Source organism: Sturnus vulgaris, chromosome 2 (genome assembly GCF_052056855.1).
Source record: "Sturnus vulgaris isolate bStuVul1 chromosome 2, bStuVul1.hap1, whole genome shotgun sequence".
Classification (NCBI taxonomy): Eukaryota; Metazoa; Chordata; class Aves; order Passeriformes; family Sturnidae; genus Sturnus; species Sturnus vulgaris.
This window is the reverse complement of record NC_142244.1, coordinates 96,350,380-96,494,558: the sequence shown is the minus strand read 5'-3', so window position 1 is coordinate 96,494,558 and position 144,179 is coordinate 96,350,380. Positions and strand designations below refer to the sequence as shown.

Genomic DNA, 144,179 nt, shown 5'->3' with positions numbered 1-144,179 from the left:
CCAAGCTTTATCAGATCAGAGGAGACCAATGAAGCTTTGAAATTTGACTCTGTTACTCATATAGGTTTGTGCTATGCCATTTAGGCATTCCTTACAGTTCTAGCTGTCACCATGTATCAATGCAAAAAGGGATAATATTTGACAAAACTCTTTTCTGTTGCCATTTTGATAGTGCAGAAATTAGGAAGTGAGTGCTGTAGCTTTTTGCATGATATATTAAACACACTTTTTATTTTCTTCTTTCTGAGGCCCTGAAGTTCTTACTGAAATATTCATTGCTTCTTTGTCTTATACTCTTAAATATGGCCTAGGTAGATACTTCAGAGCCTAAATACTCAAATTTTTAAATGTCTATGTATGATAAAGAAAAGAAATCTAAAAAGTTTGCTTTTAGTTTTCCTAGTCTCTAGCCTGAATAATCAATATTTTTGTCAGATGTAAGATCTTTTACAGATACAAATGTGTTTTTAATGAGAAACATGTGTCAGAACACTTTAGAAAGTGAGATATTTAAGTAAAATGTACCAAAAAATTGCCCTGATAATACTCTTCTAGACTCTATTCATGAAGAGGACATGAATATGAGAGTCATACATATTTTTGTTTGAACACCATTGAAACCACAAAAACTAGTCACCTAAATTCTTGTTTCTCATTACTGCTTACTGCAATTTTGTCTCTTATAGTGGAAAGGCAACCATAAAAGACAGAGAGAGAGAGCTGCTTGACACATCCCTTCACAGCCTCTTTTATTGGTTTGGAAACAGAAGGTAGCTGTTGTAAAAATAGAGTTCAATAAAGCCCCTTATGGCTCCCAGGCCTTCCCAGTACGATCAGAGTTCCTGCGGGTGGGAAGGGGCTCCCCGGCTCCCCGTCAGTGCCAGCTGCGCTCTGTGAGAGCTGAACCCACGGCACTGCACACCTGTGTGCTGTGACAGGCCCGGGTTTAAATCACACACATTATGTGCCTCCTGCAGGGAACAATACTTCCTGAAAATAATCTGATCAGACAGAGCAAGTAACTCCTACATGAATCAAATCTCCTTATGCTATCACACGCTCAAGAAAGATCGAAGAGACCGAGCTGCAGCCTTCAACATGTGGAGCTGAGTCATTTGATCACAGGATATAGCCAAGAAAAGGAGCAGCTTTGCCCAGCTTAATTCTAGCCTTGAGATATTATCAGGCATTATTCGGTGTTTGTAACAATAAACTTGGAGAAATGAGAAAAAAAAAGAAACTGAAAGATTCTGAGGGCTATTTCAGTTTGAAGCCGATATTCTTTTTAAAAGAAATTTCTTAGTATTTGATGACCTCTGGTGGACAAGGTAACATTTGCAGGTCTTCTGAATGAAAATATGTATTCTGCACCTATTTTCAGGAAAGACTGCAATGCAACGTTATCAAATTGCAACCCTTTGCCTCATTACTTCACAAACTAATCTCCAACTCCAAAATTCACGTCACCTTCTAACTGTGAACCTGCTTAAACTGAAAAGTGAGAGCAAATTATTCTTTATAACAATTTTGCAAGATAACAAGAAAAATACCTAAGGCAGAATTATTACCATATGTAATAACAAAGCAAGTTCAAACACATTAAAAGAATGAAAAAATTCTGCTGGTACCCAGTTTTTCAAAACTGTAATGTTGCAAAACACCATGTTCAAGTTTTCTAGGTGGATTTTTCTTTACCAGGGTAAGCTATGCTATTTTCTAAGGAAGTCCATCTTAATAAACATAGCCATCAAGTACACTGTCACAGTACCATGTGCATTTTTCTCTAATTTTAGTACTACCTGGACTGTAAACATTCACGTCCACATAATAGGGGTATAAATTATACATTATCCTGCAAATTCTTTGATTAGAAATTACACGTCTTTCCTAACATACTCTGTCTGTGATGACTTCTTCTCCTCTTCCCTACTCTCTTTGACTCCTTTTCCTTCCTACTCTCCTACTTCTCGAGAGTCTCTATCTCTTTCCAGAGGCAGAAAGTATTTTTGCTTTACCTGTGCTTCAGTGCAGATACACCCTGAGGACCTTGGGTGGCGTATTATAAAATTAACTTCTCTTACTTCATTATTTTACCATAATAATTATTTTATTGTATGATCATTCACATTGAAAATAATTATTAAGTTCCCATGGCTTATATGAGAAGGTCACTTTTCTGACTGGGAGTTTCATTTGTTTCTTTATTATAACAGCCTGTGGTAGTTGGCAAAGAGTGATGATAATTATTGGCTTTATATTTAACTCTAAGTTTTAACTATGAAAAAAGAGAATACCATTCACTTTTGACAGTGAAATCATCAGTAGCAGTAAAATAATCAGTATACTTAATTCCCTCAAATTATCACTGTATTCCCTTAAGAAAGAAAAATGAGATGGGGCAGAAGAGCAGATCAGAAATGGCTGCACATCCCTTACAGAAGCAGTATCATCATTGTGGAGGCAATGGTCAGTGTACAGCAAGCAATAAATGGTAAAGACTTCACAGTTGGTGAAGTCTGATCCTTATTGGCTTACTCATCATGCAATTAATTAAATCAGCACACTCCTGAGCACTTCCATCTCACTCAGCCACGGTTATCTCCCTCTCAGATGTCTCAAGTCTTCTGGCTTTTTCTGCTAAAATAATAATAATTTAAAAATAATAATCTCTGATCCACTGCTTCACTGCAGTATTTTCTATCATGCTATGAAGGAGCATTCAGAGCGTAAGGTCCCCTGACAGGCAAGAATCCAAGCTACTTCAAGAAGAATGAGAAAGATGTTTTGATCTGGACTTCCAGTGAGCCAAGCAGGGATGTGTCATTGTCTTTAAGACATAAGCACATTGCACAAAAGGAGGACAAACCTAAAAGGTGATCCTTGCAATGCACTGAGTCACAGAACTGCTCTTGCTGCATCTGGAAGTTGGAAAGAAGAGTTGTTACAGCCTCCATCTGCCCTCTGGGTGCATAAGCAGGTGCTTTATGTGAAACAAATGCTTGTGTCTCTCCCATGCACTCAGTGCTTTGTACTGCCCTCACCTTGGCTTCTGCTAAGCTGTTTCAAAGTTGAGAGGTTTTTCACTTTGGATGTAACACCAATGCAAGCAGTTCTCTTGCCAGCACAGAAATCTCCTGTGACACTGAACCCTGTAACAGACTCTACCTTTCTTTTTTCAACAACAATAACTCGTTCTGTCCTGCCATTGAGGAAGGTGTCTTCATATGCACTCAATTTATCCAAACATTCTTTAGAGAATATTTCATGTTGAAAAGTCCCTAAAACTAGCATCATACAGTAAAATTAATTTACCCTAGGGACAGTCTCAGGTGGAGATGAAACACAGTGGCATAATATTCAAATTTACTTCATTAGCAGTAGTGTAAGCATATTATAGTCCGACTAATATTCTGTCCCTCCATTTATTATTTCCATAGTTACAGAAATAAATTTGCTGCATAGAACTGATCTCTTCCTCGTCTTTTATACCTCATATTTTTACAAACCTGAAGCAAGAATTTCAGTAGTCATTCTATATGTCTATGGCATTCATCACTGCCTAGGACTTACCTACCCTTCTGTGTAAGGAGCTCATTCTACCATCTGATGTAGGTAGCTCATTCAGTGGTCACTTTTCGTACTATATTAGTTACTATCTGCTTATTTCATCATTATTCTGTATTTCTGTATACTGTATCCTGTGGTATTTATCTTCCTCTTATTTGCAACAATGAATAATGGCTTTGCACCTGCTGAGTCAGGCTTCCTAGTCAACCTGCTTGTCCTGTATTGTGGGAACAGAAAGATAGCATGAAACACTACCAAAATCTGCACAATTCAATATGGCAAAATCCTGCTTAAGAAAATATGTGCCCTGGTGTTAGAAATGGATGTGAGGGTTAGATAAGCCCTTGTCTTTTGCCCAGACCTCTGGCAAGCAGTAACTTGATTGAGGTGGCCAGTGCCTCAAAGTCCACCCTAATTCACAAGTTCTTACTAAGGGCTGATTCGTTCTATTACAGAATGAATTATTTATTTAATAGACAGAAAACTAACAGACATATGACTTCAAACAAATTTATTGGAACACAGGATTAAACACAGGATTAAAGATAAAAAGAAAAAGAAACTACTAATAGATATATACAGCACGAGGTTAAAGGTACCTGTTAATGTTATAGCTAGTGAAGAAATAATATTGCTTAAGATTCAATGTATCTTACCATCCAATTGTTGGTGCAGCACACATCCAAGTCCTTTCCTTCAATCCCCAGAGAAATAACCATGGAACTTGTGTCCAGACTTTCAGAGTGCCCGTGTAGAAGGCTTTGATCTCTGTGATAACTCATGTTTCTTTTACAGTTTGTGAAACAACGTCTGTCAATCAAGAATATTTCCTTTATCTCTTCCCATATCTGCTCTCCAGACTAAGATGTTGATTCTTAGCGAGGCCAGAGCCACTTTGGCTCCAGAGATGATCCCTTGCTGGGACTTTTGGCCCCTAGGTTATCTCTTTATGCACCAACTCTCCGTGGTAGAGGGGAGAGGGAGTAGATGTCCTACCACACCTGGTCAGCCACAGAGAAAGTCACTGGATGGATACCAGATAACTTTATTCCCCATCTGACAGGAGAGAACAATAGGGGCATAACTCATCTTGCTGGGCTGGTTTGTTAAAAAAGACAAGGTCATTACCTATTCTTGAGAAGACTTGGGGAGATGAGTGTTTGCAATAATGCATCTAATGTATGGGCTATTGCCAGCTGTGAGGTTAGGATAGCTGAGCAAAACACAATGCAGTCTGTGAAACCTCAACAAAAACTGACAGGCAATAATCTGTCCATCACTGCTGAAGTTAAACAGTTACTAAAACAAACATATCCTCTAAAAAAAGTAGGAAGTAAGAATGAAAGAGACAGACCATCTCTTTCAACACAGCAATTATTCTGGTAATAAATAAACAAATAAACTTATGCATCATACTTTCTATGATAAGGCAAACAAGCTTAAAACACCCTATCTACCCTTCTATGAACTGTTCAGAATTACTTTGGTGATTATATAGAACACAATGGACTTTTAGCTGTGATACTTGCCTGTGTCATGATTGAGCACTAACACCTTATAAATTTTAATGAAATATTGTGGAGGCATCGAGGTCCAACAGATAATCCACTGGACCAAGAATTCAGAATTCAGCTCTACCCCTCATCCCTCCTTTACTAGTCTTAAACAATGTCCATCACTTTTCTCTCTCTTACTTTCTCTGTTCCTAAAAAAGGCATAATATCTACCTTTTCAGAAATGCATCTCTATCTTTTCTATAGAAGAGGGTTAGAAAAAGCTAAGTTTTATATGTTAATAAAGTATAAATTGGTAGAGATTACTGTATGACCTTCCAACTATAACAGAGCAGGCAGGCTTTCTATAAGATGTGCATGCAGTAGCCCCAGTCAAAGTCTCCACCAGTACACCAAAGAGTCAATTACTTTCTTTGCCAAAGAATAAAGATATTCTGTCACACAAAACAATGTGGCTCTATCCAGGTAGAGGGCCCAGAAGTTTTATTTGCCACATGCCCCTTGTATAAAACTTAAACTAAGAAGAAAACATGAATAATTAGAACTTTAAAGAGCCATAAGAGGGCTGAATGTTCTTTAAAAAAAACCCAAATAACCAAAAAACCCACAGACATACCTCTAATACACACACACACACAAAATTAAAAACAAACAAAGTTCTTTTAAAAGAAGCATTTTTCTGATACTATTTACTTCATAATACCTGTAGGATAATAGTGGTCAGTGTAGAGACATCCAAGGACAGTTTCAAAAGGGACAAGAAAACCATAAGCAACACATCAATTCTAAAGTACTGTGACTTTACAGAGGTGCTGAACTGGAACGAGTTAAAGCAGCTTACGAGCAGCAATAATGCAAACTCAAAATGTGACAGCATTTTTGATGGCAGCCATGAGAAATGGATTGTGTTTATGCATTCAAAAGGTATTACCAGGGACTGCTTTTGGAATTGCACAGTGCCACCAGGCCACGTCTGGCTATGATGTCTCATACACAGCTGGTAAGAACCATTGCTCTTAAACACACTTTAGAGCAGCCACTTAAGTACAACATACAGATCTTTGGAACTACTGATGTTGTCTGACAAGATGTAAATCCCCCTTTGCACTGCCTGTGGAAGACCTTACAAAATCTAATGAAGCATTTGATAGTGCAGGTTTCTGAAGACATTAAAATAATAAATGTTTTCTGGTTAATCTAATCAAAAGAATCACATGGCACAAGAGACTATTCACTATCATAGCAGCTTCTGAAAGTCATGATTTTGCTTAAAGAAAAGGCAGAAGTTACTCTAATAGATCCAAGGTGTGACATCATCAGCAAATTTTATTCTACCTCATTTCAGATGCCAGCATGGGAGAAATACCACTTTAAGTGTGCAATTTTTCTAATCTGTTTTAAATGCATTCTGAGATGAGACAAAGAGCTCCCTGAAAGTGTCTTTTTCTTAAAAAGATACTAAAGGAGTCTCGGTGAGGTACTCAGACACACAAGTCTACAAGTCTATATGCCTCTGACTATGTTCCACCCCATGAGATTGCATTTTAAAAAAAAGGCTTTTCTAAACCAAGCCAAGAGAGCCAAGCTAAGTGCAATTTAAAAAACAAACAAACAAAAATAAAAACAAGCTATAACAAACAAAAACAAACCCAAAAAATGCCCAAACAAACCAACGGAATCTAATAGATTGTTCTGGTTTCTGAAATTCTGATGTAAGAACTAAACACTGGAAAATATTTAAGGAGAGGAACTGTATGATGACAGTAAATTAGCACTTTTCAATACACTGCTTGTGCATTAGGCAGGTTTTCTGAAGGATATTTAGGTGATGGAAACAAAAAACAATTTTGAAAAATACGCTATTGTAATACACTCTGCTCAGGTAACAGGATATCTACCAGTGCTGCAACAGAACCAAAATAATTAAGTAATATGATAATGTTACTGTATTGTAAATAAGGTATCTTACCTTTAGTGAGAAACTTCCTTTGCTTGTCATTCAGGAGCAGTGTTATAAACAGACCAAAGATGATTGGTAAAATGAGACATTTCCTCACTGGTGATGTTTGGCCACTCTGTTGTTTCTTCCCAGGGCCAGCAGAAGCACAGCACTGACCTGACTGAAGGGTTAGTGCCTGCCACGCAGGCAAATCAGAGCAGCAAGAGGCAGAATTGAGAAGCACTCAAAATAATCCAGAGTAAGCAGTAACTGAGAGAAAAAAAGGAAGTATCAGAGGCTATACATAGATGAGCAAGTGTGGGTCTAACCAGCAAGTGGATCTAGAAATACAAAAGAACACAAATACAAAGCTTTTTTGCGATCTCTTCTATGAAGTAGCTGATGAGTTACAAGCAGTAATGGAACTAAATCCAAAGCTTACATAAATAAAAGCATACCCTGTGTCCATGGATAAGCAAAGCTAAAGTTAGAACTATTAGAAATCGGGTAGGATTGTGAGAAATCAGAACTTATGAACCACTTATGATATTTATGAACTGATGATATTTATGAACCACAAGAAGAATTGGTTAGGGAAGATATTGCTCAACATGAGTGTAAGCAGTAACAGGGTGAACAAAGTCTGTGTCTAACATGAACAACATAAGAAGGAGATGGCATGTTGGTTAGATAAAATAGGACAGATAAAGGACTGTGCAGCAGATTAACAATCCCTACACTCCTAGCAAACTCAGTCCTCTCAAAAGTAACTAAGTTTTCGCAAATAAACCTTACTAAAACTATGGTTGCCAACATGAAATGGAGAAATCTTCATGGTGGTCAGAGAGAGAATTCTGTGGATTCTGAGCAGTATAAAGAAAGAATCTGAAAGATAAATCAACTATCCAATTCTGTATGCATCAGGATAGTCCATGACACCAGCAATTTTCCTGAGGAAGAAACGTTTGGGGGTTTTTTCAGCATAGATTTACCTTTTGCTTTCACCAAGGGCACAGCTCTTTGAGGCACAGTGTAATAATGAATCCTGCTGACCAAACAGCCATAGATATTTTCAATGTATAAATAACAGCCTGAAAAAGGGAGGAACTTGAACTCAGGTCTCCTGGATGACCTGTTAAACAGTACTTTTTCTTTAAAGCCACCTTGACATCATCATCATCACCATCATCATCATCATCATCATCATCATCATCATCGTCATCAGTTCACATTGTTCAGGACAGAGGAGTGAAAACAGGCCACAACTCTGTCTAAAATTGTTTAAAACAATCAAAGAATTACTAATTCTATTTCATTTCTGGCAGGGATGCATTAGTCCCAGGGCAAAGTGGGGTTTTAAGCTGTAGCCAGTAATTTGAGGCTGTTTTCATTGTCCCACACTGAACAAGCTTCACTGTACAAGTCTCTTCTAGGAGTGTGCAATTCCTTGCTAATGTTTCTGCAACCTCTGTTAGGGAACTCAAGATAATGTTCAAGATAATTAATATTATCTTCTCCCTCTAAGCTCTTGGAAAAACATTTTGCTCTAACTGTCTTTTTGTGGAGTCTAGCCAAGAAACAGAAAAGAGATATAGGGGAAGAAAGGAGAAGAGTGTCTGTGCCACTCTAACAGGCTTGGCATAGGCTCAGAATGGCAATAACCTCTGATAAGAGAGTTCCTCTACAAAAAAGTAGGGTTTCCCACCCCCACTCACCAGATCAAATAAAAAATGGTGGATTGGTAAAGGCACATGAGCTCTCCCTTCTTTGCAACTGACCACAATTCACATTGGCACAAGATGGACAGACAGCACAGACAGAGATTGAGGTTCTAAATCTCTTAAGATCTGGGCCACAGAGCTCACTGATGCCCATGATCTTTTATTTCAATCTTTACAGAATCTGGTCATGCATCAGCTGGGTACTACTTGAGCTCCACGTACTTCTTACTCACCTTAACTAGTTTCTGTTTCTTGCTGATATTTCATTCCTTTAAATTTGCATCAATGAAAGTGCTTGTTGTCTGAGTGATGACATTATAAGTAGCTGCTTCTCTTTTCTTCATAAGATGCTCACCTTGAGAAGCTGGTATGGGCTGGGAGGATTCCCAACAGTGATACAGGAATCACAAGTTTCATGACTACCAGGGAAAATTCCCTGACTCAGGAAAAATTAAGACATTCAAATTCTTTGGTCCTTTGGATCTTTTGTGCAGAACGTCTGAAGCTTTCCTTTAAAGCTTCCTTGTGCCCTTTCCTATGTTCTGTAAATGAGCAATCCTGATGTTTTCAAATACAAAAAGTTATGTCCCTTCAGCATAAGAATGACTAAATTATTTTGTCACTTACCATCTTTTATGTGACTATCCAGGGAGAAAAATTCCATGTCCCTAGTACCTCTTTCAGCAGAAGGCCTTGTGTGTCAGTAATATTAAGCTTTCATACTAGATAATAATCTATGGTGGCAAAAATAGATCTAATAGGCTCAAGTGGCAATAATGTTGGGGGCAGGATGGGACATGACAACTGCTTTAGATGAATCCATCTGGCCTTACCATTGCAACTGCTGAAAGGATGTGGATGGCACTTAGACACTTTGTTTGATGGCCAGGGGCCCCCAGAGCACTCAGCATAAAAAAATCTGTTTAAATTAACATCTCTGTTTGCTTCCAGCTTCTGAGATGTCCTACCCTATGGATTATGCTACTAGCCCAATAAAGGTGCTCTTCCCAGAACGTATTTACCATTCTCTTACATCAGCCTCATCAACAACAGCACTGTGGTATCTAAGCTGGAGGATTGCCTCAAGAATGGTAAGAGGTTTTGTAGATCATGTCTGAAACTCCCAGAGCATTTCTCTCTTAGGTGACCCAGACATGCAGAAACTCTGTCGAGTCACAGCTCTCCCAGCAGCAGGGGCAGTTTACAGAGCTGTGCAGCTGTGTGCTACGTCAGGATGTTCTATTCTGTTCTCATGTGCTGAGAAAATAAAACACTCTGTAGAAAGAAATGGCAAATTTTTTATTTTGCTCAAGTCACTTGACACAGTGAATCTGAAAATGATGCATAATTCTGAATCTTTGAAGCTCATATTTATTAAAAAGAGAGAGTCAAACAAAATTTATGCCTCATGATAAATGATCTGTAGCTTAGTGGAGATAAATAATCAGACATCTATTCTATGAAACATGGTGACATTTTTGGGCTTTTTTATTAAACACATAATCAAGATGAAAATGGTGTCCCTGGCTGAAGTTCTCAGCTTCAGAACGTCCTTCCAAAGGTACATGAGGCATTCCAGATATAGGTCCCTCAGGTGTTGTATCAAAATTTGCAGAAAGCTTTTTAATGGGTTTAGAATAAAATAGCTATCAGAATTGGAAATAAATTTTCCTTCCCTTCAAAGCATTTTTTTCAGAAACTGCATTTATATAGACTATTCCAATCCAACTCCAATGGCCATGCTATCAGCAGTCCAAAAGGTCTTTTTAGAAAACAGACTACTACAATTCTCTGAAATTACTTTCCAGAACAAATGTACTCCAAGAGAGATTTCAGGAAACAAAAATGCTAAAACACATTATTTAGATTATCCTGTTAACTTTTTTCCTTGTCCAATAATTTAAGTTCGGCAAACATTAGCAGTTTTTTAAAATGCATTAGGATTTTTGGTTGGCTGCCTGGTTGGTTGGTTGGTTGGTTGGTTGGTTGGTTGGTTGGTTGGGGTCTTCTATTGTTTTATTTTCTGGGATTTTTTTGGTTGATAAGTTGCTGTGATTGATTTTTTTTTCTGGATAGGCTGTAGTAATCCCAACTGTGAATTCTTTTGTAATTTTTCTGTGATATATTGTGAACCTTATTTAGTACTTGTGTTTCTACTTAACTTGCTTTTCTTGATGCACTTTTTTCTTGCCTCCACACAAGAGTATGCATTCTTCTAGTATCAAACCATGTCTGGCCCCCAAAGAATTTTTGCAACACTCAGACTTTCCTCCTGTAACTCTTGTCTAACTCCTGCTGTTTATGTCAGACTCACTGTTCTGCACACGTAATGTCTTTGGGTTTTTTTGTCTTTTCCATAGTGGCAATAAATTATATTCATGTCTAGTCTAAACATAATTTCTGGGGGTCAGATTTTAAAAAGCTGTATTTAACACTTTTTTGTGAATCTTGAGTTTTACAGGACTTATATCTTCTTCTCAAGGTATTTTGGGACTAAGAACATGGTTTTAACTGGTTTTCACATACTGAAGACTCAAAGGTCCTACTAAAGCCACTAGAAGCTGTGGGGATTCAGCATCTCTTTCAGTCCCTGGAAAAAAAAGGTTTTTTGGCAGTCTCAGTTAATAACTTAGAAGTTCTGGTACTTTTTCACAAATAAAGGCTGCTTAAAAACCATTTTAAGTCATTGATCCATCACTTTTCACATCACAGTTTTCTACTCTTTTTCCATTTAATACTTTCCTCTTCAGCCACATCATTTATCTGCATTCCTCATTCCAGCCGCAGGTCTGGCCTCTGGACACCACAGAAGCACCTCTGCCAAGTCTGAGCGAGATCATTATAAAGTCTGTAATCTCGATTCCCTCTTCCCCTCCCTTCTGGCTGTCGTGGTTGACACTTACTCTTCCTGCAAAATTGCTGTACCATGTTAGCAAAAAGAACATTCTGAGGTGACACTATTCTTTGAGCCCTTCTTGGGGGTCTTACCATGGAGATGGCAAGGAGAGTTTTTCTCTGATACTAAGAGAAACAAAGTGTGCTTGCAATAGAACTGAGTTTCTGATATCCTAAGTTACACCACTCTTCACTGTTTTAACCTCTGCAACTCACAAAACACTCCCTAACTAATTGTTAAAAACCATGGAACTTGCAAGGTTTACTGTGTATTTTCAATTCACATTTTTAATTAAATAATTTCTTTAGGATTCTTAAGGGCTTTATCTCTGCTTCAGCTAGGCCCGTGTTCATTTTTATAAACCTCCATGCAAACCCAAAGTGTTTGGTATTATACAGACAAATAACCTCTCAGACACATTTCTATGCTGCTTGATTTTCTTTTAATGTGGGAAAATATTTTCATATAATTTCCAAAAGATGCTTAGAAAAAGATAGCAGTACTCTCTAATTCAGTCTTACACTGCTTATTTCTTTGATCTTTGTTGCTTCTTTCTCCCAGCCTTCCTACAGAAAAGCAGAACAACCTTTGAGTGCGCAGCAGGGATGCGGAGCAGCCCGTGAAGCCCAACTCGGCACTCATCACTCCAGCTCTGTTTTAAGTGATGGGAAAGGGCGCAGGATTCCCTATTTCTGTAACAGACAGACAGAAGAGGAATGCACGAAGCGGGAGCGCCCACCGATGAGGAGGAATTCCGCCCCGGCGCGGGTTCCCCCAGAGCCCGGTGCCGGCAGAGGGCGCTGCTGCTCCGCCCCGCCCAGCGCCTGCCCCAGGCGCGAATTCCGCGCCTTTCACCAGAGCGGCCGGAAAACTCAGGTATTGCACACAAGGCAAAGCTTAACCAGAGTACAGAAAACTGAGATTCCTGGGTGCCTTTACGGTCTACATTTCTACAGCAATTCAGTGTGGGCACTAAAATGGAGTATTTGTGAATGTATGGTGGGTTTAAAGCTCAAAATAAATTAGAGTTAGTTTTATAGAAAAGCATGCATTTTATCAAAAGTTAAATACTTTAGTGAAAACAGTTGACACTATTGTAATAACAAAAATTAGGGGTGGGGCGGCTGCAGGTGCTTTTAACAAGAAGATATCTAATTGCAGGTCAACATTCTCTTTCCTCAGAAGATGTAGAGAAGCTGATATGCAAAGATGAAAAACATCTACCAATTACTCATCAAGCTGCTGTAAGAGGTAGGAAGACATAAAATCCTCCTAAATCCAACATCAAGAAGGCTGAAATACTTCAGCTCATAACTCAGAGACTGTTAAGTTCAGTAAGCTTGGGCCAAACAATACTGCCAGTCAGATGAATTTTTCAGCTCTGTATGCTCTCGTTGCTTAACAGGAGCACAAAAACTATTCTCTAGATTGTGTCAGACCAAAAGTCTATCCAGGACAGAATCATTTTTCCACATATGAACAGAAGTCACAACATTAAAGATAATAAACCACAGAAAGTACAGTCTGACACTTTGCCACTTTCAACAATTTTTTCAGCAGCCAGCTGTTCAAGGAATTTCTGAGTGTGTGAGTGAGCTATGTTATTAAACAGTCACTGATGATTTATTCTCAGCAAAATTTTCTAACTCTTTTCAAGCTATTTCTGGACTCCACAACATCCTGTGGCACTAGGTTTAATCAGTAAATTATCTGTCAAAAGAAAAACTACTTCCTTTGTTTGTGTTAAACCTGCTGCCCAATATGTTAATGTTGTACTCTAGTTACCAGAACAGCAAATACCTCTCCTATAATCAATCGGGAGAATGATGTCTCAACTATTTTGCTTGCGTACACAACTTCTGACTCACAAATAGTTTTATCATATTTATTGACTCGAGATATCAAACAGCAGATTCAAATCTATTTTATTTTACTCATAACACTGTCTACATCATGTTGACCTAAATAATTGGATTTTAAGAAAACCCCTATAGTATAAAAATGAAGATATTATTAGTCTATTTATGTGTTGGAAGAGGTTGCTGGTTGCTTTTATCTTTGTTTTGTCTTGACATAAAATATCCAGTGCTAACTGCTGAGAGAGAGAGCATAACAGAATAGATGGCTTTTTGTTTTTTTCTTCAAGACCTTTCCTTTTCCATATTCAGATATTATTAGTTTATTATTTGAAACTCCATATATTAAAATCTTGACTTCTCATGGACAAAATATGTAATTGACAGCAAGAAGGATGCTATAGCCTCACTTAGTCACTCTCTGCAGCCTCTTTGACTTACATTCTGATATCAAAACAAAAGCAGTAACTATGTCCAAAAAAGAAGTAACATGAAAAGATTGGTGGCTTTCAGACACTCTTTATTAATATTTTAGTATTTCTCTACCATTACACAATTTTTACATTATGCCATGTAATTCAGAGAAGTCTCAACCCTTTATGGTATTATCCCTTTCAGTGCCTACCACCACCACCACCACATCACCCACCACCTAAAACTCCTCCCTCACTTTTCCAACTTCTGTATTTGCAGACAAAGCACTATTGTACTTTGTTACCAAAATAAAGATACCATCCATACTCTGCCTCAAACTCTTGGCTGAACAAACAATAAAACCCAACACATCAGTAGATACTTCTCTGAAGCAGCTGTGCAGTACAAGTGAATTAAGGAAGGATTTGAAGATTATTTTGATAATTAATTCCCTGGAAAAACTCATTTTCATCTGGGGACAGTAGCAGTGGTTCTCCAAAAGGAAGAAAAAAGTCGGTTTTTCCTTTACAAATTCCTGTCAATGCAGGACAAACTTGCAGCTAGACTACAAAAGAAATAGACATGATTTTAAGAAACAGCTATATATGTATTACATTGATATCAAGACTACAAAGGCAATTCAAAATTCCTATGCTCTCCAAAATTATTAAAAACTGTGTATTGATTTGTTTAGCCTGTAACTGGGTTTGATGGGACAAAAGCATTGCCATAGTTACTATGACAAGATTAGAGTTCCTGATTATGCAGGATAGATTATGGGGAAAACTATGCAAATGTGAAGTCCTTGTTGTGAAACTCCAGGCAATTCAGCTGGTGGTAGTTCTCCGAACAAAACACAAAAGGTTCTATTCAGAGTTGCATAACTTGGGTGGGGCTGTAATGAAATATTCAGCCAGATGATACATTTGGTATTCAGTAGCTTAAACTATTCCAAGGAAGTGTGTCCATGCCAGCTGAAAGAGCAAAATAAGTTCAGTCTTGGCTCTCAGTAACAGGAGAGCCTCACTTACCAGTGTGCTGGCTGGTGAGTACCCTGGTGCATGGAATGTAAAGCCATGATGGGATCACAGGGCTCGTCTGTGCTTTCCATTATCTTTACAGATTGTTACTCAGCTTGGCAGATCCTATCAGCTACACAGGAGCAGGGTCCTTGCTATTATACTGAACAGCCAGTGCAATGCCATTTCCCCATTCCTGTGTGACAAGTTCCTCAAAATGAGAAACCACTGTAGCAAAAAACTCCATCCATAGTCAGCAGACGAAAATTCCCCTGAAAAATACATTATGGTGATTTTCATCTGACACCAGGTCTTATACTGAGTCCTCTTCTTCCCCTTCCTGCATGTCTGACAGCTGCTTGGCCTTTTGAAACACTCAGATCTCACATATCAAAACAGATCCTCTTTCAGCATGTGCTGTCAACACAGTTTTGGAGCAGAGACTTGCTGCTTCTCTTACTTCAGAACCGTAAGTGCAGAGGGCCAACATGCACAGCCTGGATCCTCACTGACCCCACAACTGGGGAAGAATTTAACAGCCATCTGTGCATTGGAGCACTGCTTGAAACTCTATGGTTTGTTACAAATATTTCATTAATTTATTAAAAAACAAACAAACAAACAAAAACCCACAAAAAATTTAAAAACCGTAGACAGATGGATTTAAACTGATTGAAATGATTATTCACAGATTTGGTACTACAGCAGTAGTAGTGGGTAATTGTGAGAAGCTGAAACATTTCACTTGTAGTTTCCGCATTTTATTTTTGTTATTTAATTTCTTTTTTTTTTTAATTGTTTTAAAAGAATTCAGGACAAAACAAAGTCTGGGCTAACTGAAAATATTTATTTTGATTTTGGTTTGCTCTTTTTCAACAAATAGTGTTTCATCAGCTTTGTGTTGTTTGTTTGACTTGTAGAAGGTGTTAGGGTTTTGAACATTTCCTAGCTCCATGTCAAACTCTATCCCAGTATTTTCATTAACTTTTTTATAGAAATGGATGAATTAGTCAATTGTTGCATGAGAAAATTTATTTTTAAAAAAACAAACCCTATGATTTTTTTCACTCAGTTTTGCTCAACCAGAAAGAGAAACTTTATATCTGCAAAATACTTCTATAGTTTTCAATTAAATTATTTGCTTCTGGGCAATCTTCACTAGAATACTTTCTTGTAATATATTCTGAGAATAAAAACATATTTTTTAGAAAAGTGACAAAGTTTTGCCTTTATCTGCTAAATGGGGTTTTGTTTTGTTTTGTTAAATTTTTTTCCCATTATATTTTTAAAAAGCTTTTTTTTTTAATCTGGTGCTTTTGGAGAATGTCACTGCAAAAATTCACTTTCAAAACAATCCTTTTGGCAACAGAGTGCAAAATGTTATCTGAGGTAGAGGATCACTGTATCACATTACAAATGCTCCCTTCTATCAAGCTTTTTACTGTTGAGAACAAGAAACACTCTCAAATTGTCAGGAAAGATACAGAAACACATTTGATATACCCAGATGAACAAACAAGCTAAGGCTGCTTCAAAATCAGCCATGTGGGAAGCCAATCCAACCTTGATGCTTTGGGTGACCTTTTGAAAGCATCTCATTCCAGTTACTGCCAAGTTGTTCCTTTCATACAGGTTCATAGAAAATGCTGACTCGGAAGGCACCCATCAGGATCATTGAGTCCAGAAGGAAACTGTGAGAGACAGTTTTCAAAGCTTTGCTGAAGTCCAAAAGGATTCTGTTCTAATGGCTTCCCTTGATCAGCCATGTGGGTTACCTGTCATAGGAGGAAATCAGGTTGGATAAGCAGGACTTTCCTCTCATGGATCCATGTTGGCTGTGACTGATGGCTGTGTTGTCCTCCAGGTGTTTTTCAATATTTCTCAGAATAATCTTTTCCATGCTTTTACCAGGCACTGAAGTGACACTGAAAGGCCTGTAGCTTCCAGGGTCGTCCTTCTTGCCTTTCTTGAAAGTCAGAACAACCACTTTCCAGTAGCTGAGACCTCTCTGGATTCCCAAGACAGTTCAAAAACTGTCAGGAGAGGTTTTGTGATGACATCAGTCATCTCTTTGAGGATTCTTGGATTAATTCCATCAAGCCCTGTAGATTTGTAGGGGTGCAGCTAGAGCAGCAGATCCTGCACAAGTTCAGGGTCAAGGAGGAGCTGATCATTCTTGCAGTCACATACAATTGTGAAACATGGAATTTGTTCCTTCAACAACAAAGGAACTTGATGGAGTTGATGTAAGCTCTGGTACTGATTACAAGAAAATACTGTACCCTGAATCTACTGCAGCCTCTTGCAGCATCATAACTGATGTTCATGGCATGACAGAATTGCTACAAATAATTATCAAAGCAGCTTTAATAGCGGGCAGCAAAGGTCATCTAAGACTTTAATTTCTAAGTAGCTTTTTTAGCTGTGATTCTGTGTAAGAAATATGCAGAGTATAGAATTCACTATAGATTGGGATAAGAATACAGTGAAGGGATGAAATAAAATTCCTACCATTTAGATAGTCATCTTAGGCATTTTAAGCATTAATAAGATTAAATGTAGTTAAATAAGGATTACATAAAAACACAAAGAGAAACAAGATGAAATTGATAATGCTTTGAAACATATTGAGGCTTTATCTTCTCTCTTTCAGCTTGTTTTGAGCCAATGACCCTGTCTTTTTCTACACAGTTGTTGATATTTGTAGTGATTTTTCTTGGTTCTGATTTCCAACTACTATCAAATTTATGTAGCAGCTGCAGAAGTATGTTCTCGTAACCAAAATATCAATAAAGTTTGGCCAATTTCCTTACAATACAGAATTTAGAGCTGTAATTTTATATATACTTTACATTTCTAGATGGAGAACTGTGGGGTTTTTTCTATGGAACTGCATTTGGACTGTTGGGCTAGGTTTTCTCTCCAACCGATACATCAACTGAGACCTAAAGTGGTGAAAAATGTAACTGTATTCCTTGTCATATTTTATTAAGAGAGTTTTAGGGTATTATTTTTGATACAGAACTTGGCTTTGCCTCTGGCTTGCTGGAAAAAAAAAAAAGTGGATATTAGGGATTTGTTTTGTCTTCTACAATCCTGAACTCCCTAAAAATGAGACTCATCTGAAACCATCCTGCCAGTTATGATCAGGAAGATGTCTCAGTTTGACAGCCTAATCTTTTGTAGGGCTTTTCATTTTTGCAGAGGCTTTCTTTCATCAGCCATCTCATCCGTATGATTGACTAAAGATTTAGCTGAGAAACTACCAGGGCTGCTGCAAGACCAGATAGGTTTCCGTTAGCAGTGATGGATCATGATACAGATCTTGAATGCTTTTGGTTATCAGTGGTTTCTGTGGAATGAGGTTTGTATTTCATGAATGTTTGTTCAAGGACTGCCAGAGAAGAATCTAGAGCAGTCAGGATGTTTCTTTGAGTAGATGGAATCTAAGTAGATACATAAAAAGACAGATAATATATGTTCAGGGGAGTGTGGTTAGGTTATAAGCTCTAGCACTCGAAAGCTAAAGAACAGCAAATGTATCCTGTGCAACCCTTGGATTACACTGCAGTTTCTATTTCCCTGGCCACACGCTCTTTTCTCACCAGTAAATATCCTCTTCAGTGTGCAGACTGAACTGTGTTAGTTCTTGTGCTCCTGCTCCTTCCTCTCCTTTACCTTTCAAGCTGATGATCCAGGATGCATTTAACCTGCTAAAATCAAGTGCAGCCAACGTGATATCTGATGCCACTGCTGATCTATTCTCTTTCCACATCTTGTTTGTTAGTCGTTGTCCAAAATGTGTCCCACACCCTGTATAATGCATGTGACTCAAGGTTTTCTCTAGATACAAAATTATTATTTTCCTCCTGGGCTTTCCTGTAACCTGCCGTAGTCACCAAGTGATGCACAAACACCAATTAAGTTATTTTCACAACATACCAGTGAGACAGCATGCTATTATTATACCTAATTTACATGTGGAGGACGAAGGTATGAGGAATTGTGGTTCCACGTGTAAGCTATGAGCATCTTTAACTACACAAGCTGGAGCCATTCTTGGAACAGAGATGACCTATTAACTAAATGAGGTAGGGTTCCTGTTGAAAATAGCATGTGATCATATAATTTAAAAGTAAGTCATACCACAAGTGCCTGACAGAGTTAAAAGAACCTTACTCAAGCAGAAAAAATTCTGATATTTCCTAATCTTTCAGGCTAAATGTATAGTCCTTAATTATGTATTTTAATCCAGCTAATATTTGAAAATTGTAGGATTAATACTCCACAAAATCAGAAAAAAAGGAAATTTCATTAGATCTCATTATCCTGACTTTCATGTGAGTCATCAGAAGAGTATGAGTTCTTTGACCTCACAGCGGGTCCTACAATACCTGGCTGCCCCAGGCTGTGCTTCTGCAGAGGTTTAGACCTATCTACTGCTAGCTAAAAAGAAATCTGAGAGGAATACAACTGCAGTTTCTTTTCTGGATCAATGAGCACTCACAGCAGATGGGTAATATGAAGCCACAACCTGAAGTAGTAGCATTATATGGGGGGCAGGATGGCTGTTTTGGTTATTTGATTGGTTTTGAGGGGAGCTGAGGTTTTGTGGTGGGTGAGTTTCTAGAGACACTGTTTCATCAGCAGGTTTCATGGGGATTTTACAGCATTAGAGGCTCAGATAAATTCAGTTTGAAAAGAAAGGCATTGATTTACTTGGTCTCCCAAATATGATCTTCGATGAACTTTCACCTCTGCTGATCAGATACATTTTGAGTTACTTCCAACATTTCTCCTATGACTTTGTTTATGTTTATAGTAAAGATTCATAAAAACAGTTGTACTAATCTCTCTAGGATAAAAACCAAAACAACCAACAACAACAACAACCAAAAAACCCCTAAATAAACAAACAAAAAAAATGGAGAGAGAGAAAAAAATCCTTATCATCTGTATTGTCAGATTGAGTAGGCAATCACTGTGCACTCAGTAGTATACTTCAGAACCTGGCCTAAAAAAAAGACAATTGCAAGATTCTGCTCTATTATATGCTAATTTATTCCTCAAAGAAGGCTTTTTACTCCTTGTTACTTCCTTTGTTATCTTTAACAACTTCCATAATTTAATTGTGGGTTTGGTTTATCGTTTGTACACGTAGCTTGAGTGCAGTCTTCCCATACACAAGAATTTCTTTGTATTTTTATTTTGTCAAGAGAAAATAAAAGCAAGGAGCTCCATCTAAATTAGAAGCTTCGTTTTATCTTTTAGTTTGAAACCTACAATCCATTAATATATCTTGACATGAGGAAAAAGATCAGGAGAGTTTAAAGGTATCTAGATAAACCATACATATACATATTGTGACTCAGTGATTCACCTAGCCTGTGATTTGTGCCATGTTAGTAATGTATCCTGTGTATCTATTTGTTACACAGTGCAAGGCTGGCCTTGAAAAGGGGATAGGAAGGTCCCTAAACATGTGGGTTTAGGAAAAATTATGAATATTTATTACTATTATTTATATATTACTTTTTCTATGTGAAAAAATATGTTTTTCTTTTACCTCTTATGGCTGAGACAAAACAGGAAAATCTGCCAGCAGCTGGAGCTGTAGGTTCGTTCTGTAGTTCACACATTAAAAGCCCTGGAAATACCTGTATATTTTATTATAAAATAATTTTCTTGGAACTACTGCCTCACATGGTTAAAAAAAGAAATTGACTAATACAGAAATAACACTAAATCTTAAAAGAATTACCTTAAAAAGCTTAGCTCAGAGGGGTTTTCTCTTTAAATTTGCTTTGTTTGCAGTCCTCCATAACAATATTTGTCCTCTGAGTATAGAGCCCTCAAGGATTTACCAAGACTTCTCTCCCTCTAGCGTTGATGCTAACGTGTTCACACTCAGGAGATAAAAGGGAAACACATCTGATGGCGCACCAGAGGCAACATTTCATTGTGTCAAGCTCCTTTTCCCAAAGAGTAATGACTTCTTTCCAATTCTTGGGAACCACCTCTTACACGAGTACTGCATATGTTGATACCTTTGAAACACTCAGCGCTCTCCAGCCCTGCTGAACTCAGTGGGAATGAAATGCACTTTTCTTTTAAGAGTGATCAAAGCCTGGCCCAAGAGACACCTACCCTGATGGTCAGAGTCATTACTAGCACTGAGGCAGGAGTAATGTCTATAAAATGTGGGGGTGCAGACAAAGCAGACGTTCAGACACAGAACAGGAGCCTTTTCTTTCACGTGCAATCTGCCAGTTCGCAGCTCCTCAAGGCTGTCCTCAGTCTCTAGCTCAGCAAAACACTTGAGACAAGTACCTAAAGTTAGGTGTGTGAATATTCATACCCAAATAACACTGAAATGGGCAGTATTATTGTATTATCCTTTCACAGCTAAATTATCCTCCACTTGCCTGAGACTCACAGAATAAGCTTAGAAAGCCCTTGAGAGTTTTCCTGGGCTGAGAATTCTCAGGAATATTCATCTGCATTTCTAACCTTATCTGTCTTGTAAACATTTTTACAAATAAAGCATTGTTCACTTTATTCTCAAGGGGAAAAAGGGGGTCAGTAAAGCGGCAAGATAAGGTTTTCCACCTTTTTCTTTAGGTTTTTCTTCTTTTTAAAAATCAAATAATTTTATACAACTGCTATATTCTATTTCTACCAGAATATCCTACTGATTTTTAATATAAACTTAATTTCAGCTACAGGCTTTTCAATGTCATTAGCCTATTTAATACTATTTTCATTTTAATGTGTCAGTATAAATCAATAGCAACCTGGATATTTGAGCCATTATGGCATCTTTGTTGTTACCCTAAGCAACTCTTTACCATATTCTCAGATTTATTTATTTTTTAAAGCAAATATTATTGCTTTGTCTCTAGGATGTTCCTGCAGCTTCTTGATTAAACTACAAATTACAAAGTTTGACTTCAAGCCCTTGGGGTGCTCTGATCCCACACCGAGCAGAGCAGAGCTTTCCAAAATAAGCTTGCTCACGTCAGAACCTCTTGTTGCTAAGAGAAGAAGCGAGTGTAGCCTGGTAAAAGCACGTTGTTTCAACAAATCCATTTGAACTGGCAGCCAACCTGTCCAAAGACAATGGGAGTAGCTTTAAGCAATACATACCAAATTGTTACATCAGCCTGTTTTACTGGAACAAGAAAATATTGGAAAGCTATTGAGGCAAATAGCAGGGGAGAAAAAAACCCATATTCTCTACTTACAGAGATTGGAGAATGTGTATGTGCTCTATCAGTCAGAAAATTAATGGAGGTAAGAATGACCTACCCCAGGCTAATAATGTACAGTACATGCAAGTTCTCAAAAGAATTTCCAATTAAGCTTCTTTTTATTGCCACACAAACCAAAGGCTCCCTACCTCATGGTACATTACTTTTGAGAATTAAATATTAATTTAGATCAGAGGTATGTATTCCCATTCCAGCTATGAGGAATGCCACACAATACTGACCCTCCTCTAGGAGCAGCACCTAAATTCATACACACTTCACAATATATACAATTTACATTCACCTGGTGGACTGCCTGGATGAATCTCTGCACTGTGGTCCTTTATTTCTCTTCAACTGCAAATCTATTAAAATTAAAATGAAACACCCTACAGTCTTGCATTCTGACCTTCTTAAAGACACATGCAAACACACAAACTGCCTGAGAAGATGAAATTAGAGTAAAATACAAGAGAATTCTTAGCCTTCAGAGCCACAAAATTACAAAGATTACAAAATGACGTTATACTGGCTACGTGGATAGCAATTAAAAACTTGTGAGTTTTTTGAAGGTTCACAAACTTTACAGATAAATGGTAGCTAACATATGCTTAACTAATGGCAGTGGAATACAGCTTATTGATCCCTACTGTATCATCAGACAAAGCCGAACTGAGGCTCCACAGAGTGAAAATATCCAGTGAGTTTCACCATGAGAAATTTACCTTAGCAGGAAAACCACATTTGTATGTTTGATTCATTTATCATGTATTTTATAGAAACAACTTACATATCAGTGGGGCTGGCTTGATTTTTCTGTGCAAAATTATTGTATCTTGAAAATACTGAAATTTCAAAAGCACAAGAAGAGCAGTTCTGCTGGTTTCTGTGTCATACCTTTGCTTCTTATTTATTTATTTTTTTTAAATTTCTTGCATTTTCATTCCCTTTAAATCACTGCAGGATGAAATGTCATCTTTTAATGATCAATTTGCATAGCCTTTATGGATACACATACATTTATACATTTATACCAAAATCACTCTGTTTTAAATCCCTTTTAAATCCCTAAAGTAAGAAGAAAGTATCTGTGCTCAAAAGAGATAAAGAATATTCCAGCTTTATAAAATAGATCTTTATTCAAAATCTCATATTTTAGCACTCTTTTTACTGGCTTAGGAGAGTTGTGAATCCTCTCTTATGGAACACATACAACTGAGAGTGACTTCAGGAGCACTGTCTCAGTTCAGGGCAGCTGTGCCTTGCTTGTATATGTGATCGTGCTAATTGTTATGAGGAAGAATAACATCAAAAGCATCCTCAAACAGACCAATGTCTTATCATTCAGCCAACACTGGAAGGCAAAATCAGTTTTTCATGACCCCAAACTAATTTCCCTGGGAGTTCACAGAATGACTTGGGATTTCTCAGTGGTCTTTCCATTAGATGCAATCGGTGTTCAAGTAGAGCTTCCTTCTCTCTGGGCTTCATTCATGGTCCCCCTTTCTATGTGCTTCTCCTGATTTTAAGACTGAGCACCAAACTCTGCCTTGATTATCTCAGAGTTATTAAACTAACTAATTGGCATTAAATCTGCAAGGTCCTGTAGTGGAAAACTCTATGTTAGCATGGTGTACTGTCATCTAGTACAATTAATTGCAAAGTAATTGTTCCTTTAATACAAGTTTAACTCAACCATGATCTTCTGAGATCACTAGCAACATATATCTGAATGAGAGTCTAACTACAGATAGATTTAATAGGAAAAGATTTTACAGGGTTTTATTTCAAGTTTTTATACACAAGACCTTGAAGGTGAAATGTACAGTTATGCAATCATAAGGCAAAGATTTAATGTCCCTCTAATTAGGAACATGACCAGTTCCGTTCATTTACCTGAAGGAAGAAAGGCTGTTCATGGGGTGAACATTAATCTGGGCCTTGGGAGACTGCAGCTCAGCTCCCTACTTTTCCAGGTATCTCTGTGACTATGTATGAATCATATATTCCCAGTTTCTGACAGGTATTTCATTGTCTGCCATTAAAATCTTGCTTCATCTCAGTCACTTGCCTAAATCAAAGAACTAAAAGTAACCCTATGAAAATAACCAAGGATATTTCATATCTCAGAATATTCCCTATCCCACTTAAAATGACCATCTATATCTCTAGCATTGCTTACAAATGTGTCCTTGGTATTGCCACCTGCTTGATCTGCTTTAATACAAAGCTCATTTCTTTCAAAACTTTATTCTACTACTTACTTATCCTTAAATCCTCATTTCTGTGTATCAGAAATAAAATCCTCCATGCTATATTTATTCACTTAGAAAATGGATGACTTTAACTGAATTGTTGCAAAAATAAAATACTTCCATCTGAGAAATTTATATTAATCAAGTTTAGATGCTGAAATCAATGTACTTCACATTTGGAGAACCTATGTGAATAACTAATCAAAACTAAGCACTAAAATTCAGGAAATTTGCAAAAAGTCTAAGCAAAGCAACTATCTGAAACATTCAAACAAAGCCAAGTAGTAGAGGTTTTTGAATAAATCAAATTCTTTTGATGGCAAGAAATACAATTTTTTCAAAATAAAATAGAACATGTTACGCCATAGAATTATGAGAATAAAGGACTAAATATTTTATTTGATTTGGCTTTGATTGTCTTCACAAACTCTTGTTACAGAGGTTGAATGTGAAATTACTGTTTGCAAAGTATACATCCCAAAACAAATATACTCTATCTACTCATCAATGCACAGCAACAACATTCTTTTCAAAACTAGTCTCTAGAAAAAGTGTCACAGATGCTGAAAAACGTGAAGTTTAAAAGAAGACATAACCTCATGTTTCCACATTTTTTGAACTTCTTAGTTCACAGTTCATATCTTCAGTAAAAACTTCCTTTTTCTGACTTAGAATATAATTTTTAAATTTCAGTTTTAGTTTTGTGAAAAAATGTAAATACCTAGCAAAATTAGAATTCAGGACTTTCAAACAATCAAAATGAAATATTGTATTGGTCAATTATAATTTTCTGTTTGATTACTGGATCATGCAAATGCTTGGAAATTTGATTCACTGCCTTGGTGGAAATATTTATTTTGGGCTTGAAGTAAAGATTTTCTTCCTACTTTGCCTCCCTAATAACAGTTGAAATTGATGTTTTGGGGTTTTTTTTCACCAGGAAACACCAGGTTTGATTTATTTGGCAGCTGGCATTCAAATGGAAGTTTAAATTCAGCTGGCTTTTGCACAAATTTTGGAAAAGTATGTCTACCTTTGTCAGTGTTCCCTTTCCTACAACAGATTTCAAAATTTAACACGTGAGTTAACAAGAGAAGTCATTCTATGTTTCATGTCAGCATTTTATAACAAAATAGAATTATTGTTTCTAAGATATATCATTTACTCTGGACTAAATTTTTTCAGCTGTGTCTACGTCAGGCAAAACAGAAGAATCAGGACCCTTTTATCATTGTGCATTATAAGACATGGGATTTGCACTGTAACTTTATTCCCCACTACCTCTATAAGTACCAAGTCTTTCCTTACTTGTGTTCATCTGCTTTTTAATTAGCACCTTGCAAAGCAGCACACCTGCAGCAGCTCTGTTCTCACCTCACTGCACATTGCACATTATGTTTCCACAGCACACCCTACGCAGAAATAATTTTGTCACTACATCATTATACCTCCTTCCCTTGCGGGAATCCAGGCAAAAGTCACCTGTTTAAAAAATGTTATTCTTGGGGAACAAAAGCTATTCATTTTATTTTTAAAAACATTAAACCTTTTCACATAAAAACCTTGCATATCCAATATCAGTTTTGCAACTGTTAAGATCAGTGTGAGGGGTTTGAGAAAAAAAGAAAAAAAACAGAAACACAGAGTTTTCTCTTTGGATCTCATTAGGAAGTATGGTCAAACCACAGCCGAAGGTTTTGAAATGTTCCCACTGTTGAAATATATAATTTTGCATTAGGTGTATTTCTTGTAAAGTCACACCAACCTTATTCAATTGGGCTGGTTGCTCTGATGAGGGGTTCTTTTACTTTTCTATGTTGCATCACATTTTGTGTAAATCACGTGTACATACAAACACATGTCACACTCACCCATGAGCCCAGCTGCTCATGAATAACTTATCTGAGAAGTAATTCAGGAAATCTCTAAAACCTTGTGAACTTCAGGGGAGTCTGATGCTTGGTCACATTTTGAACTGTAGTAAGGAACACTTTTTCTTATGCCTTTCCATACAGTGGAAGAACCGTGCTCCTCTGAGCCTCTGCCATATGACAAACATCCTGTCACAGAGTGTATTTTCCTCAGATTCCCAGACAGGTGTGCACATGTACATTTGTGATTGTATGTCTCCAGGAAATGCATAGACTGATAATCTGCCCTAATACTATTTAAATCACTAACTGTGATTATAAATGATAAATTACATGCAAAATGTTTTTAAAAATGTCACAGTGGCTCTATTTTTCCTCTCCACATATTTGGTATGTCTTATTTAAGTAAAACACTGAATATTCTGTGATTTTCTAAATCCCCTAGGGTAAGTAATTCTGTTTCTACGTGATCACTTATGTCTCTTTGAAGCAAGTAAGATAGGATGTTAAACGCTACCCGAGCAAAACTATCATGAAGCACTATCATTTTGTGGTTATGTTGCAGAGTTGTAAATAATTCCACCAAAGCTAGCAAGGGCTTCTTAGACAGTTAAATACTCTTAAAATCAGAGTATTGCAGTTTTCACATAACATAAAATTGCAAAACAGTAATGGAAAATTATGGTGGGGAAGAAACTGTGATCAAAATTACTAAAATGAATATACCTACAAAAAACAAGGTTTATGTGGAATGACATTTTTACCTGAGCCATATCCTTTGCTTAGCAGAGTGTGTTTGTGCCTGAAGTGGTACATCACTGGTATACCCGTTAAATTCTGTACTGTTTACTGAATTTTTTAAGAAAGGACTGTGCAACTGATCCTTGTTGAATAGAGCAGTCATAATTAATTTACTTTAATGGCAAAAGAGTTAGGACTAAGAAAATATGCAAGCAATTAAAGAGCAAAAATATATCAAGGAAATTGCAGAGTATTTGAGATCAGAGCTTTCAGCACTGAAAAATCCTTTTAAAAATTAAAAAGCCTGTTGAGGGGTGTAAATATGCAATAAAAGTTAACTGCCATATATTTTTATGCAGAATCCACAGACAGTTGCAAAGTAGAGATGATGTTGCATGTTTACAACTCAACAATAATAAAATATTAGTTTGCTATGCTTCTTCTAATAACATTCCTGTGGATTAGCATTAAAGGATTTCTGTCAATGAAGTACAGCTATTTAAAGCTCAAGCTGGTTATACAACGTAAATATGTCTAGTGATTCCATTTAAAATATTTGTTTTAATATTAAATGAAAATAAATGTAGAGTGAAAAATTGAAAACAATACCTTTAGAATGGGAAAACTCCATTCCATTTCCTGTCCTAATTCTTGTTCTAACTTGCAAATAATATTTAGTTCCAATGATTGCACTCCTTAGCAGATACATTCCTGTCCAAGAAACCCAGCCAAGTGTTGAGATTAAATCTTTATTTAAATTATAAGATAAAAATAGTGCCATGTGCATATTTTTTCTCTGTACTCTATGGTATTAAGACCTAGATATCAATCTGTGTAACAATGAATCAGTGAAAGAAGCCTGTTGAGAAAACAGACATCATGCAGACACAGTCACAGAATGGCTGGGTTTGAAACAGACATTTTGTGGTCATCTGATCTAATCCCTCTGTCCATGCACGGCCACCTAGAGTTGGGCCATATCCAGGACTATGTCCAAACAAATTTTAAATATCTAGAAGAATGGAGACTCCACAGGCAGCCAGTCTGTGCCAATGTTCAGTCACTATCACAGTGAAAAGCATTTCCTGATATTCAGAGGGAACCTCCTGTGTTTCATGTTGTGTCTATTGTCTCTTTCTCTGTCATTGAGCACTTCTGAAAAACAGCCCATTTCTGTCTTCTTTACAGCAGCCTCCCTTCAGATATTTGTACATATAAACAAGAGCCCCCAAAGTGCCAATTTAACTTCATGTATCACAGAGTTTAACTCAAACCTGTTTCATCACTCATCAACGTTTAAAGGCTGATGTAGGCTGCAGACAGCTATTTCAATACCTAAACCATGGACATCTGTCCTTAGAAAGGTGAGTCCTGATGCTGTTAAATAGGTGGGACTTTTTGGATTTTTTTTTTTTTAACATTTCAAATCATCCTGACAGCCCTTCTACTTAGTTAGCCAGTAGGAAAGGTCAATATCAGTTTAAACATGGGCTTGTCCCCATGTGTGTCCATACACCCAGAGAAGGAACAAAATAGCTTAAATGTGTCTGTACTCACCTATATTGTCAAGACTTCAAACACAGTTAGGACACAATACATCCAAAAGGCTGAATGTCTCTGCTGAAGCACTTGAGCAGTTAAGCACACTAACAAGGAAACTGCCTGAAGCTACCTGGTAGGATATGTCAAGCCTATCCCATTAGAACTAGCATGGAGTCATGCTTTGTAAAAATTAGGAGGATGTAATTTCAGCATGCATGTAAGCATTCAGCTTTTCTATACCCTAATGGTTAGAATACTCAGATAAGACACTTGTCTTTTATCTGTAATGTCTTCTCCTAGGGAAGTGTCCAGCAACCCAAATATAGAATTTACCAGAGAGAACATGCTTTGCCTTATAGGTGAATGACTGTATAGCCAAGAGATAAGAGTAGTTATTTTTCTTCACAGATATTTATTCTAGATAATTCTACTATTGTTCATAATAAAAAATATTGTTTTAATTATACTAATCACGTATAATAAAATAAATCTACTTGACAATCTACCTCTAGTCTTTGTTCTTTCTTCAATAAATGCATTCAGAAATGTCTCTATGCAGTCTGAGAAAAATTGCTTCTCATATGTCAAAAAAATTAATCCTATAGAAGACATAGATTATGAAGAGTATCACACACATAAATAGTGAAATGAATGTACTTATTTTGCAGTGTCAATGCAAGTAAGTGCTGTCATTTTTGTATACAGCCTTGGGAATGACAGCATCAGTTATCATCAATCAGAGGAAAGAATACAATAAATACCAATCTGCATAAAGAAAAATAATCTGTACTTTTCTGGCCACTACCAAAATAAAAGACAATGGGAACATAGTAATTTATATTTATAAGACTTATAAGGCTTAGATACACAGAGAATTTAACATTTTAATTTGACTTGATTTATTAAAAATAATGTCCCAGTAATAAGTTGAGACCTGTACTCTGAAAATTCACACATGGTATCTATATAAAACATTAGCAACACAACTAGGAGACTAGCTCTTAAACTATTTCTTGAAAGAGCTATGCTGCTAATGAAATACATGTCACATTCTCAAAATACGTTTTTTTCTCAAATGCTTTATTACCCACTATCACCCCAGATAAGGGGGGGCAAGGGTAGGGATTAGATCTTGCTGACTCTCAGAGCTGACAATGAAAAGTTCTGAAGAACAATTCAGTGTTCAATCTGTTACGTCTTTTGGTCACACCATATGGTTTCTGCATTGTGAATGGAAGAGTTCACAGTCCCTGTTTGACTGAATTCTTATTCCTTCAGGCATAAAAAAAGAGACAACTTGAACAGAAGTGCAAATAATTGCGCAATTTATGGCAATCACAATTGACCATAACTGACAACACACATGCACACAAAGATGAGAAGTTTTCTGTGAAAAACACAGCAAACCATTCTCCAGTGCAGTAACACTTGGATCTATTGAATGAATCATCATTTAAAAATGTCGTTCAAGTTTCTCTGGTATCTCTGAAAAATTTGTGCAAGAAAATATGTCTAGCACCTGTGGGTTTCTTGATATAACAGATTATGTTCTACAGGAGAAATGAATTACAAAATTTTTTACAGGCACTTTTCCTTGTTCCTTCAGTCTCAGTATGGTTTCATTTGGCCTGAAAATGTACTGGTATATCCAGGCTCCCCTTAAACATAAATGCGGTTTGGACTGTTCTAGCTTTTATGCTGGTGTTTTACAGCTTCCCTGCAAAGTGTTTCGTGGATACGCTTCATATTTTAGCTCTGCAGAGTCATAAATACAAATGGGAAAATGATAATGTAAAAATCCATGGATTATGGACATATTCCTACAAACTTTCTGCTGGCCAGCAGCAGAGCTGACTGCTGTGACCAGCAAAAGATGGGGATGGTTCTCCCAGGCTTCAGCCATACAAAATGGTGAACTTGCATGCTCTCTGTATGAAAGTAATTTTAAACCAGTTACCTTGGCCAAAAGAAAAAGAAATTTTATTTTCATGAACGTAGCTCACACAGTGAAAAAAAAAATCCATAGAAGTCTATTTGTAGCATTCCAAATGTGTAAAAAACTCATTTCTTAATCTCCTCAAAACTGCTGATAGGCAAATATGTAATTAAAATACAAGAGTTTCTGCTATTTTACTGTTTGGGAGGACCATTTTTTTGTTTCATTATTCTCTTACTGTTCTTACAGCGACAAATTATTTGGATAAGAACAAAGGAGCAAACAAAACAAAAAATTGATTTTATCTTAGAGTATTTCCTCAGCTATGAAACTGTTGTAACTAGTTGCTTATTCAGGCAGAACAAATTTCATCTCTCCCTGTTTAAATTAGTGGTATTAATAGTTATTTGGTCAGCTAAATATATAATTGCATAGTGTACAGATCTACCCAATGTTTGGGGCTTTTTTGTTTAAAGAAAATGAATTATACCTTCACTAGTCCTGTAACTGTGGATTCATGTTCCCTACACATCAGTGTGGCGGGGAGGTGTAAGATGCATTGTGTCTCCATAAGAGAAAAATGTTTCCATATTTCAGATCAGTGAAGCTTCATGGATGAGCAAACAAGAATAATCACTGCTGCACACATTTGTGTCAGACAGCATTATGGATACGTATTTCTGCTGCTGAAATCTTTTTTTTTTTTTTTTTTTAATGTGCTAGATTGTTAGATCATGCACAGGGCAAAGTACTTGAATTAATATCTAGTAAGCTAAAATAATTGTGACTATTGTTCCCTCTTAGAGGTCTGGTTTGGGGATTTTATTGTTCCTGAAATATAGCTCTAGTCAGAAAAAGGCCATATCAATTATTTCAAGGTATCTCCTAAGAAAATTAATTTACATATTACCACAAGAACAGCTGAACAGATTTAGAAAGGGTAGGTTTTGGGAGTAGGTTAGTCGAAAAGGATTTTGAAATGTGAAGGCCACCATTTTGTTTCTATTAAAAACAAAGAAACAGAGGGTTCTACTGGTGCAGCACAGAGGCTGAAATGAGCTTTTGACTACAAAGCAAACAAATAAACAAACAGAAAATGCAAACAGTCATTTGCATGTCCCTGTTCAGAAATGCCTCCCAGCTGCATATAATCCTATGGGAGCTTCTCAGAATATGTGGAATGGAAGAATTAATCAGTGTTTTGTTTAGGTTTTTGCTTTGGACTTCAGTGTTTATAATTAAACCAATCTGTTTGTTTGTTTGTTCCTTAGTGTACTGTGCCTTAGAGCAAAACCTGATAAAAATGTTTTAGAAATTAAGTATATGGGTTTCTATTAATGCTAAACATATTTTATAGCAGTTATTAAATCAATTAAGATTTAGTAGATAACTGTTTCAGACAGAAAAATTTGTGGGATCATTTAATAATCCTATACTACATGATGCAATTCCATTAAATTGTATGGAAAATGAACATAAGGAAGAGAATGTAAAATTTTTCATACATTAAAATTCAAGCGCAGAATTTTTTGGTGTTTAAAAGAAACAATAAGATTACTATGCAGAGGTCATTTCTCATTAAAATGCTATACATGTTTATACCTACTGCACATGGATTAGAGGTGTTCTGTTGTGTAAAGAAGAGAAAAATCCTACTCATTTAAGGTTTTTAAAAAACATCTGTCATGAATATAAGGCACAGACTATAATGTCCATAATAATATGCATTGCCATGAAAATGTTGTAAGAGCTGTGAGGAGTTGTGCTACCAGTTTGCCAAATGAAAAACAAAGCTTATTTCAGAGCACAGAAGACTGGAAAATAGAGCAGGCTCTGGCATGCACTATGCATCACATTTTATACTTGGATTGGTCAAATGGATACTTGCTCTTACTTCATAAAAATGTCACTGAATTAAGATTCTGAAGCAGTGAAATTAAGGAATAGTAGTCAAGTGCATGTAGATTCACAAGTAAGAATATTCAATATTAATTTCCTACAAAACAACTGAAATGTGCATATGTCCATTCACAGCAGCAGGAAAGCTGCTGAACTTTTATTATGCCTTTTCCTCTGAAAAATTTCTTTGGACATAGATGGAAATGTTATAATTCTGCTTTGCTTCTGTAAATGGCATTTAATATGGTAATCACAGATGATTTTTTTCTGGTATTATTTTTACTGTTAAAGGTCAGAATATCTCAATTCAGTCAGAAATGTTGTAGAAAATTGTCTGGTATCAGATTTTGCTGTATTTCAAAATAAAGATTAACGGTATGAAATACTTATCTTAAATATTTTCAGTGAAAAATGAAGCAAGAATGCAGGAAATCCAAATAAATTCACCAAATAAAGAATAAAACACTATCACTGTAACTGAAATATCCCATTGGGATGTAATTGTCCTCTAATATCTACAACAGTGTGCATAATTTTAGCTTAAATTTCAAGTTAGATGGACATTCATCCCTAAATATTAGATTGAAGCCATCCTTTTTTTTTTTTTTTTTTTTTGCAATGCCCAAAATAACATATCACTTATGTAACTTCAGCCAATACCTATCCATGTAGGTTCAAAACTGCTGATGAGTCACAGTGAGTCCAACAACTGCTTTTTCTCACCTGTCAGGTAGAATCCCTTGTCTCAGTCTTAAATTTCATCTTTTACTTTTATTAAAGAAGTTGACTTTTAAGTAATGGTACTGTTTTTTAATTTCTTCAATACAAAAATTTAAGCAGAACTTTTATTCGCTAGCTAAAAACTTTGATATATAATTTTTCCCACATATTTTGTTCATATCAAGGTCACTACAAATGGTAACTTGTGGAGATGTAACATTTCTCTAGCACTATTTATTTAAAAGAGCAGGGGAATAACAGAGAAAGGAGTGAGGGGGAAGAGTTCTGCATTAAACATTGAAATAAAATAGAATTAGGATTTGCATTGTTTAGAAATACAGCTCTGTGCTTATTTAATTACAGACAGTATTATATTGCACAAGCAGGTAGAAAATCGATGTTACAGCAGCCTACCTTCATCACTGCCTTTTCTACTTTGGGGATTTATTTTCACTTCTTATTCTCTGACAATGAATTTATATTCCAATTTTTTTTTTGCACTGACATAGAGCACTGTTACATCCAGTTTATTTTGTGCTGAAAGCAATTTGGAGAAGCAGTATAAATGAAATGTCATCTCATAACAGGTGACATAATAATGAAGCAGACCTCTTCTACCCAAGGACTTCTTGCCAAACATTGCCAAACTTGGCACTTCTTGCCAAACATAATTTCTTTCTTTAAATATCTCTTTCTGTGATTGCCAAATCAGCAGGCTAAAATCTTATAATCCAAAAAGACAGTTTTCCCTATACCATAAGTCAGTCACCTTTCACCAAAACAGAATTAGAACAAAGAGACAAATTATCAGTTTGGCAAAAGGGCATGTAGAAAAACTATTAAAAAGCTTGGGATGATTCCTGTTACATACACGAGTTTTAAGAATGGTCTTATGGCATTCTTGTTACAGAGCTCAGAAGTGATATAATAGTATTGTGCAATTGCTAAATTTTGTAAGAGGAATTTCTGTGCTACACAGTTAAGACCTCAAGTACAACTTCTTTGAAATAGTCTTTTGAACTACATGGTCAAAATGTCCCTGTCTGTGGTCTTGCGTAACCGAATATAGAGAGCACTAGAGCTGTAGAAATAGTTGGAAAAAATGATCGGCGAAAGTAGCAGAAGACTATTTGTTAGGAGATAGAATGCTAGCTGGATAGCAATAAAGAGCAAATACAGAAGTCAAAAAAACCCCAAAACTGAAAACAAAACAAAAACAAAACAAACCTACATACACAGAGGAAAAATGTTGCATTAAACCTGTATTTAAATTAAAGATATATATATATCGTTGAAAATGTGGAAATATGAAAATTTGGATCACTATTTTGTCAAGAGGAACTGTTAAGAAATGCACACATACATATGCATATATATATGCACACATATATACATATACACACACACACACACACATACATATATATATATGCATATAAATTGTAAGAATAAATGTCTGCAGAATGGAAGGAGGGAACTCTGGAGGTCCCAAATCTGTGAAGTTCTGAAGTTGATGTGGTTGCTCTTGGCTTCATTCAGCCCAAGTTAGAACTGCTTCTTGGGTGGAGAGTTCTGAATCTCTCTAGGCAGCAGGTCTGGGCTTATGTTCTTAACCACTCTGAATCTACAGACATGTATTAATTATTCATCTGTTATGGAAGTATAACACCCTTATGGCAAAGAAAAATGGTCACTGTTGTAATGGGTATTTGCTTTATAATGCATTGTTTATTTACATAGAGAGTATTTAACTCCCTGTGATACAAACTGAAGAAACTAGTAGACATTGTATAGTGAAATCTTTCTTTCTGTAGTTAAGATTGGAAGGATTTGACCACAGAAGATTTTACTGATATTTTCCCAGCTACTGACAAGAATGGAAGCTTTGTAATCAGCTCTTTTTATCTAGCACTGTATAATACCACACTCATTGCAAAACTGGTCTCCAGTATCACAAGGGCACCTTGAAATCCGTGTTCCTCTGAGCTAAGTCCCTGCATTATACTAGCTGCAATCTGTAGCAATAGTCCAGATACACATACACACACCAAAAAAAAGTCTGGGACAGTCTAACCTGGATTCACATTCATGGCTTAATTGGGCCTATTTTTCTTCAAATTGACCATCAGTCTATTTGAGTGCACAGTAAAAGAAAACAGAAATAAAGGAAAATAATTAAAACCAAACTCAGAACAGTTATAGAAAATACAGTTTGGGGGTTAAATATGGTCTTGATCCAGAAACCTTGGGGTTTGTATGGTCTCTTTGAGGGAGCAGAGTGGAAACTTATCTACACATTATCAGTGTGTAGGTGTCTGAAGAACATGATGAAAGGGAATTTATTTTTAAAAGAGCATGCTGTCAAAACTGGCATATGGAATTTGGTCACGGACTATTTAATTTCAAAGCCTTACGACATACACTAATACAAAAATATCTATTAGAGTGATATTATCCCCTTCTTAATTCATCAGGATGGCAACAGTTTTTGCCTAAAGCTTTCTGAATAGCTTCCACTACAAAGTTAATCATGTTTATAATCTATTTCAGAATTAGCTGGATTTGTATTATATTGTAACACAGATGTTTTCAAAATATTTTGGAAAGCATTTCAAAAGACAAACTTAATCCAATTCTGTCTGCCTGAGCATCCACATGCTGAACCTTGAAAAACCACATTACTGCATGAGTCAAGTTTCTCTCATCCTTTCACCTAATTTTGTTCTCTGATTTTTATGCCAGTTATAAACGTAGAAATATTTATAGTCAGTGAAATGTTTAATGGAAAATCAGTTTTTTATTCTAGTAGATTAAGTGATTTAATTATTTTATTTTTAAGCACACAAAGTAAAGCAAATTCTTCACATAAACACACTTTAGTTTTGATGTTAGTGCAAGATACAGTTAAAGACTTGGATGGATTAAACACTCTGAGTACCCTATCACTGATTTTTTTGTCTTGTGATTAGTAAAGGACATTTAGAAATGTCAAGACCAAATGGTCCTTTTTGCTTTTTCTCTTAGGCAGCTGCAGAACTACATGAGAAGAAAAAAAGTTGAGAGTGTTATATTGAGAAATGGGCATGTTCATGCATGAAGTTCAAACAAAATATGCTGGCAACACAGAACAAAGTTCACTGGCTAATTCCAAATACATTCTTTGGGTAATTTTTCAGAGGGCAATGATCACAGAGTTAGCATAATAAAGGCTCTTTCAATAAGTAAACATCTAAAGGAACTAAAAATTCCCTTCTCTTGAAACACAGATGTAATGCCAAGCCCTTGCCAGCACACTGTCTTTCTGTGTGTCTGCTACTCTGATCCATAAGTTCTCCTGACCTGCTTTTTTTTCTGTTTGTTTGGGTCTCCTGTGAAATTTTTTTCCTCTCCATGCCATGCCTTGGAGAAGAGAGGGTCATCTGCTCTGTCAGGCTGTGTCCTGATTCCTGTTAGAGTTTCTTTGAATAACAAGGATTCTCATACCCCACTTCTGAAGGGCAAGACATATGCAGATTATTTTGAGCTGTGGAGTGCTCTCATTATATTTCCAGGTCTCTAGGTGTGGTCTGGGAAGTGAATGTATCTGGGACTGGCAGGATCAAGATGTGCAATTTAGGTTAACCCCCTTGAAGATCACAGAAAAAACTACACTAATGCAGAACCCCAAAAGGAGAAGGAAGCTTGTAGATGTCCTCAAATGGTAAACCACCACCATAAAAATTAGACAATGTGACTGATGCCATCAGGATTCAGTCCCACTGGAAATTCTGATATTACAAAGAAAAATTAGAGTTAGGCTGGGAGAGGTGTATCAGAATATGCAAATTTATGCTAATAGATTTTATTCTGGTACTAAACTGGAAGGAATAATGCATGGAAATATGTATGTACTTAAACAGTCACCCTCATGTCTTAACAGGATGACCATGAACTGATCTATCTTGTACCTTTGATGTGGTCTACCTGCCTATACCATACAGCTACTTTCTAGATGGTAATCTACAGATCATAATGAATTCACACTTTCCTCTCTCTTTGAGTACATTTTTATCTATTTTTGAGTATATTTTTATATAAATTTTTATATATTCTAAATATACAGTTTCTTAGGTCTTCCTGCTTTAATCCATGCAGCACTAGTTAGACCTAAAAAAGAGTATCTGGTGGTATAGATCCACTATATGTCTATAAAGAAAACTTTAAGCCAAAACACATACACAAGAGATGGAGAACAGCTCTATAAAATGCTTTTCAGTAATTCTCCATAGAATAGCTATAAAAAGCATTAAGTGTAGAGATGGGCAAGCACAGCTGTGGATTCTTCTGTGATCCTGTATCAAGGGCTGTTCTGTGGATAATCCTTTTAGAAATGCTCTTTGGCCTGAGCTAGCATGTGCCAAGTTTCTGCATCAACCATGATATTCTGCCTTGCCCAGATAGAAGCCAGTCAACAGCTAATGCGATTACATGGCCAGGATAGTTTTTAACAGGAAAATGGTTTAGAAACGTGCAATTGGATTTGAACTGATAATTCCTTGATTGAAAGGTAGCTTTTCATGTACCGATGCTGAATTACTATTTCTAGCAATGAAAACAGGGGACAAAAGTAAAAAATGTTTGGTTTTCTCTTTTTTTTTTTTTTTCTTAAGGCTTCAGTTTGTGAAAGTATTTGTCACTTGGTTTAGAAGTCATTTAGAAGTCAAACGTTTCTCTGAATACAAAGAAAGATCCACGTGGTTGCAGTGGACATATGCTGATTGTCAAGATATTTACCGTAAATGGGCTGTGAGCTTTGCAATCCACTTTGCAGCTCTATTAGAATAGTCAAAGATATCCATGAAAGTGTAATTACAGTGTAGTGAAGATTGTCCTATTTGAAGCTGAAAATTGCTTATTAACTGAATGTGAAAAGTTAAAATATTATATCCTTGTAGTTCTATTCTATTTCATTTTAGCAGAACTAATTTTATGTCAATAGCCAAAATTCATTACTTTAGACTACAGGCTGAATGCAAATTACACAAATTGGCTAATTGTTCCATTTCATTCAAATGAATATCAACTTATTAAAAGTCAACTTGTTGACTGATTTCCCTGTCACCTGTCATTTTCCCTGTAATTTTTTCTGAGTTTACTATGGAAAGACAGGAAGTAGACCTGAAAATTGAAAGTTTTGCCTTTTGAACACAAGGGCCTATCCCAACATCGAGTTTTAACTCTCACTGATCCAGCAGAAAGTGTGAGCTTTGTTGGAGCATTTAGAAGGCACTGTAAATCCAGAAGTTGCAGTATGAGGATGAATAAGTAGAAATATACAGAGCCTACATTTGCCTGTTTACTTTTGCCTATCACAAACAACACTTTAAATGGAAAATCTTGGAACATCTTATTACAATTTATCAGTTAGCAAGTAATTGATAATTTCAGTTAATTAATATTTAATTCTTTTTTAGTCTTTGCAATTGTAAGCACTTGCATTTACCCCCATTGTTAGTCACGAGAACCTCTTAGGGAGTTAGCTGGCTGCCTGTACTCTGAGGAGCTTTAGTGAATGCAGGAGTCCTTGCATGTACTTAGGCTGACTCTCGCTTGACTCTCAGTAAATCTAGGCTGTGGTAGAACATTGTGGCTTCTCTGCAACATGATACATAGGGAAAACACCTCATATCAGGTTCCATTCCTGTCTAAGGTTGCATTTGTCTGTTGGTCCTTCATGACTGGAGAAAACTAGAGCTGTTTTTCTATAGTGGCTTTTTAATCATTAGACATCTTGGCATTCATTGCTCTGCTACTTATATTAATACTTCGTTCTTCAGTGAATTTGGGACAAGTATCTTTTTGCCTACATTTTTATGCAGTGTACTTACCGGGTTCTCCTTTTTTAAATTATTGTAATTGCGTTTATTGTTGGCAAAGAGGCTGGATTTTTGGCATTAAAAACTGATGTACTCATAATACTTAAAAAAAATAATTTATTAATAATTTATTAAGACAAACTCCAAGAGTACCTTAAAAAAACCTCAAAACCTATACCTCTTATGAGCATACCACACCCACATCCACAAATGCTGATCACTCTCCTTACAACCTCATTAGTGTATCTGAGCCATCTGCAGTGCCAAAGTAAAGTATGACCAGAGATTCAGCCAAACACATGTCAACATTAAGTGTTTTTGCTGATTTGCATCAGACCTCAGACTATGTTCAAACAGGACTGATAAAAACAGGTTACCCCTTCGTAAGGAGGGGAAGGTAGCGGCAATGTGCAGGACTTTTCTTCCCAGGATGTCCCAGGACGTTGCCTCAAGATATAATGAGAGAAATGCGGGATCAAACTGAACAGGGTGGGTGGGTAGTGCTTAAGGGTGGGATTGAGATTTAAACCTCATCAAAAGTTTCAAAGGGCTGGTTCACATCCAAGAACTCTCTGTTGTGAACTGTGCCAAAACAAAACAAGGATCTAAAAATAAGACTGCATGGTGTCTACCATCATCTCCCTTGTTCTATTTTTTTCCCAAATAAAATTGCAATGATACAATCCATCAGGAAACAAGGGAAATGAAGGAGTGTTTTAGACTCTTTCCCAATGAACAAAAAGGTGATTCAAGTGAGAAAGGGTCAGCAGACAACTGATTTACAGTCCACATAAGCCAAAGAAAGAAAGAAAATAAGTCAAGTCCATCTATCCTCCTGAGTTTCATAATTTGTTAATTAAAAAAAAACAGAGAAACAAACAAACAAAAAAACCTCCTTTAACTAAATTAGGTTGGTTACTGAGGATCCTGTTTCCTAGTTCATCTTAATCATTTTTATTTTCTTAATTAATTTTGAGAATATTAACATTAGCTTTAATGTTGAGGTTTCTATTTCTTTGTAATCAGATTAAGTGATTCCAACGTCTTTCATGTGTTTTCTAGTTCTCCTTTCAACTACTTTCATAACTGCTTGCTTCTATTTATATTTCTTCCACCACAAAGCCAATGTCACTAAGATACTTCTGTTCTTGTTCATAATAAATATTAAATCTGCTATTTTTGGAAAGAGGCTCAGCACCATTTGTGCTGACTAATTGCTTTCATTTCTTTCATCTTTCTTCCAATTTCCATCTCTTTTATTTTGCTTTAGCCTCTTACATTCTCTGGACAGACATCTAGTGGAGCCAGGCTATCATGATGCTGAGAGCTCCTTAACAATAGCCAGAAATGCTGGAGTATTTCTGTGTCACAGGCTGCAAAAAACACCCCCGCTTTCTTCATATGGCCACATTCACAGATAAGCTGTGATGAGTCCCATGTTTTCTTTCACACTACTTGTTCCAGCCTAATTGAGCAATGGCAGCAGTGAGACATTTTTCTCTTAGCACTCATCAAGATGTAATAACAGAGTTCTTATTGTTAGGCAGGCAAGCCTTGCTTTTGTTGGCACCAATAAGAATTTTAATGTAAACATCGGCCTCAAAAAACAATATACTCATAGTTAACAGAATACAAAAATGTCTAATAATAACAACAGATCTTAATTTTGAATTCTGTCACATGACTCTGAGATTGCCAGTATTTTAAGTCATAAACTTAACATCATAACTTAGGTTAGAGAAATCTTATAAGAGACACAGACATCAGAATACAAAGTGGTTTTCCCACTCATGAAGCTTGTTTAAAGTCAATAATGAAAACAGACAGAGCCTTGTCACAAAGAAACGAAATGCAAAAATAAAGGTCAGGAACCTGGCTCTCTCTGCCTCTGCCTTGGCCAGAAGAACCAGTCCAGCAAAGACATGGAAGCAGCTCACTTTTTGCTCCTTCAAAGAACAAAGGGACAGAAAGAGTGACATTGACATGTCACATGTAATAAAATACAGTGCCTCCTGTTCTTCAGTATTAGTTGTCAGACTTCATTTTATTTTACTCCAGGCCTGCAGGTGTAGAAAACACCCCAAGAACACCCCAGTCCAAAATTCCTTTCAGCATCATATATGCTGTCTCTACTCATAAACAACAGATCTCAGTAAAAGATTTCTTGTGATTTATATCTAACTATTAATTGTTTAATCGTGTAAGTCTACCTATTATATCTTTCTACAGGACAGATAATTTTAGGTGTAGTGGGAGGTGACAATAAGTTTTGGTATACTGGCCTTCTCTCTCCTGGTTGCAGAAAATGAATGGAATGAAAATGTCACTTGATATTTGGTCACTATTACTGTTTTGATCCACCAGACCAAAATTATATCACAGTGAAATCACAAAATTTCACAAAGCCAGAAATAAATTTTACAAGCAATTCTAAAATGTCAAACTTGTATGCCTAACACCAGTTAATTAGACCCATGCTCAGACATAACAGACCTGATCACCAGTTACTGAGGTCACAGGACTTCCAATGAGCCAAGTGTCAGATTTTGCAGATTTCAGTTCTGGTTTCCAGAACACTGTCCAAATGTAAAGAAGTTTTTCAAAACATTACTTAGTTCATTAAAAAAGTCATCAGTGGCCTGACAATAATTAGCCACAAGACCCACAATATTATTAGTACCAGAGAGACTGGTCATAATAATATTCATTTTCCAGTTGTTCACATAAAGCCAAGGGTGATGACTGCCAGATATAGCCTATCTACGTTGCCTAAGTCTTAGTGCCAGGGAAAGTTTATAATATGATTACAGACCTGAGCACATTGCTGCATTATGTCAGATGCTTTTTTTTAAAATGCTATCTTCCATATTCATGGTTTATATTTAAAATGCCTCTAGTCCCAGTGTTGTAAAACATAAAATGATTGTGGAATCAATGAAGCAATATCTCTCTGAGTTTACAGTCTGGAGCAATGCCTTGAAATAGCATAAATTGCCTTGTATTTCCCGGAGGGATGTTATTGCTGAAGTCTGATGACAATTCTCTTAATATCAATTATTCCACTTCTTATTCTACCATGTCACTACTAGGTAATGACCTACACTGGATGTACCTACAACTTTTGGCAAATGTTTGCTGTGTGCGTTTAAAGACATTCACTGCATTTCATGGTGCCTACCATACAATTTGAATGCAATTCATGTGAGAGGGCACTGTGAACCTGTTGTATTTAAATTGTCAGTTATAGTCATGTGTTTGTACTGCACCAGAAGAGATTACTGCTGGGTCCAGAGAGACACCACGTAAATCTTCCTCACTTTCCAGCTTTCCAATATGCAGTGAATACTGCAGCATAAAGACAATGTGCCACAGTCATCTTTCTGTTTTCTCGCAAATTTATGACCATGCATTCCTCAAGAAAAGCTGAACAGGTTACTCTGTGTTAGTGGAAGAAAAAAAAAACAAACTGAAATAGTATTGTTTACTACAAAAAGATGCTGCCTTATTGAAAATCTTTTAGTTTCATTTGTTTAACATAAGGAAAAGAGGAGGGAAAGGAGGGAGGAAGCAATGTAGAATAAATTGTACCCTGCCCTCTGAAAGTGGCATTTGGCACACATACAACTCACTAACCATTTCTTAGTAGTGATAATTAGCAAATCAATTTCTGTCTGTTTATTGGTTTTTCTGTTCAGTTGTTTTTACTATCATCACTTTCTTTCTTCCCACACAGTAAATTTGCCAGTAGATTAATTATTCTGGCACTATTTAATATATTTATTTTTTTACTGTCCACAGGGTTTTGATGTAGTTGTTTTTGTAACATGAGTGAAATTGCATTATACAGAGTATTTTTTATAATTTTTCGTGTCACATCATTTGCAGCCCCAATACTTGGTACATTTAAGAAAGTAGTTTACAAACTAAATATAGTCACCAAAAATGACGTACTGGTTCATGATGGGAGCAGACATCTGGGATTACAGTTCCAGTTCCATGGTAGCAGCATTCCCAGAGGGCAGAGAGATGTTCAGATGAAAGACAAAGGCAATAAGTCTTGGAGAAGATGGCTTTATACAGCTTCCAGAGAACAATTCTTTTTTTTTGCTAGGCTGTGTTTCTGATTTACCTGTATTGTCACAACAGCTCCAAGGACACATTATGATAGATTTTCCCCCAGCTGTGTACATAAGAAATGTTCAGGAAAAAGTAATGTCTGCAAATGTTGAAGCCCCCAGATATCAGACAAGCTCTTCTATTCCCCCTCCCCTTGAGACACCATATTTTCGCTAGGTTTCTTCCTTTTTATTTTCCTCAACTGCACTCTTACTTTCTACTTGTTCTTACATTTTAAAGGAAATTTCATTGATTTCTGCTACCTCTTCCTTCAATCAATTATACTTTTTTCCCCACTGTTTTTTTCTTTCCTTTTTTACTGAGGGGGTATGATAAGGGATTTTTTCCCCTAAATGTTCAGATAGATTTCTTCTCTCTTCCATAATTCTAGGAGGGCAGATCAAGGAAAAATAAACTATAAAGAACACAATTTAATCAAAAATATCTGTTTTGCATTCATGAAGTCCTTATAAGAATAAAATCTTTCCACTGATTGTTTAGTTACAATCAAGATGCACATCTCAATTGCAACTAGTAAAAAAACTCTGTGACTACAGCAATAAAGCTGCAAGAACAATACAAATCAGGCAGTAAGGCAAAATTACTCTGCCAGACAGAGTGCTCTGGTGAAATTTGAATGAAAAAGCAACTTTTAAAAACAAAATTTCCTCTTCAGCATAAAAAAACCCCAACAATTGGATTGCAGAGAGATATTTATCAATGATAATTCATACTTTACACAGGCAATTTTAGACTGCTGGATCTAAGGTCAAGGCAAAGCATATTCCAGACTATAAGAACTCAATGGACAAAATCAAGTTGTCAGAAAAGACCAAGCAATTAAATTAAGGTTACTTCTGCCATCTTGATGCAGTTCCCACCACATCATCTGCAATAGCATGGATGTTGTTACATGTTCATTATCCTTTAGCTACATGCAATGAATAATTGCAGTATATAGTGTAGATGGTGTTCATTTAATAGAGAAAAAGGCAGTAATTTTTCAAAGCCTCCAACTGGAGTTACAATGAAACTTAAGGCACTGCGTTGACAATCACCTCCATGACAAGAGCAGACCTATGGGACCAGGTCCTGGATCGTGCACATAAAGGCAATACTGTAGCATAAGATACAAGCCTCTGCTTGGTACCTCTTAATTTTGAGTACTTGGAAACTTAGTATTTCCTTAATGTTTCATTGTATGTATTTTTTTAAAATGTAAAATGAAGCAATACAAAATAAACAGGAACCGTTGCCTCATGGTGGTGGTCAGTAGAGGCAATCAGTAGAAGGTTGGTGACATTCCATGTATGTCTACTTCGACCGTGATTTATCCTTTAATAGTCTTATTTTCCTAAATTAACTCAGTGTTTTCAATTTGTTCTCCGAGATCATACTGTCTAATTCTTTTGGCGTTTCTAGCTCTACTCTGAATTTACTCTAACTTGCCTACAAAATTCACATAGAATAATTCCTAAAAGTAGACATATTATTTTAGCTGAGGCCTCACCAGATCTGGAAGAAGCAGAAAAACTACTATCTGTATTATGTACAACACAGCTGCCTATACCTCCAAGAATGAAATTTGCTTTTTCTTTAGCCACATCAAACTAGTGATTTACATTTATTATGCTGCATATGCAATGTCTTCAAAATGCTTCTCTGCACTTCTGCCTAAAGAGTGATTCCTCATTTTGTCTTTGTTGGTTTTTTTGGTTTGGAGTTGTTTTTCTTGTTTTTCTTTTGATCCTCTAGAGCCTTACTATGCATTTTTCTTTACTGGACTTCATCTAACTGACTTCAGATGACTTCTCTAATTTATCTTATTCATTAACTACTCACCTTTTTTTTTGTATTGAGATATTTTGCTGTAGCAAAATTTAATGAATTCATTAATTAAAAGTTACAGCTTTCTACCTTGATAGTTATCCTTCTTTCAGTCTGTCTTCCCATGAGACCCTACCTAACAACACTTTGAATTTGCTGTCTCCTTTGCTGAAGTATATTTCTGTCTTTATGCTCCTCTTCCATACATGCAGCCTCTTCCTAGAATCACAAATACATCATAATAATTCACATCAGCAGGTCTCTCGTCTTTGGATTTTCAAGTGGTATTGTCTGGCTAGTTTGAATCACACCTAAAACTGCTAGTACCAACCATTTATTCAAATAAAAATATTGTGTCCATCTGACTAGTTATTATTCCTTGTGAAAAGCAAAATTACTCTTTCAAAGATACAAGCTTAATTAAAACCATCTCCTGCAACCCTGCTATTTTGATGCATTACATAGCTACACAAAAATAGCCTCATCCACACCTACTCCTTCTGTTTGTCAGTTTATAGTATATCCTTACCATTAAATTAACCTTATTTTTTTTCCCCTTTCATCTTCACCCAAGTATCCAACCACACTGCCTCCTCCTGAACTTCAGAGCAGGTATGTGTACATTCTTGCTCCACAGAGCAACAGTTCCTTGTGTTACTCCTTCAGCACGGGCAGGGTTTCACCCTATATTTAAAGTAGACAAGAGCATTGTAACTATTTCACATAAACTTGCCTCAGTGCTTTTCGGGGAAAACAAAGAATGACCTGTTGTAGTGACCTGCCTGTGTGCCAGCCCAAGAACAAGGCAGGCTGGAAGTGCATGTGAGGAGAAGCTGGCTGAGTATGGATAAAAATGGATGAACATAAAAAAGGCAGTATTTTATTAACACAACAAAAGGCCGCACAACACAGCCAAGCAAGTAAACAAGAAAAATTGTAACACCCTATAATTATCATGTAAATTGAAATTAATACTTGAAGAAATACTCATCTCATGCTCTTCTAATCAACAAATAGTAGATTACAGGGTAATTAGTAGGGAATTTATATATGATTATTAGGCTCTAGATTATATAGTGACTAATTATAGTAGAAATGTGAAGGCCTTCCATGCCAAGGACCATGGAATCTTCTGGCAAAAGTACATAAATTAAAGGTGGAGCATGTCCTAGAATTGTATACATGATCAGACATGGGTATTAAAATTAAAAAAAAAAATTATCTAATTCTCTAAAATACTGAAAAATAAGGCACGTAAATAATTAAAATTAAATATTAACTTTTTAAAAAACACACAGTAATTTATCAACCAAAGTTTTTGTATAAAATGCTAGTCATGATTTATTGAATGACTGTTGTGATAAAAATTTCTGCTTTATTTTTGTTAATTTGAAAAAAGGACAATTCAGTGAAAATTTAAAGCCTAAGTAGCATAATGAGCATGGTATTTTTGTGACTGTCACTCCCACTTAACTCCAATGACCACTGCATAGGACAATCTTTGTCCTTTCAAATGAGGTCATATCCTTAAAAATTTAAGCCCAACGTGGATTCTTCCTGCAAATGTAAAAATAAAATGTATGAGGTTTTCTAACTCAATCAAATCTAAAACCAGTTCCTTATGTCCACATAGGAACAACAATAATATGATTTTCTGGTGTTGTACAGTATGCAACAACTGTCTTGGGTGAAACTGACAGACACTGGGCATTAATAAAACTCAGACTTTTATTTAGGAGCCCAAAGTGAACTTTCAGTCTTAACTATAGCAGCCTTAAAATCAATCCTCATATGAAATTACCTTAAAGCACTATTTTAGTATGATTATGTTAAAACAAGGATAACTTATTTCCTGGAAAAGCCAGAAGAGTAGGTAACTTCTAGGCATTAGAGGAGAACATTTGTCCAGCCACTGTCATAGCCACTCCATTTATCAATGTCTGCTTTCTGCTGCAATCCGAAGCAGTAACAATGATCTTAAAAATCGTTCAAGACTCTGTAACAAGTATGGAAAGAGAGCAAAAGAGGAAACAGTCAAATGCTAGCAAAAAAGTCAAGTCTGGGGGAAAGAACACCTAATTAGAAATAATATAAAAAGAGTCTAGAAATAACTTGCAGCTGCCTAAACCAGCTTCATTTATAAGTTCTAGTTTTAAATGCTAAACAAGATCACAAGACTTGTTCTCAAGTGAACAATTTGACATAGACTTCATTCTTACATTAATAAGCACCTGGAAATCTGCAAGACAACTTTAAACTGTCCAGTGCTCATAAGCCCTACGGAAGATGCGTAAGAAATTGTGCCTGAATTGTGCCTGAATTGTGCTTTTCAATTAGCAGTTCTCACAAACTGTGAAGAGCATTTATAGAATCAAGAAATATATCATTTGATCTGAGAATCTTCCATTACTCCAGGCAAGAATATTTTTGAAATTCTACAACTTCCTGATTTCTTTTGAGAGTTAACTTGGGAGGAAACCTGGCATGTTACATTTCTTCCCCTGTGCAGTGCCCAAGACTGGCTTTGTTGGCCCTATGACATCATCTAGCCTCCTTAATTTGGTACAAAAATGTAATAGTCAGAGGAATCCCACAGAAAAGAAGAAATAATTATTGAGTAGTCCGTTTTCTAGCACTAGTGATGCAGGGATCAAAAACCAGGACTGTTCTCAACATGAAAAGAAGATTGAGAAGCCTAAAGCTCTTTCTCTTAATTTTTTACACCTTCTCTGCAGGGCTTTTCTCCAGGGTCTTTTGCCAGACAAAGCTTAGTAGTGAGGTGACTCCAGTCCTGTGAAGAACACAGTGAGGCCAGAGGGGGAAATGGATACCTTGGGCTGCAAGATGCACTCAAAGCAGCTGACTTTATAGTAACTTACATAGCTTATAGCATACTCTGTCAGCATATTCCTACTCTTCAGCTGCATTTTAAATTAATATAATTTAATTAAATAATTATTAAATTCACCTGGTAAAACACAGAAGCAGCATTGCTGCACTATCCATCACTGCCCCAGTTAAAAAAGACCTGTCAGTTGGGTACTTGTATGTCTTCACTGCTCCCAAAATCTTGATTAAGGATAAGTATGGATTCTCTTGCACACTTCACAGTGAAACTATTCAAACTTTTTCTGTATTTTCTATGCTTTCTAGGAAGACCCATCTGTACTGTATGTTCCTTTATCATCAATCATAGCAGTAATTAATCAACCCTTTAATCACACAACGAGAAATTTGCCACTCACTTTGAAAAAAATAAGGTTTCAGTTAATAATATATAGATATGTGAAATGGATGAGGACAGAAAAGGACCAGGACACAGAAATTCTGTTAAATATTTTTATTCTTGCAAAGTAACTGAAATGCTAAATCATCTTTATACCGGTACTTTTTAAATACACATACACATTACAGAAACTGAATAATGAAATAGATGAAAGATAAGGAGAAATATGGAGAAATATAAATGCTAAATACGTCATGAGGAAGAACAAAACCTAACATAGTTAAGTTCAGATGGTACCACAGGGTTTAGTCTTCAAACCAACAGCCATGATAGACTTAATATATTAATTATATTATATTATATTATATTATATTATATTATATTATATTATATTATATTATATTATTATAAATAGTAACTTGCAATTGCAGAAGAAAAGAAATTGTTATATATAGAAAAACAGAGATGTGAAATAATGGAAGAAGGTTGAACAATGTCAAAAACCCCACAGAAAGTATAATAGCACCTTGCTAATGACTGTTGAGAAATTCATATGGGTATCTGTCCAATATTAGTGACAATGTGTTTCAAAGGAAGTTAGTAAAGAACTACGAACAATGAAAAGAAGTCAAGATTAGCAAGATCTTGAGTTAAAATTGGCTCTATTGAGATACTGTTGTAATAGGACTACAACAAAACAGATGTAAAAATGTCAGTTTTCTTTTTCAATGACATGAAGACAGGCTCTTTCCAAATACTTTCAACAATAAGGCTAAAATTAAAAAAACCACCATGTCTATGTTACAAAAGGTGGATAATGTACCACAGGCATGCAAAAGAAATATGAATACAAAATAAATCACTTGGAATGGTTTCATTTTGTCAAGGACTACAGTTTACAATTCAACTGTGAATGCAGTCCTAAGAATGCTGGACTAAAACCAGTTTTCATTACCTTTGTGTCTTTTCTGGCTATTCTTATTAATTCTGATGAACCAGATTATTTCCTACATACAACAACCAATTTCATAACCGCTGTAGAAAAGCAAATATAAGGTTTCTGTTTTTAAGAACACTGGATCTTAAAAAACCTTTAGATTACATCTAGATTTAGAATACAAGTGTTCTACTACATCCTGTAGCGAGTCAACAGCAAGACATAGTTTGACAAAAATGGTATGTTAGGCCATTAACTTATGTGGGTTTCTTCAGCTGCAGCACCATCTCATGTGGCTCACCTACCTCCTCTTTTCCTGATCACCTCTTCCACCTTTCTGGGAGAGCTATTATTGTAAAAGTGTGCTGTCCCAAATAAATTAACTGGTGAGGCTGGAAAAAGCCTTCTCTTTCCATGGCATCACTTTTCAGTCTAATGGCTTTGCCAGGATTGTTCACTGGGTGGTTGCACAGCTGAGGGGACAAGTGGAAGAGGATGAGGAAAAAAGAAACAATTAGCTGATGACTGCTTAACTTGGCCTGAATCTCATTTTACCCCCATGGCTGAGATGATAAGGCACCTACATTTCCATCTTGACTTTGTGTACTAATAATTTGCTTATCAAATGTAAATTCTTAGCCTTGTCCACAGCACACCTTGCCTTTGCATTCTCTGACCTCATGGACAGCTACTAGTTCTTTGCTCAGCGCACTGGGGTCTGCAGCCTTGGTTTCAGTATCATGTTGGTGTAGTTAGCAGTACTAACTCTTTCTCCATTTTATGCCACAGAAATAATGATGTTCTTCAGGGAGAAACAGAGAGAAATTTACAGAGGGAAAATAGAAGCCTGGTAATTCACTTGCACTCCCAAAGTTGGAGTTTTTTCAGAAAAATGTTTTCTATATGAAATAAATATGCCTGTTTTCAAAACCCCATGAAAAATTCAATTTTCTATGAGACTTCTAAAAGATAAACAAAGATACATCATGGCATTTAAAATCATAATTATATACTTTCTGAAATTGGAAAGCATAACTCAAAGAGACATTCAATGAATTAATATGTCTTCAGAAGGAAAATATTAGATCCTTAATAAATGTTTGGTTTAAATTTGAAACTTTTTTTTCTAACTCCAACATGGCAATATAAATTTTGATTCCAATCTAGTTTTAAAGCTGCCTGGGTTGGATAAATGAACTACTTAGAAAATATCTCATTTTCACTAGTACACAACTAGATAAAAAGAGGAATACTGAATTAGAATTAAATAGTTGGTATACTATTTTATGTTCATGTTTACATTTTTCAGAAGCAAAAAATCTAAGAATAAAATAGTGAGTTAATAATTTGAGTTATTTTTTGGAGGCACATATAAGATTTCATAAAAGCTATTTATGAGCTTTTTCTGTTCTTTACTGTAATGATATAAAGCCTTGCTAAATAAAGACAAACAGAAATTAGCAGAAATCTTTCTGTGGTATACAGGAAGAGGTCTTGAAGGGCTCTAGAGGTCATAGTTTTCCCCATCTTAAGATAATTCCCTACTTGGGATTTATGAGGCTTCACCACAGAGTAGGTATTCTCATGGCCTTGACGGATTGTCACAGTTTCAGCAGAAGCACTTCTCAGAATTGAGGCAGACCTTCATCTCATGCAAAGGATTTTTCAGGATATTTTTATCACTGCTGTTTTATTTTGAGATACCTGATGCATAATCACTTCTAGTGACAAATTACGTTTTACCTGTAATGAGAGGGAACACAGTTCTTTTAGATTATATTAACGTGTGTGAACTAATAGAAAATATTTTAATTATTTGGGAGGCCTTAGCACAGATATCTACATATGCCAGTGATGTATAATTTACCAGTCTTTTATTTCTGGACTGCACTGTAAGGTTCATTTGGCAAGAAATGAATTCCTATTTTCAGCAAATCTATAAAACCACAAAATATGAATTCCACATATCATATTTGCTTTGCATCAATAGTTTGACTTTTGACAATTTTACTGCTTTGTAAAATAAAAATTTAGTACTCTTTTGGAAGAGAATAAATTGTTCTGATGCAAAGGGAATCTTTTAGTTTGCAGCAATCCTTTGTCATGAGAATGCATTTTCCCTCTCCTTAATCAGTACTTAGTGTCAAAAACCATCAGCGTGGCACTTTATTTCTATGAGATATTCCTTGCTCAGTGCTTATTTCATGCTTTTTGGATTAGCAAAAAACAATTTCACACTCAGTGAAATTAGTGTTACATGTAATAATCTGCAGTTTGAAGCTTCATTCTGCTGAATTGGCCTGATTTGGTACAACAGGTTCCTAGAGAGCCATAACTTTTTTTAAATGCTTCAGTGAAATCAAGGTAATTTTTTTCTTCTTTCACTCTACTCTCATCACAACTGGAGAAAACATTAGAAGAGTTTCAATTTAGTAAAGCACTTACTGTATGTGCCTAATGTTTTGTTAGTCAACAAAGCGATTTAACGTTTCTTTTGTTCCTACTGACTCCAAATCATACACAAGCTTAAACAGAAAATGCATATAATTGATTTCATAAAGCAAGACCAAACAGAGAAATACATTTTAAATGGAATTTTCCAAGAAAAACTGTGATCTGGTTCCATTACAATTCATTAAAGCTTTTTCTTTCTCAATGTCCCTAGGTATGGCTAGGGAGATTAAATTGTCAAGGTTTGAACCTTATTAAAAAGTTAAACCTCTCTCTCAAAAAACTTTGAACAAGTATCAAAGGTTTCATGTTATGTAAATAACTACTGATTTTAAGAAATACAAATCATCTGTAATGTATCTGTAATGTAATGAGATTAAGATATGCACTATTTTTAATATTGCCAAATAAACACTATCAGTGCTTTCCAAATCATCTAGTGAAAACTACTTTTCACTGAATCTCAGAGATAATATCACCAAGTATTTTCACGTTTTTTCTCAAATGTGCAAGTCATCTTTGGGCTTTTTTTTGCACCATCAAATACTAAAACTGAAACAATTTTAATAGAGCAGCCCACTACACTAGTAAAGATTTGAATATTCATAATGAATAAAAAAGGTACCAGCAGTAATGTAACTTTCACTCCATCCCAAATAACAGAGCAGAAGAGTACTGAGTAAACCTGCAGAAACATTTGATATCTCCATTGTTCAAATTAGCCTTGTTACTCCACTATCTCTAATATTGTCTCAATATGATTTTCATATTTTCAGCTTTTAAATTCCTAACTTCTGAAAACCTCATGCACACCCCCTGCATTAAATTCCTCACTCTTCCTGTGTAACAATCCCTGAGGGGCACAGGTTGGGGCAGTCAAATATTACCAGTGACAGAAAAATGAGGTGATAAACTGTCCAGACTAAAGAGCATGTGCTCATTCGGAAACACCTCACCAGTGTTACAGTCACCTGTACCCTAAAACTTGTACCTTGGTATTTTTAGAGAAGCATTTTCATCTCTTCACTATTTCTTTGTGAAACCCCTGTATCGCCTTACCCACATGTATTTCTAAATTACAGCAATTTTCTTCCTTTCAATATTGCCCAAGTTCCAGCTGTTCAAATGCAGATACTAAAAACAACTTATGAACCTAGCTAAATCATTGCTAAAGAACTTCACTTTTTTCCCATTAGATTTAGAAACAGATTCATATAATCATGCACTTCCACATGTGCATTTCTTACCCATTTCTCCTAAGGAATTGGAAAAGGACAGAGCTGTCCAGGAAGGTCATGGAATGAGCCATGGTATGATCAAATCCAATTTCTGTCTTCAGTGGTTTCTATAGACTGAGTTTCTCAGTCCCCAGTGAAATATAAGTCTACTGTTCCCCCCACTAGAATTTCAGAAGGAAGCTGAAAAAGGAGACTATGAACACTCTCTTTCAAAAGGCTTTCTCCACAGCTCATAAACCCTCAGCAGACTTACTCTTTAGCCACGGCACCTGGAAGTGCTGCCCTGACTCCCACTATCCTGCCCACCCTGCATGCACTCACTTTTCCAACAGAAAACATTCTTTCTCCTTGGCCTATGTGTCTGCTATTACTTATTATTTACGTTTTTCATTTTTCACATATTTTATTTTCTTATAATTTGGGTATCATTTTTAATGGAGAATATGAGAAAGGTGAAGACAACTCTGGAAGAGTTTTCTATTTATTTTTAGTAGTAACATTTGCAACTGTACAGGTGTCATTGGGAGATATGAAACTTGTTGAAAGCAATGAGACTGCGTGGCTGCCTAATGAAAAGGTTTCTAAAACCAGAAACAGACAAGAAACCCACAATATAGAAACACAATTCTTATACTCATGAAAGCAGCACCACTGATAAAATGGTTTACGAAGTCAAATGTCTGAATAATAACAGTCACAAAAAAGGAGTAACAAAATAAAGATGAAAACCCTATTCCTCTGTTCCATGGCCTATCAAGTAGTTAAATGCTGCCCAAGTTAAAAACAGAGTTATTTTTCTTTTTAATAAAAATATATAGTCAGAGTTATTTTAATAAAAATATTGTATATACCTGACTCTCGTATACAGGGAAAGAAAAAGAAGGAAACTAGAACTGGAGAGAAATACCAAAAAAGATCCTTTTCCTGTAATCTGAGACTTCCCAAAATTTTATATTTCTTTACAAAATTAATACATATTTTTTGATATATCTAATCTCTGACATCAGTAAGTGCAAGATTCCTGTTAATTTCCGCTAGGCTGGAATCAGTATCTAAGCAACCATTTTCCCAATACTTCAAGTATGTCACTATTAACTAATGACAGTAAACAAACAAACCAACCAATCCCAAGTGTATGTAGATTATGCCTGATGCAAAGCCTCTGTCATCACAGAAACATTCCTGTGACTATGAGAAGTAGATGAATGGATGATGAAAATTAATCATTGCAAAAATAGATAAACAAATTGAGAAATTTTTCAAAACACTAGGTATGAACTTAGATAAAGTGAATTTATTAATGATGAGACATGATTTCTAGATATAATTAAATCAAAGCTAGAAAAGAATGTTTGCAATTATTTTTAGATTATTTAAAGCATCTTTTCTTCCTAAATGGATATTTCCTCTGATTCAAGACACTATCTTCCTCATTCCCCTCAGACTTTCAGGGAACTGCACTGACATTGCATCAATTGATGCAGTAACCTATCCCCTGAAATGCTATTAGCTTGAATTTGAACTGTTGTATTTTACATTTAATTAAATAACTCTAATTTCATCAGTATAAAACTTGTAAAATTACTTGTTTGAAACCTGAATAGAAGAATGACTGTGTGCCAAATCATGTCTTTATAAAAGTTTTCATCCTTAATAAAACTATGAATGAGTGATCTATTCCAGCTATCTAAAGAAATGATCCATTTCCTTCCAACACACACAAAGCTGACTCAAAGGCCAGAGATCAGCTGCTAAGTATAGTAGGAAAGTTATGTAATTAGTTGTTTTGAAAGATCAATGAACAATTGAACTGGTCATATGCCACTGAACACAGCTACATTCATATTCTATATTGCCCAACATTCACAGCATTTAATATTTATGTTGATTACTTCACAAATTTTATACTACATCGAAGTAATACACAATGGAAAAAAATAAAATGTACCATAAAGTAGCAAAAAATGTGAGAGCATTAAATTAATTTACATATAAATTGATGATAAATTGTCCTTCTTCTTCAGGAGTTATTGTGACCAGCTATGTAGTATATATTCCTGGGCATAACCTAGAGTTTGCACAGATCTATAATGATCTTATATTAAATTGACTCTTACTAAATGCCACAATGTTTGTTTTGGGTTTTTTTTGGGCTGAAGTTCATAGGTAAATAAGGACAATGCCTAAGAAATTTCATTTTATTGTATTATATTTTCATTTTATATTTGAAATATGATTCCTTCTCAGTTTCATTGCTTGAGCAGTTTCATGCTTTTGGTTTATGCTCCCGTTCATAAAGCACATAAGTACATGCCTGACTTTAACCATGCATGTAAACTCAACCACAGTTATTGAATCACTGCACCTTATGACTAATTCCATTGGCTTTAACAGAATTTAGGCACTTACTTAAAACTAACAGAAATTAAGTAGGTGCTTAAATACTTTGCTTAATGAGTCTGCAGTGACTTTCATGCAGTGAACAGTTTGTGAACTGAACTGTAAACAGATGAATGAATCAGAGCTAATACCACTTTGCAATTGTTCAGTAAAACATATTTGTTTAGCAGAAAAAGTTTGAATATCATACATGAATTTTATTTCATATGTAAGAGTATAAAAATGAATTCTAAGAATTCTAAAATCTATTTTTCCAGCTTTAGTAGTAATCATATCAGTAGAAATATTTTGAACTTTTCTATCTGCTTTAGCCCGTGTTTCTGTGAGGATATTGATTGACAATAAAAGATAAAAGTATAAATTAATCCAGCTTGAAGTGTTAAAGTGGTACGCATAATTACAGAATTAATTTAGTCCTTATAGTATTTTAATAACATCAAGAGAAGAATAAGAATATATTACTTCACAGCAGAAGATACCAGTTACAAACAATAAACACATAATTCATGTTGTTGTATTCAAAAGATAATGTTCTTCCTTTTTGCAATTCAATCCCAGTTTTAAAGATGTAGCTATCATGCATTCAAGCATTTTGCCTTCAATGAAAAAAAAAATTGCTTACATTTAGCCATTAATATAAATTAATATAAAGATTTATAGAACATCTTTATATACTATTTGTAAAAGTTTGGGGGCTCTGATTTCATCTTTGTTTTAGAGATAAACTACAACACTTTGAAAAGATTTGTCTAAGCTGGAAGTAAATAAGGGTCAGATTTTGCTTAGCTGATTGTAAGTGCTGTAGGTAAGAGACATCTCATCTAGAACCAATGTGAGTTAATTTCCGCTTATTTCCTGTTAGAGCCAGTCAAAGAAAGGAATCCAGAATACCATCTACCATCTTAAAATCTAAATGAGGTGCCCATATCTTTCCTCTGATTTTACGGCCAGTTTCAACACCACTGAGAAGTGATTGAGTCATGCAGAGCATAAAATCATTTAGGCTGGAAAAGATTTATGGACAAAGGTACCTTTAAAAACTATTAATGGGAACCTCAACTGCAGCCATGTATATCTATGAAGTATTCAAAGTGCTGGGTTTTTTTTCAAGGGTCAGTGTGTGAAATGGCAAAGGCATAAGTAAAAGAAAGTGTTGGATAAAGCTGAACCAGCTTGATAGAAATGCAAGTCTGTCTCGGCATTCCCCACAGCTGTAAGATTAGGGCACTAAATGCCCTAAAACCTTGTTCATAGCAAGGGTTTGGGGAAGTGATTTGGCTAAAAGGCAAATAACTTTATTTAATAAATGAATTCCTGAACTAATTCCTGAACTGGCTCACCAGGAAGCTACCTGAGTGTCAAAAGCAAGGGCGTGGGTGCTGATGTGAGAGAGGGAGGAGAACAACAGAGTTGTGGCAGCCTGGATTTGGATCAGGTTAAAATGAACCACACCTGAAGCCCACATAAATTGTGACATGGGGAAAATTTGACGCTAAATCAGTGCAGATACAATGGACTCTAAGGCATGGCAACATCCTCACTTTGATGTCTGTGACTAGATGAAGATTTTTGCTGTTTCTTTTTTCTCACCAAGTCCTTAGTCTTGGACATGAAGATACCAATGTGAAACCAAATAAAATTTTTAAAAAGGTTGAATTGAAAGATTTATTCTGTTCATACATTAGATGTGCATGTCTTTATAAGACATATGCAATTTCACTTTAAAAGGCTTTTAACTATTCAAAATACAAGAGGGAAAATGTTTTGCCACAAAAATTATTTTATATTTATCTAAATTAAAACTCCTTGTTGAGATAGCTTAAATCCCTGAAACTGGTAGCAACAGATAGAGTTTATTATTCTGTCTGACTACCCTGAATGCTATAAAGTTCATATTACATGTCTTCCTACAAAACAAAACAAAACAAAACAAAAACACCAAAAAAAAAACCCACTCAAACCAATTTTCTTGTTGTTGGAATTTATTATTTTACACTATTTTTTGCATAAATGTAAAGAAAGTTATAAAAATACACTATAGCTACATACATAAGTTGTATAAATAAATGTGATTTGAATTATATTTAATTTATACAACTTTTGCAGAATTCCACAGACCAATGTAGCAAACACATCCTTTCATTGGCACAGTAAATATGGAGTGCTTGTGAAGTAGGAATGCACAGTGTGAGACAATAGGTCCTACAACTGCATTCAGTAGCTTAAAGAAGGGAGGCTAGAATGAGAGTTCTTCTCATATAATTAAGATCAAAAATTCTGGATACTCCATTTGCTGGGTGACTGCTGTAAGCAGCATACTATCCTGAGTATTCAAAATGAGATATGCCAGTGTAAATAGACATAACTAGTTGTTTGAGGAAAAGAATGAACAAAAAGATATTCTAGTGCATTGTTACTTTATTGTATCTTTGAACTGAAGCAAATATCACCATCTGACTTCAAAGAGCTTGTCCAGCATGCTGGTGCTTCAGGGTCTTCTATCAGCTAACACAGTGCTCCTATAACATTTTTTTTTTGTGCGTAAAAAATTGGCCACAACTCACTTTTGTGAGGGTAGCAGTTTTGCATGTATGTGAGATATACCTTCAAAATGCTTAACAGAACAAGTTCCTCAGCAAACGTAGGCAAAGCAACATCTTGTTTCCAGATCTCAATCTAGTTTTGGCAGAAGCTAGACACAAATTTGCTCAGACTGGGCAGAAAGTCTAGACACCCTAGTAACAGCATTTCCATGTTTGAACTGGCTACACCAATGCGTTTCCGAAGCAAGGAATCAACCCAGCAAGACTCATCAGAAACACGGTTTTGGATGCAGGTAACGATGTTATATTCTTTGTGTTTAAATTCTCATTTGGTTACAGGCACTATACCCATCATAATTTAAATGCTTTTAAAAAAACGCTAAACATAATCATATTCAAATAAAAGTGTGATAGTTGCTTTATGAATGTGTAGATACATTCACATGATGTGTGATTGCTCATTATACAGATGGGCTTATTTCCATACTATGAAGGAACTGCTTCAGATGGGTGGAATAATTTGCCCCTTCCTTTGTCCCAGGCCGGGATTTTTTGCACGAAAGGGCGCTGGTTTACATCATAGGACTTGCCTGATCATGAACTTCTTTAGCAAAACAAAACAAATGAAAAACACATACCAGTACTAATTATCTTTACTAGTTATTCTTCCTCCTCAGAGCAGTCCCACGTTTTTAGGCACTGTATGTAATGTGACTAAAGGAGATGATACGGAGCTATTTATTAGTAATAACCATCACTGAAGGACTTCTCCATTTCCTCCCTACAGGTTTAAACAGGTTCTCCAGCAAACTTGTAGTAGTTTTACTGTGATGGTGATGGTAAAGATATGCTTTAACAAGATTTGTAAGGAAAATTATATATTTGCAGGGAAGAAAGAAGCAGGCTTTCAGGTAGACAAACGCAAACCTGCTCAGACCACAGGAAAGACTCTTTTGTCTGCAGCTATGGAGACATTTAAATGACTGATTCTTTTCCCAGAGTTAGGTGCTTAAATCACATTCAATTTGCATGGAATGCGTACCACAATGTCCCCCTAAAATGAAAGAAAAAAGATCTGTTATATCAACTCGTTGATAGGTAGAAAGTTTGTTATCCTTTCCATTAGATTAATATTGTTTATTAGAGGTTTCCTATGGGAAAATAAAAAACCTGCACACAAAAAGGAAGGAATAGGAGGAAAGTTAGTAATTTAGGACCCAAAGAAACATTTAACTACCAGTGTGGTTGTATGTGCTGAAGTTTGGCAAAGGCACATACATAAAAAGCCACAAGGAATAACCAAATTGACACCTGGAAACTGTATGGTCCCTGAAAATTCAGAGCTTATAAGGGAATATAAGTATACTGAACATTTTTTTGCAACTGAAATGGAAGAATAAGCCCTCGCTAAAATAATGAATTGAGAAAGCCATTTAAACCACTGTTGTCTGGTTTTCATTTTTCTTCCTAAATAAAATCTCTTTTAAAAAGATCTTCACTGTCTTTGGAAAGAATCATCTCTAACATCTGGTACTTTTAAGGGAAAATGAAAATAGAACTAACCCTTCATGTAAGCACTGGTAAGGTAAAGGACTGGAAATATAAAGAGGGTAAATTTTTCAAAGACAAAGGAACCTGGCTGTAGGCACCTAATGCCTGTGTGGGGAAAGTGAAAAAGCTGAGAACTATGAATTATCAAGAGCAAGAAGGCCAAGATTATTCAAAAAGTACCTATGACCAAAAGGTCACCTTTTAAGTTAGAATAAGGGCACAGAGGAAAGAAAAGAGGAGTACAGAGCTGCAAGCTTGCCTATGAATTCTGTCCAAAATGGGCAAGAAACTGTTTCATATCCATTATTGCAATCTACTCCCACTTGCAATTCATGAAGTTAGGAGTTTTGATTCTCAACCTCATTGTATGTGGAAAGAATGACATTTTCTTTCCCTGAAGTATTGTTGGATAATAATCAGTATCTGCAAGATAAATTCTGAGAGAGTTATACAGAGGTGGCAAAGCACACTAATAATATGTTGACATTCTAAATATAAACATTGCAATTATGTTGCTACAAATACAACTAGCAAGTGCCTTGGACGCAAAAGAAGGAAGCAAATCTTAGCCTTAAGAACAGACACTGCATCAAATGGAACTAAACCTGTGCTTAGGAACCTTGCTGAATTAGAGCTGTTTTGAATGGGTGCTCATACAAGCCACCAGCTGTTGAAGCATGGCAGTAGGAGGCTCTTTAAAATAAAGTTTTATGGTCCTGAATGCAAGTAATTTAAATATCAGGTAAAATTTTTAGCATAAATGGATACATCAGTTAAAGATAATCAATACCTTAAGTAAAATACTTTATGCCTTTTTTAACATCTAAGCAGTGAATGATTTCATGATTTTTATTGAAAAGGAAAGGTTTCAGGAAGATCAAACATCCATTTTCTTGGCTAGAATGAAGTTAAGGTACTCTCTCTTAAAAATAATTATCACAATCAGCTTATAATTTTTTCCTCCATTTGCAATTATTTGGCTAAAAACACAAAGATTTCTAGACACAAAGATTTCTTCAACGTTTTAATGTTTATTTTTCTTAAAGTTTTTCAGTTATTGTTAAAAGAGCTTTGTTGGTTTGCTTATCGTTTCAGCAGACAGGAATTAAATTTACAGCTTGCCAGAACATTTACATTTTGCAGTTTAAGGAATCTTTAAAATATATAATTCAAGGCCTAAATCATGGTAAATCTGGTATACATTGTACCAAACATAGTCACAGAATGGGTAAGGTGGGGAAGGACCACAGTGGTCATCTGCTTCAAGCTCCCTGCTCAAGCAGGGTCATCCCAGAGCACATTGCACAGCATTGCATCCAGATGGTTTCTGAATATCTCCAGTGAGGGAGATTCCACAATCTCTCTGGGCAACCTGTTCTAGTGCTCAGTCAACCTCGCAGTAAAGAAGCACAAAGGGAAGTAAAGCAGCAAAGTAGTAAAGCAAAATAGAAGTGCAAAACTTGCATTCCAAAGAGTTCACAGATGAAATCTGAAATTTTGGAGCAAAAGTGATGTCATCCTCCTTGACTGGTGACTTTTCAAAGGCTGACAGGAAGCAGGGATGACCTAATGATTTTCCGAATTAGTCATTAACCTTCATGTCAACAAGCTAAAAGATAAAAATGCATTTTATAGCCTCTGATATTACGACTATAAATTGGATTCTAAAGAGACCTTAAAATTCGGGATAAATGTACAGAAATTTATAATGCTTATAAATAATTTATATATTTGTACTCATTTTTTTGTAGACACAAAATTATTTGTCATTATTATTGAACCTACTCCACACAGAAACTAATAGGCCTTCAACTCTCATGATGTTTAATAAAAAGGAGATACCAAATGCCAGCCATGTGACTTGACTTACACATCAGGTTTGCAGATATCTTGCCCACGGGAGCATAGGGTAGTAGCTGTGAATAGGGTAAAACTGGGCCAGACTAAGGCATGGAAAAAACTAGGATTTCTTTCCCAATTTTGATGTCTATGCTTTACAACGACTTGTTCCACACATATTTGCCTTGCCTTCCAGCATAATCGTCAACAGCTTCTTGGCTGCTCTGGAAGGAGCTATATTCGGAGCTGTGTACTGCACTGCTGCTGCTGCATGAGGCGGCTGTCTCCTGTCTCGGCCGAGCTCAGCCCGTCCCCAGCCACACGAACACCCGGCAGTCTGGAGCAGGGGACGCCGAGGGGCTGTGACCGGGGCGGAATTCACACCTGCTTGGAAACTGGGAGTAAAATAAGGAGTGACAAACCCCGGGATGTGCGGGGGAGCTACTCGCACACGTGTTCCCACGCGTGGGGAAAGACCAGCTCTTCCCAGGGCTGGTACTGTGCAGCCCGGGGGGGCCCAGCTGCCGCTTCGCAAGGGCCCCACCGCTCATTTTTAACTTTCTGCAGAGAGCGGACGGCACCGTCCCAGGCGTTCCTGCAGCACCGAGGGAGCGCGGGGCAGGCGCGGCAGCCGCTGGCACTTCCCTCCACCCCGTTCCCCGCCGCGCTGCCCCTCGGGCGGGACTCAGGGTGGGGAAGGACGAGCAGAGAGCACCGGGTCACACGGTCCGGGTCGCGCCAGGGCGAGGGGCGACGGCCGCGCTCCCGCTGAGCGGCGGGGCCGCGCTTCCCCCGGCCCCTCCCCGCCCCGCCAGCCCTCAGCGGGACGGTGCCGCAGCGGCAGCGGCAAACCCCGCCCTCCGCCCCGCGTGTGGCGCGGCTAGGCGCACCCTCGCCATTGTCTGCGCGGCGGTCCTTGCCTGCTGCGGGCAGCGGCGGGCGGCGTGGCGGTTGTGGCCGCGATGCTGAAGGGCTGCGCGCCCCCTCAGACGCGGCAGCAGGCTCCAGCCCTGGGGAGCAGCCACCCCGCCTGCTGAAGACTGAAACTTTGCGTCCCCGCCGCTCCCTCTCCTCTCTCTTCCTCTCGCTCTTCTCCATGCGCTGAGCGGCCGCGGGGCGCCCGCTCGGCCCCATGGACGCCTTCAGCGCTGCCAAGGCCAAGATGGGGGCGAAGAGCGGCGGCGAGGCGGCGGCGGCGGGAGTGGCCGCGCCTCAGCCCGTCGTGCCGGCCCCCAGCCCCGCCGGTCCCGGCTCGCCTGCCCCGCTCGAGCCCGCTGCCTACAAGCTGGAGGACCTGGAGACCTTGGCCACCGTGGGTGAGTGAGGGAAGGGGAGGAACAAAGGAGCTGCCGAGGTGTCTGTCTGCGACCGTGCCCGGCGGGAGGAGGTGCCCGAACAGCTGGCTGCCCCCTTCCCCAGCGCCCTCTTTTTTTGTGGTTTGTGGTTTTTTCCCCTCTCCGTTTCCCCCTCCCCGCTCCGCTCCCTTTTCTCCCGCCGCGCCACCGCTGGCCGGTGCGAGGGCAGCTGGGGCTGCCTGCGGTGCCTGTGGGTGGCTGTGGGCGGCTGCCGAGGACGCGCCGCAGCCTCGGCACAGCCCGGGAGCCGCGCTGCGGGGCTGCGGGGGCTGTGGGCATTGTACACATTGTACAGCCCCGGTGCTGCCGTGTCACCGGCCCCGGCTGCGGGACCTGCTGCAGAGCGAGCCTGCACCTGGACCCGGGGTTGGCTTGTCTGTGAGATGAGTACTGCCACTGCTGAAGCTGAAAGACCTTTTGCTATAAGACCTGGTTTATCTGGTTTAACTTCATTTACCTGCATCATGATAAAAAATTCATCATTTAAATTAGTTGTCGGGCCAGAGAAGAGATCAAACAGGTTAGCCGAATGCAGTTGAGAGTATGTCAAACCCTCGACATGCTGTTGCCCTGAATATTGATGCAAAGATGCTTTGCGTGTGTAGAATTTTGGTAGACGGTAAGGTCTCATCTCACAAGTACCACACTTAATAAAGCTGCCTGTAATGAGTGACATTGCAGAGTAAATGCACATGCCTAATGAATAGGCATTTCAGACATCAGTTCTGTTCATGGTGTTCATGTGTGCTGTATCTCTGCATTGTATTTGAACCTACATACTGACAGTTGCATATGTTTTTGCACCTGGTTTGAAAGCTTGTATGTTCAAGTACATTGAAGTTTTATTCACTGTTTCATTATAGGACTGTGAATTTATTTTGGACAGATTTATTCCAGTAAATAATGTGATGTAAATCTTAATTTCCCCTAAGCTCTCTTCAGCCAAAAAGGTGCAATATAAACCCTTCCTAAGTGAAGTTGATGGCTTTAAACATGGAATTGGAAAGGCCCAAGAGTGTTGTCAGTGAAGAATACATTATCTTCTCTTGAAGTGCGTTGTGTTTTGAGATAATATTCCTATTTGAAATGTGGGCAGACGTTTTAGTGATAAATTATTTGAGATTATTAAGAGACTTCATGAAAGGCTTGTGATGGTTTTTTTGCCTCCAGAAGTGGTTGCTTCTCTTCATTACATCATGACCATGTGGATACAATAGTCATCACTGAGGATTAAGACTCTGAGTGAAACACAGTTTGCAGAAAAATAGTAATTTTTTAAGGAAGAAGGAGTAGTCATGGAAATATCCCTGTGGCCAATGAAGAAATATGGAAATAATCCTGTTGTCAACTTAAAACAGTATACCTTCATTAGGCTGTTCCTTAAGATGCTCTTTAGAGGTTAAGGAAAGGGAAAATTGTGATTCCACAGGATTTAAAGAGAGACTTTAAAAAATGAGACACTGACTGTTACCTTTTTTTCTTTTTCTATATCTATGTAAAAAGATCCGATTGCTGCCTGTCAAGGCACGGACAGAATACATAGTCTCCCTTCATTCTCTGTCTTCCCCAGCTTGTATTTTTTTCCTTTTCATTTTTTCTCAAATAGCGCTGTCTGAAAAGATGACTGTTTTTTGCAGCTCTTTTGAACTGTGTCTTTGGTCATGTTATGGGGAAAATAAAGATAAAAAACAAAACTAGAAAGGTATAAAACTGTGCATGGATAAATACATAAAGCCTTACCTTGTCAAAGAAACTGAGCTGGCTTGTTTTAAGTTGGTTGACAAATGATTTTTTGAGATGCCTTGTGTGCTTCAGGGTCTTTCTTCCGACCAGGAAGCAATACTGCAGCCTCCAAGTGATATTGAAACTGAACACGTGAATACCTGCTCTGAGTGGCCAAGTTTATAAAAGATGCAGTGCCCCACTAATGCTTCTGTAGTGCATCAGGGATCTGAGTCAGTAAGTCTGCGTGAGGCTGGGCTGCTCTGTGTGCACCTGCTAACATGAAGCATTGGAGACCTGATTTGAATGGACTGCAAGTTAAATCAGTTTAAAATACTGCAGAGACTCTACTGTAGAGTAGATTTGGGGTTTAGCTTGAGAAACTTTTTTGCTTGGCTTAAACCTTTTTTAATTCAGTTTGTTAAGTACACTGTGGATTTATATCACATGTACTGAAAGAGTATATCTACAGTTCTTTTGAGCAGTGATATAAGTCAGTATTACCTTATCCTCCATTTTGATCTCCCTGTGCAAATAGATGGGATTAATGTCATCAGTTTCACTAAAGCAATTTAGAGTTGTCTGCAGTTTGACTACTCTGATAAGGATAACCATTTTCTTTCTGCTGATGTTCTTGAAAGCTGTGTGCTCTGAGATAATTGGAGATGTTTGGGGATGGGAGGGGAAATACCTAAAAATTACATAACAGGAAGTTCTGGTATCTCCTTTACTAGAATCATTGCTTATAGATATACCTAGGCTTAGAAAGAGTTATGGCCTTGGAAACCATCAGCCTGAGAAAGTTGAAAGTCAAAACAGGGAGGCCCATGCTCTTGCAGCTGTTTCGTATTTAAGGTAACAGAATTGTGTTAGTGTCTGTGAGATCGTAGTCATCCATGACTTTATGCATCTTCTCTCTGAGGATGGAATAAAATCCATGTAAAAAACCAAAAAAGTTGAACGCAATACTGTCTTTGAATATCGCAACTACTATTTTAAGTATCCTTCATAGTCTCAGAGGATTAAAATTTCTCCATTAACCTGACCACCATAATGCAGACTGGGTTGCATTTTCTGTGATTTCTGTTGGGATGCTGTGTCTGGTTTAGCAGAGAACTTAGTGTAAAGGCAGGAAGAGCAAAAGGGAAGTACAGTTTAGCATAATGATTCAGAGGACATTTATCTTCCCCAAACATCCCAGGACTCAACCTTTGTTTGGGTGTTTGTGGGGCCCTTTGCTAAAAGGAAATTGTAGCAGAATCTGGAGTACAGTTTTGCTTTGGAGGGAAGCGCCTTAATATTTAGTTGATAAAGTGAAGTTACGGTTTTGGGGAGGGCCCAGGACTGGGGCACATACTGGTTTCTGGCACTAAGAAAAGTTAAACAGGAAAAATATTTCTTTAAAGGTACTTCCTGAGGGGTTGAAGATGCGGTTTTGAACCTTTGAAGTGCATGGGTTTTTTTAACTAGTCTTTTTGTATGAAAGTTGAACACTCTTGCTCTGGAGCCATTGAAGGTGCCTGGTTGTCCTCATCTTGTTTTAAATTAATGTTTCTTTCAAAGGAGGTAGAAATACAAATGTTTACTCAGCACACTCAGAAGCTGCTGTTCAGGCCAGGCTGAAATCCTCTGTGAATCTCAGTGAATTTACATACTCAGCTGTGCCAAGATGAGTTAGTTCTGTGCGGTACAGAAGCAAAAATTTTTATGCCATGACCACCATGTTCATTGAAAGTTTGTGGCCTGTGCTTATCTGAACTTACTTGAAACTTCTTGTAGGCCTGGTCAGTGAAGGAGGGAAACTGTGAACACTAATGGCATAGTTTCTGAATCATCCTTGGTTGTGATGAGCATTTAATATGGGCAAGCTTCCTGTTCCAGAAGCCAGAATGCCTGCAGTTGGACACCTGACGTGTATCCTGAAATAGAGATGCTAAATTTTTAATTATGCCGTAATGAAAGAGTAATTCAGGTGAACTTGAATCAGTAATACAGGAAAACCAGAAGGTACTTCTTCACTTTTGGGTAGGGGAAGGTTTAAAAATGTTACATTCCCAGCTGAAGTGCATGGTAATAGGAAGAGGGAAGATGAAGAGAAGACCAGGAGGAGAAAGATGACAGTTTTTTTTCTTGCCCTCTCTCCTTTGAGATCTGTTTCTTGTCCATTTTTAAAAGTGCAATTAATTCCATAGCATACTATGTAAATGTAAGTTTGGAGTTGTGAATCTGTTCAATTGATTGAAATATTTTAATTAGAGTATTTTTATTCAAAAAGATTATTTTAAACTGCTGTTCCCATTAAGTGCTTTACACTAAACAAATGCAGAATAAAAAAATTTGACATACCAGTATTTTCATTTTTTATGCACATGGGAAAATTTCTAAAAGTTCATGGGAAAAAATAGGTGCTAGGTATTTTCAAATACTGAATTTCTCTATGTTCACACACAGAATAGCCAAATGTATTTCAAGCGGCATTGTATCAGCATGACAGTAGGTACACAGCTGTGATCTAATGCCAGAGGATTGTCTAAGTAAGAAATTGTGCCCCAGAGTAGCCAAGTTCTTTACATAAAAAGAACGCTTATGGTTTTTTGCCTTTTCTTGAAGGCCTAAATTAGTTCAGTTTCTTACCAAGTGTTATTTTTGGTTTTACTACCAAGGTTGTCGCCTATTTTAAATTTTCTAAAGGATGTATGAGCATTTTTTCCCTGTTTTGTCACATTTTCTTGATACTGAGATGATAAATAATAATCCATGATTTTACTTGGCAGTGTTTTTAAATACCACAAGTTTTGAAAGAAAACATGGTCTGAATGTTGTGACTGTAATGGTGACCTGAATTCACCATTACGTTTGTACATCTTTGAGGCTTTAGTCATAAAGCTAAATGACTTGGATTTGGTTTTCACTCTCTGTATTTCTTACTTCATTTTTCCCTCCCACAAAATGACACTTGTCCCAAAATAAATCATTATTATTATAGCTGCTGTTGTAGAGAGAGATGACCAGGTGTGACTCAGCTTTCTTCCCTTGCTTTTCCTGTTATCCACTGCTGAGGTGAATTTCAATACCATAGAGTTTATTGTAGTTGAGGCAGCAACAGGTTCTTTCCCATAAGTTTCTTGTTCTCTCTAGGATGGAAAAAATAGATTCAAACAAGTATTCTCTTTTATCTTTCAGAGAGGTCAGAAAAGTGAAAATGTATGGAAGAAGTCTGAACATGTGAAAATTAAAAGTTCACATTTCTGCTTTTGTATCTTCAGTGTTTAAAATCAGTCTTGAAGCAAATTGTTAGTGTTTGCCTGTAACCTGTTTCTTTTGTCTGAATCTAGTTTAGGGATTTAATTGATGGCAGAAAGAAATTCAGTATTTTTTTTCTGATGTTGTGAATTTGACAATGTGTTATAGAATAGGCTTTGACACTCAAAAAAGCTTCTTGAAGATAAGTAATTTATTAAGTCCTATAAATAGCCTAGAGATCCCCAGAAGCGCTTCTTGAAATGCAAATAATCAAATTATCTGGAACCCAGCTAGTACTAACATTTCAAAAGTAAGAAGTATGCAAAATCAAAAGCACCTAACACCATACCTTTCCCCTGCCAAGTTTACGCTAAAAAAAACCTAATGTACCAGGTGAAAATACATTGGAAGAATTCCTCTGTTAAACGTTGTGTCCCAGCCCAAACTGAAGAAGATAAGAAGCCTGCAGAGAAATAGAGATTTTAACTATTTTTTTTCCTTTTTCCTTCTTCAGTGGGAAGAAACAGGAACTTGGAAGTACTAGGGATTGAAAGCATGTAGGCTCTTAGGACTTGACTCAATTTTTTCTGTTTAGCTTCTTGAGCATGTGTGTTTGGACTGTTTGTAATGGACAGGGAGAGCAGCCTTTTGGAGATGACTGCCTTGATAGTTTGGCTTTCATATAATGAAAACTTAGTAAAACAAATCCCTTCCTAAAGTGTGTTTATTATGGTTTGGTCCACTTTTAAGGGTGATAGGCAGTGTAACTAGAAAAAGAAGACAAGTGTGGTCAAATTTATATACTGTTTTGTTTGTTATGAGAGACGGAGGTGTATGCAGTAATGATGTGTGAATTTTTGTAAAGTAAAAGATAGGAACCTTCCAAAGTCTTGTCTGGGCATAAGCTATTTTTAACCGAATTGTTTAGCTCAGTGTAATTCCTTTAGTGTTGACACTTAACAGTGTAAAACATTTTCAGTATTAGCTTTTACTACTCAGGAGTAATTTGTTATCTTTACTTGGGAAAGCATCCTTTCACCTCTGCAATGTTTTAGTGGGTTTTTTAGCAGCTTCAGATTGGTAAGTAAAATTTTGCTGAGTACTGTGTGTTACTGTGCACCTGGGATATTTAGGGTAGAACAATTTTTAAAATTAGACTGTTTCTGCTTTCCCATAGGAAGACTGTCTTTCAAATGGCTGAACAAGTGTTACTTTCTTTTTTTTATAATAAAGATGAGAGAGATACATGATACAACATTCTTTGCTAAGAATGTTTAGTTCATTATTTGCTCTGTTTGCACTTTACATTAGAGCACTGGTTCGGCTTTTTGTATAAAAAATGGAGTTTTTTAATCCTTATTTTTAATACTGGAGTGGATCAAAGATGGCGATCTGTAGAATTTGATCATGAAAACTTTCCACTTGGCTGCCCTTTTTCTTCTGGCCAGTTTCTTTATTCACATCCCAGCTTGGAGCAGTTGCTAGCTGGTCTGTTAATTGATCGACAGTGACTTCTGTGTGAATGTGTTGTCATTTTTCTCCAGGCAATCAATTGGTCTGCTTCGATACGTTTCAAATCAGATAAATCGTGTGTGTGTGTTATTTATTTACTGATAACTGAGCCACATTAAATTTAAGTGAAGGAAGTATCCTTTTCATGTCACTGAACTGTATGGTATAACCTATTTCTATATGCTACTGATGGTGATGGAATGTGAGACTTGTCTGCTGGGTTGATCTGGTCAGTGAAACCATTCCCAAAGTATCTGATTGTTCTAGTCTTGTGACTATTTGCTAGGAAGAATATTTCATAGCCCTTATGCCAACAAGCTATTTTCTCTATATATCAAGAGACTAATTTTGATGTCAAATCTTTGCTCTTGTTTCTTTTCTGAATATTTGGCTTGAGTATCACCTACAGCTTTCTCTATTGGATTATACATTATATATGTATATATATTTAAGTTTATACGAACTTATAAATTGTAATTTTTACTATTCTGCAGCTTGATAGAGGAAGAGTGAGAATATATAATTCTTCTGCTCATTTTCTGTCAGCATATTTGGACTTACTAATGGCTATCACTCTTACCAGATCTTTCTTTTTACACACTATTCATACAGTACCTATAGCATGCAGGAGTGGGCTTTTTATTTAATTTTTAAGCTAGGATATTTTTTAGTTCTTTAACGGATTGGTTCTGAGCTAATTTTTTATGAAAGGTTATGTACCTGTTATTTGTTAATATGATTCTAATATTCAATTTGTATATTCAGGTGTAATTATTTATATTTTGTATTTATTGGAGTACTGGACAAAGGGAACTCAAAGCAGAAGAGCTATGTATCATAAACAATTATCAGCAGTTTTAACCTGTGACTTAGACATGTTGCTTTTTGTATGTGGTCTTGATATTGTCTAAGGCATATTTTTGAAAGCACTAAAGCTAACAATGCAGTAAATTATTTTGCCTGGAAAATGCGATTATAGAACCTCTGACACTGTCTAATACAGGAGGAAATCAGGTGAAGGTGCCAAGGTGGGATTTGTTTTGTTTTGTTTTTTGTTTAGTTGGCTTTCTTGTTTGTTTGTTTCTTCTTCACATGATTGTTACCAAGGAGGTAAGGGCTGATTACCTATAAATCTTATAAAGTGGCAGTTTAAGTTGTCCGTTATACTGTGTTTTTTATGAGTTTTGGTTCATTGCTAAAATGTAGCTTCTTACAGAGCGTTCTTGGTATTTGTTGAAATGTTGTTATGTTTGTGTTGGGGAATATGGTGACTCAGAGCAATTTGAAATATTAATAGTAATGACTCTGACATTATTGTTGAAGGTGCAGGGTGCTCTCTGGATGGAAACAAACTGTCTAGTTAGTACTGCTTTTATGCCTCTCAGGTATTGCTTCAGTCAGTAGATTAAATGCTCTGAAATGATTTAGGTAGATGTTAAGGGAACTAACCCTCTACAGACTCTTCCAAAAACAGGCTAAACTGGGTATAAGATTTTTATTTTGCTGGTCGGCTAATGAGGGTGCCGTGTAATAGCTACATGAATGGCAAATATAAAAATGAAGGAGCTGGTGGCTGACTGTGTTCCTATTGAACTTCTGGGTGTATAATAGCAGACTCCTCTTGCCACCTGCCCCAAAACTGATGACAGATTTCTAGCCTCAGACCTCTTCCGTCGTAGCTCAGAGCAGCTTCCAACAGCTCTTGGGTACAGGAGATGATAGCCTGTACAGTTTTAATTTGTGTGGCCTAACAAAAATAACTTCAGAGTATGCATTGTAAAATTCTTGTTTGTTTTCAGGAAGATTAGTGGGTAATGTGTTGTCTGTCCCTGGACAACAAACAATAAGGACAATGCTGGTCAGTTTCTAAATGTTTCTAAACTGGGATTCTTGTCCCCTCTTTTATGAAAATTTTTCAGGTTGCATGCCAGTATGTTGAGCTTGTGTTCTGAAGCCATTAAATTCTCCGTGACTTCTGTGACTTTCAAAGGCCTATAAAAACTTTGGCAGTATGTCTTTATTTAAGCCACCCAGTTGTCACACTCAGAAGTGGTGAATTTAGAATTTATGGTGAAGCAGAAACATTTTTCTTCGTCCTTTTTTAGTAACTGACACAGTTCAATTCCCATATTTGTAGGAATTGTTCATTCTTTTATGTATTTGGAAATAATGGAATTTGGGTTATAATTAATTTAAAAAACATTTCTGAAATTTTCCCAGTATTGCACCTTAATTAAAATTATTTTGTTTGAAAGCTTTTCTGCATCTCTTCTAGTATTTTTACAGTGAGTAGCTGTGGTTCCTTAGATCTGTTTATGGAAATTTTTTCTTGATTAAAGTTGGGTTTATTTTGTTTTGGTTTTGTTTAGTGCTACAAGTGCCAGCTGGGAAGTAGCTGTGAGAAAGAGTGTGTCCTACAAGACAGAACCATTAGAAGGAAAAACAAAAGTAACTTAGAATTGGAAAGAATCTGAAAAAAAACCCTAGAACTTAATGCAAAATATTTTCAAAAGCATGAAGATATATTTCTTCGGGGGGGGGGAAGAGATTTTTTTAATTTTTTTTTTCCATTTCATTTGTTTTACACATTCATTCAGTTTTATGCATCCCTCAGTTGAAAAGTAGATACAAATTGGGGCACATCCAATCCTGATGCTGTAAAGCTTAGGACAAATAAACCATTTAAAGTATTTTAATAAAATAAATTATATTCTTTGTTCTAATAAGTGAAGAGTTTCGAGATTTATCTCAACTATTTATCTGCAACACTTGACCTACTGTAAGGTGAAAGATTTATTTTGGTGGAGTGGTGATAATTTTTTATTGTCTTGGTTCTTAGGCAAACGTAAATTTTTCAGTTCTCCTAAACTACTGTTGGTTGTGGATTAGACAGAGTACAGCCTGGTTTGTTTGATTTGGCATAATTCTGTGAAAAGAATTTTTTAAAAAATACTTTTGTACATGAAATACTTATGATTTGTGCTGTCTGCAAGTGATGTTTCCTATCGGTGGATTTTTGATGTGTTGAGAAGAGCTTGCAATACCCAGTAATTGTAAGTTAGATAGGTAACATTGTGAAATGATAAATGAGGAAGACAACTGGTTTTGTGACTAATTAACCAGTGTCTCAGCAAGCAGGTTTTTTGGGGATTTTTTTGTTTGTTTTGGTTTGGAAGTTTTTTTGGGGTTCTGTGTGTTTTGAGGTGGGAGGTTTTTGTGGGGTTTTTTTGTGTTTTGTTTTGTTTTTGTTTTGTTTTTGTTTTCTATCCTGACTGGCTTGCAGGTAAATCCAGCTAACTTAAAGCTAAGGCAGGGGTTGGTTTCATAATTACTCATTTCATAGCTTAGTGTCTGCCTGTTTCACGTTGCTTTAAGAGTTTCCTGTGAGTGATAAAAGCCTGCAATATAGATAATTTTGTCTTTGAATTGCAACTGACATGCTTTGGTGTGGTATTTGGAGACAAGGGTTTATAATTCTGTGTTAAATATTCTTTTAGAATTTTGTTGACTTTGTGTGGTTGCTCTGCATTTTAAAAAAGAGGATTCTTGTCGAAATGGGGACTTAACAAAATAAATAAATAATAAGAGAAGGCTGGCAGGCAGTGGAGATGAATGCATATGTGAGGCTCTGCCTTTGGTACAGAATGTTAGAGTTCCTACTAAAAATAGTGTTGGAAAAAGAAAGGATAAGGGGTCTTAATGCTGTTTTGAAACACTTCCATTTTGTTTACGTGGGTTTGTATTTGCTGGATAATTGCTTCTTTTTAGAGCAAAATCAGTAGAACTGAGTGAAAGTGTAACTAGGAGCACAGTTGGGTATTCTATGTGATTGTAAGAGAAGAAATTGATGTCTTGATTTGATAAGTGTATCTGAATGTCTGGTTTTTGCTAGGTAATACTGGGTGTGCAATGTCATCTATTCATGTGGAAATAAGTCACTCTGGCACTTTTTTATGGATTCTCTGATATGCTCAAGTTGGGCACTCCGGCATGAAATATGGCTGGTTTATGTCCTGTAATAAAATATATAGATAAACCGCTCTCTAATCTTTGTATGTTTTGGCATTTAAAATATTTGTACAAGGGAGAAAAATCTCCTATTGGCAGTTGGGTATAATACCTATGGAGAAATTCAGAACTCCAGGTCCTCCCATGATAGTTGAGATTGCTAGTCCAATTGGCTTTAATTTTTGGTAGAAATGTTAAGAGCTGGATTGTTTGAGAGCAAACACAACTTTGTTGCTTGTCCTCCTTTGCTTCTCTGAAATATGAATCTTGATATAGAATTAAACTATCATTGTAATGATAGGACATTAAAAAAAGAGCCATCTAGAAATGCAAGGCCACTTGGGGGAAGGTGGTACAAAGAGAAGGAGAAAAGCCGTACTGTGTTTGATCACTTCGCTTTAGAGAGCCTTCCAGAGCAGTTTTATAAGCAGACAAATCTTTTTGCGAGGGGGCGGGGAGGAGGGTGGAAACTATTGAATAATTTACCTTAAAGAACAGTCATCTATAAGGAGTTTTGCATGTTGTACACGGACCTCCTTTTAAAGACTGAAAGTAAACTTGACTGAAAATGGCACTATAGCGAAAAGAGGTGCTTAGGAGGTCTTTAAACTCTGACTGTACTTAGCTTGGGTACTGACATGTCCTACAAATGATAACCTTCAGTTTTTATGTCAAGAAATATGAAATATTGTTAGTCATTGGCAGAGCTTTCTTCAGGTACCTTGTGAGAAGGTGTATTTTATATGGTGCAGTGCTTGTTTCTTCTTCCATTAGTAATATATGAGGACCTCATATATACGACCATAATTTCGTCAGTCTCTGTTCTGTCTTCTGAGACTGTTACTTGTTTCTAGGAAATCTGCAAGCATCTGAAACAAGCTTCAGTAATGATAAATATCTAATATGCCTGATAGTTTTTCTTGTTTGGCTATTTCATCTGTCTTCAGGGAAGAAGTATGCCTTTTGGCTTTGCTACTGAAAACTTAACATGCTTCACCTTTTGTAAAAAGTGTTAATGGATAATAATATAGTAACCATCAGATTACCAGTAGCTTTCAGTTAGAACTGATTTAAATATGAGCTAATGAGCAGGCCTAGACAGACTGGTTTTGTGTTTATTTCTGATCTTAAATCTGTGCCTTCTAATTTTAGCAGATTTGAGCTTGTATACGATTTCCTTAAATGTGAATTCTGAATTATAAATGATATTGAGCTGTTTGTTCTTTAAATCAAAAACAAATTTAAATAAATTTCTGTTGAGCTGTGTCAGCTGTAATAGTGAATGATCCTCAGCAATGATGTTCCAATTTTGGAGAAACATAGTCTACAAAGGGCACATCAAGTACTCTTGGGGTGTGAACTGTAGCTCATGACTTCAATTAGCTGTAATTTAATCTATCCTATCAAAGTGGTGTTGGATTTGCTATTCGTTACTTTCTTTTCTGTAGACTGTGGTCTTGTTTTTAAGTGTATCAGACTAGGTTCAGGTAATTCTGAGGTTGTATGGGGCGAGTGAATTGTAGAGAGTAGAAGTAAGAAGCAACTGTGGCAGTAAACAACAGAATAAATTAACCTGAGTTTGGGTAAATGGGTGCATATGTATGCCTGTGTTACTTACATAAGAAATTCAATGTATGATGAAGACATATGTAGGATACCATAGTGAAATAACAGAAAATCTGAAAGAAAATGTTGATTCTTACTAAAAAAGTGAACTTTTATTTTCAAGATTTGAGTAGTCATAAAATCACAGAATGCTTTGAAATGGTTGAAAAGGACCTTCAAGACATTTAGTTCCAACCTCTCTGCTGTGGGCAGGGACACCTTCCACTAGGTTGCTGAAAGCCCCATCCAAGCTGGCTTCAGACACTTCCAGGAATGAGGTGTCCAGAACTTCTCTGGGCAGCCTGAGTAATCTAGCCTAACATCTGCCCTAAAGCTACCCTCTTTCAGTTTGAAGCCATTCCCACTTATCTTGTCACTATGTGCCTGTGTGAAAAGTAGCGGTTTTGTTTGGGTTTTTTTAAGCCCTCTTTAACTGCCAGAAAGCCTCAATAAGGTCCCCCCCGATCCCTGCTTTTCTGAGCTTTCTTGCTTTTTCTGAGCAACCCAGCTCTTTCAACCTGTCTTCACAGAAGATGTGCTCCAACCTTCTAATAACTTTTGTGTCCCTCCTTTGGACCTGTTCCAACAGATCTGTGTCTTTCTTGTGCTGAGAACCCCAGACCTGGGTATACTGCTCAAGTGGGTTCTTACTAGAGCAGAGTAGAGGGCAGAATTCCTTCCCTTGACCTGCTCACCCACTCTGCTTGTGATGCAGGCCAGGATGTGGTTGACCTTCTGTGCTGCAAGCATGCATTTCTTGTTAATCATTTCAAATCTGATAAATTCTCTATTGTATACATATATTTACTCTTTAAATGTATTTGTTCAGGGCAGCTAATCATTGCTAAATGAGATTTATTCTATAGTCTTGTATGTCAGTCTTCCCTTTGCATGGAAAAAAAATGTATCATGTAGGGAGTTCACTTCTATCCTTGCCTGTTCGTGACATACTGCATCTTTCCACCTATCTCTTTAGATGTATGAAATTTGCAAACTGTTTAATACAAATTTTTAAAAAATAAATATTGGACCTCAGATGATTTTATGCTTAAAGAAAAGCAAAAGAAAAGATTGTATGGAAACAATGTCCGGCACAGAAATGGCATCAGGTTATCAGCCAAAAAAACCAATCCTTACTGTTGCAAAGTTACTGATATTGCTACGATATATGCCATAGCCTCTGAAAGTTACTCTAGTATTGACTTGATTTCTCTTTTCTTGTAGATTTAGTTTCTTAAGAGTTGTTTGGAAAATCAGAGGTGTTTCATAAAATGAATTTACTTGTAGGTTGTTTTGGTGTACTTTTTCATAAATTCTCAAATATTCTTATCCTGGTCCATTTAAATAATGTCAGTGATGTGCAGTGTTCTATTTAAATTCTATTCTGTTCTATTTAAATTAAGTTCTATTGTTGATTTGGATGGGTTCCTTGGGCATGATATTGGAAGATGTAATAATGGAGAGAGATTGGATCCCAGTTTTAATACAGGAAAGAAAGGAAAATGTATGCATAAAACTCAGGGGAAGGTGAAACTGTGGGAGATTGGTAGAGTGGCTTTGCTTTCCGATTAAGAAACTGCATAGTAAAAATAGAAAAAGCTACTATATCCATTCTGTGTTTCAATCACATAGTTGGCTGATATGAAGTTAAAACAGAATTTAAGTTTAGCCTTATTTTTCTGCATTGTAGAGAAAAAACAGTGACTGTTCCATACAACCCTGGATAGCATGAAAAATTCAGACCATGAACCTCTCTGATAGAGTATTTAAATATTACTATTGGCATGTCTTCAGTAACATTAGGTATTACTACAAGTGATATTTTCAGTCTTTAATTCCATTAGTAATGTAATTCTTGGGCACTATCAAGATTTTTTCCAAAATGTTTAATTGATATTTGAGAATGGAATTTGGAGACTGGGATTTTGAAACTTAATATTTGTGTTAGGGCTTTTGTTCCAGTTCCATATCAAATATAACTTTATTTGCATATTCTAGACTTACTTCCTCTTTCTTGGATAATAGCTCTTTATGTGGAGAATATGGTGATATTAATTCTAGTGCCAATGGTGATTTCATCACCTTATCTTGTACAGTTATACTAATTTTTGTAAGGTATACTATGTGGGAATTTGGAAAGGTAATGAATCGCATGAAGTAAATTCTAGATGCCTAAGGCATTGTTATTCTGTAGTCTCTTAGGAATATCAGTTGATACTGCCTTCTGAATATAAACAAAGCCTTCCCTTTGAGGAATATTTTGTTCCACTCATGAATTCTCAGTGTATTAACTTTTAACCAAATATAAATATATTTGCAGTGCTTTTTTCGGATTGAAGTAGTGTTTTAGTAGAAGGTTCTTGTGAGCTTGTAGTTTGACTTTTGTTTTGTAAAATTTCATTTACAGAAGCTAGAATGCAGGGTTGTAATGGCACAGCAATTGCTCGTAACTTGTAGATGCAAAGGAATTATTTGACTCTTTTGGAAGGGCATTCCTTTTGCTGTGTTTACAATACTGAGTTATTTGTGCATTTTATAATAAAATCGCTAGTACTCACTAGAATCCATTCAAAAGATCAAATTGAATAGAATTTTTAGGAAAGGTCAGAGTTATATCAGAAATATTTTTCTCTGTCAGCATAATAGGTTAAGTATGAGAGTAATGTTTTAAATACCTTCTAAGACTTGTGCTGTATTAACTTGAATAACATACGTAAAATTACAGACTATAGAGATAAATTCAAGCTTGCAAACCGGATGTGTTTTGAACTGTGATTATTTGTACACCCTTCCTTGTATGCAATGTTAAACTGTATCAATATTTTGAAAAAAATGCTAGATTAATGAGCTAACATTGTTAATGCTACATTTGTGATGCTAGGTCAGTAGGTTAGGTGCTGAAGATTATAAAGCAGTATCATTTGGCGTAGGTTATGTGACATGAAGCATGAAGAATTTAGTGAGTTGACAATTCTTTTTCAAACTTTGCAAATTTATATATTTCCTTACACATATTAGCATATTCTCTTTCAGTAGTTTCTGTGTCATGAAAAGTGTCATGCCCTTACCAGGCCGTATAACTTTGAGGCTGGTCTCTTCTGTCTGAATGTAGACTATGCACTGTAAACAACTATCAAACCTATGTGTATAGAGTCAACAGAGGGAAACACTTCTGTGTTCATGAATTGGATGTGTAAAACCGCTCTATTGAATACAGAAGTGCCTTTTATCTCCTCTGTTGAATTGCAGGAGATTCCACTTGGTCCAAAGTTAAGCTGTGTAGTAAGTGAAGACATTCCAGCTCAGGGTGTCGGAGACTGTTGATTCTTTGCTTAAAAGATAGGGGAAGGTGTATCTCTCACCTTGTGTTTGGAGTACAATAACAGCTTGCATACTCTTAGCCTGCAACTTTGCTACTTTCATTTTTTTGTACAGTACAAACAGTTCTTATAAGTTTCCACCAAGGCCAAGAATAATGACATTTCTTTCAAAGCATATACTTACTGTGTTTTTTCATGTCCAGCCATGAAAAAGATGGTAAGACAGTGTGGTGCTTTATGGTAATCTGTCTTTGAAAGTGGAAATTTTACTCCAGTTTTCAAAAAGACCAGTCCTAAGGTTTAAAGATATAATGTGAAGACTGAACTTTCTCATGCTTTGGCGTCTTTACTACTCAATGGTCAGGCTTTGTCTTCAGCGGAAATGTCCAGAAATTTTGTTTGTTCTGGTTTTCTATATCCTGAGTTAGGTCTAGGTGAGTTTAAAATTTAAAATTGAAAGTGAAAAGTTTGATTGGAAAAAAAATGGAAAAGTAGCTGTTGGTCACCACTGAACTTTGATTTAATTTTGCTTTCTGATTGTTAGTGTATCAGGTTTTCAACCTGGCCTTTCCAGCTTTCTCAATTGTGCTGGTATGTGTGTGCTCAAATGTGTTTCTGGATTAGTGCCTTCTGTGTTTAAATTGTGTGGTAATACAGAAAATTGCAGGGAATATGTAATCCAGGAACAGTTTTCTATTAGTTGCCTGTTTACCCATTTCCTGAAACATATGAGAGAACTAGAATATCCTGAGTGCATTTAAATTAAGTCTTAAGTGTCTTTCCTGTCTTCAACCAGAAGCTCTTAAACATAATTTCAGTCTTATACTTTGCAATCATTGTAGTACATATTCAGTAATAAATAGACAATTTGTTTGACAAGTATTTTAAAATGCAGTTTTTATAATTGTGTGGAATACCTCCTCTTGATTTGTGTCTGATTTAGCACTGCTTTCAGTGAAGATGGAAGTGAAATGTAATTGAAAGGAATGTATTATAAGAGGTACTAGTTCCTCAAAGGCTTCTGTCCAGCACTGGTGAAGGAGGAAATCGGTCAAGTACAAACAATGTGGCTTTTATTACATTGGGTCAGCAATAATAAACCTTTGTACTTCACAAGACGTTTTTGTTTGCTTTTTAAAAGGACACTATCAAGGGTATTAAGCCTCATGCTTTCTTTGCATTAACATGAGACTGACTTGCAGCAAGTAACTGTTTGGATAAGCTGAGTTTCAGGACAGACCAAAAGATGATGATTATGTAAAATAATGCAAGTGTATAGAGACACATATTTCTGGGTTGAAAAGAAAGGTTGCTAATCAGATACCTACTAAGTACCCCTATTTAGTCTTACCTAGTTCAGAGGGGGCTGTTGCATGGATTTGATTTTTATTCTGTATAGCATGAACTTATTTGGAACTACGTGCCTCTAAATCCTTTATGGATTATTGATTGGTGTTTGCTTCTTAGTCATCAAAATTTTATTTCTTTTTCTGAGATGAAAACGTGAGTTTTGAGCCATGTTTTGTAGTTGTTTGGCTGACCAGTTTTATTTTAAGGTTTTCTTTTTTCTTTGGGTGTAATTGTAAGCTTTGTATGTATAATTGTTTGATGCCAACATATGCAACCTCATAACTTTAACTGTGGCAACTGACAGAGCAAAAGATGTTGGAACAATATTTCAAGTACCTGAACAGTCGTGTATCTTCTACAGAGGTCCTGTTTTAAACTTTGAAGACCTTAATGACTGTTTTTTTCAGTTGAAGTTACCTGAAAAGAATTTCAGTCTGCTGAAACTTGTTATTGCTGTGACAAGGCAACTTGTTTAGCTTTGGCTGTTTTATTTTGTTGTGCAGGGGTTTTTTTGGTGGAAAACAAACTAAATTTCTTCATGCTGAATTTGAGTAAAGCAACCAGCCAAAACCGTTCTGTAAATACTTCCTATCACCAGGGAAAATGAAGGTGAAGGTAGAAGTGCTGGTAAATGATGACAGAGCACTTTACTATCCTCTTGGATAAAAATTTGATTATGAGAATGAAACTTAGAAACAGAACTTTTTTTTTTTTTTTTGCCTTTTTTTTTTTTTTTTTTTTTTTTTTTTTTTTGCCTTTTTTTTTTCCCCAATATGAGATTTCCAGGCTTAGGGATTTTTTTTCCCTACTTACTTTTTTTGGAAGGAGGAAAAAAAATCACTGAGAAACACTTCCTGTTAACTGAACAGAATAAATGGAAAATGGTGTGTTAATTTTTTACTGGAATTGATTCTTTATGCATTACAAGAGGTAAACTTGAGTTATTCGTCCTCATAGTAAATTAAAGCCTTTTGACTTAGACTGCTTCTGGGACATCCAGTTCAAAATACTGAGTGTAGTACTAATCCCAGCTCGAGGAGAAGGAGCTGTGTATTCACAACTCACACCTATTCAGAGACACAAAATCAAAGTGCATCTGAAGAGAGATCAGGATTCATCACTTTGGATTGTATTGGAAAATGTTTCTGTCACAACATGTTTTTATTACTTTTTTTAAACAATCCAGACAAATCTTGTAGACTAAAATTTGGAGTTTTATGATACCTAGCATAGTACTTTACTCACCTTGTAGGCTTTCCTTCTTTTTGGTGGAATCTGGGTTACTTTGTATCCCATTTTGTTTGTTAAGTAGAAGTGTAACACACTTGAATTAAATATGGTAACTTGGCCTAAATGTCCATTTGTGTTAGGTTTCATTTTAAGCAAGCTGTTTCATAGTGGGCTTAAACACTTAAAGATAATTAAAGCCATTAGAAAAGATTCAGTTTGAACAGATACTTGTTTAGAAAGAGTCCTGAATTACTCAAAACTTGATGGGAATTTTAAGCATCAGTTAATGTACAGAAGGCTAGGTGTGGGGTTTGCATGTCTGGCTTTTGTTTGAGAAATTATTTGGAAAGAAACCAACAGGTTAAAAATTCTTGCCTTTAATATTTATATTCCAAGACGTAGTTCATGTGCTTATTTTAACCTCTACCTACCTGAAAGTATCAATTCTGTGAATAGGATTTGAATGTTATAACTTTTTAAATTCCAAAAAAGGTCTTTCTTGTGTAATTTACAATTTACAGATTCTTCTCCTGCTGTTAAAGTGTGACACTTTTTGATAATGCTTTAATTACCTGAAGTTCTCGTCAGATGAAAGAGAGAATTTAATGCTTTCTAGTGTTCTAGCTTGGCAAGTGTTACTAGCCAGACAGGTACTTTTTAAAAAAATTATATTAATACAGATTGATAAGCTTCACTTCTAGCAAGTGTTACGTATAATTTAAACTAGGCTGTTTCAACAGGCCTTAATTTAGTTCAGCAAATCGTATAAAACTTAGTTTCTAGGTGAAAAAGGAGTTAATCTTTAAAGGTCTCTATTTCAACTGTGTTTATTTAAAAAACCTAGTTTTGAAGTTATGATCTATCTATACTTCAAGTTTAATATTTAAACAGGTAAAAGTAGGAATAATAATGATTTTGCAATGTCGTAGTTAAAATATGAAGGAAAAGCTTTATTATCCACTCATCTGTTCAGATTCTTTTTATCAATGTGTCATAAATTGCAGGTTGTGGAAGCCATTGAAAGAGTTGCAAAAATACCATGGAAGAACCATGTAGGGAAATACCAATTTTACGAGAATTGTTCTGAAGATTGTGGATATTAAATTTTTTGAGAAGAGAGATGCATTTAGAATCAGTGTTCTAAGAGCTGTTTAGAAACTGAGAAGATTTATGGCTATCATAACCAGCAATCTGGTTACTTTCTGGTTTCACTTATTTATTGGTCCCCTAATATTTCAAAATAAATTAAAAAACAAAGAATGAAGAGACAGAAGAAACTTCCAAGCATTCTGCTTGTTTTGCTTAAGGATACGCTGATGTTTACAATATTTTTGTAGGGGGACAATAATTTTTAAGCAAAAAAAAAAAAAATCGAAAACCTGAAATTACAGAGGAACTTGCATCATTGATTTTCAATTGATTGGTGCTTTCTGGAAATCAGAAAATTACCAGGTCTTTGGGATCTTATTTTTTACGGCATCCCTTTTGAGTCAGAAGCTGGGCTGTACTTTGAATGTGCATTGCTACTTTATTTTTAAGTTCAGCTGAGCTGGCATAAAGAATTAATGATACTGAACTTTCAATTAGTTTGACGAGGGATGCTGCTATCATCCAAAACAGAAGAGAAAACCACTGGTATGCCAGTGTGAATAAAATTGGCAGAACAGGTAATCCAGTGATCTTACCTAGGATGTGATGAGCATGGTTCTTGCTGTGGACTATCTCACATTATTGTTAAGTAGAAAGACATTTTCTCTCTTCAAGGGGTTCTTGGTGGAAATGGAATCATAGCACAACAGATGAATAAGAAGCATCATAGAAGGAAGATCCTCTGGCAGGGCTGCCCATGGTGAACATTACACATGCGTATCTGTTTTCTTTGCTGTTAAGATCTTTATCAGACTGTCTCTTATTTCAATGCATATTGTTGAAGGATAGAAAAAAGCTTTGCAAAAATTGTGATCAGAGATTTCTTTCGTTTATTCAGCAGTATGAGATGCACAGTTTTAGACAAAAAAAAGGCATCCTATAAAACCTCCTCTAACTTTTGTTATTTCTCTGACATGTTTCTCAGTGTTAAATCTGAACCCTCTAGCTAATGCAGATCTATAAAAGCAGTGATCTAAGATTTACAGTGGACAAACCACAGCTGGCTTGCAGAACAGTGAAGAAACTGAATTTGGCATTTTCAGTGACATTTGCCTATGGGTTGACACATTAATAAAAATCTTAACTTCACTACTCTGATGTCAAAAATCATCCTACTCATTTTTGAGTTGCCCTAATTCATGTGCCAATTACATCTTTTGTTGTAGAAGCCCAAAGTTGCTTATTCCTTGTGCTTTCCCTAAATATTTCTCCCAAGTGTTAATCTTCTGGGTACCAGTCTGTTTTGGCAGGCTGGTTTTCCTTTGCTGTGCCGCTTTTCCACTTCTTTTTCAAGAATTGCTGACAACCCCCATTTCCTTGTCTGGGCTGTTGAAGTTCCATCCCAAAATAAGACAGTGATTAAATGGCAGACAAAAGTTGACATTCAGTAGTGAGTTCATAATCTGATACATTTCAGTTAGTTAATCTCTGATATTTAATGGAATAAAGTCTGTTGTGCTTGTGGCTATCAATAAAGACTAATATGTATCACAGTAGGAAATGTTTCTTCTAACTGTAAATAAAAGTGAATGCATTTGATGATTTTTGTAGGCATCTGTTGAAGTCAGGGACAATCCTTCTGGGAGTCAGAAAGCAGCCCTTGAGGTCATATAGAGCTCACATGACCTAGTTTATTCTTCATTAAAACAGATGGTATCTATCTGAGCAAGGCAAACTTGGTTTTAAGAAAGAGCTGGGGATTAAAAGGATGGGAAGCTGAAACAGGTGGGTCTAATTAATTGGAGCAAATAAAGAGGCAATCTAAGCATTAAATTAGTCATCTACATCACTAGCAAAATAGTCACTACTCACTCAATTGTTTTAGCTGATCAAAAGTTGCAGGATTGGTTTACCTGGCATCAAAAGTATCAGAAATTGCATCAGAAAGGTTCCCACATACTTTATTCTTTTCTGCCAGGCTTCAAAGACAGCAAAATTCTGGAAACTGGCTGTGGTGTTTTTGCATGGTATTATGGAATCCAGCTTGTTTTGTAGGCTGAAAATACCCTACTTGTGTTTGATATGTAGGCCAGGTTGGTCCTCTGCAGATTTTGGCCTCATCTCTTTGTGTTTAACATGAGAAGGTTACCTAATGGAGAAGATTGCTGGCATTCCTTCAAGCTCTGCTACTACATAAAAGTTGCAATGGGAGCCAAGAATTTTATTGTTTCTGTTGTAAACAGATCATTGTAAACTGGATTAGTGGCTCACATTTTGCATATTTTATACTGCTTGCCCATTTAGTCCTGAAGATCCTGAACTGTGTTGCAAACAGCTCGGACGCTCTTCTTGCTGTTGTTTCTGGTGGCCAAAGACCTTCACTTACCACATGCCTTAGCAGGGAGAAGGGGCCTATGCAAAGAAACTGCAAATCTGCCTTCAGACTTTGTAAGAGCAGCTGTTTTCTTGAGGTACCATCTTCTCATGTAGGTGCTTTGTTTTGCTCTGAAACTCTTGTAACATGTACTATAATAAACAGATGGATAGGGATATGTGTGTAGGGAGTATATGAAGCCATTGTTCTTCCTTCAGCAGGATAGTACATGGTAGATCCCAGGACTAATCCAGAATGGTACGATGTCCCTTGTTCTCTTGGTTTGAACCGAATGTGAAATAAATCTGAGTAGACTGAAGTGCAAATCCGTCACAAATCTTGTGACAATCTGTCACAAAAGGTCAAATTTTGGTGGTTCACGCAGCTGAGCTCTGAGGTGATTGGGGAAAAAGCTGAACAGTTCTTTCAAAACAAAAATTGTTCCATGAGTTAATTGTCTCCTCACCTGGAGTGGTGTTTGATGGAAGACTACTAAGCACTGCCTTTTTTGCTTCCAAAAGCCTTCCCTCAAATTTATGGAGCTGAGCCTTCATCTTGCACAGTGCCACTTACTGCTTCAAGTTTTTAGTTTTCTTTTTATGAATCTGAGGGGCAGAATTTCCATCTAGTCACAACAACCTGTTCTTATAAACAGATTTTCTTGACTATGCTAAACAACCATGATAACATCTTGTTGCAGCCTCCCACTTTGACTGTCATCCTGTTTCTCGCTTCTCCCTATCAATTGCAAGGAAAAACATTTTAAAAATGTTAACAGAAATGGCTAAAAGTATGAGCAGGTTTGAAGTGAGATTTGAATTACACTGGTTTATGTATGCAAACTTTATCTGGTTGTTTGAAGACTAGCTAGGCAGAAAACAAAACAGAAAGAAAAGCATAGTAATTAGTCCCATGGAAGAGTGGTGGGTGTGTAGGTACTGCCAGCTAATGCAGGCCTAATGGATTTTCTGAGAACACTTGATGGAGAGAAAATACATATTATGAGAGGAGATGTCTGGAAACAAATGTTAGATGGCTTCTTGGTCTGTATTGTCTTTGTTTTCATAGTTGCTTGCAACTGTGCTAAAGATGTTTGAAATAGACTGCCTAAGATCAGTTCAACAATAAAACTGGTTAGGGAGGTTCTCTGTTCTCGCCTGTCTGTGTGGTCGTCTGGTTTTCCCAGAGGCTTTGTAGATTAGGGCCTTGCCACTGTTCTGGAATAGCCTGCCAAGCTTTGCTGTTCCTGGCAGAGATGTTTTCAAGGAGGAAGTGTTTCCAAAGTTAGAACTATTGCTAAATAGCAGTTAGAACACTGCTAAATAAATATTGCTGACAGGTTCTTCTTTGAAAATAGATACAACTTGTGATTTCTACTATTATTGTTGTTATTTCTGACCAGGGGTTTGTAAAGATAAACGAATAGTGTAAGGAAAAGTAAAGCATTCTAAAATATAAATTTCTTCATCAAGTAGAACAAGTCCTGAAACATGTAATCACTAGAAATCTAGAAACAATTAGATATGTGTTCACTTTTGACTTTCCTGTCGGATATGTCTGTGAAAGCACTTCATTCATGCAAGTATGAAAATGCATGTAAAACCACATTTGCTTATGGGGTTAGTATTGTTAATTTCCCTGAGTCTACATTTGGAAGTTTCAAAAATGAAAGATGATTTCTAGTTTTAGTGTGTCATATGACTATCTAATTATTCTTCACAGTGGTTTTGCTCAGAATTTAAATTTCAGCTCCTAATTCAGAAATAACGCAAGTTCATTTTGTCTGTGCATGCAGCGCAGTGTAGATGTAAGCAATCAGTATTTAAAGTAGCTTGAACAGATGTCTCTGCTTGGAAGCTTTTGAGCCTTTTTTTCGTGTTTGTTGGGTTTTTTTATGTTATTTGTGTGGGGTTTTTTTTTTACTGCAGAAGCCCATCCCTGAGCAAATAAAGTTGTTTGCAGGTATGGTCATGTAATGTGACTACATTGTTAAAGGATTTCATTGCATGATAAATTTTCCAGGATAATCTGATGGTTTGCTTTGCTAGAACAGCAGGCTTTTACTGAGATCTGCATACAGTTTTCATGGTTAAAGAACTGTAACTCGGGATAGGTGGGAATGTAAAACTTCTTTGATAGAATCTTTTGTGCTTGGACAATGGTAATCCTTGATGTGTTTGTGTAGTGAGAACTTTTATCTTGAAAACTGGCTTTGAAAGCTGTGTTGGTAGGGGAGCTTCAAATTCCATGAAACTGCATTGCTGGAGTTAGTAGTTTTAAGTTTGTAAGATGAGTATTTTGTTTTTTACTAAATGCTGTATCTTAAACAACATTTTAAGTGATTGGAAAGAAAAACTGTTAAATAACATAAAAATTTTTAGCTGAGAATACACATACAGAAAACAAGTATTTCAAACATAAATTGAAGCTACCAGAGGTAAAAATTCCCTTGTTTTTTCTCATGTCCCCAATAATACAGTTTTAGAAGTTAATTTGTTAGTTTCTTGCTTCTAGCTATCTCTCAAAAATGTATTTCCTTTCACATACATACTCCTTTCCCTGTATCTGTTGCACATCTTAGGAAATTATCTTTACTATTAATTGATCATAACTGATCAACACATTCTGAAATCAAGTAACAAACCAGTTAATGATACTCTAACAGGTCTGTGTGCTGCCACTCCCAGGGTATGTGCAAAGAAGGGGATGATTGTGAGCTGAAGTATAAGCTTTTGACTTTTCTGGAGTGAATGACCTTTCACAAGTTAGGTGCTTGATTTGAATGCCAGGTGTCCTTTATAGTGGCACATATTTCTGTCTGAGAATGGGATTAAAAATATCTGCTGTACTGTTGTAATGAAACCTACATGGCGTTGTTTAATGAGCAGGAAAACAGTAAGCAACCACCTAATGAGCTGAAACGTGTGTTGGTCTTCAAATGTGTAAGTGTGCTGCACAACAAATAGCAATCTGGCTAAATGTGCCAGTTTTAGCTTTTATTTCAAACTAAAAGGCATACTCAGTTCAGTTATATATGGTTGTCTTGAGTGCAATGCACTTAAAAGGAACTTAAATGACTATTGAATAGAGAAATGCCTAAATGCATTATTTACAAGTCAATATGTTTTTATTTTCTTTCTTTATTTTTTAGAGTGAATTGGAAAAGGGATACGTTAACTATAAAAAAGGAGTGCCAGACAGCCATTATTTCCAAGTGATGTTACACTGGGCACTATAAGCAGATTTTTTTAAAAAAATCAATTTCTAAAAGGATCAGCAAATTTTATGTATTTTTTCCTATCGCTTCCTTATCCTACTGAATCGCTTCCCCTCTCTGTGCACGCTTAGGTTTATAATCTCCTCACCTGAATAGTTGGAGTTCCTGTAGGTTTTAATTTAGCAAATTATCTATGTTCTTTTTCCCTTTTTACAGTAAGTTAATGTTTCTGTTCCAACTTTTCAGGCACAGGTACCTTTGGACGTGTTCATCTGGTGAAGGAAAAAATGGCCAAGCGTTACTTTGCACTGAAAGTAATGAGCATTCCTGATGTCATACGACTGAAGCAAGAGCAACATGTGCACAATGAAAAGTCTGTCTTGAAAGAAGTCAACCACCCTTTTTTGATCAGATTGTAAGTTGTTGTATTTTTTAAATTCATTTCACTCATACAGAAAGTGCAGTTAAAGTCCTCCAGAGTCTCATTGCAAGTTCTCACATACTAAACCAACACTGAACATACAATTTCTCATATGTAATCTAGATTAAAATAGATTTTGGAATTAAGTACGTATTTTAAAAGAATCAAGAATTTAAAATAAAGAGGCATAAATTAAACATTCAAACAGTAATTTATTATAAGGTGTTTTCTGTCTCTTCACACTGCAGAAGAAACATTTTCTGAAGTGAGGGGAAAATGCTGATGTAGAATTGTTAGGATTGGTTTGTCAAAATGACTTCTAGAACCATTCTTGGATTAGAATGGTAATGAAAATATTCCTACATGTATGTGCTGTAGATATTGGTAAATAGCTAAAGATATTCCTAGACTTAAATATCTAAGTTTTAAAAACTTAAGTGAACTATAGTTTTGCAGACTTAATTTTTAAAGAGTTTAAATAATCGCAGCACTTCCTGGACTTTGTTATTCCTGTATTTGAGGTTGTTAAGTGATGGACCTATTGAGAAGCATGATTTAAACACAGTTCATAAAGAATACTTTTTTTTTTTAATGGAATTGAGGTAACTCTGATGATCTCAATGGTCCTATTGTTAAAAGAGAAGATATCATACTTTTCTGTTCACAGCACCACAGTGCTTCTTGTATATCAGAGTCGATATCTATTAATGTGATACCTAAACCTCTAGTAATTGCATGTTAATTTCCATTTATATTTTCTCATGCATGGATACATGGTTGGCTATTAACCAAGATTTGTTTCCATTTACCTGCCTTAATCAGTTTTACATAAAATTAGACACAATTAGCCTTAGTTAGTCTAGCTGCAGGGAGTGCAGCTTCCTGCAAGGGTTAAGCAAGCATCAGAGGAAAAGGAAGAAGGCAACAGTGTGGTAGTCATTCAGAAGATAAAAAAAATAAGCCCTGCAGGAGGAGGCTTTTTTTCCCTATTGTGGTGTTGGCTTTTTCCAGCATCATGATCCTATTAGTTTCCAGCTAGTGTTCAGAAATCCTGTGTGGCATAAGATCAGTAAGACAAGTTCTAGAATATGTAGAGATTGAGATTCCTGAAAGAAAGCTAGATGGAGAGGCTGAGTACATCTGGTTCGACTAGTTGAAGTATGGATGGAACGGAGGGAACAGGATTTTGTATATCTATCTATGTACATTTGGAAATTTTTTACAAGAAAACCCTACCAAACCAACAAGCAAACTCCCAAACAAACCCCATCTCTGTAGGTCTCTGTGTCAGGAACAGCGGGAGTAGAGAATGTTGGGTGAGATGCCAGAGACAGGGATGAGAGGATTCATGTTCATACAGAAGTGATCAAAAATCCAAACGGGAATTTTCCTGCATTTCATTCACACCTTGTTTACAAAATATCAGGTTTTTCAGGTTGCCAAAGGACACAATTCAAATAGTTCACTTTTGAATTGTGCAAGCCAAACATTCTTCATGTCTTCTAGAGCTCTGCCTTTTCTGTTAAAATGTCCAGTGAGATGTTGCATCAGCTATGCTCATGTAATTGTCCATGTGATCCCTTTTTCCCTTGGCAGAGGAGACTCTGTAGCTGAAGTGAGGTAGTTAAAATTTAGGTCACAACAATATTTATGTGGTTTAGGTTAAACAAGCCTTTGTGGATGATTATCACTAGACTGTATGACAAATAACACTTTCTGCAGCTTTTTGTGTGACTAAAAAGTTTTTTCAGCCACTTCCCGCTCAATATATGTTTGGGTTTTTTTCTGTTAATGGTTTTACTGTAAGTGTTTAACAAAAACAGGGAAAATTGTATAGTTCAGCTTTAATGCCTTTAAAATATATTATCTACATGGTCTGGTTTTTAGTTTTCAATTAGCTTCACCATCTTTAACACCAATAGTATTCTCCTTTGGTTGTAAAACAGGGAATAGGTGTCCATGCAGCATTTCAGAACTTTATGATGGAAAATTATAAAGTAATGCTGCACATAATTGATTTCTGGTGTTCAGAAATTCCATATGTCTTCCTATATGTAAAGAGTTTTTTTGGTTTTTTTTCTTTTCCTGTTACTTTTGAGAAATACCTATTCTAAATATAGGGAGGTACAGTTTTTCTGTAGACGCTGGAGTTACTCATCTACATGGTTTTTTTTAAACAATTTTTTTCTAAATGCTTCTTAGGTGCTTCTGCAACAACTGATCACTTGATATTCCTAGGCCATCTTTACTGATGTGTTTGAGTAATGTGTCATTGCTGCGGTGCAGCTCTTCATAGTGAAATGTAATGTTGGCATGTTTTTGAAGAGAGGAAGAATTAATAAAAATCAACTATGTCTTGTAGTTGTATAAGCTAAAAGAGGTTGTTTGTCTGTAGGAGTTCACAATGGCAACTAAGGTTTATGTAGTAAAGCTGAATTGTAGAGTTAATAACACCACACGTTATTCTAATCACAGTTTCTGTGATTTTTTTTCCCCTCTTCTTTTTTGTATTAACTTACCATTTAAAGCAATCTGAATTGTGAGTACAGTTTTCATTTTGCTCTTTTTCATGTATACTAAATAATGTATCCATTTTTCTGTGGATAGACAAACCTTTAAGAGTCAGTTTTTGAAGAAATTAATTCCACTAAAAATCTTGTGCGTAATGATGTAGATGTTTCATTTTTCCCCTCTGTATTACCAGATTTTGCTCTTCCTCTCCCATAAATATGTGGTTTGCTTTGTTTCATCCACTGCTGCTCTTCTTTCATTGTTTAGCGTAGGTACAACTCTGCCTAATTACCTAAAATACATTTTCAGAGTGTTTTTGCATAGTCAATAAAGAATATCATCTGTGTACTGTTTATTGTACTGCGAACTGTACATGTACTGCGAACATCATCAATAGCCAATTAATAATGTTGATCATTGTGATAGGGAAGAAGTTTCATAAAAGCAGAACCTGGGCTCTGCTTTCTTCATCACTACGAGAAAGGAAGAGCTGTAGCTGATGTCTGTTAGTCAGTCTTATTTCTTTAGTTGCCTCAGTGCTGCTGTCAAAAATAAAACCTTCCTGAGTAAAAGTCATTGATGTGTTAGGGAGCTCAGTTTTTTGTGTATCTTTCCTGAGGCTCTATGCCCTGATTAAGCACGAGGTACTTGTGATACTGCAGAAGCACTGACTAGAAGCTGAAATAGCTTCTGTTCTTTTATCACTGTATCAATAAAGTAGGCAAGGATACAGTGTTCTCTATCTTTTATTATGGAATTTGGAATAGTTCTTTGTTTTAAACGGTAGTATTCTTCAAGATGTTACCAGATGCTTTTCTTCTTAACTGTTGAGCTACATTTAGGGGTATGGTGAGTTGTTTAATGTAGATAGAATGAAATACAATTATTTAGGGGAATGTGGAAGAGAATATTCTTGTATTCTGTACTGAAGCATTTTAAAGCCCCATATAATTATTTTCTTTCTTCTTTACTTCTTCTTTACATTACTCTGACTACCACAGCAATAGCCCTTAAATCAAAATCTGAGGAATGGAAGGTGTACCTATCCTTAGATTAATTCTCAGGTACAGAAATGAATCTTGTTTTGCTGTCACTTTTGCTTTTCTATCGCTTTTGTGAAAGTGCCATAGAAGAGCAAGCATTGTCATCTGGTGCTTTCGTCGGGATTGCATATCTCCTGGGAAGAAGGTGCAGGGAAGACAACTCTTTGATGTCTGGTTTTGAACATATTGTCATGAAAGTCTTTACAAAAGCAGATTCTGCCTACTCCCATTACTTTGGTAATGCTTGATAATATAAAATGTAAGGTGTGTTAAAAAATGTCTGATCTTTATATCAGGTCAGTTATTTGGTGCTTAGAAGAGACCTGTTTTGTACAATAAAACAGAATCTATCCGTTTCATTTCTTGGCCTGTGCTCTACTGATCCTCAGCTATCTGGTTTACATTGCAGGTTAAAGTGACTACTTGAATGTCTTACATAATCCTGAATTCTTGGGGGTTTGATATTTGCAGACAAGGAATCAGAATTTGATTCTGTACATGGTTGGGGTGCAAAGGCCTTTTTACAGACATTTACTTACAAGGCAAATCAGAGACATAATTTCTTTATTCAGTAAAAAAATACTTTTGTTGCAGATTTTGGACCAACCACGATGAACGTTTTTTATATATGTTAATGGAATATGTGCCAGGAGGAGAACTTTTTAGTTACCTGCGCAACATGGGGCGTTTCAACAACAGCACAGGACTGTTTTACTCGACGGAAATTATTTGTGCAATAGAATACCTGCACTCCAAAGAAATAGTTTACAGAGACTTAAAACCTGAAAATATATTACTAGACAAAGAAGGACATATCAAGCTTACTGACTTTGGATTTGCAAAAAAACTGGTGGACCGGTAAGTGGGGTTTTGTTCTGGCAATTATGTTTTGCATGCTAAACAGTTAGGAAAAAAATGTTTGATTTCAGATTCTCAGCATTTGATTTAACATTCCATGTTATTCACACATGTCAAATCCCTTAATATGAAGGAAATTATCATCTTAAAATAGCTGTATGGAAAGGAGTATTTCCCCTTAGGTATAACCAGGACCAATATCACGCATAAGCAGCAACAGAAAAATATTTTTATATAGCTGGTTTTATATATTTAAGTTTTCAGCGGTCATGTACTTCAGGGAAGTAATGTCAGCAGATGCTAAGATATGTGAATTAATCCTCCATACATACTGAATTGCTACATGTTTTGTTACTCATGTTTTCTGGTTTCCTATTTGAGATTTTTGAAGTGTGAGAATAACATTCTAAAACTGTATACAGCATTTTCACTAGCCTATGGCTAAAATGAAACTGCAAAAATCTAGACAGAAATCATAAGGCCAGCTTCAGCAGAACCGATTTATTTAAGTCTAGCTTCTGTATTACTGTCAGCTTTAATTACAGATGTAAACTTTTTGATAATGCAGAGACTCCCTCCCAGTAATTTCTCTGTTCTCTCAGTTTGGACTGTTCTTCCAAGACCATAATACATGTTTTTAAGAGTAAGCAAGAGCATTGAGATTGAAGAAAAGGGACAGTAAAAACCAGGCTGTTGTATCAGAAGAGTGGTGTGACAAGGCTTGATTGATGTTACGCCTTTGAGTCATCTCTTGAGGGAGACCCGTATTTGGTTGTTCTGATGGAGGCAGCACAGTGGTGAGTTAGGTGTTACACAGGTGCTCTTCCTCTTTGGTCATCAACCTGTTTGATGCTGCTTTTGCAACAAACGAGTCTGTGTGTGAGGAGAGTTCTACAAGATGAGTTTGAAAGGAGAGTGTGTGAGTCCCCAGTCAGGTGCAAAGGAGAGCTGCTTTATTGCACAAACCAGGCCTTTTTAAACTGTTAGCCCATTATCAGTTGCATAGTTTTAAATAATAACAAATAATTCAACCAACCACCATACACCAGGATGTGAACACATAATGATTATATAACTTGTTTTTCTACCCCTAATTCAGCAGTCTCTTTCACACCATCCTTTTCTACTTAGCGAAAGTAACAGGCCTGAGCCATGATTTTACAAGGCCTTCCTTTTGTAAAGTTTTACTTATTGGTAACAAGAGTGGGTCTGAGGAAGCTGCTTAATGAATGTATTGTGAAGGAAAAGTCAGATGAGACAAATCACAAAATAGAATCAGAAGTTCTATTCACCTTTAAGGTCTGAAAATCTGTTTTAAGACCATAGAATTTTGAGTATCTGAATTCAGTTTCCACTAGGCAAGCAAAAAGACCTACAAATGCTGGTCTTTAAATTAATACTTTGTGTTTATAGCAAAATAACTCTTTGTAGGAAGACGTAACATGCATCCATGTAAGAAATACTTACGACTTGCTCTTTACATGTAAATACTGCCACTTAGTGGTAATTCTTGTTTTGTATTTCTGTGGGTTTAAGGCACAAGAGAAGTAACCCTTCATTAAATAAAGTGATAGTTCACGTCAGACTGAATTTTTAAATCTGGAAGATGAATCGCTAAGAGTAAATTGGTTCAAATATATTTTAGGATATCAAACTTAGTTATCATGACTGGTTTTAATTGGGTTTGTATTTCCCATATTGCTTGGGAGGTAGTGAAGTGATCAGTTTGTGTTGAGTCATAGAAGATTATAGTAGTTTTATATTCATAGCTGATTTACCTTCAAATGTACAAGAGGTAACATAAATACAGGATATAAAATTGGAAGAGCAAGGACATTATCAGTTAGAGCGCAGGTAGTTACCTATGCAAATCTGTTTTAGTTTTTTGTGTTATTGTGTTTCTTTTGAAACTACGTAGTATTCTCCCCACTAGCTGAAGTCATCTTCGCAAAGTTGGTTTTGTCACCAACATTTGTTTATGTAAAAATACACAATTATTAGCCCTTTATCCACTAGTTCACTCCAGTTGGTGTTTTTGTTTATAGCATAGCCTGTTTGATCAAAATTATAGGAGATATTTTGTCATTTTTAAGCATGGCAAGTACCTGTACACATGAATCTTACGTGTGTGGGTGTCAGTGAGCGTATAGATGTGTGCACATACACAGCATACATGAATGGCAAAAATGAGACATGAAGTATTTATGTTTCTCAAACATTGTAAGGTAACTTGCTCTCAGGATCAGTGAAGGCATTCATAGAAAGAAGACTTAACACATAAATGAAAACACGGTCTGCAAAACACCTTGGATACAATTGCACATTCCAGATACATCATACTTCACTTGAATGATTCTGTAGCTGACTAATTGAGGTTTTTCTGAAGACGTTTTCCTTTCTTCCCACTACCATATGTGAAGGGATGAAATATTCACCATGTCCCTCTACATTTAAGCTGCTCTTCAGAAAGTGTGTCTGGCTCATAGCTCATGTTCCCACTGTGGAAAGCAGCCTGCACCTGTACCTTCTTATTAGTATGATTTCAGAAGGGCTAGACTCTTAATATTTTCTTTTTAGAGACAGAGGAAAGAGAGGAGGTTTTCTTTGCTCCTTCTGTTCCTTGTTGGTATGTCCTTCTGTTTATCCTTGTTCCTCCCTTTTCACTCATAGTGTGCGTTTAAAAATTCTAAATTTTTCTCCAAAACAGTGTGTCTTTGCCTCAGCTGCTGTTTATTTCTTCTCTTTTCCACCTTGATGTTGCTTAACTGAAGACTTAATAACCTTTTCAGTTTCTTGTAAGTACATTAATATAAAATAGATGGGCGACTACTTTTTAAAAAGGGCAATGTCAAGAAGAAAGTTGGGGAGGGGGTTTTTATAAATTACTATTACCTGAAGGCTGTAAAAAGAATTTTTAGACCTTTCTCTTTCTGAAAAGCATATGCTGCTTTTTAGGTATAATATTTTTATTGAAAATTTTTTTCTAATCTGATTTCCTTTTTTTGTGCGTTTTTTGGTTGGGTATTTTTCACTTTGATTTGGGTGTTTGGGTTTTTTTTTTTTTATTTTTTGGGGGGTTGGGGTTTAATTCCCATGTTCTTTCAGAGAAGCACACAGCTAATCTGCATGGAATTTTATGGGGTTTTTTATGGATGGATTTCATTCAGAAAGTTATAAACATTTTAGGTAAAATTAAGACTTGAGTGATTTTTTTTTTTCCTGGAATGTTATTCACTGTTAATTTTAGTTTATATAGTTTACATTCCTAAAAAAGAAACTTACCTGTGAGTCTTTCTAGAAACTTGAGAAGTGATTAATCTTAAACATACTTGAGGTAGTTTGCACTGTTGCTTAAGCTGGATGTGCTTCATGACTGTTCTACACAGTGGATTGAAGAGAGAAAGACTAAGTAAGACACAGTAAGTCTAGTTTGCAGAGTATACCCTTTGTCACTAAAGAAGCAAGCAAGAATGTCTTGCCGAACCAATTTTTGTTGACTGGATACAAAGCAATCTCTGTTAAATATAATTATAGAGAAACTGCCAGAATACCAAAACAAACGTCTTTAATCTGGCTCATGTGCAAAAGGTTTGTCAGGCACTACAGAGATGGATGCTGAATGGTGTAAAATGCTAAAACACATTAACCATCAAGATTGAACTTCTTCACACAGTACTCTTCAAAAGTTTCACCAAATTATCTTGTAGTTTACCTTCAAACCGGAGTAGATTCTGTATTTCATGTTTTAAAATTGCATATTCAACCTTATTAATTAGCACTTACGTGTGTTTCAGCTTCTATTTTGAAAATTCGGAACAGTGAATATTTTGTAGCAGTTTGAAGGGAACAGTCTATTCTTACTTTTTTGCACTGTAATTTATCTTCAGAAAAGTTATCTGGAATTTCAGATGCATATGCAGTAGTCATAAAATAGTAATCATAAAAATAATTTAAAATATTACCTTTTTTGTAGCATCTACTTGACGTGTTTTCCAAAATACTAACTAGTCTGTTTCATGATCAACAAAAGAGGAAACACCAGTCATGATCTTATGGCACAAATACACATCTCAAAAAAGAGCATGAGCTTCTTCCAAGTTTTTGTGTAGTTAGTAAACATACATTTCTTGATTGAAATTAAGGAAGTAGTTACTGTGGTGGTAATAAATTTTATTTCCTAGTGCAGCTATGAGGCCTCAAGTTATGTTGGCCTTAATTCAGTTTTCCTCTTGCTTGAATAAAAATTGAGTAAAACTGTCAGCTGATTCATTTGCCTAGCTGCCTAAATCAGTATGATTAAGTCACATGATGGATACAACTTTTTAAATTTGGGAGAGGGAGAAATACTTCATTTTAAAAGATGACAGCTTTGCTGTTATTCTTAATTCCATAGTCCTGATCTAGGTAGCTGCTAGATGGCAGTAGTGTAAAGCAGCACTGTATGTAAAAATTCAGTATGCTCAATTTGAAAAATAAGAGTTTATATTTTTTAGATGAATTAATGATAAAAATTAAAGATGTATTCTTTACACTGGGGAATGTAGTTTCAAGAACCTTGAAGCACATTGGATGCAAAGTGTGCCTAACATTTCCAACAGTCTAGCTGGAGTAATTTGGCTTTTGCCATACCAAACTGAATTCTTCATTTAAAGCCTTAACTGACTCTACAGCTCCTCTTCCTTTACCTTAACTACTTTAATGAATCAAGACTAAGGCTTACAAAAACTAACCAACTGAAAAAAGAATCCCAAAAGCTCTCTTTAAAATATTTCTAAGTATCATGGAATATGCTTAGTTGGAAGTGACCCATCAGAATCATCAAATCCAACTCTTGGCCTGGCCCAAGACATCCCCAGGAATCACACCATGTGTCTGAGAGCATTTTCCAAACTCTTTTTGAACTTTGCAAGGCTTGGTGCTGTGGTCACTCCCGTGGGGGGCCTGTTCAAATGCTCAACCACCCTCTGGGTGAAGAACCTTTTCCTAATATCCAACCTAAACCTCTCCTGACTCAGCTTCATGACGTTTCTTGTCACTGATCACAAGAATGAAGAGATCAGTGCCTGCCCCTCTGCTTCCCCTCATGAGGATGTTGAAGACCACAGTGAGGTTTCTCCTCAGTCCCCTCCAGTCTGAAATGAACAAGTGCCCTCAGCCCCTCCTCATAAGGCTTCCCCTCCAGACCCTTCACCATCTTCATTGCCCTCCTTGGGACACTCTCCAGTAGCTTAATGTCTTTTTTACATTGTGGTGCCCAAAAGTGCACAAAGGGCTCAAGATGAGGCAGTGTCTGCACAGAGTAGGGTGGAACAGTCATCTTCCCTGCATCCTCAGAAAAAGAAGCTGAATTAGTAAGTTAGTATTACTTCTAAAGGTGATTGCTGTTCATCTGAATGCATTTCTTCAGGAGTGTGTTACCAGTTTGATTGGAGAAAATTCTTCCTCTCACAAGTGCTCAGGTTTTTTTGGTGCAAGTTAGAAATCATGTGCAGTGACCATTTGTCACTATATTCTAGAACTCCTTTTAAAATGTGATGCAGTTTTCTTCTTCACTCTGTGCTGTGATTTCAGTTTTTCTTGAATTGGTGAGCACATTTTCAAAGTTTCATCTTCTGACTTGCTGCTGAGGAAGGGTAATTTATTCAAAATAAGAGCACATTTTTAGTTTTTTTCTAAAGTGTACATTTAAACCTAAGTTAAGGGGGTGAAGCCAGGTAAATTCTACATGGGTATTTTTACAAAGAAAACTCCAGATTTCTGGAAAAAATTATTTCAGAATATTATTCTTTTCAAATGTAATTTGGTCTTTGTAAACATAACTGCTTAGCTTCAATTTGTTTCTTGTCTATATAGAATTAGAGCTTCAATTAGTTAGTAATATAACAGTTTTCTTTTGACCTTACCATAGAAGGCAATGATGACTAAAAATTACTTTAAAATATATTACAAAAAGTATTGCCTAGTTATCTCACACGTGCTTAATTACACTTTCTAAATATTTTAAATAACTAAAAATACAAAATGTTTCCCTTTCAATGAATACTGTGGAAGTGATGACAGGTTAGATTTCAGTCCTATTTGAAAAACTTTACTTAGTAAAACAAATCAGGTATGTGCAACTATTTACTGGTTTAAACAACTACTTCTTTACAAACTCCCTCCTTTCTTTTTTTTTCCCAAAATAAACCTTTCTTTTGCTGGAAAAGGCCATCAAGCTTGTCTTCTGCTGGGCCCATCAGAAGTAGTCCATGAACTCCCAGGGTCTGCACCTTACAGAGTAAAAAGCACTGTTAATAATTCAAAACAATGTATAGTCTAATGGTAGAATGCCACAGCACCAGCTGGGAAACTCAGTGCACAGATATTTTCTGAGACAGGAAGTTCCTTAATTTGCATAAAGCTCTGTTGCAGGAGAATTGGAGAACATCATCAAAGTAGTCTGTTTAGATCTTGTAGAGGCCTTTCTTATTTCTCTGTTTCTTTGTGCAGTAAATACATAGGTATATGTTGGATACTTCTTATGTGTGTGTTTGGTTTTTCCTATTACTGTTATTTCAGTTCCACTTTGATCTGCTTTTGTTGTTTGTTTTGTGTTGTTTTTTTTCCTTCTTTTACAACCAGAACATGGACTCTCTGTGGCACTCCTGAGTACCTTGCACCAGAAGTTATACAAAGTAAAGGCCATGGAAGAGCTGTGGATTGGTGGGCCCTAGGAATTCTTATATTTGAGATGTTGTCAGGGTAAGTGATAATTACTCTATCACAGCACTATTATGTAATAGAGAATTATTTGCTAGTTCTGTTTACAATATTGGATTAGCAAATCCTGGCTAAATTTATTATTGATATACCAGTTTAGTTTGTGCCTTTGAAGAAAGAAATTGGGAAGCTTTACAAAAGAACATATATCACTGTTATTATGGGATTGTTTTAGGGTTTTGAGTTCGTTGGTTTTGTTTCTTGTTTTGGGTTTGGGTTTTCTGTTTGGTTTGGTTTTTTTTGTTTTTTTTTAATTTTTACATAAGACTTTTTTAACAGCTTCCCTTTTCCTCATGTGTTGTGGAAATTCAAGTTTTGCCGAAGTTTAGATTTTTATTCACAAGATCCTTTATATTTCAAGGGTAAAGAACAGGACTGCTTCTGTAATTAATTTCCAGTGTAGGGAAATCCTAGTTACAGTGAGAGCTTTAACAGTGCATTTGTAAAAATGCACTGCTGCAAGTAGGAAGACTTTTATTAATATAGTTTGTATTACAACTAAACACTGGTTTTCTTTAAACCAGAGGAAGAAGAACAGGGAAAAGCTTTATAGGTCTGTTTGAAATAATTTTGCTCAAGTGCTGCTTTTGGTGTTTTGGAATTTGCTTGATAAGCAATGTTTTCAGAAGATAAAAATTTAAACAGAAGAAACAGTTTTGGGCATTAATATAAATAATTGTTTATGACTTGTTAGTATTAGATAAAAGTAATATTCTCAATTTACTCTGATTTAAAAAAATATTTTTTTCGTTAAAATAAGTAACTTATTTAGGTAGAATGTGAAATCGTGCTTATGTGCTAAACAAGGCTTCTGTGTCGTTTTCCTTTTACTTTTTTTTGTCTTGGTTGTTTTTTGAGGGAACTTCTAAAGAAGATTTGGAGTTTTGGCTTTGCCATAGTGGGTGTTATAGGACAAATGCAGATGAAAGCAAGGGTTTCCTAGCTTCTGAAGAAACAGAGTATATTTCAGCAGTTTGATTTCATAGTTCTTAGAATTTTTGCCTGGTACCTGGCTCAGTGTGCTCTACACCTCCTTGGTCCCCACCTGTGTCAGGTGTCCTCTGTGGCCTTTCCTTATAAATCTGCAGCCTTGTAGAATGATCAGAACCAAGTGTCCTTGCTTGGATTTATTCATCCTTTTCTCTGTGCAGTACTGTCATTTCAAAGTGACTTTGGTGTGACTCTTCAGTGTTTGGCCAAGCTCATAAGTTTGCCTGCGGGAGTAGTTTCCCTGATTGGATGAGTGGTCACTTCAGAGCTCTAATCCATTGCGTGTGCTGCTGTGAAGTTCACCCAATAGCAACACAACTTTACCTAGCACAGCCTTGCTACCCACTGCTTGCTTTCTTAATGTCCTGAACGCTTGCAGATACATTGATTTTGAATGTCGTGGCAATTTGTCGACAGAAAAGCAATAAAAACATATGATAGCTGTTGGCTGACCCAGGCAGGCTTGCCTGACTGGTCTAATATGAAGTTGTTGTTTATGTAGGCTGATCTGTACAGAGACTAGGCTTCACCTTCCTTCCATTGCTTCCTGTAAGTTGAGCAGCCCAAGTTGGTCAAAAGAATCCTTTGCAGAGAGATGAAAGATTTTCTGAGAGAAAAAAGAGATTCCCAGCAAGCTTGTTGCCACTAATCTTAGTCCTAGACAGCAGGAAGATTGTAGATAAAAGTGTCTGGGCTGTAACATGAGAGCAGGTGCTGCAGTCATCCAGCTGTGATTTACCTTCCTGCCACGGGTTTCAGAGGGACCACTCTGTTAAGTCTGTGTGGTCTCAGTGTAGTGGATTTTGTCCCTTTTTTATTTGCATGCCTTACCGAGATGTTGGTAGGTTTCTCCCCACTGGACCACTAATAGAAACATATTTTGGAGAGTTAACATACTGGCTACAGGTGGCAATCAAGCTAGATATTTGGAATCATTAAGACCTCAAGACTGCAGGGTGCTGAAGTATGAAATATATGCTGTATATTCTACTGAAATATGACTGGTACATATTGTTCATGAAAAAAGAGAGCAGCTGCTGTTGTTTCTATGTAGGATCTTCTGCATCATGATACTGTCTGGCTCAAGGGATGAGACCTGGATTTCAGGGTGGGGGGATAGGAGGGAGGTGGCTTAATATGAACACCTTGACTTTTAGAGACTTTTAACCAATAGATATAGCTTACACTTTCCTGAAAGTCAAGCGAAGTTTTATATAGGCTGAATGACAGAGCCAGCTGTCTCCTGTGTGTGATTTTCTAAGATTTTTTTACTACAGTACTTGTATAGACATGCTCTTCAAAATGATTGAATGCTGCTTTGGATAGGGACTCCGTCCAGCACTAAAAATAAAACACAGCAGCATTCAGTCATTTTTCAAAGTTGGAATATGGACTCCATGCAAGCCTATTTGTTTGGGGTGATTGCATTTTGAGGTTTGTTTTTGGGGTTTTTTTGTTTGTTTTGAGATTTTTTTAAGATGGGGGTATAGATAGATACTACTTTTTTTTTTTTTTAGGGTGTTAAAGGAGGGCAGGGATTATGGTTTGTATCTGTTTCCTTTAGATGGGAAGGTTGGTCACAATGTATGTATGCTTTTAGCATTTTACCATTTTTGCTGTTCTTGGCAATAGTGTTTTGAAGCACTTTTCCTCAGCAATTCAAGATCTGGCTAGATATTCACTATCAAGGCTTTTATTACAGAAACAATCCTAGTTAACTTTATCCATCAAAATTCAAAGAAGATTTAGGAAATCTGAAAATATTTTGGAGGTGAACAAAACCTGACTTCAAGATTAAGTTACTGTCTGCAAGTAAATTAACGTAAAGCATTTTATAATTATTTCCTGAAGTTAGTCTCTCTGAAGCCCAAAAGCAATTGAAAAGAACTGGTAGGTGTGTGTGTAAGGAAATGGCATCTCTAAAAACAAACAAACAAACCCACACCTTCCTGTTCTACAGGGTCTTATTTCCCTAACTTAATCTCCGGAGGCCCATGGAATTTTTCTTCTGCACAAACTAGATTTAAGGCAAGGTCTTGTTTAGGATTAACATAACAAGATACAGAAAGGGGAAGAAACAGGGAGAAGCAAGGGTGAGAAGAAATCTTAACAGATGAATAACACCAAGTTCATAGAGGTAATCTAAACAAGCTAAACAAACTGTCAATACAGGAGTTGGAACATTTATTTCTTTTGAGTAAATGAGTTCTGTTACAATTTAATGCAGAGAAAAATATACTTGTTATTTAACATTAGGTATGTTAGGTTGTAATTGTGCTGTTATTAGTGTGTTTTTTATTTTTGCTTTGGTTGTCATATGTGATGTGCTGGTATGCCATTTTAGGTAGGTTAATGGTTCCTGTCTGCAATTTCATATTCTCAGACCTGTGTGTTTTCTCTTGAGGTTTTACAACTTCTGTTCTTCAAGACTGTTTTGAAACTTATGTCCATGCCACTGTTATGGTTCAGTTAGCAAAAGGAATGGTTTGCAGCTGTTCTCCTGTTTACAGAGATGATATTTTTTGTAGCTTCTTTTCAGTTGGTGAAAAGGCAGCTGTTTGTATTTGTGTTGTGGTGTGAAGAAAGTCTGAAACTCAAGAGGATTTTTCTTGATTTATTAGGTAGCTTCCAGCACAATACTTACTTTGTTTTGTCTGAAATCTGTGCTGTGTTGAAGGTTGACATTTACAAAAAGCATCAAAATCAAGTTACTTGGTTTGTCCATGAGAAAACTGCAATCTTTCAAAGCTGTTGTCATTTTGCATAGAGTTCAAATGCACTTTAAGCAGAATTGCCATAAAATTACTGTACAGCCAACTGTGATTTAAATTTACATTTCACAAGAACTCTAGACGTACTAATTTTGGATTTTCAAAGTGGGAAAGCAAAGGGCAATTCAAACATATAAATATGAAAAACGTATAGGTACTTCTGTTACTGCAGCTGGCAGCTATGTAATACGTAGTTACAAAATATTTTAATTGCATTATGCATTTATAGATTCTAATAGATAATAGAAAATTGAGTTTGTCAACTTGCTGTGGAGAATGTGAATGATATTTATGTTTCTTGACTAAAAAAGAAACTTTATATGATAGTCCTTCTTGTGTGGGAAAAACTTGTGCATGTTAAATAGCAATCATGTTTTCCTTGGTCTTTAGTGTCAAAGCAGGAATTTTTAATAGCACAAGTGTTATTCCTGAGAATCTTCCACTTTCCAGTTAGCTGGGAAAGTAGTTTTGTATAAAGAAAGTACTCTGGTGTTCTGAGCAGCAACAAAAAATATGCTTTAGTCTTTCCCTAACCAGATAGTTTAGTCGTGCTTTTCAGTGCTTTCAATTATTATGGGTTTTTTTACCATAAGCCTCCAGACACTTTTGCTTAATTATTCTCATGGAATTTGATCATTACCATGGCCAAAATTTACAGTATTTCAAAGGGAATGCTAATCCACTTGATCATCAACTGAATAATGAACAAATTAATACTTCTGAAAACGTAATGGAAATAATGTATAGTACATGTTGAAGAATAAGCTAGTTTGACTACTATAAAATTTTTAAAAGAGCCTGAAGTGAAGGACTGTTGTTTTTATCCTTGTTTTCATGCTATCAGTGATTTCCAGAGCCACAACCACTGTATTTGTTTGTGTATGCACACAGTTAAGTTCTCTGAAAAAGTAATTATGGAATTTTAGGGAGATGTGAAAATATTTTATTTAAACATTAATAGTGGTTGCATGTAATTAATATGGTGAACACTCAAAATCTGTGGATTTTTAAAATTCTGTAGAGATTTTGAGGCAGAAGCATAGTAAGAGGGTTGCTTTGGTCATGTTATGGAGGACAAAGCAGGACTGAGATTATTGAATGCGTTATTCCATTCCCTTAGAAAGGATTTCTGTGGTAACTTTTAAGAACTTGACTGACACAGAAAGCTGTTGGCACTTGGGCTCAGCTGCCTGTACTGGCTGTACTGATGCATCTCTTGCAATCGGGAATGTGCTGTACTAGAGAAGGAAGCGCAGCAGAAAACTTTCTATTCATGCTGTAGCTGTACAACAAGAAGTAGCCTCTCTGTTAGCTCATAGCTTCATGAAGAACTTCATAGAAAACATAAATGTAGAATTTTAATGGCATATTAATGTACTGTTTGTTGTGGGGAAGATTATGAAATGAAAACTTTTATCTATCCCACTCAGGAAAGCAACTGCACTTGGAGAGTTGTGAGCAGTGTGACTGTTCCAAAAACCTTATCTAGCAAAACATATACTTGCATTCAAGGTGTACAACATAACTGAACAAATAACTGAACTGGATAATATATTTGTGTGAAGGTCCTTTAGCACTTTAGACAGAAACTGGTAAATAAGGGCCTGCAGTTACAGGACAAGATAAAAAATGGTAATGCTCTTTTGGAGAGTATATCCCTGGTTTTTAGAGATAAAGGCAAAGCATTTTTTACTTTTAACGCTGAAAATTTGTTTCATAAATTATATTTTTACTGCAATTATGTAGCATTTTATGTTTTCCTATTCTATTGTTATATTTAAATTTTAATTCTGCATAGTGTATTACATACAAAAATGTTTTCTGTTTTACATAGGCAGCCTTAAATTATTTTTCAATATAGTATTTGTTTGGTAGTGTCCTACCAAAAAGAACAATATAATCAATTATTTCTGAGGGGAATAGCTATAACATAATATAAGCTTATAAGATTTCTAGAATTTCTTTTTCTAACATTTGAAAATTTTCTCTATTAAAATAGGTTTCCTCCATTTTTTGATGATAATCCATTTGGTATATATCAGAAGATTCTTGCTGGCAAAATAGATTTCCCGAGGCATTTGGATTTATATGTAAAGTAAGTCAATGACTTCCAACACTGTCTTTTCTAAATACCTCCTGAGCACTGTTTCTAAAAAATCTTTTTAGACCTGGTTTCAGATTCCAATTTTCTGAAACATCATGTTGGAAAATATTTTATATTTCATTTGCACTTTCAGTCCAAATAAACTTACATATTTGGAGACTTCAGGGTGGTGATACAGTTGTAAGATAATGTCTGACTCTCTTTTATGTATTGTGGGATAGTAAATGCTTTTCCACTTTGTGCAAGCCCCATTGGCTTGTACTATAAGAAGGTCAAGAGGAGAAATATGAGGAGGTAATTGAGTAAAAATTAGGAGAGCAGGAAGAGAATACTAAACTGTTTCTATCTATAGATGCATACCACTTAAATCACTCTCGGCATAACTACTTGAGAGAACTCTGGTACTTCAGAAGTTCTCGTGTAAAATCAACTTAAATTTATGATAGCAGGGGCCCAGTTCAATATGTAGTATTACATATACATATAATGTGGGTTTAATTCTCAGTATTCTTAAAGGTGTATTGCAGATGAAATAAGTTTTTTTCTGATTTGAAAATTCTGTTAATGAAATAATTTAGTAAACACTGAAACAGAGGAAATGCAATTATAAAAGTGAAATTTCTCCGAGAACCCAAGGTAATTGAATAAATGAGTGAGGAAGTGAAGACAGGAAGTTATTCCTGTGTTAATCACTGGTGATGTTTTGATGGTGACCTTAGAGAGGCACTTGCTTATTATCACTACTGGGTAAGCAGACACAAGCAAAGCTAATAATTTGAGAAAGATTTTTTTGTTTGGTTTTTTGTTTGGTTTTTTTAAGCCTCCACTGAATCATCAAGTGCACTGAATGAAGCATCTCTGCATCCCCTTAGGCTGATAAGTGTCTCATATTTTTGTCCCTTTGTAACAGTTTTCTCTCAGTAGCTTCACGCTGTTTCTAGTTTAGTGTACTCTCATTGTCTGGTCTTCTTAATCCAATTGATCTTGGAGAGAAAATTGATTCTCTCTTGTAGTATTCTGTGCACTGAACTATAATATTGTGATCAGAAGGTGAAACACCTCAGATTAGGTTATCATCACTAGCAACCCATCCAATATAGTGGAAGCACTTACAGAGACAAATAAGGCTGCCCCTGAGCCTCCTTTTATCCAGGCTAAACAATCCCAGCTCCCTCAGCCACTCCTTGTAGGACAACCTCCAGACCCTTCACGAGCTCCATTGCCCTTCTCTGGACACACTCCAGCATCTCAGTGTCTTTCTTGAAGTGAGTGGCCCAGAACTGGACACAGAGACACTAGGTGTGGGCTCTCCACTGACAAGTAGAGGGAGATAATCACTGTTCTGTCCTGCTGGCCACAATGCTTCTGTAGCTTCACTTGCTGTCTGAAGTTAGTTGTGAGCACAGTGTCTTGGATGTCAGCATTTCTTTCTTCCTTTTAACTACAGTATGCAGAACTGGATAGTCTGTGAATGTCTCTGCATCATTTGCTTAAAGCAAGTGCCAAGATTAGTTTGTCCAATGAAGGCAGTCTGCATCTTACCTTCTAACTCATCTGTTTTCTCTCTCTTCTTCCAGTAAGTCAGTATTTCAGCCAGACTTGGGTCCTGTCACATCCAGACTGTACAGTGTTTTAACTCTCCATTCTGAGGCAGCAAAACTATTTCCATCTCTGAACTGTGAGATAGAAGTGATAGGGATATGTACTACCTGAGCTTACAGGCATTGACATTTTTTACTCACTTAGCCCCATCACCCTCCCATACTTTTTACTTTCTGAATTTGTATCACTTCTGCTTTCCCTCCTGCTGCGGTGATGAAGTACACTCTTTCTTAATGCTTTTTTAAACCTTTTTTTTTGCAAAGCCAGTTTTGGAAAACTCCAAACGAAATGTCACCATTACAGGATTTTACTGATTACTGTTCTGGAGAATTAATGTAGAATTTGATTCTCCAAATATATACACCAGCATATCTATTGAATGAATTTTAACATACTTTTAAATTATTTTTTTAGAACCAATGTAATAAAGAACTACTAAACCATCTGTTATTTGTTTCAATTCAGTGGATATTTCAGTTGTCCAATGCAGCAAGTATCATCTTTAGTGACAACACTGTATCACCAAGAAAGCTCACCCCTTAACTGTTCTATGATGAATTTTTGAAGCAAGCCAAGAATGGTCCATGAAATGTTGTCTGGTTTTATAGGAATAGGAGTGTGTCTTAGGCCATAAACTCCATTAATCTTTTTGGGTTTCTGGATTACTTTTCAATACTACTTCTGTTTTAAGTGTGCTTGTAGCCATCTTTGTAGCCTTTTCCATAAGGAATGGTCTTCTTTGTGAAGTAGAAAGAGATATTTCTACAAAGGTGACTGTAAAAAGAGTTGGTCACATGATTTACTCTAATTCAAATATTGATTGTCTGGAACAATCATGAGAGTTTTTTAAATGGCTTTTTACATCAACTTTTTATTTGTATATCTGGTAATTTAATTTTTTTTTCCATTTGAATTTTAAAATTATATTCCTGCCAAATACAACAGCTTTTTATACAGTTTCTAGTACATTCAGTTCTTTCTGCATGCACTTTTGTGATTTCTAGATAGGTGACACAATGCTATTTTTGAAAGGGATAGTCGACATTACAGGTAGGGATGGAGAGAGGCAGGTGTGTCATTGTTATGTTTGTGTTCTTTTCTGTAAATATTTTTTTGTTAAAAAAAAGTTTCATATTGTTAAAAATTGGAACTAGCCATACTCTTTAATCTCCAGCACTTCATGCTGTACGTCATCTGTCAGGGCTGCTTATGATTATTGAAATAAGGATGGGTAAAGTTTTGTTCTTTCTTGTCATTGGTGCTTTATGCAACTAGTCCAGAATGCCATTTTTCTAAAATCAAATAGAAAAATAAGATTTGAGGTAAAATGTAACTATATATAGAAGTTAGAAGCCATATTTTTCTTTCAACTCATAAGTATTCAAGCTAATTCCATAAATCATGACACTTTTGTTTATGTCATAGTTGTTTGAGGCTTAATATTTGAAGTACTTTGCTATTAAAATTGAAGAGTTTTATGTCACTAAGCTTCTTTTAATCTTTTAAAATGTTGATGTAGCTTTACTTAGAACTGTTCAATGAACCAGTATCTTGGTGAGGCTTTTTGTTTACAGTGAAATTATAGATGTTACTAGTTTTAAGCAGATGAGTATCTCTTCCATGGTTTCTCTGGATATTTAGCATAAAGTTGCAGCTTTATCTGCTTTTTTTAATATATATTAGTATTGAATTCTGACAAACAGATTGGAGATCCATTTTGAGATTTAGAATTCTCAGCAAAATACAAAAACCGAAATGGTGCTACTTGGCAAGAGGCATGGAAGGAGAGAGAGAGATTTTTTCCTTTGTTTCTTGGAAGAATCTAAAAGAAATCTGCAAGAATTCTTAGATTTTTTTCTTGTTTACTCTTAAATATCCTAAAATATGAGGAAATGAATGGGTCAAAGGGAAGCATGTCTGTATTCTGGAATACTTGACAGTCAAATATAAATTACTTCTGTTTAACAGAGTACATGTTTTCTTTACTTCAGAGACCTTATTAAGAAGCTACTTGTGGTTGACAGAACAAGACGACTAGGAAATATGAAGGTGAGTATAAAATCTTTACTGTAATACAGCACAAGGTTGAAAGAATTCTGTTGAAAAGATACAGACCAGCTCTTCATAGAGTTTTTGTTTTTTATGAGCATGAAACAGATGCAGTTTTATATACATTACTTAAGTTATGCAATCCTAAATGCAAAGTTTAACCTGTATATTTCTGGTTTTCTCAAAACCATTCTCCTATTTGGATTAATGCTATTCTTTATGATGATTTCCCTCTCTCCTCACCACCACCCCCATCACCACCCCTTCATTAATGTGAAAACCTAGATTAGAGCAGAAACGTGATATTAAGTCCTGTAGTACAGGATGCCCCCTCATTTGGTTCTTTTTTTGTGGGGGTGTTAATCCCAGAAGGACCACTAATCAAATCTGAAGTCTAAAATTTCTTTTTAATTTTAATAATTTAGGAGTATAAGGATTGCTGTACCAATACCTGGTCATTGTCTTGGTGGGGCTGATTAAGCGCAGTCAAATACTCTTCCACCAGGAAGAATTATTTACCCTAATCTGAACAGATTTATGAAGAAAATAGATACTGAAATTAGATTGTATAATATTTCATTTCTTCAGAGACATCTAAAATTTTTATTTCTCTAGGCAAGTGATGTTGGAGGTTTGCTTTTTGGCCCAAATCACATTGAATAGTAAACATAGGTGAAAAAGGTAAAAGGTGCACAATCATCCAGGGTTTTCGTAACATATTGATATAAGTATAAATACTTTAACGAGCTGTCCAGTGTTTTCTTTTGGAGCTTTTTATGGCACAAATTTAGACTGGTAAGAAAATACGGGAAATAATGTTCTTCTTATCCTTCAGAATCCTTTGTAGTGTTTTTCAGGAGGATTTCTTAAGTTGAAAATTTTTAAACTCATTTACCAGTGAAAACTTTTATATCTTTGGACAGTTTTGAAGGAAAACAAGAACAAAAGCAAATCTTATTTAAACATGGGCTTTGGTAAATGTGTTTGACTGAGTTTTGTGTTGTTTTGGGAGGTTTTTTTTTCAGTCTGTGGTTGCTTAGGTTTGTTTTGGAGTTTTCCATACAGTTGAATATAATATCAAAAACGGCTCTAATTAAAAGCAGATTTTGGGGTGGGAGCACTCGCAGTTCTGTCTGAGTCTTCTACGATCATAAATTGGTTTAAAAAGATGTAAATCCCACTGAACATTCCCTGGTGAAGCATTCAGTTAGATCTGCTTTTGAGGGAGCTAGATGATATGGTTCTCCTTGATGCCTCATTGGATATGAGCATGGATAGTCCCACTCCACATAAATCTGAAGAAATCCAAATGTGTGATAATGCTTCATTTTGTGGAGCTGTACATGGTATAATCTTGAGTGCTGTGCTGTGATTAAGCCTGAAGCAGAGAACCAGCTGTTTTTCCTTAGTGCTTAATACCTTGAGAACAGGTCTGTGGTTGAAACAAGCTTAATAATGAAAAAAAAGAGACATTTTTGTTTCTTATGTACATAAATAAAACAGGCACCCCACAGAGAATAATCATTACAAGGCAAACACGCTTTTAACTGTATATCTAAAATGAAAACAAATGTTTTAATATATTTACTTTCATAACAGTACTGAGAACTTCTTGCTATCAGCATTAAATATCTATAATATTTGAAAAAACTATGTCCTTCCTGGGCATTATTTTTATTTAAAACACCATCAACCCCCAGTTATTTTCTTTTAAAGTGCAAGAATCAGAAAGTATATCTGAATAAAAGGCATCCTCTAAAATGTTGGAGAAAACAAAAGTAAATAGGACTGTACTGAGTGGTTTTGTGGTTATTTTAAAGCCTGTTGTTGATCTCCACTGTGTCAGAAGAATGCTAGAAAAAGCCTGAACAAACCCCAAATTAAAAGTAATTGGGTTTTATTGCTGGAACTCAGGACCTGCTAGGGAATTAACGCTACGAATCTACCCTTTAAAATCTTTTAATGGTTATCACTTGAAATGAAGAAAAAGGGATAGACTTCTTTTATATCACAGTCCTTGTAATGAAATACATGTTTTGGCATACATGTACCTTAAAAAAATAGTTACTTTGATTTCTTTCCTTAAAGAATGGAGCAGATGATGTGAAGAGACATCGATGGTTCAGGTCTATAGAGTGGGATGCTGTACCTCAAAGGAGACTAAAGGTACATTCTGCAAATACTGTATAGGACATCACAAGGAGAAATCATTGTTCATTTAAGCTGATCTGTTGAAGGTTTGTTGGCTGTTGCATCTGTGTGTTTGTGTGTGTATAACCACGTCTATATGCACACTTAGTAATTAAATGCATACTGGCCTTTTTGCCATGCAGAGTTAATTGTATGAATGTCTATTTGCATTTTTGTCTATATACAAACTGTCAAAAAAAATCCCTGCTTTAGTTTAGTGAAGTTGATTAGTTAATACAAAATTTAGTTTTCAGGTTTAGGATTTTGTAAGTGATTACTTGTTCTAAGTGGGTTTTTATTTGGGGAGGTGGAGGGGATTGATAATTTGTTGGTTTGAATTTTTTCTTTTTTCTTTTTTTCCTTGTCCTTACATATATGGAAGTATTTTACTCTGGGCTTTATATTTTTGTGCCAAGTTCAATTTACCTAAATGTTTTAATAAAATGTAAAGCACATGGAAGTAGGAGGAATAGGGAAGGTGGAAGAGAAGGATTAATGAATGTAATTCCAACATACTTTTTAATAGCACTGAATTCTAGTATTGTATGGTGGCACATGTTTCCCAAAGCTATCAACACCACAAAATGCTTTTTAAAATCCTTTGGAAATAAAACTGCCTTCTTTCTTTCCTTCTTTAGAGTTTTCTAACTTGTACAATTCCTTACAACAGTATTCTTTGCATTAGTTTCTTGCACTTAAATTCCAGGTAGATACTTTGAGTTCTTGGGGAAAAAAAAATAGAGACTATTAAAGTGTTCTTGATGTTTTCATGTAAACAATATCTAATACAAAGCTGTAGGTGACTTTCCTCTTTAAGAAAAATAGGTTTATAGTGTTTTAAATATTTGGGTTTGTTTTATTTTTAATCATTACTGCATCCGGTTGATGTTTTATGTCTGTGTATTGTAATGAAGTCACATTTTCATTTTTTCATATAAATTCTATTTACTGAAACATGCAAAGAACACAACCTGGATGATAACCTGCTTTATAAGTATATAAACTGAAGTTTATGGCAACCAAAGCAATAAAAAACAACTAGAATTAAAAATTATTGTTAGATTTATCATCAAGCGTCTCAGGTCTAAACATCCTTTGTGTGGCATTTTCATTTAAAAAATTAATTGAAAAAGAGTCACAATCGCATTCAGATTATTATGAATACAAAACTTGTTTCTTAATCTTTGTGATTAAGCTGGTTAATGGTTACATTAGGCTCTTAGAAGATGAGGTAGTGCTTAATTAAACTTAAGAGTAGGGATGTGAAGTGGATCAGAATTTTATTTGGTTATTTCTAGAGGCAGCTATGTTCTTCAGTATTTGTTTTCATAATTTCATACTGATGAAGAGATTGAAACTATGAAATGATGCACACAATGCTCCATTTTCCCTGTAAAAAACGTGAATTTGTCTATTGTATAAATGATGCATTTATTCATGGTCCTAATAAGGTCCTCAATATCATATAAACAATAGCAGTGGCTGAAAGAGAGAAAATAATTTCATTAGTCATCCTTTCTCTCTTTTCTTTTGTTTTTTCTTTCTTTCTGTGGGTCACTTCACACAAATGTTTTTTCTGCCAAAATGCTTACAGGGAGGAGGGGTACCAGGCACTGCCCACAGTGGAGCAGACAGTTCTCAGGGCAGAGTAGATTCTGCACATTTTCCTCAGCATCTGAGCAGTATTACTGTGACTGCCAGGCACAGAATAAGGACTCTGCTTTTGGCTGAAGGTTAGAAGTACTATCTTACAGGGACCCCATCTTTCCCATTGAAAACCTACTGATGATGACATTTTGAGAAGCCCAAAGGATCAGATAAGATCTCATGAGCTAGTGGAAGCCCGACTTTTATCTTTTTGAGGACATGCAGAATAGCATTTTGCCATACTTTATAGCTCTGTGGTATAACTTTGAGCCAGTGTAGTGATCATCTGTAAGGTTTTCTCATTTTAAAGTGTTCTGTTGGACTCAGCATGATACTTAATCTCTCAGTTGCTGAGAAGAGGATAGAGAGATGAATGTCCCTTGAGAGAGTAAAAGGTATTTGCCCTTCATTAGGACCTGCAATTAATGAAATGTTCCTGAAAGGATCTTTATCTTATAGTCTATGGCCAAAGTGTGTAGTATTCTCAGTGTTAGATTTAAGACAAGTTAAAACTACAGGTACTGTGAAGCTGATGACAAATACTAGAAATTGAAGGGATCCTCTGTGAAAACAAATAGAAAACTGATAACTTCGCTTGGCACCCTCAAGTTTCATAAAAACAAACCATTTGAATTAAGCTGCTTTTATAGCTGTCCTTGTGAAATGAGTTATGGTGAAGCAATTTCTTTACTTGCTTCAATTTTTTACTAGGTTAGGAAAAGCCACAGTTGGTAGACGGAGTTAGTAATTTCAACCTCTTTGAAAGCCATCAATCTATTTGAAAGCAGTGAAGAGGAGGCTTTTTTCCTTCATTATGATAGCAATTTCCCATGCTGCTCTGGAGATCCTTAGTTGAAAAGAAGCTAGTGCTGTATAGGTATCTGTATTAAGTGTATTAATTATCTAAGAGTCTTTTAACCACGTTATTTAAATGTAAAAAGTTGACAAAGTGTGAGAATGTGTATGTGATGCTGCAAGCTCCTTTCTCTCATGCCATTTGTTATTAGGGAAAAGGTGAACTGTAAATCAGTACTCCATTTGTTTAATAGATCTTTTACCGAATAGTATGATGGAGAGGAGCTCGTTGAGGAGACTACTAACATTTTTGTTGTGCTTCTTTTGACTAGCCTCCCATAGTGCCCAAAGTATCTAATGATGGAGATACTTCCAACTTTGAAGCTTATCCTGAGGATGACTGGAACAAGACACCTCCAGTACCTCCTAAAGATCTAGAAATTTTCAAGAACTTCTGAGTTTAACATCTGCACTGGACAAGGTACGTCCAAATGCCCTTGAAGGTGTGCACTTGAAAACATTGCAGATCTGTGAGAACCACATGCAGAAATTACATTTTCTGATTCATCATGGGTTGAAGTGACAAAAATCGCTTTCCTCACAGGACTTGGTTTTCTACAGTGATGAAGGTTTATCTGCATACAGATATTTAAGTCCTTCTGTCCTTAATTTTTTTAAAATAGTGTTAAAAAGAAATACCTAGATTGATTTGACAGATAAGGAAATGTAATAGTTCTTAACTGTAAGGTTTTACTACTAAGAACTCAGACTCTAGAGGAATAAGATTGTCAGCTTAATTCTGTACCCTGGATATTCTCTCTTACAAATGTGGTAGATTGATGCATGTTCCTGAGTTCAAATAGTCTACCTTGAGTTTTTTGTTCTTGTTTTTGTTTGTTTTAGAAACTGGAAGGAAATTGAAGTACTGAGAGCAAGTCTGAAGAACGATGGAGTTCAGATATAAAGGAAAATTTTCTTTGTGGCTAAGAATGATACTGCATTCAGATATGTGTATTAGTATATAATGTCAAAAAATACGGAGGCAGGAATAATTTTTTGCTGTAAACATTTGACTTTAGTTTAGGAAATTGTAATAATAATGATAGTCTGCTCTGAAGTAGACTAACTAAAATTATATTTTTAGGATTATTTTTTTTAACTTATGGTTGAATTAAGTTTCCTGCTATTCCCAGATCCTTTTTGCATAGTTAACTCATAGACTTAATTTTATAAGTTTATACTAAACTTGTGTAATTAAAAGCACAAATTAGTATATATGTATATAATGAACACAGTACAACTAAAGCACAGGAATTGTGCAAAGATGTAAATTTTTGTACTTTGCAGAGTCTATGATTTTTATTTTTCAAATAATGTTTTTCAAGAAGTTCTTTAGGAATAAAAGTCTTAAAAAAGGATAAATGAGTTTTTCATCATCTTATATACATTTTATAATTCTTTGTAAAAAACAAAAATAATTAAGTTTTAAAAAGATTTGTACCTAAAATTTCCAATGCCTCACACTTACAACCATAGTACTTGAAAGTAGAAAGACAATGGCATGTTTTATTGTTGTTTAAGATGCATCTTAATGCCTGATTTATAAAGTTCTGTTACAATTATGTCTTTGAAAACCAGAATTTTGACTGATTATACACTGTCTGAAATGAGATTCCTCACATGAAAACTCGCTGTAAACATACAAGTCAGTCCATCCTGATAAAAGAGCTTTAACTGGCTCTGACAGGAGTTGTTCCCTTGCAAGTTTGTCTTCTCCAAATGTAGAGCATGAGCCATAACAGACCTTTTTCATTAGTGAAATTGTTGTTGAATGCCGAACGCTTCAGAATATCAGAGGGAAGACTGAATATATAGTACAGCCTTATTTTTCTGCTCCTCCTTTTTTGAAAATGTCCTAGTCCCTGCTGCCAGCAATTTCATATGTACAGAGTTCAAACCTTAGATGCACAGTCTCTTTTTCCTCCTATGCTAACATCTTTCTAGCAGCTTGAGCACACTGTGTTTTGGAAGTATTTGCAATATCGCTTCATTTTAAGTAGCACTAAATATCAGTATGTGCACAATATGTATCTATATATATGAATGCACAGAAACATGAAGGTAGATTGAATATTAGGCAGAAACTTTTTCTAGGGGCTTTTTTTCATATTACATGTTGTGATACTTTTGTTAATATAAGGGAGTTGATTTTTGAAGTGCTTCAATTACAAAAAGCAATTACATTCTTTAGGAGGTTGTGGGTTTGGATAACTTCTAGTGAAATTATCATATTTAGACCAAATTTGTTTTTTTCTCAGAGCACATCTGCTCTCCGGAGTTCTACTTCTATGACTTATGGCTCTACATAATATTGTTCAATTAGATCATACAGACAGTTTTTTCCCAAAAACTACTCTCCACATTTTTGATCTGAAAGCGATAAGAAGTGTAGGTCGAAGATTTGTTTTTCTAAACTAAATCCTGAATGCCTACAAAGTAGGCATTCTAGTAATTGCTACTGAAATTACCATATATTTCATTTTATGGCAGATTAGTTACTGGAGTCTCCTCATGGAAAAGTGATAGCGGTTTTTTTGTTTGTTTAAACAATACAGAAGTGCTATTGAGAACCTGTAACTTCTAGGATAGATTATTTCTTCATAAAGCAAGTCTTACTTAAATAGATTGTATAACTCTTTGCAAAAATGCACAATGTGTAACAAAAATCAGGGTATGTCAAAATGATAATTCTGTAATATCACAAAGCTGTCTTGATGATACGCAAACAGAACAATCCATAGGAAATTACAGTTACAAAGTAGTGTAAGTACCTTAATCTCTTGGAAAAATGAATCTAGCCCACTATATTTATATCTGTGGAATTAGTTATTCTAAATCAATTGGAAACACTGAGACACATAAAACACAGCTTACTTTGTGTAATGGGGAGAAAAACAGCTTAGGAGTTTTCTTAATGTGCAAGCTTATGCTATTTTATGGACTCTGAATACCACAACATAAATTTCTTATTTGAAAATTTACATACTGAAACAAGAAAGTGTGCTAAATATAGGATTTTTCTTCAAATTTCAAAGCTGCTCTGTGTTTAAATCTTCGGATCTGGAAAAAAAAAAAAAAGTTGAATTTGAGCAATTTGCCACAGTGGCAGTTAGAAGTTTTGAATGCTTGAACAAGAGATAGTGGATTTTCTTTTTATGAATCTTATCCATTGCTGGCAGTGGATGCACTGACACTCATTGTGATGGAGACTAAGGAAGTGAATGCAATGTTACTAATAATGATAATCCATTGATTTTACATTGTTTCCGAGCCATGTGTACACACACCAAACTACTGACCTCGTCAACATGCTTTCTAGTACAAAACCGCTTTCGATTCTTTTTTAATAAAAATACTGAACTAAAAAATAAAACCAAAACATTTTTGAGACATTATTTTAAGTGATCAGTTATTTTCTCTATAGTCCTGAACTTAATGAGGTGTTAGTACCTGGTTTTATTTATTTGCACAAGTGAGTCTGCTTTAAGTCTTTACTGGGACTTCATGGCCCACTGATGTAGTTCTGAGTGCTCATGCAGGTGAACACTGCACTAAGAATTCTGGATTTATGGATTTTTTTTTAAGAAGACTAGAATATTTTTGTTCATTTCTGTTAAAGTAGGATGTTCTCTGAAGTTCATTTTATTTTGATTCCTTCTGTTAATGTGTACTTTTACATATAGACTGTTGTCTTGCAAGAGAGCCCATAGGCCTTTGGTATTCTACATCAGTGAAGCAAGAATGTTAAACATTAAAAAAACAACCTTTATTTTTGAGTTTTATATATATATATTTTGAATTGCCCAATCTGAGGTTTTAAGTGATAAACATGAATTGTAAACTCAATGCCTTGTAACCAAATGATATAAATACTTCATGATTTCAATGAAGAACATGCTGTAGATTTTTCTGTAAATGAGCTTGATCAATGAATATGTGTGCTACTGAGCTTTAACTAATGTGATCTTCCACTGTAGACAGTCATTGTTATCGATCAAATATAGGTACTAAACTATGTTTAAATGGATAAACAGGGATTTTACAGTTTTGAAAGCAATGAAGATATGGCTGTTCCTCAGCCCATCTGCTTGCCATTCAGAAGAGTTGTGATGCAGTGCTTCCTATGCTATAGAATTATTTTTCAGCTTTCAATGACTGTAGCATGATTCCTTTTTGTACTGTACTGTGTACAGACTTCCCATGTTTTGCACTTTTCTATGGCAAACCTTGACTGCTTTATAAATACTCTATTGTGTAGTAAGTAGTGATAGTAGTAGCAGGCGTTTGTGTGCTGCGTAATCAGTTTGGACTGCTCGACTTGCGAGGTTCACTTGGGCTAATGTTGTGTGTTGCTGGTTGCTTGTTGTAGCTCACATGTAAGTACTGTTCAAACTACAAAGTCAGCCCTCATTGCACAATGAAAAAAAATCACTGTGATCTGTACATAAACCCTAGTAAAACTTTATTGCTGTTTAATTTAATGTAATATCTGTCAAATCTGGATTCATTTAATAAACCTTTATATCTTTTCAAATGTTTAAACCTAGTTTGCTTCCATTTATGCTGGGAGGAGATTAGGGTTCTTCATCCAAGAAAACGGTGAAGGGGAGATGAGAGGAGTAGGAAAACAACTGTTTCTTCTTTTCATATTTTAAGCCTCCTCAGATCAAGACACAAGTGTTGGAACACATTTTAGATGGTGTCAAAGAAGCACCAGAAAGTACATTTTCAAAACCATTTCAGGTAGTGTATCAATAATCAAAAGTGTTAACTTGGACTTCTCATTAAACTTTGATTATATGACCCTAATTGCTTTGGCATTTTCACAACTTAATGACCTGAACATTGTCCAGAACACTCAGTACAAATGCTTTCTTTAAGCATTGAAAAATATTCTTACCATGTCAGGCACACCTAACACCCATTATTTAATCTTCCATCAAAACTTGAAAAGTTCATTTTAAAACAAAATTCGTTTGTGTTAAATTCCTTTTCTTGAGTCAAATGCATTTTATTTCTTATCCCCTAGATGTCATAATCTGGTGATAATTACATAGTCATAGAACCTACTGGATACAGTTTGGACTAGTTAAGGGTTCACTTTCTTAAGACAGAATATTTCTTTTTTTCTGCCTGGCTTCATTCTAAATTTTGTGCATTGATGTTTTTCTCTTGTTTCTCTTGTAAACGACTATGTCACTATGTCAGCTTCAAGAGGCTGCTAATGGAAAGTGAAGGAACACTGCAGTGAGCCCTGGCAAGCTTTTAGTCATGTCTTTGATATGAATTAAAAGAACTTTTCAGTTAAAACACTGGAAATTTTTGAATGGTAACAAGAAAGGATTTTGTTTGGCATCTTGTTCATACCCTAGCCATGTGGTGGAGTTTTTGTTTATTTCTCCTGTGTGCTGTATCTTTTTTTGAATTCACATGTAACTCCTTATCTTTTCCAATAGAAACTATTTAAAATATGCTTTTTCACTCATTCAGGGCAGGTAGGTTTTGTTGGACCACGCTCACTACCCCCAAATCTCTCACTTCATGCTTCATTAGGCCTTTTTAGGGCAAAACACACTTAAAACAGCATTTGACAATAGACCACTGTTCTGTGACCCACTGTTAACCAGTAAAGGTATGATACTGTAAGGAATGGTAGAAAGCAACTGGCACTGTTATATCTGGATCCTGCCCAGTTTTTTGTGAATCCTTCTATAATTCACAAATCGAGCCCTTCTGTATGCAAACCCCTGCTAGCTGCTTCAATCTCAGCTTCAGAATTCAGGCAGCTTTTCACAGGGAAAGTAAGAGGCTCTTCTGCTGCTCTCAGTAGAAAATGACTCCATGCTGTCTTCCATGCCCCCTTTCCATCTACCCTTCAAAAAATCTTCACATATGAATGTATGTCAAGCTTTGTGTATATCCTTGAAAGCAGAAATACTGTAAAATTTTAGCAAGGTGAATTGTACTATTTTCTTTCTATGTATCCAAATAACTTTGCAATTTTGTACAATCATATTTCAGACTTACTCTATGTAAAGTGCAGCAGTCAGTGGGGCTATTATACCAACTTTGACTTAAGGTAGGTTTATCTGATTCACTGCATTTGTTTCAATGCCAATGAGTTGCTCGGGCAGTTGAGAGTCTAACATCTCTACCTGCATGTGTAGTTCAGGCCACTGAAGTCTCTGAGGCACATCCCAAAACTGATATGCAACCTTAATCGCCAAAAATGCAGGCCTGTCTTACTTCTAGTATACAGAACTCTAAGGTGCCATGCAGATGGTGTCCCTACTGTACTGGTTTTTAAATAATCAGAGTACAGATAGATACCTCAAAAAGTGTAGTCTGTGTAAGATTAAACAACTAACCAACTTCAGATTCTTTTTTTTTAGTTTGTTTGTTGAGTTTTTGGTTGTTTGCATATTGTCTCTATTCTGGACTATTGTAATAAAGCAGACAAAAGAGTGGGAGAAAAATATTTTGGGAAAACAAATAAGCTTGAATTGGACTTTAGTCCAAGAAATAATGTGATATGCCTGACCAGTACATACTTGCAAATGCACTTCTCTATCACTAACTGTTGTTGAAGAAATGGTGCCTGTTTAGATTTATGCTGGCTTTTAAGCTAAAGTTCCTGTTTTTCTCAATATTGTATCCAAAAATGTAGTTTTGGGAGTCAGAGTTTATTTCAACTTTAGTCAGTAATCAGTCTAGTTTAGAGACTCCTTGATATTAAAATGTCTTGGCTGGAGGACAGTGCTTTACAATCATCATGCTGTTAATTTTCTCCCTGAGTGTAAGTTGTGCAGAGGGGGTGGTTGTGCTTTCAGGGCCAATATTGTTGCAATCCACATGAAGAAAACAGCAGCTTGCTCGAGCCTGCAGAAACTAAACTTAAGTCTTTTCACCTTGAAGGACCAAGTCTCGTCTTTGAGCAGCTTTGTGAGAGTATAACTGAGCAACTTACCAAATATTAAGACTGAGGTATAGAAAAACTGAGCTTTACAATGGCAACTCCTCAGAAGTTAAGCATTAGAGAGCTCAGTTTTTGATTTGGAATACAAAAGTGAAAGATTCTGTATTGTTATGTGCTTCTGAAGTTTGGTGAACAAATGCCAAAAATATGGAGTGTTTCAAATTGTGTGTATATCTTTTAGCTTTTTGGCCTGCTTTTATATTCTCAGTTACAAAGAAATTACAGTTGAATTTAGGATCCTCTTCTAATCAAGATGCTTGTGAAGTACCATTTAAGTGAAGCAGTGCTGCTAGGCTGTGTTATTATGGTAAAGTGGCATGTCTTCCTTTTGTACTGATAACCATTTTCCTTTAATGCATGGTAACTAGATGGCTTAACATCCTGTTCTTAGTTTTTTGGTCAAGCTTCTACCCATTCTGCTAGCAGGATTTGCAAAAAAAAAAAAAAAAAAAAAAAGCTTCCAATAAAGCTGAGCTTTGCATTGATATGTAAATGCATTATCAAGGAACAGCAATCTTAACATAAATGCATTATCTAGGAGCAGCAACCTCTTCAGATTAATAAATTCATGCTTTTAATGTATTCAGAGTTAGGGGTTTTTTTATTTTTCTTACTGGCCTGTGACTTAAAGCAGCTCTGCAGTCCTGTGCTATGCACTTGCTCCTCCTGCCTCTCTGTCATCATCCATGTAGAAGCTGTAAGTGAGCCTGCTAACCCAGCTGATCTGTCAGAAATGTTTCCCTGCTGGGACCTGAACTTTGGATCAAAAGCACTACTTCCACCTAGTTTATCTGAAAAGGAGTTTTCAAAAGCTGAGTGTGACTGAAGTCTTTCTATTCTCTGCAGGTACTTGCCACCAGGGAGCAAGACTATTGCAATGTTCTGTGAAATAAAATTCTAACAGTGCATTTCTAATCTACTTTCAAATATTTACATAAAGCTCCCCTGACTCATGTAATCCCCAGCAGAATCTTGATGCAAAAAGGAAAGTGTAGTGATGAATCACTTAAGGAAACGTTGTTAGGGACTGAATCCATTCTTTAATATCACCATCTGACTGTTGAGGAAAGGGAGATTTATAATAATTAATAATTATTTTTAAATAGATTTTCTAGGCAGTCTATCAGAACATGAGCGACCATTACCCTTGAGTCAGGTTTTTTTGCTGACCCTTGGTTTTGGATTTTGAAAACATTTGAAATCTGTTTTTAGAGACTAGATTCTGCCAATAATTTTCTGTTATATTTTTTTCCTATGTGTCTGGTGATTATTTACCTGAAAATATGGCAGATTTGAAATTATTATGGTAATTTGTTTAAAATTTTAATGAATATACTGAACTGGCAACTAAATAAGAAGACTTCATTTTAAGTTGCATTTAGTTTAAGAATAAGATGTTTAATCATATCAAAGCTTTGGATGCAAAATATTTTAAGGTTGGAAATAGGATGATACTATCTGAGTAAACAAGTATCATGAAAGTGGGCTGATTTCAATTCTTCGGCTGGGGATTAACACTGGGAGCTATTGAATGAGGAATAAAAGAGAAAGTTTTCTTCAATTCCTCTCTTCCACCCTGTCCATAATTATGTACTAGAAAAAGTTTAGCTATGGCAGCAGCCAGTATTCAAGATTGAAGCTGGGATGTGTACAGGGCATTTCTCAAAACTGCAGTCTGGCTTGTGGTGATGCTGAGCAGTTTCTCCTCTGTTCTGTATCGGATTTTACTGGGATACTTTCATCTTGGGACTCACCTCCTGAGAACAGATTGTTGGTTGTTGTCACTCTACAGGCCTTTTGTATCACTTTGAAGTGTAACTCTTTGATAGAAGTAAAAAATCTCGCTTATTACCCCCAAGACCAAGGTTCACCTCGATGGAAAGGGAGCAGATGAGTTAATAGTATTAACCCTGTCTTTTTTTCCTTTTTTTTTTTTTTTTTGTTACAGTATCTTCATTAAATGTTCAATTATTTGAATTTTGACATGTGTGTCACATTTCTTAAGCAAAGGAGGCTTTGCAGCTTTAAAAGATGGGGCCTTTTACCAATTTTGTTCTATTTATGTGACACATGAAAGTTTCCAATAAAAGACAGTTCTCAACTTCTGAGTTTTTGCTGCAGAGTAAAAACATTTTTGTAGGTCGCGTTTACCAAAGAATGGGATTCATGGAGTGAAATAGCCTTCATTAAGATAACTTATCAGTCTAGGAAACAAACTTCCACTGGGCTTATGGTGACAGACAAGATTTGGTGAAGATTTTTTATATTTCCAAGTATAAAATAAGAAGATTGAATGATCAAACCGTGATTATTTTTGTCAATTTTTTAATTAAAATTTAAACTAAGCTGACTTTCTTATCATGCCAGTACCAAAATCGTGAGCAGTACTGGAAGTTACTTAATTCATTGTGGTCTATGTGCTAGATTTTCTATTTTTAAACTGTCAAACAGCATAGTAATTCATACAATAAAAATGCAAATGGGGGTCTTTACCTTGTATTGTCTTTAAGCTTCTAGTGTATTCTGTACATTGAGTAGAGATGTCATTCTACTTGAAATAATTCATTCCATAAGTTTTCTCTTTCTAAATCCCTTTAGTTGATCCGAGATTGGCATAACTTCAAGCAACTTAAAGAAGGAAATCTGAGAGAAGAATATAGAAACAGTCAATGACATTTTGAACATATGTTGTCCAAAAGTGTGAGGGTTTTGTTGGGTTTTGGTTTCTTTTCTCTGCATAGGGCCATATAGCACATGATATATTGGAAGCTAAAACAAAAGCCACCTTGAAACACAGCTTTGAGTTACAGTATAGTTTCATATATTGCCAATAAAGTTCTTGCATTTTCTTTTCTTAGCTAGTTCCCTTTAAAGGCATCAATAGCTGTATTTTCCTGTAATGTTTTGCAAGTGATTGCTGCATGTTCAAGCTTGTTTCCCTGTTGCCCTGAGGGGGATATTCAGTGCAGTTCACTTCTGTTTATTCTATTGAAAAAATCCCTGATTCTGTTTTTTCTCAAGGTGTTATGAGCGATAGCAGCAATACATTACAGATTGAAACAATGAATTATCATGAAAGACAATGAATGAGAAGGAGACAAACAAAAGAGAGAACACATTCTATCACAGTAGAGTATTTAAAAGGCTTTCCAGTAACATGATAAAATGAAAATTCTTTCAAACAACGCCTTAAGGATACAAAGCTTAAGGAACAAATAAAATTTCTCCTATTAATGTCAATAGTTCCATTTACCCAATTTATCTCAGTTTGCATGTTTTGAATAGTGGGAAGTTAGTAGGGTTGCTTGTAAGTGTCTGGAAAAGGAGAATATCTAGGCAATGGGGAAACCTTACCTTCTACAAATTGCTCTAATAGAAAGGTAACACTGCAGAACAAATGTTTATCTGTGGCAAGAAGGGGGAAGAAATATATCTGCATTGCATTTATTGCCTGGTATCACCATAGACCATTTAGGCAGTCTGCTTTCTTTGCTTGGGGGTTAAATATTTTCAAATTGGAAAAAGGACTACGTGAAATAAAAATCTTCAGTGCTTAGTTCCTTTGATATGTATCCCCTTCTATGAGAATAAAACCAAAACCAACTAAAAAAACTCCACCACCCATGAAGTAGTTGATTTAACGCAGATGCAGTTTTTAGGGGTGGAGAGAGTACTTGAAACTGAAGAACAGCAATGGGAGAATGGGAGAGGAAGTGTTACATATTTGGGTTTGAAAGTTTTGGGTCAAAATCTCATGAAAGTACCTTATGTTACACCAGAGGAGCTCAGGTCTTCAAGGATCAAATTAGGTGGATTAATTTGAAGCAGGGGAAGGAAATACTTTGAAAAAGTTTTGACTTTCACTTGACCATCTCACAGAAGCACAGGATGGTTGAGGTTGAAAAGGATCTCCAGAGGTCAGCTGGCCCAACAGCCCTGCTCAGGCAGAGACATCTAGAGCCAAAACAAAACAATGAAACAGTATTTTGTATTCATCTGAAATGACATTCTTAGAACTGTCCTCAAAAGCTGAGAAAATAAAATATACACTGCTCCTTTTTTTGTGTTTTATTTGACTGAAAAGTAAAACATTTCCTTTTAGATTAATTTTTTTCCATTTTAAAGTTTTCTAAACAGCCACTAATAACAAGTTATTATTTATTAGTAATATAATTCATTGTTCTCAAAACTTAAGCTTCAGTGGAGTTGAAATTACAAAGCTCCTTGTCTTTTTAAATGCTACAGAAGGACTATTTAACCTCTCTGGACTTAAGAGAGGTCTAAAGTTGTGAAAAGGACCATGTGTTGGTGTCAGCTGCAGCACTCATTGCTCATGACATGCAAGTCCTGATTAAAGGTGGTGCTGGATTTGCTGTCTATAGACAGCTTTGAATTTTCATTTGGAAGAAAACTGATTTTGTTGGTCAACAAGTTCATGGTAAAAAATTGTTGCTATAGTGACTTCCATGTGTAGAACCACAGTTTCCAGTCATTAATAAATACTTTCACTTCAGAGGTGTTCTAAATGGCCCTGCCATTCAACCTCTATTCTCTCAAGTCTGAAAGCTAGAGTGGCCTTTGTGGATTGCAGAGGCAGGTTGAAGTTAATGCAGGGCTCAGTTCTTTGCAAGCTGAGGGACAAACTGGTGTGCTCCCAAGCTGCTGGGTGTGCACTGAATGCAAAGAATGCTGGTTGCTGCACGGAACACACCTCTATCAGATAGAGAAGTTTCACAAGAAATTAATTTGCAGCCAGTTCTTTCTATTGTGGTATGACAGGCTGACAAATAATCACATCTTGTGGCATTGTGCTTGCATTTCCATCAGACAGATATAGTCTGTCTGATTAATAAATGCTGATCCTACACAGCTGTCTGGAGTGTGGAAAGGGGATGTGTCTCCACAGAAAAGCCCGTGAAGGAACCACGAGCCCAAGCATGATTCCATTTGGCTTGCCAGCCAACATTTATCACAGGCAGATGGGAACGAAGCACAGCAAGACCTCTTGGAAAAGATGTTTCCTGGGTCAGGGAAGGCGTTCAGGACAAAGGCTGGAGTTGCCTCATGTCTGCTCTTGGGGCTGGGTGACAGAGCTGTGCCATAGGTCTAAAGACTCACACTTCCCTGCTCCCACCTGGTTTTATTCAAGCACCCCAAATATATAATTTCCATATTGCTCATGCAGGAGGCCTCATGTCAACAAAAGAATTCCCTTTAGGTTTTTGGCTTTTGCTAATGCACAGAGTATATCTTCTTTTCTCCTCCCCTGACAAGTGTGCCATGGGAATTGGCCTGGAATATGTGTAATTGAAAACAGAGAAACTGCCATTCCAAGTCATGCCTTTCTTGTGATATACTCCTCATTTACTTAAGCATCAGTTTATGTACATACATTAGTAACACCATATATTTTTAATCCCCTTCTTTTGAAATATCATAATAAACAGTTTCAAAGTCAAGAAACATTTTTCCACTATTAATTAACAGAGCCTGAGTTGTTCTTTGTCCTTTTGGTGACAGAAGTATAGAGAAAGAATTGTTCTCCCTCTAAATAAAAGAAAAATTAAAAGAGGAATAAAATAACCGCAGAAGTACTTTTAAAGTATACTCTGGAGTCATATTTATTTTTAAACAATAGTAAATCATTTAATTGTTTCAACTAGGCTTAGTTCCAAGCAGTTCTAAATTTGGAGTTAAAAGAATTGATCTTAAAAAGATGTGCAGGAAAACAAAACTCTCTTCCTCTCTCATTTCCTGTTTGAATTGATGGGAATTTGGGCTTTTCTTTAGTTAATTTGGCATGCGTTGCTCCCCCATGAAGCCCTCCAGTCAAGGATCACAGAATGTCCTCTTCTCACAAGCAAAGCATGAATTTATAATCCAGTGTGTATTTTTTTTTCGTTAAAAATGAGCCTATTAAAAAGAGAACTATTAAAAACATTTCAGTGGTTTTGTAGTACTGAGCACAGAAGTGATTCCACTTCCAGCCTGCAGTGTGTTGAATATGTTATACATTGCCCTCTAATGCTGCTGAACACAATGTTAGTGGTGTAATACATAGCAATAAAATCACAGCAAGGTAACAGCAACATCAGCTGACACACACCAAGTGCTCTGGTTCCTCCCAATGGTCCTGATTTGAAAAGGAGGGATATAACTGGATCAGGAGGTGGAAACTGCCCCAAGAATTTAAGTAAATGAACAGGGAGCTTCAAAATGTCCTTAGACAAAAAGAGATTCCACAGATCTCTGGAGCAGCAGAGTCTGCTCGCTTGGGGCGTCCCAGACATTAAATGTGGACTTGGAGTATAGGACTCTCAAGAGTTTTGAGATTTCAGTCCCAAGACTTTGTATTGTATTCTTGTGAGCCTGAAAAGCTTCAGAGAATTGAAATACATAGTTTATGGTATTTATGTCTGCAAATACAACATCACTGGGTTAGTGAGGGCAATAATACAAAACAATTTAACTGGGAGTCATCTCATGGGACTATTTTATAAAACAAGGATAATTTTGTTTTTCTTTGGGGGTTTTCTTTCTTTAATCCTTTTTTTTTTCTTTTTTCTTTTTCTGGTATTTTCCAAGATATTCTAGCCTAGAGTGGCACTTGTAGGTTTATCCAGATGAAAACTATGCAACTGTTTAACTGAGTAACCATTAGAGACTCCCTGTTCAGGTAGGTCAGGATCATAAAAGTAGCTCTGTTGTGATTTAAGAAGGCTGTGATGTTGTTATGCTCTGCTTTAAGTTGCCTTTACTCACTGAAAAATAGTTTTGTCATCACATTAATGGCTATAATTTTGGCTAATACTTGAACATGGTCATGAGATTTGAAAGACTATTTGTCCTGTAATAATTTAGGAGTTTCCAAACACTTAAAGAACATCCATTTCTTTGTATGTCTGCAAGTCTCTCTCCCTTAAGCCATTCACAGGGGGTTAACATCATAATGTTTCTGATTTTTCTTGAATGCAACACTGATTTATTGAGTTGAATGTACCAGTCAAGCATCTTGAAGGAAAAAAATATGGTATGTGGGCTAGCGCCAGAGAATGTGAAGGAAAAAACAAACAAACAAAGTTGAATCAAAATTTCTGTTTCTTTGTTTTAAATCGTCTCAGAGGGAAGTAGCTGGGAGAGAAGTTAAGGACAAAGTGATTCAAGTGACTTGATTCATGAAAATGCTTCAACACATGATTTCACAGACAGGAAAAACTTTTACTAATACACCAAAAAATTTTCAGATCCAGGTCCCATATGGAGTTTTTAAAAGGTGTGATTCAAGAAGCTGGAAATGTGTCATCTTCACGTATAACAAGTGTGCCATAATCCAGTAAAGAGCTTCTGCAGACCTGTCACAATATGATCTTTCCATAGTATCCTATAGATACATTCAAATAGTGGGAGAAACTCTGAAGGCTGCAGTACTCTGGATTTTTGGTTGTTGTCAGGCACAAGTGAAGGGAGCCTGGCATCCTGAGTCACCTATTTCAGCCTGAGTCAAGGCTTGGTACCTTCCAGGTGGTTATCCAGCATAGTCACTGTAAATGACCTTCTGGGGTCAAATTAATCCTCAAAATAGTACAGTGAGAACTTAAAGTTCTTTGATACTTTCATCTCTATGAGTGTGGTGGAGGTGTCAAAGCATCCTGGTGTGCAACGTGCAGATTCAAACACCTGCACGTCTCTTTTGCCTCTCCACAGACTTTCTGTAACAGCAGCATAAACACAGGAGTCAAAATGAGGAGTGGTTTTATTCCATTGTGCTTTAGTAAGATGAGAGTCTGTAAGCACAGTCCAAGGGGAAGAGAGAAAAAAGAGTTTGTGGGGTAGAGCCTGTGGTCTGGGGTTTGCACTAAGAAGTTAAGTGACAGTCAGAGAGTGAAAACAGAGCTCTGGCAGCTCGTGGGGGGAAGAGGTGAGATCCGAAAGCGCAACGGGACAGGAAAAGGAAGTTGTCACAGAGCCAAAATTAATTTTAAAAAGAATGAGGCTGAAAGGACTTGAATTGAGATATTTCATTTGCCCTACATCCATCTTCACTCAGATGAAAAATCAGCCTCCTTAAAAAGTAAAAATATTTAAGGGTTTTTAGCATGTTGTTCCCTAGGAATAGGCTTGTTCTTGCAGCCTAGGTCAGTCAGCAGAAAAATCCATTTCTCCCTAGAGGACTGTGGAGTGAGAACAGACCTGTCTCACTTCAAGCAGCTTTGCAGAGCTGCAGTCCTGTTCCTGGGGGCTGCTGCCATCATTTCAGCAAAGCTCATTGCCCTGCTGGGAAGCCCTTGCTTTTGCTTTGAAGGCTGTATTTGAAGGCTGTAAATACACAGTTGTTTGTCCTCTCCTTGCAATCCTTTCTCTTTTTTTTTTTTTTTAGTGAATACTATTCTATTATATTATGAGTTACTTAAATAAAACTTATCTATTGCTGTAGTTTTGTGTGAAATAGCATAGATTTTAAACTGGAATAGTGGGGAGAAACTTACTCTCCTTTCTTGAGCTTTGATAGGCAGACAGACGTGCTCACAGGATGCCTCAGTCTGATTGAAAGCCTCAAATCCTCTCGTACTGATTGGCACAGGCAACTACAAAAACACAGTCTCCCAATTAAGTTATTTTTTTGTGAAATGATTTCTTAACCATAATATAAAAAGAAAAGAGAAGTTCAAAGACTGCTGTTTACTTTCTCATCCATGACCATGATTTTTCTTGAAGCTAGGTGATGCTATAGGGACAAGGATCGAGTATGGATGGGGTTCTGCAGGCTGGTAAGGAGTCTAGCATTCCATGCTTGAATCAGAGATAATTGCTGTGCAAAGTAAGCAGTCTAACTGGGAAGCACACACCCCTTCTCTGTCAGCATCCTACCTACTTTTGTAGTAGTCATAATTTGTAGTTGAACACTTAGGAACTTGCTCTCTTTCTACTCCTGAGCCTGTAGGATAGAAGACCTTGGAAATACTGTGGGTCCCTGTCTTTGCTTATTTAATTAATTTTGTTCTTTTCTTTCTTGAGGAAACTGAAAGGATAAGGAATTATTTAATAAAAAACAGATTATTTTTATAATCATATAACAAATAAATAAAAAAAAATGCAAACAACTCAAATAATTACAGCTGTGTTGCCAAGACTTTACTGTCTCCATCCAGCTGAGTTTGCAAAGAGACAGGGTTCATGGAAAGGGGACTTGCTTGCCTCTCTGATCTTCCACACTTAACAGTTTCCAAGAGGGAAGAAAAAGCAGGATACCAACACAAATCCCATTTCATTGCTCTCCATGTATTTTTAATCCTCTCCCAAAGCAGGAGCAAACTGCTGTGAGGCAAGTGTGAATAATTTGCTCTCAGTCATATGTTGAAGAGCTGCTGTGCCCTTTCATGGCTGTGAACACAGTGATGATCAGCACTTACATGCAAAACAGTTCTGGTACAGCTTCAGGTCCTGGGGTGCTGCAAATGATACAAATGGGGTTGGCCAAAGCCCCTTCTATCACAAGGAATTCTCCAGCTTAGGGGTTTACACTTGTATTGTGTTACAAAGGCTTTGGCCAAACTCCTTTCTTCCCCAAGGAAATTCAGCACAGCTCCCTCACCCATCACAAAGTCCAAACCATAATCACATTTCTGGACAATGAGCCGGACTCCTGGCTCCAGGCCCAGCTCCTAGGTCTATCTGGGGAAGCATATAACAGCCTTAAATCTGCCCTGAACACACTGTGGGGCAAGAGAGAGGAAAATGCCTTCTGCCCATCCAAAAACTCACAGCACTGAGGGGAGATGGAAGTGCCGGAGCTGGATGGAGCTCTTGATGCTGCCTGAGTTAGAGGAAACATAACTCTCCTCCCACTCCTCAAATATCAGCTACATTGATTTTGTCTGATTTTCCTCTAGCATAAGAAATTTAGGGGGTGAAAGCTGAGATCATTTTCTGATAGAGCAAAAACATGTGTTAACCTTGAGTGCTATCATGTTTGCCTCCAGCAGCCAAGAAACCTCCATTTCTGCTCCACATTATCACCGGGCAATACTTTGATCAGCAGGAAAAGTCTAGGGAAGTTCTCTGCAGAGAACAGAGATTTTCTGGTGTGAATCAGAAGGGTGGCTGCTCTTGCTCAGCTGTGAGGTCCCTTGAAATGCAGGTCCCCTGTTTCACTTGCTCAGTGAATAAGCTGTGCATGGTCAGTGCTGCTCATGGAGGGAAGGAAATTCTGATAAATCAGTAGTCAGGAAGTGGACTTGCAGAGGATGCAGATGGCAAACTCATGTCTTCTCAGAGTTATTTTCAGGGGCAATATTGGTAGGGTTATTTTGGTGTATACAATGATTCCAGCTGTCACTGCATGGAAGTTTTGCATTGTGAAAGAGAACATTCGACTAAACAAAAAGCTTGGGATTTTTCAATTTGAAATTGTCTGTGCAATCCTGTACATGTAGGGATTAAAATTGAGAGTTAGTTACATTAAGAAAATAACAAAAAGAAAAATCCTCATTTAGGGTATCTGTGACAGTCATACTAGGTAGGTCTCTCAAACTTGAAGGGTGGACTCTCCCAGGACCAAGGCAATCTGTACTCTGGCTTTCTCTGTGTGAAAGAATGGCAGACAGGCTTAAAACTTGCACTGATAATTAATTTTTTTTCTATATCTGTTCCTCAATCTTACCTCTAAATGACCTGAGATGGTATTGATTTTTCTGAAGCCTGTGGCCTGGGACATGGATACTCCTCTAAGTATCTGCAATCAGAAACGTTTGTAATTGATTTCTGTTTGTGTACTTTTGTTTTTTGAGAAAGTAGAGCAGAGGGAGATCTACTAAATTATTTTGATTAAATCCTGGATACTGTATTCTAAATGGAAAATCGGACATTTTGCAGAAAGGTTTTTGATATCTAACAAATCATCAATGACGTAAGTAGGATTTTCTATCTAATATTGTTATGGGTATGTAGTTGTTACTCTTTGAAGATTCTTTAAATACATCTCAACAGGAGTGCTAACAGCTGTGTATTCAGGGATAAAGAATGCAGTTACTATTCAGGAGATCCAACTGAATTTGGAAGCTTTCCTTCCATTTACTGTAATTTTGTCACTGGAAGAGGTACTGTTAAATATGGTAAGGGTCAATGAGAGAGAATTTAATTATATCATGCTGACAGTTCTTTTGCTTTCCATGCATGAAGTATTAAGTGTTAAAATCCTTGGACTGATTAATAGAAAAATGAAGATTGATGTCTTACACTGTAAAGAGAAGGAAATCTGCCCATTGTTAGCAAAAAATGAACCCTGATAAACTGGACAGCTATAATCCTTTTATGGGAAGGACTAGGATTACAGAATATGACATTTGCCTTTGTTAATGAAAAAAAGGCTTATGAAATAAAACAAAACTCAGATGTTTGATCACTTCAGGGTGATATCATGTAGGCACTCACTGCCTCCACATATCCTCACTGTACACTTTCCATGCACAGTTCACTGTGGAGGGAGATGACTCCAAACAGCTGCCTTGCCTCAGATATTCCAGATAGCAGCTTGTCAAAACAATCTGCTGGTGAGCAGGGAACTTGTTTTGACTTAGTAATTTTTAGTGGATGTTTCATCAATTTGTGTAATTTTCAAAGCTCTGCTTCCTTCAGGATTTTCTATTAGTCTTGGGCAAGAGTCATAAAAGACAGCTAATCTTAATGTTATTTGCCATTATGGATTATTTTTACTCTGCCCTTAACACACAGTTTTACAGTCTGTATATGTGTATTTATCAGTTTTGTACTGAGTTCAATGCAGATGAGTTTACTGTGTTACCAGGCCTCTTGGATATGAGTCATCCAAATAATTAATAAAAGTGTCATTTACCCAGAAATCTCAGTGTCCTGGATATTACAAATGGCAGTCATAAGGGAAAACTGATGTCCAAAATTAAATTACTTGCTAAGGGTCACTTAAATGGTCAGCTTCAGCCTGCCATCCAAGACTCCAGACATCCAAAGACTGTTTTTTCTAACTGATCCTTTGGTAATACCAATGACGCAGGAGGTCAGCAGAAAAAAATAGGCACCGTGTAGCTTGTGCTGCTATCCACCTATGTTAAAATTAAAAGCAAGAAATATGATGGAGTTGAGTTAACAAAGACTTCAGGACAGCTGAGATAACTCCTCTAAGACAGCATTCTAAGAAGGTGCTCTGCAATAGTAACAGCATTTCAGATTTTTTTGAAGTGAAGAAAATTTCATTGCATTTACAGGCTGTCTGAAAACATAACTCAAAAGATTGGGGTGGCTTTTTTATCACAGAAAAACAAGCAAACTCGTAGTGTTTCTTAACTTTCTTTAACTATGCATTTGAGTATGAAGTAATATTGAAAAAAAATGTTTAGTTTAATGGAAATATTATTGGGGTTTTTTTCAACAACTGTGAAGTTCCACAGCTTCTTAATCCTGAATATTTTTTTAATATCACCTGCCATTGTTTCATCAATGTCGTGATTAATAAGTATTTCATCAGATCCCCACAGCTTTATACTTACAGTATTTTATCCAAGCCACATGATGAAAATGTTTATCATTTGGATGAAATAATGAAAATGACCTTATTTGATTTCCTCATGTATTGCTGGCAAAGTCTGTAACAATAATGAAGATAAATACAAATTCAGAATATTTTAGCCAAGACTTTGTAATGAAAAAGCATCAAAGACCTTATATTCAAGTGTGTAATTGCTCTTTGTCTGAGACAGAGCAGCTTGTTGGAAACAGAAATAGTTCAATTTGCCTTATTTGTGTGTGTGTTTACATAGTGAAATATTCTTGATTTGTACATTTAAATTGTGTAAGAGTATAAAGACCCCCCAGAGTCCATATATGAGGGCGTAAAACTGCAATGTCGTATAGAACAGAGCCACTGAGATTTTTTTCAGAAATAAAAATCTCTCATTCTAAAAACAGAATACCCTTTAAAAATACCTAATTACAACAATAGCTGTAGCAATTTCCATGTTTACCCCCTAAAAATCACTGTTCCATCACGCAAATCACAAATATATCCACAAAGACCTTTGCTCTTTTCTGTTATTTGTATGTCAGACACTTAAACCTGTTTTAGCTGCTCCATTTGAGACTGTCTGCAGAGGAAGAAAACAGGAGCTGTGGGAAGCAACCCACCAGTGACCTATTGGGTTTCACTGAGACTGCTGTGTGGGATTAAGCAGAGAGATTGCAAATAAAAGGAGAATGGAAAAATCTATGCATCTTTGTGTCCTGAGGCAATGTCTGACAGTTAATTCAAGCCTTCTTAGTCCTGTATATGCAGTGTTGTATCAGCTGAGAACCAAGATTTTGCTGCTGAGCTGGGGCTCCAGGATTGCCTGGCTGCTGAAAGGACATGAGAATTGCTGGTGTTCCCAGCTGGCTTGATAACAGCAGCCCTGGTGCCTTCTGCTATTGCCTTGGTTTCACAATAAATAGGAGTTGGTGGGTGGGTGTTTCCAGTCAGCGGTGTCTACAAAGCTGTGTTTAGCAATAGTCATGGAGCTGTAAAAATAACCGTGCCAGACTTTCCCAACAGCTCTCTTTCCCTGGCACTGAAAGGCAAAACATATTGCTTGAACTTCCCACACTCTGGACATAATTTTAGGGACTTTCTTTTTTAATCTCACACATCCTACTTTCCTTTCGCCCCCTTTCCACCCAGAAAATACTGGATGCATAAAAAAGGTTTTAGGCAAAAACATGGGTGATGGCTAGTCTGGAAATAAAAATCACGATCCTGTAATGTCCTCTTTGGCCTTTATCAGTACAAAGATGGCCTCATACCCCTTGTTTGGTTTTCCCATCTTTGGGAAATCAGCTCAGCTACAATTTCTAGTCACTCATAACATATGTTAAAAATATTTTTCTTCTGATCATAGCACAGACTGCATGAAGCTTCAGATTTTGGAGTCGGGATCTGTTGTGATTGGATCTGTTTTCAGAGCCAAGGGTACTAGGTGTGGAGAGAAAAAGGGTTCTGCACATCTCTGCCAGGCAGGCGTGTTCCCCACAGCACATTTTCTAGTGTTAAGTCTAATTTTAAATGTGGTTTCATCCACCTCCTTGCACCAGTCTTTAATACTGAGTTGATCTCATTGTCTGGCAGCTTTTCCATATGTTCAAGGTTTGCCTTCTCAGTTCGATTCCTATTACTCCTAATAAACTCCCTCATACCATGTTTAATAACTTCTCCTCCAACTATATGCAGACGATTATGTTTCCCTGCAGTCAGAACTTAATCAGTTTGCACATGCTGAACACATTAGGAACTTCGAGGGTTTTATGTGTAGAATGGCTGGCCACATATCACCAGGATTTTCTGTAGGAGGCCAGTCCCTCACATGTGCCAGTGACCTGGGAGCACGAGTCCTAGGATGTGCTGAAGGTTATTGAAGTGGGAGAGTGACCAGGGGATGTCTGTCCAGTAGGAAGGGAAGCAGGGGGAAAGAGAGAAAGAGAACAAGAAAGAGAGTCTTCATTCCCTTCTAGTAGCTAGAGGAGAGCTGGGTGTGGGTGGCAGGAAAGAAATTATATTACATTCTCCCTCCATCTCTCCCTGCTTCCTGGTGTCAAATCTTTATTTACCATTGCCCATATATTTTAGTCTTCTAACACCTCTAAGATGTGTGTGTCCAGCTTCAGCTGGGGCAAGGGGCCCTGGACAAGTGCAATGTGACCCAGTGGATCATCCTGTGGGACCAAGAGGTGCTTCCTCACAGCTGTAGAGGAGAAATAGGCAATAGGGAAGGAAACAGTGAGAGGGAAGAGGATGTTTGGATAAGGTCACTGCTAATCCACTAAGTAAAAACAATAAGGACTCCTCATGTTAAATTTAGATGGATCTAGACAATGCTTTACTATATTATTTGTCAGGAGAGATAGCAGATCTTATTCATTCCATTGTGTAGAGATTTCCCCAGCCAGCTTGCACCTCCTTACCATGAAAGCATCAGCCTCATGTGCTCTTGAGCTGTAGGAAACTCTCCTTCAGCTGCCACCTTATCTCAGACATGTAACTTCCACTGCCTAAACAGTATAGGTACATTTGGTCCATCACAGCCCCAGCAGACACAGTAATCAGTATGTTTTTGCTAATGTTGTATAAAGGAATAATTTTACAGATACATTCTGAGTATCTAGATTAAATAAGACTGTGCCCAAAACAGTGAGTCCTGGCTTTCCTAGTATTTCTGTAGAGAGAAAATTCATCCAGTTTGTGCAGGATCCATTCTGTTTCTTCTCTTCTTGTCAAATATGAACAAACATTATCTCCTATCCAGTGAATGTACCACTGAGGAAAGTCCTTTCCTGCTCAGGAAGTTATGCTATTTATATTTGGTATAAAATTCTTTAATATTAATGAAAATGGGGAATGGAGTCCATCCAGCTTATTTACTTTTATGGAAGAAAGCTGGTCCACAAGGACATCCTTCTTTATGACTTCGAACATAAATGCTGAATAATGAAACTATTAGATAACAGAGATGATTTTTTTTTTTCATTTTGTGCAAAAAGGTGTTATTTCAAGCAGCTAATTAGAGAAAAAAATGGAATCCCAGAAATAGCTGGGACAGGCACTTCCAATGACAAGGGACAACTCCTTAGTGTTGGGATTGATTTTTGGTAGCCAATTTAGTTCACCATGGGGCTGTTTGGATCTCCTGCTTAGGTGTCTGTGCTTTTCATAGGGGTGATCTTTGCTGGGGATATGGATTGGGCTTTGCCACCTGGTACAAAAAATAAATGAATCGCTGCTCTCCTGCATTCCAGGTGAGTGTTCTATCAGTGTGCTATAGATCCCTACCTTCAATGTATCTCTCTGCTTCCTCTTAGAGTGAGCTTTAAGTGACTTCCATAAGCAGCTTCACTGAGGCATCTGAGGCAAGTTCCCACCCCAGCTTCATGGGAACTTCGGGTCTGAATCCCTCCAAGTGGACAGAGATTTTCACTGCTCCAGTGTGGGAGAACAGATTGTGGAAGTTTAGGAATGGGGCTGCAGGTGAGGCTCATGACTAATGGGGTGCAGCTGTATAAGACAGGTGCACAGCATTGTAGGAGAAGATGTGTATTGACCAACCACAAAAGAGTAAAAGGGCACACAGGTGCATGTGAGAGAAAAGGTACAAAGAGCTAGGAGGAGAGCACTGTTGTTGTTGGAGAGGGCAGGTTGTGCTTTGAGAGTAAGGAGTCTGTATTGTTTGGTGTTGCTCCTTATGGGATTACAACAGAGAAAAGGCAGAAGGCTTTAATAAACAGCTGATGCTTGCTATCATCTTTGGTGTCAGCCTTTTGAGCCCATTGTCAAACAGGGGAAAGGTATGAAAGTTTTTAGATAAAGGACTGATACTTGTTGGACTCAGTCGAGAGTCTAATGTCAATTTGATTTGTATCTCATGTGGGGACCCACTGACAACACTCCAGTACTCAGGGAAATTCTGTACAGGAGTGTGCCCAAGAGAAGTGCTCTTTCTTTATATCTTTCATGGACCATTCTTAATGAAAAACTGTGCCTGGGCTCATGTTTAGCAGAGGGTTTTGGGTTTTAAGGGGGTTTTCTTTTTTAAAAAAGGCACTTAAACACCAGGGTGGTTTCAGCAGGACTGAAGGTACCTTCCTACCTAACATTTTCATGTAAATACTTTCTTATTTACTGAGTTAGATTTAAAAAATAATTTTATTTAAATCTACCCATTTTTTCCCTTGCACAATGGAGGGAAGCATCAGTGATTTGCTCTCTATTCTGCTGGGAAGCAAAGCACCATAGTCTGTCTGACCTGCCCATAGATATTGGGTATTTCCACCTCTGCTAGTTCATTATAGAGAAACCAGTGTGTTGGGTTTTTTTTCATACGAATAAAATTTAAATTAATACCAGGCAACAAGGTGTCCATGAACAGGGAGCCCTTGTGGCCAAGAAGGCCAATGGAATCCCAGAGTGCACCAGGAAAAGCATTTGGTCAAGGGAGGTGATCCTGCCCCTCCACTCAGCCTTGGTGCAGCCACATCTGGAGTGCTGCGTTGAGTTCTGAGCTCCTCAGGGCAAGAGAGACACGGAGGTCCTGGAACAGATCCAAAGGAGAGCAGCACAGATGATTCAGAGACTGGAGCATCTTGTATGAGGAAAGGCTGAGGGAGCTGGGCCTGTTCAGCCTTGAGAAGAGAAAACTGAGAGGGGACCTCATCAATCTCTGTCAGTGTCTGAAGGAAGGGTGCCAAGAGGATTGAGCCAGGCTCTGCTCAGTGGAGCCAAGCAATGGGACAAGAGGCAATGGGCAGAACCTGAGGCACAGGAAGCTCCACCTGAACATGAGGAAGAACTTCCTTACTGCATGGGTGATCATGCAGGTTGCTCAGGGAGAGTATGGAGTCTCCCTCACTGGAGATGATTAATGACCATCTGGACACAATCCTGGGCCATGTGCTCTGGGATGACCCTGCTTGAGCAAGGAGGTTGGACTGGGATTCTGTGTGTGTAATTTAAATAATCTCTATCCCTGTTTTTCCTTTCCTAAAATACATGTGTCAGAGCACGAAAGGACTTGAGGCAAATTATACCTTTTCTAAAAATATATAAAAATATACAGATGTTTCTTTTCTAGCTCACTAATTTAACTGGCCAGTTGCCTAGTGTTTTACATCATAATGTCTCCTGGGTAAGGACCATGACTTCTTTTTGATGTCTAACACACTGGAAGTTTGCAGTTTATTTCTAGGTAGTAATTCTAGTAAAGGGATAAATTAAGAAACATAATCAAGAAATAGGAGAAAAAGGCTACCAAGATGTCTGTGTTAAAAACAATTCCATTCATGACATCTTCCCGGAGCTCATTGTTTTTCTAGCATAACGCTGAGCAAAATGAAAATAGTTCATAACTGCTTCATTGTCCTGAAGCCCAGAATGTGACTGAGAAAAATAATTTGGGATCACAATGAAAATGGCTTATTACTGAAGTTGAAGTAACACCAGATTTAATCCATCATCTATTTGTCTGCCAGTAAAATTGTGTCTTGCATGAATTTACTGCTCTGTCTTTCCAATTCTGCAAGTTTATGCATATGGAAAATTTCTTTCAAAATATTATAGAAATATTTCGCTGGCATTAATCAGAGAGATTTTGTCCTATCGGAAAAGATAATAACCATCACCATTTCAGGGGTAATACACTCAAAAGCCTTACAATAGCATTGAAATGTTCTGAGGGTATAGGAAATGTCTGGAAGTTGTTCAATGCAGCCCGGACTTCTTTTTTTTTTTTCATTTGAAATGAAAGCTGAGCTGTTCAATCATGAATGAGAACAATAGTGGCTTTCAAAGGAATGTAGTTGGGAAGGTTGGCTTTTATTGGCAGTTTGTGCAAGGTCTGTGCTTCCAGCGTGCTGTCAGATACAAGTCTGGGGTGATTGAGGAGCTGGGCGTACTCTTTTGTGTTGCTAAAGCTCAGATTTGGTCTTGCGGTGTAAAACCATGATAGTGGCACCAACCCAGCAATAATCAAAGACAGGAAAGAGAAGAGTCTTCTCTGGAAAGGGCACTGTAAAAATCGAATTATAAAACAAAATGTGCAGATTCCACTTGGCTGGGTGAAAAAGCCACTGTTTCTCTGTTGTTGCAATAAGGTTTTAATTAAAGGTAGGTTCTGGTTATAAGTATTACAGCAACTGCATCTGGATGGTAAGGGACTAGAAGTAGTACTTTCCCAAGATTTCAGAGGGAAGGTTTTGTGTAGGATTCTATACTGACAGATTCGAAGCTTCTGTGAAACCAAGATGCAAAAAGAAATATTCAGCAATTCGTTGACTGCTGCTGATCAAAAATTAGGTTAAATCTGTTCAATCATTTAATGTCTCTCCTAAAGGAAAGTCAGAAATATGCATGAAGGAACAAATAGTTCCCAGAATAGGGAATCAAAAAGCATTAGGCAGTCAAAGCACATTCAGATGCACTGCAGTAATATCCTGAAGAAGGAAGCCTGGCAGGCAGAATTGTTATAATTTTATTATTATTATAATAAAATTATTATTATTATCATAGTAATCGTCCCCAAGGAGACCCCATTGTGTTCATCAGGCCCGTCCTGGAGCTTTTGACCAGCTATCCACCAACCTCTTTTCAAAATTCATGTTCTGCAAGAAGGATACTGCAAAAAATATGAAATACAAATTAGACATACTGTTACCAGACTCTTGCATGTATTTTCTTTTAAAATAGAAATGACCACTATGATGAACACATAGTGAAAAGGTAATAAAGTCAATATTGCAACTCAAACCTCTTCAAAAGAGATTGTTTTTAAATAGAAGTAATGTTTAAGTGATCTGAGTGCATTGCAAGGCATCAAGAATTTCCTTCCTCATCTTGACATTTTTTTCTGGGACTTAAACTCCAAAGTCAGTAATCTATTCTTTCCAAGAAACTATGTCCTCCCTAAGCATCCTTTGATGTTACAGTTTTTCACCCAGTCAGTACAGAATGGTATTTATGAGGACATATTCCAGATATACTGCCACATTTCCACCACATGTGTGTGTATTGAACTATCTTTCTCTTCTAACATGACAGTTTTATCTCAGAACAAGTTTCTGAAACTCCCTCTTACCTTGTAAATTCCTTAGATGCAGTTGTATGATGTTGAGTTTTATGTAAAGTACCGGACATACATTGCGGCATTTAAAAATTACTTTTATCCTGTTGGGTTGAACACATTAAATAACTTGAAGAAATCAAAAGCAACCTGTCCTTTATCATAACATTTCTGGAATCTCAGCACATGCAGGAGTATACATGTCAGAGGTGAAAAAAAGTCTATCTGTGGTTATACTAAATATGATAAACAGAATAGTCTATGAAATCAATTTCTTGGTTCTTAAGTTGGAAAATTCAACAAAATTAAATCCTTTTATTATTAATGTTTATTTTCCTTACAGTACAGCTACAAATCCTGGCTAGACCCTACTCTGTTAAATTACATATGAAGGTAGTCTCACCTTAGAAAGTCCACAGCCTACACTCCTGCACAGATAAGAAAGCCACATAAAGGGATCACATAAATATGGAAAAACCAGTGGAGAAAACATACAAAATACACAGAGGAGGCCAATTCTCCATCAGCATTAGCTTTAAATCCTTGCTTGTCATTATCCATAATTGATAGACTCAATTACAGGAGAAAATAAAGTAATTAATTTTAACACCATTACAGTTTGATTCCTGATGTTTGTCTGATGTTGGCTGCATGGGATCCTGTCATGCATAAAGGCTACAAAATCCTAATCAGGATTTTGGGAATGAGTTGAAAGGGTCCATACTTCACAACATGAGGATTTGTATCATTGCCTTCTCTAGATTCTCTGCATCTGTGGTCCAGTTGCCAAGTGGGATTATTTAACTAATTCCATCCTTAAGCTATGTGAGAGAAACAAGCAGCCCAGGTGCCTCAGCTTCGAGCAGAGAGGGGAGGGTTTCTTACCCAGGTAGGAAAGGTGCAGGGTTCAGAACAGCTGGTCTCTGGCCCTGATGGGATGAGGCTATGACCTCTCAGCATTCTGCATGGCCTTGGTCCCCTCATTCTGGAGATCTCTTGGAGATGTTGATTTACCTTCCCACAGAAGCCAGGCTCTTAGGAAATCATACATATCTGTATGTTTTTCCAGAGTAGAACTAAGGTACCTCTCATATATCTGAGAACTGAAAACTGTATTTTAATATACCAGTTATTAAATGAAAACTGCCTTTTTATTAAACAAACATTCTGACTCTTTATTGAGCACAGAAGCTGTAGACGTCTAAATAATTTTGCTTGTTTTTACAGAAACCAAAGGGAAAATCTCTTTTCATTTGGACAAATATAAATAAATTCAAAAAATCTGAGTTGTAGCCTCTGCCACTAAAGTTAGGAATGTTATGTAATGCATTAAAAATGAAAACCTTTATCCAATAGAGATGAATATTTTATTTGAACATTAAAATAGGTGTGGTTTTACTACATTCCACTGCTTTAATAATACAATAGACCCCTAAGCATAATGGAGTAGGGTAAGTCAGCATGATGCCTGCTTTATATTGCTGAAATAACTCCCAAGAATAGTAATGAATGTGATCTCAGTGGATGCACTATAAATCATATTCTAATGAATTTTCCTGTTTGAATGGCCGGTTGGCAGATGGAGATGGCTACATAAAGGGGAAAGCTGGGGGAATGAAAGTACAACAGTCTGTTGTTAGGATATTGTTGCTAGCAATAAGTTCTTTCCTGTTTTATATGAAGCCTTCCAGAAAACAGTATTTTAGTAGAATGTACTGCTTCACCTTCTGATGTCCCTTCATTGAAACTTGGGAAATTGGAGAGAGAGGAAACAAGGCCTCCAAAAGAATACCAAAAGGAATGAGAATGTTTACAGTCTTCAAAATCCAGCAATTTTCATACAGTTACCTCTGAGGATCAGTGCATTTGTTGATTTTCTGAGAGTATTCCCTAGGTAGTTTCTATAAGGGATCTCTGAACTGTCATTATGCAGTAATTCTCTCTTATTTATGGAAAAGGACTCTTAATTTTCAAATTGTCTTAGTTGTCATATAAAAATTATTTTTCATGAGTTGTTAAAAATATTTTCACGAGAATTGTTGATCTTTATTCCATGACCAAGTTCTCTGTTCTTGCAAATGTGCTGAACTTCACTGAAGACACTGAAATTCTCCAAGTTAAACTTATGCAAACTAAGTTTGGTAGGGCTCAGGGTAGATGTTCATATAAACACAGAAACATTAATGCTTTTCTCTGCAAAGCTGTATTGTAGTTTCAGATATCCTTACTATGTGTGTGGTTTGGGACCAACAGCACCTCTACTGATATTGGATTAAATAAAATCATTCTGATGTTTTTATTCTTTGGAGGAAACTGAAGGTTTGATTCCTTAAGAAAGTGTGGCTAGACAGCCTTTATGATAGTTTTGCCATTTGGTACTGCCTTTGTTTAAAATTATTTTTACTGAGAGTGATGTTCAATGAACATAATACCTTGTTTTACAGGCTGTTTCTTAGGATGTTTATGTTCTGAATTTCTTCAGCAGAAAGATTTTTTTAATTCAGATTATTATTACAGGGGACAAAAGTTGTTGTCTGATTCTGAAAATTTTAAACTGAGAGTTTTCTTTTCTCTCTCATTGTTTTTAAAAGGATCAATATCTCCGAAAGTATGTGGGAGAAAAGATAAATTATATGGATGTTGAAGTTTTTGTGTAACTTATTGCTATGATTAGGGAAGTAGACCATAATAAAATGAGAACAGAGCATACCATTTTTTTTCATACCAGTTCAAGACCACCATAGCAGTATGAGAAAACAGGTATGGTTTGGAGGCAGCACTTAGAAGAGAAAATAAATAGAAAGCTAAATTAAAGCATACAAGTTTCTTACTAATTCTTCACAGACGTAATCTCAAAGCCCTGAAAGTCAAAAGAGAAGATAAGAGACAGAGTGATTGGTTGGCATTCATCCCAGGAACTGAGCTGCATATAATTGGATTTCATTCGTCTTCCTTTCCTAAAAATTGAGGATATAAAAACAAGAACCCTGTTATTTTCCTATAACCTTTTATTGTACATTTTAGTAATCAAAAATTATCTGTTTTGGGTAGAGCCTTGTGAAATGTTATGTACACATCAGCTGAAATCTTTGAGACACATTAAAACTTTTAAGGAGGTATTAGATCAAAAGGATATTTGGACACAAAAATTTAATTAAGAATGTGGAAGCAAACTTTCTAAAGTTGCATATTTCTAAACTTTAGTTTCCAAACAAGTCGGTTTGTTGCTTGTGTTAGTGTTTGAACAAATAAATATTTTATTGCCAAATTATGGTTTTAACTTGTTTTAATATGGCATCATCTACTCCTGACTGTTATGTGGACTGTCTTTTGTCTCTTCTCCTGTATGCCTGACTGCTGTACATTGTTTCTTGACAAATACAGTCACTGCAGTGAAAGTAGAGGATGTACTATCTCTTGAAAAGGTGTTTAAAAAACCCTGGAACTTCTTGAAAAGCTGAAGGCAGCTGGTTGTATCTTAAACTGGACACTATCATTTCTCCTGGAAGATTTAGGCTCACTGATATATTATCTGTCTGGAAAATATATCACTACTGGTCTTTATTTTTACAGTTTTGAATATTCTGATATTAAATAGTTCACTAAATATAGAGAAATGGCAACATCCATTTAGGCAGTTGCTCTAAGTTTTGCCAAGTGGCTCGAGCTTTAAAACTATGGGAACCCTCATCTGTATAGAGAGCTCATATAAGAAAATCATGTGCTCACACCAAATTCTCTTTTGAAAATATGGAGAATTCTCACAGATCGTTTTTCTTAGTGAGCCTGGCCTGTTTCAACAGTTCTTTTTGTGAGTCTGCACTTCCAGAGAACTGTCTGGGAAGTAAGATAAGGATACTAAGACATAAACTGACTGCCCTACTGCAGCACCAATGCTGTGGCCAAAGTCTTATTAGATGCACCACATATTTCTAGCAATTTTCCTCCACACATTCTACATGACCAAGATAGTAATTCTCTGTCATTAGCTCTCATGAGTTTTTTAGAATTTTATAATCAGTTTTCCCACTCTTTTTTCCTCCTTTTTTTCCCCCTACAAAATCTCACTCCTTCTAATAAATTGTGGTGAGACTTTTCATTTTTATTAAAAAGCAATTTCTAGAAATGGGACGAGTTTCTAAAGCCTATATTCACATGGCTGAATCTAGAGATGTGAAAAGGTGATCTAAAATGAAGATATTAAGGTGATATTATTGCTTTTTTACTTGGCTTAGATTTGAGGTTAAAATTCTTGGTTTCTCCTGTAGCAAGCAAAGACAACACTAGCATCTAAAACACAGCAAGGAGCTGAATAACTTAGACAGCTTTGTATTTAAAGAGGAAGGAGAGGAACAAGAGGAAGTCTGGCAAAACTTCCATATGGATTTGACATCTACTTGAAAAAAAGGACAAAGCAGAAAAAACAGAAAAAAACCCCACTCCTAGATATCTGGGGTCTGTACTTACATTTACAACTCAGGCCATTACTAAGACAAGGTGATGGCATGAACTGAATTCAAGAAAGTAATAAAAGATATTTGTTTTTAGGACTGTAAACGTTTTTCAAGTTTTACTGGGGTGGGGGAAAAGAAGGTAAGAATAGAGAAATAGAAGTGATTTTTTTTCTATGCAATAAACTACAGAGATAATC

The 144,179-nt window shown here is 36.4% G+C and overlaps 1 protein-coding gene across 2 annotated transcripts; it reads left to right on the top strand.

Annotated features, from left to right (window-relative positions):
- Positions 1-62,080: 62,080 nt before the first annotated feature.
- On the top strand, positions 62,081-117,490 carry PRKX (protein kinase cAMP-dependent X-linked catalytic subunit). 2 transcript variants are annotated; one of them, XM_014884519.2, is made up of 9 exons: positions 62,153-62,439; positions 87,395-87,563; positions 91,718-91,981; positions 98,603-98,722; positions 104,501-104,596; positions 108,199-108,256; positions 110,345-110,422; positions 113,221-113,369; positions 113,792-117,490. In XM_014884519.2, the coding sequence occupies exons 1-8, from the start codon at positions 62,256-62,258 to the stop codon at positions 113,344-113,346; spliced, it is 1,095 nt and encodes a 364-aa protein (XP_014740005.1). In that variant the 5' UTR covers positions 62,153-62,255; the 3' UTR covers positions 113,347-113,369; positions 113,792-117,490. The 2 variants fall into 2 exon arrangements, with proteins under 2 accessions (XP_088016303.1, XP_014740005.1); XM_088160177.1 differs by lacking the exon at positions 113,792-117,490 and having other exon boundaries at positions 62,081-62,439; positions 110,345-110,493; positions 113,221-113,358.
- Positions 117,491-144,179: the final 26,689 nt, after the last annotated feature.

Bases quoted from the DNA above. Each gene is read 5' to 3' on its own strand.
- PRKX (XM_014884519.2), top strand. From the start codon at position 62,256: ATGGACGCCTTCAGCGCTGCCAAGGCCAAGATGGGGGCGAAGAGCGGC. The intron at 104,597-108,198 runs GTAAGTCAATGA...TCTTTACTTCAG, and splicing joins CATTTGGATTTATATGTAAA to AGACCTTATTAAGAAGCTAC. The intron at 110,423-113,220 runs GTACATTCTGCA...TCTTTTGACTAG, and splicing joins TACCTCAAAGGAGACTAAAG to CCTCCCATAGTGCCCAAAGT.